This window comes from Coenobita brevimanus, chromosome 98, assembly GCF_032717465.1.
Source record: "Coenobita brevimanus isolate Jiangsu-jjx chromosome 98, ASM3271746v2, whole genome shotgun sequence".
Lineage (NCBI taxonomy): Eukaryota > Metazoa > Arthropoda > Malacostraca > Decapoda > Coenobitidae > Coenobita > Coenobita brevimanus.
In genome coordinates, this window is record NC_137051.1 from 15,564,878 (window position 1) to 15,709,056 (window position 144,179).

General features: G+C 43.4%; 1 protein-coding gene and 1 non-coding gene across 2 annotated transcripts; one reads left to right on the forward strand and one right to left on the reverse strand.

The window, feature by feature from the left end:
* Nucleotides 1-14,347: 14,347 nt before the first annotated feature.
* Nucleotides 14,348-85,042, forward strand: LOC145414255 (cyclin-dependent kinase 9-like). The gene is made up of 8 exons (XM_080283854.1): nucleotides 14,348-14,451; nucleotides 36,249-36,330; nucleotides 39,059-39,149; nucleotides 39,560-39,726; nucleotides 54,934-55,049; nucleotides 68,105-68,243; nucleotides 71,672-71,894; nucleotides 84,711-85,042. Exons 1-8 carry the CDS (start codon nucleotides 14,348-14,350, stop codon nucleotides 85,040-85,042), a joined length of 1,254 nt encoding a protein of 417 aa, XP_080139980.1.
* LOC145414317 (5S ribosomal RNA) lies at nucleotides 40,531-40,649 on the reverse strand. The gene has a single exon (XR_013899855.1). It is a non-coding gene; the product is annotated as a 5S ribosomal RNA (ribosomal RNA).
* Nucleotides 85,043-144,179: the final 59,137 nt, after the last annotated feature.

The following is a 144,179-nucleotide window of genomic DNA, read 5'->3' on the forward strand; positions in this document are numbered from 1 at the left end:
GGCTACAGGCCGTCTCCTCCCTACGGGCGCGGCTACTGGCTGTCGCCGGTGTTGTGTCCTCCAAGGCAACTACAGAAGGAGAGGGGACATACCGATCTCTCCCCAACACGGCTACAGGCCGTGGCCTTTTTTGGGTGCAACTACAGGCCATCACTGGTGCCTGGCTACAGGCCGTGGCCCTTAATTCAGACTGGCTATGGGCTGTCTCCTTTTTCTCTGAGTGGCTACAGGCCGTCTCAGGTAATGCTGGCTACCGGCCATCACTGGGGTGCTGCTTGGAACTGTTAGGCCAGTTCCACCCCGATCCTGTCGGTAGTCAGCTCGCCTGGAAGGTAGTGTACTTTGACTAAGGTGGTGGCGGGGGGCGAGCTCTGGGGAATAGGGGCATGCGGCCCAGGTGAACTTATGACCCTATTGCCTGGGCGTGTTCCACGCGCTGTCTAGTCCTCCGTGTCCTCCTTCTGGGGGTGTGGTAGTGGTCTGCACTGCCACAGCCGGCATTTTACATACAGTGGCCGTCACCGCGGGTCTGATTCCAGGGGTGGTTGCAGCCGACGTGTGCACAGTGGCCATCACGTCCTGCCCGGTGTGTACAGTGACCATCACCACGGAGCTGCAGGGGGCAACAGCTGAAAGGCATACAGTGGCCGTCTGGTCCCTGGTGCGTACAGTGGCTGTCACTGGGGTGCTGCTTGGGACTGTCTGGAGACAAGTTCCACCACGATCCTGGCGAGGGCTGGACCGACTGTGATATGGTTGGCTAGGACTGCCTTCCTGCTGGTGGCCATGTTGCGAGGAAGATAGGTGCAGGGTTATGGTGCATCTAGGCCCATTTCGTTCGGGACCGTCGCTCTCTCCAAATGCCTCCCTGGGGTTTCCTCCTGGGGTGAGTGTGGGGCCATGGGTTCTTCCTGGGGTGGGTGTTGCAACACCCTTCCCTGGGTTTCATTTATATATATATATATATATATATATATATATATATATATATATATATATATAGATAGATAGATAGATAGATAGATAGATATAGATAGATAGATGGGTGGAGATAGAGAGGTAGATATCTCATCTCTTATCAGCCGTTTGTATGTCCACTGCAGGACCGGCCTATCCCGACCAAAGTGAGGACGATACAGCCATTGTATCTCTACCAAGTGACTTAGGCTGTCTAGTAGAGACTGTATGTAGGGTGAGAAGCGCTTGTAAGTGTAATTGTAGTGTTGGAGTGGCTTTGGATATGTGTGTAGTCTGTGAACCAAGTGTAATCGGCCCTCAAGCCGACTGGGTGCAAGCATACTTCACAGTATGTGACACTGGTTCAACCACAGCACCCCTTGTGTCTGCCAATGCAGTACGTGGCCCAAAGAACGCTCCCAAAGTTTATTACCCTGGCGGGGCGCGAACTCTCATTTTTAAGTGTATGAAAACGCACACTTTACCACTGTACCACAGAGGCTCCATATATATATATATATATATATATATATACCGTAGGCTCGCACAGTGCGTGAGAGATTGGGTGGTCCACGACCTCGCACACTGAGAATTTGCTCTGTAAATACATAATCTTATGGGAAAAATTACTTATGGATGGTACCCCCTCATACCTGGACATTTTTTGGCCCTTGGAGACAAATAAAGGCCATATTTTTCTGAAACTGAACTACAGATATAGCTACGATAACAAAAATATGGGTTGTCACCTTAACAACAGTAGACAACAGGCCTGATAGACTTAAATGACAGGGGTCCTAAGGCGCGGCAACACTTACAGCGCCGCACCCCCTGCTGCACCAACAGACTTCTCTTGAGTACCTTCCCCAGGAGCCTCAAGGTCACTCACTTCGGTCATAAACCCTTCGAAGTCCAATGCTGACACTTCTGACATTGCATCCTCTTCATCCTCAACAGGAACAGGAGCAGACGGTGTAGCTGGTTCCTCAATTTCACTAACTTGAGCCCGCTGTGTGTATAACTTGTTATGAGCGTCTGTCTTCTTTTGTTTATTTCTTGCCTGTGCCTGTCTGTGTAGAAACGGAAGAGTTTGTCGATACCAACCAGAACGTCCTCCATTCTTAGGCTGCTCACTTCCTGTTCCTTCACCTATTCCCTGAGCTTATTCACAGCAGCAAGGGTCTTGCTTATTCTTGACATACACTGCTCAGTCCTGCCCTCCATCACACTAGGCTGCTCAACTTGACTCTGCCTGGCGTCGGGCTCTGCATCAGCCTCGTCTATCCGTTGCAACACTTCCTCGGGAGGCTGTTCCTTATTAGCAGCGTGCACTTCTCGTATATCCGCCAATGTAACGTCCTCGAAACATGGTACAGCTTTTGTTGCTGTCAGTTTGATGCCTCAGTCTCGGCCAGTTGGTGAATGGCCGTCTCCTGGGTCGTGCATACGTGAGGCACGAGCATTCACCACGCATGGTTCACCATTGCAGGTGTAATCTGGTGCCAGGCTCGTAGGAGAAATTCAACTGCGTCCTTCACTGTAAAATGACGCCAAAATGCCTCAACAGTCATGTCACCTGTGCCTAGTCGGGACACAGCTGTCGGAGATGGAACGGGATGCCTCATCGAGGTCTTCGTCGTGATCTTCTTGTAGGGCATGAAGCTCTTCTTGTGTGTCGGTCTTCCTGTGTAGGTATAGTCGTACACTTGCTTATGGTAGAAGTGCTTCACAGTGGCGATCAGTTCTTGATCCAGTTGCTGCACTAGACTAGTGACGTCATGCTGGGCGGCAGAAACACAACACGACAATCCTTGTGCAGATCTTCAAGGTATGGAGGGTGACTTGGTGCATTGTCAAGCACAAGGAGCATCTTAAATGGAATGCCCAGTTCCCGACACCCCTGGCATCGGGGACGCAGCGCCTCGTTAACCAGTCTGCCATAATGTTCCCGGTCATCCAACCATTTGCAGACTTGTTCCAGTACACACCACTTGCGTCCATGCTCGTGAGGTTTTTGTAGTACCTTGGTTGTGAAGCTGTGTGTACAACAACTGGCCTCATCTTGTGGCTCCCACACAGGTTTACAGCGAACATTACCGTCATCTTACACTTCCGGAGCTTGCGACCAGGGGCTTGTTTCTGTCTTTTAGTGAGGTAAGTTGATTTGGGCATGGCCTTGTAGTACAACGACGTTTCATCGACCTTGTAGATCTGGTCCTTGGTGTACTGTCCCTCTTCAAGAAGCGCTCTAAATATCGCAGGATAGTCTCTCAGGGCCAGCTCGTCGGCAGAGGCACGTTCACCAGACACTTTGACGTGACAGAGTTCCATGTGCTTGAGAAAACAGTCCAGCCATCCAACCGATGCCTTGAAAGGTTTGTCCACATTTAACTTGCGAGATGCTGCCTTGTAAAGGAGCTAGGCTTGGTTCCGAATAAATCTTCCATTCAGTGGAACACCTTCCTTCTCCTTCCTCATTATGAAGGTGGCAAGATACTGCTCCATTAGTATCATCGCACGATTTCCCACCCACGAATGGCCATCTAGGTCAGAGGCACCATATGTCTTCACTACAGCCCTCATGGCATCACGGTTCTTCCACACTTCTCACTGTTGATTCAGCCAGTCCCAGGGCTTTCCCGATGACGGTGTTTCCTTGACCCTCCTTCATCTGGACGATCTCTAACTTGGTGGCGTGCGTCAGAAGTTTCTTAACTCTTGGGGTTGGAGCCATGGTGCGGCGATGTACAGGCCAGGATGGAGCAGCAAAAAAAAAGAAAAAATTGTACACAACAGGTTAGCTGTAGAGAGCGGATCCGCACTGTGCACGAGCCAGGACTGTTATGACGCGCCCGCTGTCTTGTACCCCAAGCTGCGCAGTAGAATGCCCGGGAATTTCTGTGCATCAACATGACGACACATGATGCGTTGTGTGAGGGATGGTCGCATACTAATAGAAGATGGCATTTTTGAGCCACCCTTTGCCTCTACCTCGTGTTCTGTGAGGTAAACTCGCGCATTCAAGGTTTTCGGTAATGATTTTTGGTCACTCGCGCGCAGTGCGAATCACGCTCTGTAATGGCGTGCACTGTGCGAGCCTACTATATATATATATGTCTGTATGTATGTATATATATATTGTTGTGCTAGGTGTCTAAGGGTCAGCTTCCCGTCCCTTGAACGCCTAGTGTGCAGCTGGGTTCCCTTTCTAGACTGGAGCTTAGACATATAAGAGAGAGGCAGGGCACAAAAACTATGGGCAACAACCTTACATGTACACTGACAAATTCTAGATGTGGAACAGGTAGACGTCACAAAACAGGAATCTAGGCGATTTTAGGACATGTACTGAGATCATGGGTGGTAGTATCGTGCAAGATACTATGTGAACAATTTTCAGGGTAAAAGGTGAATAGTCCAATGAACAGCACTTAGGGTCTTTGGGCAGGGGAATCAGTCACTGTCACTTGAAAGGAAATCTACACTGCTTAGAATGGGCAGCTCGCTTGCAGGTCTTATGGCAAGCAGGATTTATACTGCTCAGGCCGAGGTACACATTTATGGAGGTTACTGTAATCACTGCTCGGCTTCACTCACTTCATCACTGTTTCAGTGTTGTCCTACACTTTAGTCACAATAGCACTGATAAATATTGGGCTTAATTTCCCTTTGGTAACGTAATACGCTGCCCGATGCTTAGGTCACTGTTTCACACTCACTGCACTTTCACTGTCACTCATTGTCAGGACTGGGTGCGGTGGCAGCATGGGTAGAGGGCAGCGGGAGAACTCACAGCCCGACTCCTGATGGGGTGTGAGTTCCACCAGGGGCCTCTGTATCCCTCGGCCATGGGATCACTCGTCGGGGCGTCCTCTCGTGTCCAGGGGTGTGTGTGGAGAAGGGCCCCGCACTGTCAGGGCTGGGAACTGGAGTACAGCCCTCAGGGGTGGGGCCAAAGAGCCTCCTGAAGCACTCACATAGGCGCCTGATGGAGGACGAGTGTCGTGTGCATTGGGGTGCAGAGAGGCCTCGCCCAAGGGTCCTGGGGACGGCCTCAGGGGCCCATTGGCTGCGGTCTCCTGCTGTCAGGGATGCTGTCAGGGGTGGGCTGTGGCATCAGCCTTTATCGGAGACCATCAGGTAGGGTCCCTGTGTAGCCAGCTGGACAGAGAATAACCCTGGGATTAGTACAGGGGCTCTCCACAGGTCCTCAGGACTGAGGCCTTCCCCCTGAGGGTTACCTCACTGGTGGTGGACAGTAGTGTCGTCTGTGCCCCAGCCGGTCGGCAGGTCTGATGGCAGAGTGCCATCTCATGGTGGAGTCATAGGGAGTGAGGGGCTTTGGTGCTCCTTCCCGGCGCAGGTACCAGACATCGCTGGGTTCCCGTGGGCAACAAAATGAGGGCGGCTGTTGGTCGACCCTTCGTCATAGGCGCAGCTACCAGCCATCGCCTGGGCCTGACTCCCTGATGGGAGAACATGTGAAGTGTGGCTACCAGCCATCACTTGCCTGTCGGCGTGGCTACCGACCATTACCTGAACCCTGTATAGAGAACGACGTGCCGACGAGGAGCACCTACCAGCCGTCTCCTGCCGACGGGTGCAGCTACCAGCCGTCACCTGTGTCTAGTCCTCTGAGACAACTACAGGAGGAGAGGGGATGTACCCTTCTCTCCCCAGCACAGCTACCAGTCTTCGCTGGTTCCTGTAGAGGGGTATAGCAGCACCTGACGGGGGAGCAGCTACCGGCCATCTCCTGCTGTGTGGCCTGGCTACAGGCCGTGGCCTTTTAAGGATGCGGCTACGAGCTGTCGCCTGAAGGGCAGAGCGGCTGCAGGCCATCTCTATAAAGCCTTCCGAGTGGTTACCGGCCATCTTCTGAAGGGCTGAACAGCTACTGGCCGTCTCACAAAGGGCGAGGCTGCTGGCTGTCGCAGGGGTGTTGCTTGGAGCCAAGGAAGTAGCTCCACCCTGATCCTGTTGAGGGTCAGCTCGCCTGCAAGGTAGTCTCCGTCTCCTGCTATAGTGGAAGCAGGCAAGTATATATATATCCCACTGGAGCCCGGTGTCCCGAGTATTGGACAGAACTGGGATTTTTCAAGTCTTTATAAAATAGGGAACCCCTGGGTAGGGACCTATGTGCTTCGCGACTATGAGCCGATAGGCAGAGGGCAGTATCCTTAGTACCCTCCCAGTGCTGTGCCTCGCCTGGCACCCCTGGGATCCAATGGGTTAATGACTGGCAAACCTATCAGTCTCTTTAACCTATTGGAGCCCAGTGTCCCGAGTATTGGACAGAACTGGGAGTTTTGAAGTCTTTATAATGTAGGGAACCCCCGGGTAGGGACCTATGAGCTTCGCGACTATGAGCCGATAGGCGGAGGGCGGTATGCTTAGTACCCTCCCAGTGCTGTGCCTCTCCCGGCACCCCTGGGATCCAATGGGTTTTATATATATATATATATATATATATATATATATATATATATATATATATATATATATATAAAGAATTGAGATTTGCCTGTTAGGTAGCCGAAATGTTTCTCGATGTTTCCCTATGTTTACGGTAGCTAACTCCGATACGAGTCAGAGTTGCCAGTTTTCCTGTTTTTTGTGAGCGTAGTTATTTCACAAGTTATGCATTAGTTTTTATGGTCTTTTTTTCATTAATGTTTTCTTTCCGTGCCTGTTTGTTAAATTATGTAATTTAAGTCAGTATGCTAAATAATTTATAGTGTTATGTAAGAAAACTCTTGCATGTTTTGGTTGTCTCCGAATTCGTAACTGTGCTCTCTCTCTCTCTTTCTCACTGGAATACACAGAACCGTGGAGAAGTAGATCATTCTCTAACAATGGAAGCTTATATAAGGATGGATAAGAGACTAGAACAGGTAGGCCTACAGTTTTCAGTTCAGTTTGAGTGTAGTGCAGTGCTGTTAGTGAAGTTTGTGAAGTATTGCTGGCAAGCATTAATTGCAGTTAGTGAAGATTATTTTCGGCACTTGTGAAAACAGTGTTGTCAGGCGTTCATAAGAGTGTTGTCAAGCATTAAGTGCAATAGTAGTGAGTTAAGTTTGTATAACTCCAATGCCTGTGAGAACAGTGCAGTGAAGTTGGAAAGCAATCAGTGTAATTATTTGGGAAAATAAAAACAACTTAAGAAGCAAGTGTTTATTCACCACTCCTGAGCTTATCTTGTGTACTGTACACCTAATACACCTAAAAGCAGACAATAGGAAGAACAGTATACTGGGCAACGACCTTCTTATACTGAACTGCTGTTGGAGCCTGTGGCAGCATGGAGTGCAAACGTAACATATATATACATCCTTTGTCTGAAATCTCCATTCGACGAGATTTCAATATTCTCCACCAAGTTTGGCTCTCCTCTCCTTAAAATCACTGATCCACCTGGTGAACAAGCCTACATCTTTTCTCTCCTTAATGACCTAGATAAGCTTGTACAGCACCCTACCTATATCCTTGACTGCCTTGGAGAGAGCTCCAACATACTTGACTTCTTCCTTACAACTAATCCTTCTGCTCACGCTGTTAATTTTTCCTCTCCATTGGGGTCCTCCAATCACAGCCTTCTTACCTTGACCTGTCCTATCGCTCCAGTACAGCCTGTGGACCCCCCAAAGAAGCATTGGCTGTGGCACTTTGGAGCTGTGTACTGGGAGGCCCTCAGGTAGTACTTCATTGATTTTCCCAGGAATGATTATTGTTTCCATGGCCAGGAGCCTTCTGAGTGCGCTTTGCACATTACGGAGGTTATTCTTTCGAGCATGGAAGCATACATTCCCTGCTCATATCCTTTGACTAATGCAAGAAAGCCTTGGTTTACTCACTCTTGCTCTAATGCTGTCCACAACAAGGAGAGGGCCTATAAGAGGTACTAGAGCCAACCCACCCCTGAATCACATCTCATTTAGGTTTCTGCCTAGAATCGTGCTAAGTCTGTTCTTCGCTCTGCTAAAAATAATTTCATCCATACTAAATGCTCTCAACTCTCCAACTCGAATTCTTCCCGCTCCTTCTGGCACCTTGACAAAAATCATTCTAACAACTTTACTACACCATCCTTTCCTACTGTTTTCTACTCTGATGGATCTGTAGCTATTTCTTCGACTGATAAAGCAGATCTCTTCGCACAGACTTTCTCCTCAAATTCCACCTTAGACGATTCCGGTGCTGTTCCTCCATCACTTCCCCCCCCCTCTTACTTCCTGATGTATTTTCTGCCATCACTGGCCTTAATACTAACAAGGCATTTGGGCCTGATGAAGTCCCTCCTGTTGTCCTCAAGAACTGTGCTTCTGTGCTTACACCCTGCCTAGGTAAAATCTTTCACTTTTGTCTTTCAACTTGTACTAAAATGCCGGGTTTGGGCTCTGGAAACAACACGACACCCCTAGAAAAAGGCCACAGAGTGGTTGACAGTGCGCGGTCCAGCTCCGTGCGAGAGGGACGTAAGTCCGCCTGGGCCACGCGCCCCTATGACACGGAACTCACCCGCCGCCACCATAGCAGGAATACAAGACGACCAACCTGGCGAGCTGCCCACAAATCAGACCGGGATGAAACTGTTTCTCCAGTTCCTAACAGCACCCCTGAGATGGCTGATAGTCGCTCACCCTCCCTCAGGAGACGGCATGAAGTTGCTCCTGAGGAAACTAGGAAACGGCCTGAAGCCACTCCCACCTTCATCAGTAGACGGCCTGAAGCTGCTTGGCAGGTGCCCGTCGGAGAGATGGCCTGCAGTTTCTCGCCCTCCTAGAGTAGACAGCCAGAAGCCGCTCCTGCCTTCGTCAGGAGATGGCTTGAAGCCGCTCCTGCCTTCGTCAGGAGACGACCGGAAGCCGTTCCTGCCTTCGTCAGGAGACGGCCTGAAGCCACTCAGAAGATGCCCCTCAGAGGGACGTCCTGCAGCCACTCACCCTTCTACAGAAGACGGCCTGAAGCCACTCCAGAGGCCAATCAGGAGACAGTCGGTAGCCACTCCCACCTTTGTCAAGAGACGGCCGGAAGCCGCTCTGAAGGTGCCCCTGGAGAGGCGGCCGGAAGCCGCTCTGAAGGTGCCCCTGGAGAGACGGCCGGTAGCCACTCACCCTCCTACAGGAGACGGCCTGAAGCTGCTCTGGAGGTCAATCAGGAGACAGCCAGAAGCCGCTCTGAAGGTGTCCCTGGAGAGTCGGCCTGTAGCCGCTCTACCCTCCTGCAGGAGGTGGCCAGTAGCCACTCCAAAGGTGTCCCGAGACAGCCACAGGCAGTAGCCGGGCCCTACAGCCAGAGACAGCTTGAAGCCACTCCTTCGTTAGGTGCTGAGCCCGGTCCACCTACCCACGACTTGGAGGGACCCCTTAGCCTGAAGGAGTATTGGAGAGGCCCTGTGACCACCACTGGGCTCTTCTCCCTACAGCTGGTGGAGATGCCCCTGATAGACCCTGACGCCAGCCGACGCCACAGCTCACTCCTGATGGCGTCCCAGACCTGTGGAGACCACAGCCTCCCGACCGCCCCTCAGAGTCCTGGGCGGGACCTCCCTGCACCCAGTCAGGCGCCTGGATCAGAAGTTCAGGCGACTGTTCGGCTTCAGCCCAGAGGGCCGGACACCCACCCCGAGCCCGGAAGCCTTGGGCCCCTATGCCCCCAGCAGCCCTGGACGAGAGAGGACGCCCTTATGCGCTGTCCCCCGGCCCCAGGACCTAGCCGCCCCTGGCGGATCCCAGCCCCATCAGTATGGAGGCTGAGACTCTGCTGCCGCCCCTGCACCTGACTGTGACACATCCGACCTAACAGTGAGTGAAAGTGAACACACGCAGCATACAGACAGTGTAGGAGTGATAGAGTAAAGTGGGCTGGTGGTTAGAGCATAAAAGAAAGTGGTGGAAATGATAGTGCAATAGTAAGACAGTGAAGGACGGGCATACCATAGTGTACAGTGCTGCTGTAAGACAGTGAAGATCATACATAAGCCCCTGAGTTGAAGTTCCAGTACTGCCAGCTCCACCCGGGTACATAATAAAGTAATGTAAAAGTGATCTGCGGGCCAAGGTACAAAGAACACTCTATGCAATAGTGACGGCACGTCTCGATAAGGTCACGCTAAGGCCCAGTGTAATATATTATTGCTATCCTGGGAAATCAAGACAACCACCATCACCGGCCTAGGACATCTAAATTCCCCCACCAACATAAGTGTCTAGCTCAAGTGTTGTTCCCCCTAACCAATCTGGTCCTGTACAGTATCCTGCGTGATACTAGTATTCCATATCTGTGACATCTGCTCGTTCCTGCATATGTAAGATTTAGTAATACACATGTAAGTTGTTGCCTTGAGTTTTTGTGTCCTCCCTTTCTCTTACTTGTCTAATCTCCGGTCTAGAAGAGAACCCAGCTACTCACTAGGTACTATAGGAACGGGAGGCCGACCCTAAAACACCTAGCAGAACATGTACCTTTCCTTCTAGCTGGAAGTTTGTTCTTAATCAGCCACTCCCAAGAAGGGTGACCATTCCCAACCCTCTAACTATCGTCCAATTACTTTAACATCATGTGTCTAAAGTTTTCGAGTCACTTCTCATCGGAAAATTTTTAAAGCATCTTTCCTATCACAACCTTCTTTCTGATCGTCAGTATGGGTTCCGTCAGGGACGGTACACTGGTGATCTTCTCACCTACCTTTCAGACTCCTGGTCATCCTCTTTTCGGGACTTCGACGAAAGCTTTGCCATTGCACTTGACATCTCAAAGGCTTTCGACCGAGTCTGACACAAATCTTTAATTTTCAAACTGCCCTCTTACGGTTTCTATCCTTCTATCCGTGCCTTCATCTATAGCTTCCTTTCTGGTCGTTCTATAGCTGCTGTTGTAGACGGCCATCGTTCTTCTAGATATATATCAACAGTGGTGTTCCTCAGGGCTCTCTCCTATCACCAACTCTCTTCGTTTTATTCATCAATGACCTTCTAAGCTGTACATCTAACCCTATCCACTCTTACTCTGATGACTCCACCCTTCACCTTTCCATTCGGTTCTCGCAACGTCCATCTCAGCAGTTACTTCAGCAAACAAGGGACGAGGCTATGGCACACCTAATGTCTGACTCGTATCTCCGACTGGAGTAAAAATAATCTTGTTTTTTATCCATCAAAATCTTAGTTTTTACACCTGTCAACCCGACACAACCTCCCACAGGAATACCTACTAATGTTTACTAATATTCAGCTCAATCCTGCATCATCCTTGAACATGCTTGTGGTTTCATTCACTCGGGACTTATCTTGGAAAGATCATATTGCATCTCTTAAAAAATCTGCTTCCAAGAGACTCCGTACCTTCTTTACCCCTGCACAATTGTTGACTTTATACACGGGTTTTATTCGCCCCTGTTTAGTGTACAACTCTCATGTGTGGGGAGGCTCCCCACATACAGCACTTCTCAATAGGGTGGAGTCAAAGGTTTTTCGTCTCATTAACTCTCCTCCTCTTACTGGCTCCCTTCAACCTTTATCTCTTTGCCACACTGTTGCATCTTTATCTCTTTTCTATTGCTACTTCAGTGGTCACTGCTCCTCTGACCTGTCTGCTTGCATCCCTCCACCTCTACGACGGGTGCATAGCACCTGTCTAGCGACAAACTTTCATCCCTTCTCTGTCCAACTGTCTAATGCAGGAGTTAACCATTACTCCCAGTCCTTCATTTATGCAACAGGTCATCTCTGGAATTGTTTCCCTCTGTCTGTATTTCGTACTTCCTATGATATCCAGTCTTTCAAACACAGTGTGTCCAGGCATCTCGAAATCATTGGATCTTGAATTTGGCTCTGTCTTGTATAATGTTTTTCTCTTGGAAGGAATAGTATTGCGGGCTCGTGGCCCTCGGTTTCTTCTTCCTAGCAAAGTCCACCGGACCTGCCTTCAAGAGACAACGAGCCACAGCTAGCGCTTATTTGCCTACTACACCCCAGGGGGGCAGCAGCATAGTAACATCCACCAGATCTACTGTAGGAGGAGCGTCCTCTGGGTCTCTTCCTTCTGCCACCCACCTCCAGGAGCCGGCATGTCAGACCGTTTCACTGATGGCCTTCGCTTTTGTGCTCCCCAGGAGCGCAGCTGGCCCCATGGTGGCATCCACCGGACCTGCCACAGGAGGAGAGACCATTGGTCGTCCCCCAGCTGCATTATCTCCCAACAGCAGGAGGGCAGCAGAGTCCACCAGACCTGCAGCACAAGCCAGAAGGCCCTATGGGGCTTCTCCTCTGGCCATCCCCCGGATGAGTGGTCCCCCGGCAGTGTCCCCCGGATCTGCCAGCCCGAGGGAGTATCCACCGGATCTCCCTCGACCACCACTCCAGGAGGGAGCCTAGGTAGTGTCCTCTGGACCTGCCTGGCTGAGGGGGTATCTTCTGGACCTCCTTCCTACGCCATGGCATGGAGTTTCAACAGGGACCATCAGGTCCGCCGGGCCGGGGAACAGGCCACCAGTCATTCCTCCTCCGCGACCCCGGAGGCCCCCTGTGAGGGTGACGCCTCTTGCTTAGCCTGCCCATCCTGTGGCCAAGTGAAGCACCCCTTCTGCCTCCCCTCCTTCATGGAAAGTGAAGACTGCTCCCCCACAGGACCCCTGCCGGAGAGTACCTGAGACAAGACCACCCCAAGGCCAGGTGTCCTGTTGCTGCAGCACAGCTCCCGACAGCTGCAGCTGCTGACGGACTCCCGCAGAGCGAGCAGCTGCAGTCCACCCCTGATGGCCTCCTCCTCCAGGCGAGACAACGGCCCCCAGGCATCGGCGAGCCGCCCCAGATGCCTCCAGCAGCTGCCAGACTCCCCCAGTACAGGCGGCCGCAGCCAACCCCTGATGGTTGCCTCATCCAGGCAAAACCGCAGCTCCAGGGAGGTGACAAGCGCCCCGTGGCCGACCTTAGGCCCAGACCAGCCCAGGTCCACCCTAGGACTCCCACCACTACGAAGGGCAGGCGTCATGCTGAGCGTCTCTTAGCCCTGTTTGGCCCTAAGCCCAGAGCGCCACCATGCTCCCAGGGCCCCCACCAGGAAAGGGCAAAGAGCAGGCGCCGTGCTGAGCGCCTCTTAGGCCCGTTCAGCCCTAGTCCAGAGGGCCATCATACTCCCAGGGCCCCCACCAGGAAAGGGCTGCCCTTCACTCCGCCCCTCAGCTCGACCCATACCACACAGACTACACCACCAGAGACTCGCACCGAGAGCACACCCCAGACGGCCATCCTCCCACACCTGGCCGCCACTTACGGCTGCCTGTGTAGTGGCCATAGGCGCGCCCCTTGCACCCACCAGCGACCGGCTCACACCGTGAGTTATAATGCTACAGACTTTGTGTTTGCACTCCTTCCCCATACCTAAAGTACCGCGCCCCTGTCTGTGCCCTCCACTTGTACCGAGGCCCCCCCCCCCCCGTGTTAGTGTACGCCCCTGTGAGAATTAGTTCCCCTGTTACCCACAAGTGACGTCCCCTTCTTTTACTCCTCTGTACAACGCCCTGACCCCCCCCCCCGTGTGCTTTAGACCCTATAGTGGTGATACACAGTGATTCAGTGTAAGGGACTACCCAGTCCCGTCCCCGTAACAGATTGTAGTAGTATACCTCAGTGTTGTGAAACAACTCTCAGGTTGTCAAGTGTGTTGTTCCCTCCCCCGTGCAGTACATACCTGACCCGACTCTATATTCCAATCTAGTGTCTAAGTATTGCGTGTACCACATAGGCGTATTATACTGTGATATACCGTGTTTGTTGTTATATCGCGTCCATGTTACGCGCGTGTGGTGTATGGTGAAAATATCGTATCCTACGTATGTCATGCTTGTATGCTCTTACTGTGATATATCTTGTCATAGGCTATATCGTGTTTTTACCCCTATGTGTATTATATTGTGGTACATCGTGTCGTGTGTTATAGTGTATTCAGGCTTCCCTGTGTGTACTGTATCGTGATATGTTTAGTGTAAGTGTGTTTTATATTGGACTGTGTCATCTAGTGTTCTTGTATTTTATATAGGATTGCCCATATACTTGTGTGTGAGTTATTGTACTCTGGTAATATACGTATAAATCTGGTTAGTCTGTGTCTGTACACTCTGGCCCGGTCAAGAATAAAGAACCCAAGGCCCGCGCCGTATCTGAACCTAAGAAGTTGGGCGCAGAACACGTAGCATAATATATATATATATATATATATATATATGAGAGAGAGAGAGAATTTATATGAAAATTGCCAATGTGCCAGTTGAAAGCTACTTTGGCGGTTAGATTTGGCGGGCTGGGAAAATTTTATCTGGGAACACTGCTTGTGATACGGTTGGTATGCCTGATGGAAGTAAATAAACGGAACCTTTGCTGATGACAGGAAGATGATGGGCAGTCGAGAAAAAAACTATGAAGACCTTCATTTCCCGTTTTGTGATGAAGTCAGCAAATATGAAAAGCTTGACAAGATCGGTCAAGGAACGTTCGGGTAAAGTAGAACTGAATTTCATGGCGTCAAACAGTAGCTATCAAGAGGTCTTAGGCGTTGGAAAATATTGAGGGGAGGAGGACGATGGCTTTGCTCATTGAGCAATAGTGTGAGCAGATTTGTAACTGAGCCAGCCACATATGGCAAAACTCTTACTGAAGAACGTACCTGTCAGCTCAAACATATTTTCCTTGATATATTGTTAGAGGATGTTGGAAAGGTACAAAGAATAGAAGAAGTGCTGTATGCAAATTTTACCATTTAAGGTATTGCATGAAGGTATACATACTTTACATGAAGCAGTAGAAAGACCTTATCTGTTTAATTAATATTCCTCTAGGTTCTCTGTATCTTTCTTACTATTTTCAGGGTGGTAAATTATTTTTTTCATGCTGAAAAATTCCGGTAAATTTATACAAGTTGCCAACACCCCCCCCCAGGTTGTGCAGTATATTTTTCTGGCAGTTTCTAATGAGATTTGAGTGATTTTGACCTTCATTTTTGTCAGAAATGCTCCATTTTGTTTTTTCCAATCATGAACTTTTATTGAATGAGGAGGTAAAATGAAGCATAAAAAAAAAAAAAAATAGCAAAAATCACTCAAATCACATCAAAAACCACCAGAAAAATGTACTGCACAACCAGGTAACCTAACCAGACAAACTAACCTAACCTAACCGACAGAAAACGAAGGCAAAAATCACTCAAATCGCATCAAAAACCACCAGAAAAATATACTGCACAACCGGTTAATCTAACCAGACCTAAACTAACCAAACCTAACCTACCTAATTGACAGAAAACGAAGGCAAAAATCACTGAACTCGCTTAAAAAAACACCAAAAAAATATACTGCACAAGCGGTTAATATAACTAAACAGACCTAAACTAACCCAACCTAACCTAATCTAACGTGCTGCAGCGGAATACTTACCTTAGAGATACGATGGTCCGGGTTGTGCAGTATATTTTTCTGGTGGTTTTTGAGGCACTTTGAGTGATTTTTGCCTTCGTTTTCTGAGGAGAATGCTTTATTTCACCTCATCCAGGGAAAGTTCATGATTGGAAAAGAGGCAAAATGAAGGTCAAAATCACTCAAGTGTCATCAAAAACTACCAGAAAAAATACACCATGTTTTCTCAATAACTCAAAGGCTTCCTCCAGTTCCGAGTGGAAACGCTTAATAACATGTGAATAATCAATATTACACCCGATGCTCAGATTATGTCCAACCTCATCGGAAGCCAGAGCAAGAAGGATTTGAATTTTCCACCCAGAAAATATCAAAGACCGCTCTTCAACTTGATTGGTACAATAAAATCACATGACATAAAGGATGCCAATGAGTGGGTGAAACAGACCTAGCAGACGCATGCGCAGTCGACGGAGGGATAAAGACACATATGAACGCACACATTTTTTTACACGGACTGTCTGAGTCAACATCCAATGTATGGTTTTTTGGGAAATTTTAATTAAATTCATTATCTCTGTATATATCGATTTCCGAATGGGGTTATGGGGGTTCATTAGCATTCTTATGTAATATACTATGTGTTTATGGTGTTAATATCCTTGAACTGCATATTGGCAACTTGTAAAATAATACCAAAATTCCCCACTTATCATCACGTTCCTTAAGCTGTATCTACAATTGTGTGTCTTACTCAAAGGTGGTTTTCGTTTTCCAACTTCCCAAGTGGATGCTGGGGTAGGCTAGGTTGTTGGGTTAGGTTAGATTAAATTATTAGGTATAGTTAAGCTATGTTAGGTATAGTTAAACACTTAGGTCAGGACAATCCCTTGACTCCCTTCTGCCATAAACACTGACAAGTCAAAGGAGTTGACACAGCGGAACTTAGCTGAAAGCAATGGGGAACCAGATTTCAGATGAAAAGTTTATTTACCACCCCAGAAATCATCAGAAAAATATAACAGACTATCAGGAAGAAGCAGAACTGATTTGGTAAGGTGTTTCTTTAAAATTGTCGTTTCAGCCCCTAACAGAATTAGGCCTACGAGTTTTTGATCCATTTTTTCTGTATTTTAGACAATTCTAAGACACTTTTCTTCTATGACATTTTTGCCGCAAATTATTTTTATTTTACTCTTCAAGATAACCTAACCTAACCTAACCTTCAGGAGTAAAATAAAAATATTGGTCAGTTTTCGGAAAACTACATTTCTCTACAGGGCTCTTGTTTGGCAAGCCACAGCTCGCAAATGTGATTATTTTTCCCTTTGGCGAACAGATTTTACATGCAAGTTGCCTTTTGGCGAGGAGAAAATACATCCACTTGAAAACCCAGTAAACTACAAAATAAGTACCGGGTAAATCTCGCTTAAGTAAACAAAAAGCACATTGTGATCGATTATTAAGTCTTTTCTCGTCACCATTGTGAATGTTTAAAACCTCATCATATGATTCTAATCATCACAATGTGTAAATAAATAAATAAATTTATTTCTCGTAAAATATTTTGGCTTGTAATCAGTCTGGCTACTAAAAATTTATATGGCTCGTAAATCTGAAACTTTAGGAGCCAAATGGCTCACAGAAATCGGCAGTTAGCAAGAGCCCTGCTCCATTTCAAAATCAAAAATATTTTTTCTGGTCAGTTTTAGTGATATATGAATGAATTTGGCCTTCATTTTCATAGCAAATTACTCATTTTGGAGATAGGCCAACCCAGGTGTATCACCAAAATGAGTGGTTTCTGACAAAAATGAAGGTCAGATTCATTCAGATCACACTAAAGTTGACCAGAAACAATATTTTTGGTTTCTAAATTGAAGACATGGGTTGAACTGTATACCCTAACTAGGGAGGGGGGGCTTTGCTCCCAGACCCCCCCATGTTGTTAACCTAACCAAACCAAACTCAACCTAACCTAACCTTACCTTAAATGTTGTCAGAGGAGAATGAGGTGGAAGGGTTTACCTTAATCCTCTAAACCCACATGCCTTCCGCTTCTTTGAATTTGTGTAACTCTAAAAGTCTTTCAGTACCACTGAGGGAGGTCCTGTCTATAATGTAGGTCAATTCCACACTTCTTACACTTCGGGGAGGAAGGCAGAACACTGTGACTACAAAGGAAATTCACACTTTCCTGATTATTCTTAAAACAAACAAGCATGCCCGCTAAAAGTGGAAGCCATCGTGGATGTATGAAATTTGAAAATCTCCTATCTATCTATCTATCTATCTATTGCCAGACGCCTCAATCCCGTTTGGGGTGGCCACAAACAAATCGCCTCCAAGTCGCCCTGTCCCCCGCCATTTCACTGCCCTGCTCCCAACTCACACCCCCTAATGCTATCAATAATCTGATCGGTCCACTTTTTGGCTCATTTTTATTTCATTGGCCATGACGTCTGAGCATGCACTGTACTGGGATGAGGTCGCACCTGGGAGGTGCCGTGACAGCTAGAAAGAACGATGCAAACGTTTCAAACTGAGGGGAGATCCAAGGTAATATTATATAGGATTTATATGTTAAATATACATTTCTGAAACAAATGTATAGTGAAATAGATTCAGAATAACATGGTCTGCAACGTGATCGTGTCAGATTTCCTGGATTGAGAAATGGTGTTTTCCGAAAATTGACAAATAAATTTGCAACGAAAGTGTCATAGAAGAAAAGTGTCTTAGAATTTTCTAAAATACTGACGAAATGGATCAAAAACTCGTAATTCTGTTAGGGGTTGAAACGATAACAAAACCTTTGTTTCTACTACTTCAAAAGCATACATTTACCTTACATGAATAGGTAACTTTTTTTTTTTTTTTTTTTTTTTTAAGTAGAAACTCAGATTTAGACACAATTTGATACTGTAAAACTGCAAAATTTAAGCCACTGAAACTTAGATAGACCTTATGAGCAATGGAGAAAAATAAGTTGGTGCTAAGAGAGTGATCAGTGACAACACAATTTTTTTGTGTGTGTTTTATATTCTTGTCTGACTCCTTCTTTTGAGCATGAAAACAAACCAAACAAAATTATACCATTTCCACTGCTGCACTGCCCTTCCAGTTTATTACCAAATGATTAACAACAACATAATTAAATAGTCATGTTGTGGCAATTAAAAAAAAAAAATATTAAAGAACAGTGGTAGCAAAGAGGAATACTTGGCTGCCAGGCGTAGGGGTAGAAGAGAGGTATACAGGACGAAGTCTGAATCACAGAGACTTTTACTTGATGACCTAAAGCATGTGGGAATGAAGAATATGACATTGAAGATGGCAGATCAGGTGAAGAAGGATAATTGGGATATTATAGGTGGGCAGTGTGTGAAGAATGATGAAGGAAGGGTAGTGGTGAACAGTGGGGATATTAATGATGCATGGAGAGAACATTATAGCATGTTGTTGAATGAGGAGTTTGACTGGGACAGGGAAGGTTTGGAGCCAGCAGAGCCAGTGTTTAACCATGGCCTATGATTGATGCTGCTACTGAGAGTGAGGCAATAGGCATTATGCAGGTGGGGAAGGCAGCAGGTGTGTCTGGGTTAACTGGTGAAATGTTGAAGGCCTTAGGAGATACAGGGGTGAGGTTTGTCACTTACCTGATAAATATGATTATATATGAATATGTTGTCCCAGATGAATGGCTGAGGAATGTACCGGGTAATTGTTAATGTTTACAAGGGGAAGGGTGATGCCCTGGAAAGAGGAAATTATAGAGGTATAAAGCTTTTAGATCAGATAAAAAAGGCAGTGGAGAGAGTTCTAGAAGGTATGATTAGAGAGTGAATATTGGTGAGATGCAGTTTGGGTTTATGCCAGGCAGGGGAACCACTGATGATGCCATATGATGTTCATTGTACAACAGCTTCAGGAAAAATATACAGGAAAGAAAAGGGAACTGTACATTGTTTTTGTTGATACGGTGAAGGCCTGTAACTAAGTCCATAGAGAGGTGGTGAAGTGGGTAATGAGAAAACTTGGAATGGAGGAGTAGCTGGTTAGGGTGGTTACGGGTAAGATTGAAGTGATGGGTTTTCCGTGAATGTTGGTGTGCAAGGGGGTCAGTTTTGAGTCCCTTGTTGTTTATCATGGTACTTTACTTGAAGCCCTCTCATGTGACTCCAGAAATGGACCCTATTGGGAGATGTATGCTGATGATTTGGTGTTGATTGCAGAGAATGAAAGGGAGGCGGAGGAAAGATGTAGGAAGTGGAGAGATGATATGGGGCACAAGCACTTAACAGTAAATGCAGATAAAACAAAAGTGATGGTATCTAGGGTTGGTGGCAGTACCTTACTAAAAAAAAGGGAGAGTGACCATGTGGAGTTTGCCACAAGGGCATGGGAAGTCATTCCATCTTGCAGTGTTTGTGGTAACTGGTTGCATAAGAGATGTAGTGGTATTAGAGGTAGACTGCAAGGTAATGCTGATTTTATATGTGCGGTGTGTCGGGGAGAGCAGTTGGAGATGGTCAGGCATGAAAGGATTGAACTTGCTGGTGAGTCTCTTGAGTGTGTGGAAGAGTTTTGTTATTTGGGGGACATGTTATGTGCTGGAGGTGGGGCTGGAGCTGGCTCTGTGGCTAGGGTGAGAAGTGGTTGGAAGAAGTTCAGGGAGCTCTTGCCTCTCCTGACATTGAGAGGGCTCTCCCTACATGCTAAGGGATGTTTGTATGCAGCATGTGTTAGGAGTGTAATGCTGTGTGGTAATGAGACCTGGGCAGTAAAGGAAGAGGATATTCGAAGGCTCAGATATACAGAAATGACAACGATTAGGTGGATGTGCAGTGCGTCCCTGAGTGCAAGGCCTTGGGGAGTTGGGTTTACGATGGAAGAGTTGAGAGGTAGGATGGGACTGGAGTGTATTGGTGTTGTGATAAGACAGGGCTCTTGCAAACTGCCGATGGTTGTGTGCCATTTGGCTCCTAAGGTTTCAGATTTATGAGCCAAATAAATTTCTGGTAGCCAAGCTGACTATGAGCTGAAATATTTTACGAGCAATAAATATATTTATTTATTTACACATTGTGATGATTAGAATCATATAATGAGGTTTTAAATATTCACAGTGGCGACAAGGAAAGACTTAATAATCAATCACAACGTGCTTTTTTGTTCATTTAAGTGAGATTTACTTATTCTGTAGTTTACAGTACTGGGTTTTGAAGTGGATGTATTTTCTCCTCACGAAAAGGCGACTTGCATGTAAAATTTGTTCGCCAAAGTGAGAAAATACTCACATTTGCAAGCTGTGGCTTGCCAAACAAGAGCCCTGGAAGGAGAGGTGGTTTGGGCATGTGGAGAGGATGGGGAATGATAATTGGGTGCAGAAAGTGAGAAGCTTTGATATTGGAGGTGGGGTTTCGAGGGGTAGACCAAAAAAGACGTTCGACGAGGTCAAGTGTGACCTCAGGGTTAATTTAGGGACCAGACAGGGGGGCTGCCATAGATCGAGCAGCATGGAGAGCCGCCATTAGGTGGCCAAGGTCGACGCATGCAAGCAAGTTGGAACATTAAAAAACAAAACGAAACTAAATGATTAAAGGTCAAATGAGTCTGTCAGCTAGGTCATACAGCCACCTCCCAGCTTCCCCTTTTGTCAGTTTCCAATCACTGATGCGCATGGTTGTATCTCTGCCTTGTACCTTTTAGTTATCATGCATTATTATTATTTTGGCTCTTGTGACCAGGCATAATTATGTTCAGTGAAATATAGTCTAGGTTATTCACGTATTTTTATATATTTTTATTATAATTTCTTTAAAGCAGTCATTAACCACCAGGTTAGGGTGATTGATCCTTGTTTGTGCCCAATTATGTATCAGTACATTTTGTTGTAAGAGAACAAATGCATTGAATGCACATAACTAGTATCTGCACAACTGTTCACTTGATATCATTATTAGCTACCCAAATTTTTAACCCATGGATTGGGCAATTATATACCTTTTTTTTTTTTTTTTTTTTTTTTTTTTAACCCCGTGGTGCACAAATAATGAAGATTTTTTTTTTTTTTTTTAGCTTTTGTTTATTATAAACTTGAAGATAAACATCCAGGGAATCATCTGGAAAAAAAAAAAAAACTCTGTCTTTGCATAGGACCATGCATAAATTTACGTAGGAGAGTAGTGAAAAAAAAAAAATGGTTTTTGTTTATTATAAACTTGGAGATAAACATCCAGGGCATCATCTGGTTAAAAAAAAAAAAAAAAAAAAAAAAAAACTCTCCGTCTTTGCATAGTGCCATGTGTAAGTTTGGGTAGGGGTGGAGTAGTTAGTGGTGATGCACGGCCAGCATAGCCTGAGCTGTGGCTCACAATCCATGGGTTAGTGATGTGCGGTACACTACTCACATGTTGTTTTGGAGGGGATTAGGTCAGGACTGAATCTTAATTCTAATAAAAAAGATACATAGAATGCACATGGGTGGTACCTGCACAATCATTCACTCAGTGTCTTTATTCCAGTAATTTTTAATGTTACTGTATACAGTAATCCCTCAATTATCTGGATGACCATTACCTGGACAATCCATTAACCACACTGATCTGGCTGTTCAAAACTATTATTCGAACGATTGTCCATAATATCTGGACAAAATGATTGCATCCTGGACAAAATGATTGCATCCAGGTGGAAATTATGGTCACTGCAGGGTATGGCCCTGCAGTGGTGATTGCTTGTCTGTGGTTGATGGGCCTGCTTGACCATGGTAATTGCTTATCTTTGGTTTATAGGTCTGCTTGACCAGATAGAGTACCGGTAGTGTTAAACAACAGGAACAAGTGTTGTACGATGTATTGTAGTGGCTTTTTACTCTGGCTTTCAAAGTTACGGTACGGTATGTATTATACGGGGCTCAGGGGGAAGTCCATTATCTGGACGGAGTCATTGCCCGGAGATGCCTTTGGAACTATTATGTCGGATAATTGAGGGGTTACTGTATAATGTGTGAAATGTGATGCTGTACACTCAATCCTCGTAAACCGCGTGTTTATAAACCACGGATTCGTAAGCTGCGGCAAAGTGGCTGTCAGACTGCCGGCACCCTTAAACCGCTGTTGTCACGAAAATCGCGGATCTAGGCACCGAAGTGGGCCTTTTCCTAGGAGAATCGTAAACCGCGGCATTCAATTTGATAACCGCGACCCAACAACCATCATCATCAAGCATCAGTCATCTCTGAGGCAGACTTTGAGGGCTTCCTGAGGGAGGCTGAGGAGCTGGAGAAGGGAGAACATCATGAGGGAGCACCCCCACCTCATGCTGAGAGGTTCTAAGTTCTTCCCAACACCACCCCACTTCATTCACTTAAGCAATATCGTCATAGGATTAAGGTGAGATCCCTTAACATTGCTTATTTCTATTAAATACGTGCACTGAATATTCCTAAATTTGTATGTTTGTGTTTGATGGTGCTTAGATAGGTGTAGGTAGGGTGCTTTGGGGGGTGGTTGGCCAAAGTCCAGACCCTAATTAATTATCCATATAAGAGTATTTATAAACTGCGGATTTTGTAAACCGTGGCGGTGGTCCAGACCCAAATTGCCGCGGTTTACGAGGATTGAGTGTATTTCATGTGTTTTTTTGAGAGGACTGAGCATCACCCCTTGCATCCTTGACCCACTTGAGACTGCTTCTGTGGCCATGTGAACAATTGACGCCATACGTGACAGTAATGATGCAACTCATGATATATTTTTTTAATTAACTTTCTATCTATCAGCCCTGAAAGTCTATAATTTATCCTACCAGCATAATTTATCTTACCAGCCACTAGCGAGTACTTGAAAAATTTTACCAGCCAAGAAAAGTTTTTACTAGCCAGAGGAAAATTAACAAATAATTAGTCAACTTGCAAGTTATTTATTGTAGCCCAGGTTGAAAATAAATAATTGATTTGCTTGTATGTAAACATAAATATGGAATTTGTATACGGTGCTTACCAAGTATACAAATGAATTCTGCATTTATTGAATTATGATAATAGGACATAATGTAGCAAAATAAAAGGGTTATCGTACTTGAAAATAATTAAAATATGACAGTAGAGTTCAGATTTGTAACATAAGAGAAATTATTACCGGTATCCTTTTTGACAGGAAAACTCGTAAATTTTACAGCTCTTCTTCATCAATATCCAGTTTATCTGGCCACTCTTTGTATTTAAGCTTCCTTGATCTAGTTGAAGATGCTCTCCACTTGATAGCAGCATTTTGAGGGTCGAAGTCTTTTAGGGCAGGTTGATCTGCTGAAATTCTATTGAGCTCTAGTGTTTCTGTTGCCAGTGAGCTGCGCACATCCAACTTCACACAATTTTGTGCTGAAAATACTCTCTCACACTGTGCAACACTTATTGGCAGTACCAGCAGAATATGCACAAGGTGCAGCAGGTCTTTGAAATCCTCCTTGTAGGGTCTTTTTGCCAGCATGGTTGTCCAGAGGCCAGTGTAGCTCTTATCTTGTAATTCTCTTGCCACAAGTGTTTTTAGATTGTTCCACTGAATTAAAACTTCTTCAACTCCACATTTGTTTTTGATCAGTAGTGGACTGAACCTGTGGAGCAAAGTTGCTATCTCTGCCTCTCCATAATTTACCAAGGCATTGTCATTCTCAGGCCAGGCATCATGATTGAAAACTTTGAAACTGGCAACTGTTTTGGACAGTCCTACTACATTGTCAGGGTGTTCCAAGAGTGCACTCATTCTGCTCTTTAATCCATTGACTTTGAGAGTGATAGATGATTGAATGGCTTCTGCTGTAGTTGTAGGTAGACTGCCTATGCTTGAGGAATTAATTCAAGTCACTTGGGACATCAGTTATAGCTACAACCTGATATGTAAAGTCATTCCTCAACCCTAGAAAGAAGTTTTTGAAGGTATCCACCATTCACTGGCTGGTTGATGATATTTGTCAATCTGTTATGATGCCAAGTGGTTTTTAACCCGTTAACAGCGCATGGCGTTTTTTTGAAGGTGTCCTTGGTGTGCAGACATAGGGGTAAAAATGAAATTTCCAAAAGGCCAAATTTTGTCTTAGGAATTGAGAGAACACATGCCAAAGTATATAGTAACGAAATATTAGCTCAGTATTGACCTTGGTAAAGCCATGGATGAACACCGAAGTGTCTGATTCCCTATTGGAATGTATGGTTTTCATTTTCTTTTTCTTTTTCGGTTTCAGTTTCAGTTTTGAAGGCTCAGACATGCTTGCATAGGTCGGCCTTGGGCACCATGGCACAAACTCAACCCTAAATTCAGAAAATCATAATATTCCTCTACTTGATTTTGATTCCACTCAAATACCTCCTTTCATGATTCTTACCAGACACGTACAAGCCGTATTACAGAATCTATCAGCAGACAAAGCCACTGGTCCAGATGAAATACCTTCAATAGTACTTAAAAATTGCTGCTCAGTGTTGGCTCCTGTATTAGCAAAATTTTTCCACTTATGCATCCGTACCTCAATTTTTCCAGCCCCTTGGAAAGAAGCAAATATCCATTCTGTTCCTAAAAAGGGGGCAACTTCTGATCCATCAAGCTATAGACCAATTGCACTAACTTCCGTTCTCGGTAAAGTTTTTGAGACACTAATTAGTCAAGCATCTAGAAATCAATAAATTGATCAATGATCGGCAGTATGGATTTAGACAGGTACGTTCAACTGTAGATATTCTTTGCCTTTTTACCCATCAGATTAACAAAACGATATACCAACATGGTGAAACACACACAGTAGCACTTGATATTTCAAAAGCATTTGACAGAGTATGGCACCAGACCTTATTGTCAAATATGTCACACTATGGCCTTGCATCACTGGTTCCTCTAATATCTTCTTACCTTCATAGTAGAAAAATACAGGTCATGGTAGATGGAATTTATTCTCAGTTTCATTCCATAAATGCTAGCGTACCTCAGGGATCAGTTTTGGCGCCAACCATCTTTCTCATACATATAAATGACCTGTCACGCACAACCCAATACACTCTTATGCTGATGACTCGACCCTTCATAGTTCTTTCACATTTAGTACTTCCTTTACGCAATTTGATATAAATTCCCAAATAAACACAGCAAATGGTACCTACTTCTTCCTTAGCCTTTATCATTCTTTTACAGTGCCTGCCCTCCTCTCTTCCTATTTCTCCCATCTTTTCTGTCACTTCCTATTGCTTTTCTTTCCTTTACAGGTGGCTTTACATCGAGTGACAAGCCAAATGGTTTCATGTAAGCCAAGAAACCATTTACAACGTTGGGTGGTAACCATATAACCAGACCATACGTGCTCCCTACGTGTCAACAAGTGGGTTGGTGGAGGGTTAGTGCCCCTCCCCATAAAACAAATAACTCAAAGTCAAGTGACCACCCCTTATGGTATTATGGCATCTGGAGAGGATGGAGGGTGAAAGACTGACGAAGAGAGTGTATGTGAGTGAGGTGGAGGGGGAAAGAGGGAGGGGGAGGCCAAGGATGAGATGGAGGGATGAGGTGGAGAGGTATATGAGAGAGGGGGGTGTGAGTTGGGAGCAGGGGAGTGAAATGGCGGGGGACAGGGCGACTCGGAGGCGATTTGTTTGTGGCCACCCCAAACGGGACTGAGGCGTCTGGCAATAGATAGATAGAGATAGAATTTCTTTGAACCAGGGCCTTTCTAAATTCAATCAATGGGGACAAAAAAATCTTGTCTCATTTAATGCACAGAAAACTAAATACAGTACATTAATTTCTCCAATAGAAAGAATCCCTCAGACTCTCACATAATTTTAAATGATGACAGTATTCCCATATCCACTACAATTGATATCCTAGGTGTTACTCTAAACCCCAACCTAAGCTGGACAGCTTATGTTAAATACCTTGCTAAAAATGCTTCTAAAAAACTGGGACTTATGTACAGAGTTCATGAGTTCTTCACTGACGAGCAGATGGCCACAATATACAAAAGTCATGTGCATTCTCAGATCGAATACTGTTCACCACTGTGGAGTGGATGTGGAGCAGTTGCTTTGAGGCAGTTGGACAAAATTCAAAATAAAGCCATTAGATTAATCAATAATCCTGCAATAACGCAGGACCTTCCATTGTTATCAGTACGTAGAGATGTTGCTTCTTTAGTACTATTTTATCGATATTTTTACTGTAAGTGCTCTAACGAACTGGCTTCAATTGTGCCTTCCCTTCACATTTTCTCCCAAAATACTCGGGCAGCTGGGAGCGCCCATGAACTCACACTCTCTCCCCCACAATGCAGAACCTCTGCTTATCAAAATTCATTTATCATCAGAACTACTACTCTCTGGAATTCATTTCCTGGGAGTTGCTTCCCACATACATTTAATCCTCTCAATTTTAAATCCAATTGTTATAAGTATTTTATGAATGGAGGATGCCTTTAGGCACATGGATTTATTTTTTTTCCTTTGTTTTTCCTTCCTCCATTCATTAAAAAAAAAAAAAAAAAAACTCATCTGCACAGCCAGGGCTGTATTGAGCAGTCGCACTCGGAACAGCCCAGGCTGTATAGAGCAGTTAACGGATTAATAGAGTTGCCAGATTATTAATAATGATTTTTTAAATATTTTTATCATGATGTTTCTTAATATGAAGTAATGGTTAAAGAAACAAGTTTTATTGAAATTTAAGATATACAGCTTCAACTCGCCACTGGCGAGTGAGAAATAATAATTACCCGCCATGTAATTTATTTACTTGCCATGGCGAGTAATATACTCGCAACTTTCAGGCCTGTCTAACTATTGCTAAATGCCTTAATCCTGCAAGGGGTGGCAACAAACAAATCACCTCCATGTCACCCTGTCCCCTGCCATTTCACTGCCTCGTTCCAGCTAACACTTCACTCTCTCATATACCTCTCCACTCCATCCCTCAGTCTCATCATCAGCCTCCTCTTCCCTCTCCCCCCCTTCACCTCACTCACATACACTCTCTTCATTAGTCTCTTGCTCTCCATCCTCTCCACATGGTCAGACCACCTCAATGTATTTCTCTTAACATTTTCTATCACATCCACATCTACACCACAATACTCCTTCACTTCCTCATTTGTCAGTCTGTCACTCCCTGTAATTCCACATGCTCCTCTCAAATAACTCATTTTCACGACTCTCACTTTTGACTTTTGTCCTACCAACAAGGTCCAAGCTTCATTTCATACATTAGAGTTAGTATCATGACACTGCAAGCCAATCATCACCCTCTCAGAGCTGCCATTTGATGGAAATTCATTTGCTAGTCGGTAAACAAATGGACATTGATGACGTCGCCAGTAGTCTGTGGGATCACTGCTCCACAGGTTGAAAAAATTCAGACATTTTTATTTGTGAGCGAAGTCAGAAAAATTCTGACATTTTTATTCATGGGCTCTTTGGGGTACAGTATATTGTTGTGATGCAGTAACTGTCCTCCATTAGGGAATGCAAAGGAAGATTTTTTTTCACTTAGTGCCTAACTCTTAGCCAGGGTTGGCACTGATTAACCTGCGCCGTCCCGGCGACGTGAATTAATGCGGCAACATTGCAAGGTCCTTAATTTGCACAATTTTCAATTTTCGTGAGTGATTTCGCGAGTGATTTTTGGCATGTATACATGGGACACCTTCCTCTATTCCTCTACAAGATGCCAAGCAGGAACAATGCCTTACACCGCATAATCTGTCCCCCCCCCCCTGCACGCCATTGTCTTGGCAATTCACCTGTTACCAGTGACCTGACCAATAAAGACATTCAGGGCCAGAGTGATTCCCCAATCGATGACAATGTGGAGGACAAAGTTTACATAGCATTAGAGGAAGAAACAGTCAGAAATGATGATCAGGTAATGTGGGAAAAAAAGGTCATGAATGGTGATGAGTTAGTGAGTGAAACAATGCTTATAATACTTATATTACTGTTTGAAAACCAATATACAGTACTCTTGTACTACATATAAATTCATACCAAGTAAATAAATAAATACTGTTTATGAGTGGATAAAATAGTTACCCTCCCATAGAACTCGTTTTCTTTGGTGCCAGCCTGTTAGAAAACCCAGTCAGGTAAGGAAGTACTCGTACCTAAATCGCGTATTTTAAACCTCAGGTGAGCGATTTCTCTATGAATTTTCGATGTTTCTCACCAAAAGCGGATGTTTGGGCCAAAAAAACGTCGGGATGGGGCGGGTTAAATCAAATTGTTTTAATCATGTGATTAAATTGTTAATTTTTTTTGCTAGAAAATTTTTTTTTTTTTTTAAATCTAAAAGTTAACAAAAATAAAATCTGAAGGTTTATAAAAGTTGTGTATAACTTTGTGTTGGCATTCATTTGTTCAGATAATTAAGCATTAAGTTAGCAGATTTTGGAGAATGGTGCCATTAGACATTGCTACATTGTATGACAGAAAAAATATTTTTACATTTGTGTAACTAAGTTTTGAAATTATTTGTACATCTGAAATAATGAGCCATAAATCAAAAACCAAAGCCATAAGACTAAGTAGGCTATGCTTGGTCACTTAAGGCCATGTCATAATAATATCAGCTTAAGATTTTTCTGTGTGGTATTATAATCAGTTTTGGAATATGCTGTCTTGATTACCACTGGCAACTCAGCCTTCACCGGTAGTGTACAGACAGGACTTGAACAGGTACAGTATGTACCGTGTCTGGATTCTGGGCGGTGGCTTTCAGCCTGAACCATCAGTGGATAGACAGGACATGAAGTTAATAGTATTCAGTATACTGCTTTTGAAGTATTAGCTCTATACTAAACAGAAAAATCAAATTAAAAAATCAAATAAATTACATAAATAAAAAAATCATTGATTTTTTTTATTTATTTATTTATTTTTTATTTAAAAAAAAATCACCAATCCTGCTCTTAACGAATCACAGCTCACCTCACACAGCCTGTAGATTCTGAGTTTTCTCTCATAAATTACGAGTTTTTACTAAGGAGATCTATCTATCTATCTATCTATAGCCCGACGCCCTAATCCCGCAAAGGGTGGCCGCAGACAAAACGCCTCCAAGTCACTCTGTCACCCACCATTTGACTACCCTCCCCCCAACTCACCCCCCCCTCCCTCATATACCTCTTAACTCCATCCCTCCACCTCATCCTCGGTCTACCCCTCCCTCTCCCTCCCTCCACCTCACCTACATACACCCTCTTAGTCAGTCTTTCATTCTCCATCCTCTCCACATGTCCAAACCACCTCAGTGTATTTCTCCTAATCTTTTCAACCACATCCACATCTACCCCACAACGTTCCTTCACTTCTTCATTCGTCAACCTGTCCCTCCATGTCACTCCACATGCTCCTCTCAAGTAACTCATTTCCACTGCTCTCACTCTTGACTTGTTCCCCTCTTGCAAGGTCCACGCCTCGCCTAAGGAGATGCTGCTAGATATTGTCACATGCTGTGATATTTTGTCACACTTCCCTTTTGGCTGACTGTATATTACGGTACAGCACAGCAGTCAAACCTCAATATGATTGGGTTATGTCTGACGACAACTGATCTTATAGCGTTTAATCGAATAAGATGAGTTCACTGGGGATATGTTTTTCATCAAGGGTCACCCACTGTCGAAAGTTTAAAAACAAGTTTCCAACTTGCCTAAGTGGTTCCTTGACTAGTCAAAGTCATCACCATCAGTTCACCCCCTGAGGTTGGGAGACAGCTGGTACCCCCGGGCATTCACTTGGTCATCAGGAGCAGGTGATGAATGTTGGGGAGAGTGATCCAGTGAGGCAGCAGGAGAACGATGCAGTGAGGCAGTGGGAGAGTGATGCGCTGAGGCAGCAGGAAAGTGATTCAGTGAGGCAGGGGAAGAGCAAGGGGGGGTAGCCAAGCAGTGAACAGGAGGAGACAGACTAAATGGAGGCAGGTGAGGCAGGGTGGTGCATTTATGTTTGGGTGGTGAAGGGCCTCAGCCCTTTTTCCATTCTGGTGGATGACCTGGACTGGAAGTATGATGTTATAGTTGTTTGTCTCTTTTGCCCTCTTTTGGTCAAATACCTCATGGTATATACAAAGATCCTTTTTCATTGTGTAACAGATAGCATCGTTTGTGGCAGAATTGGGAGCCTTCTCTAGGATGAACAGCATGACCTGGTCCACCATATCCAGAAATTCCTAAGTGTCTTAAGATCAAGCACTCACAACAATTCTCCCTCCCTCTCCTCTTAAGATCAAGCACTCACACCAGTTCCCCCTTCCCCTCCCCCTCCTGCATGTAGGCCTGCTGCTAATTCAGTTTGATGAGGTCTTTGGTAGGAAGCTTCTCCCTGTTGCTGTTGAGCATCTCCTGGACATTCTTCTTGTCCACGTCATGGTACCCCGTCTTGGAGGACAAGTCCAAGATGTCCCTCCAGAGATCCTTCACCACATGGAACCCATGGAATGAGTGTACACGCTGAAGTCGCAACTTGCACCAAACCCTTTTCAGAGTGTGGTCTTTCACTTTTTTCCAGGGTGCTTTGATATTATCAGTTAGTTTTTTTTATGTCAAATTTCCTTCAGAAGACTGTGACTTAGTCTGTGTCCCCAGAATCACTGGCCCTCACAAGCTGCTTCATGGTGCATCGCAGGTAGTATAATATCATTTTGCATTGTTGTATCATTTATAAAGGCTACAACATGCTTGCATGCATCAGCCTTGGTCACCTAATGGCAGCTGTCCATGCTGCCTGGTCTCTGGCAACCTCCCTATTCAGGAAATGTGCCTCAGTTGTCACTATTACCTCTTGATCCATTGGCTGGAGCAAGGTGATGATGTGGTGATGTTGGGGGGCAAAAACACTGCCTCGGTGTTATCGACCCAGTCTTCCAAGCTGGATGGGTGACTAGGGGCATTATCTACCACCAGGAGAAACCAGTTGGCTAAGTTGTTCCTACTGGCATAGTCTTGGAGCATGGAGTTAGATAGCCAGTGACATAGGAGCACCACAGGGAGGTGGTGAGCCATGCCTTGGGGTTTTAATATCACACCAAGGTTCTCTTTCACATACCCAGCCAGTGCCCAAAGGTTTTCCCAGTGGTAGTGCAGTAGTGGTTTCAGTTTGATGTCGGTCTAATCATTTCCCCCAGGATGAGCATAATGCAGTTTTTCAGTCCCTTAAACCAAGACCCATGCTTCTGTTCTTCACATGTGAAGGTTTTCTTTGACATTTAAAAAAAAAAAAAAAAAAAAAAAAAAAGAGAGAGAGAGAGAGAAACTCCAGTTTCATCATCCCCAGGTTCACCCTCTTCCGATTCTGGTCCTTCACCCAGATCGTGAGTGGTCACTTGTTCTCCATAAGAGGGTCCCTGGTTGTCATCAGTCACTTTGCAGTCAGGGAGGATGCCTGTTCCCCAGCTATGAAGACAGTTTTAGACTTCTTTATAATGGAAGAGACAGTTGACTGGGGTAACTGAAGGACATTAGCAATCCTGTAGGCCCCTTGTCCGATCTTATGCTTCTTTACAAAGTCCCACTTGGCATCAGTGGAAAGGCTTTGCCTACCTTCTCAGCCTTCCCTTCAGCACATTCACTTGCACCATGCTTTCTACTGGCACCTGTACCCATGCCAGACACAGTTTGTAAGTGTTAAGGTAATTCACAAATAATTTGTTCACTTCCCCCCATAAATTGCACACAGCACTGTTAGTCATGCACTTGCACTGCTGTAATATGATAGCAGTGATGGTCCGATAGCATTGCACATAATGAGAAGGCATTGTAACACAGTGCATGCAAGGAGAGACATGGTCGCCACAGCAAGACACATGACAAAGTGGGCATGCAGCATGAGGACTTCAGGGGGGTAGTGGGAAGCAGGGAACATGTGCGGCTGACTCAGGGTTGGCTTCTGTACATGTATAAACACCAGGCAGCCATCTTGGCTCAAACACATGACTGTTGGCTTGTGTGCCACTGTATAGATGCATGGTAGCCTCCTAAGGGGGATCGCTCAGAATGTATAAACAAAGATTTGTGATTGTTAAGTGCAAATGGGGTATAACTTCTTAATGATCATATAAATGAATAATAGCAAAGCAATCAATCATATAATGAAGTTGGACTGTACGTCAGTAATTTAAGAAGTACAGTACTGTGTCATCAGTAGTCACAAAGTTTCTTGATTATAGGTACGGTATATTAATTTGGAAAGAGCAAATATCCCTACCCACTTGTTTGAAGCTCCAACTTATAATTGTCCATTGCGGTGTAGGAACTGTGGTATCATTGAACAGTACTACCGTAATCTCTGTTGTAAGACGGGAAAGAGGAGATGCCACTCATGATTTCTTTGTTTGTCACAAATAATATGCAGTATAAAGTGGGGGCACTCACCATCCACTCATTCAGTGTAGTGCTGCTCTTGGGTGCCTGCCCTTTCCTTCTGTCCTTCATTCCTCTTCTGTCTTTCTTTCCTTCATTCTTTCCTTTTCCTTCTGTCTATGGGTGACTACACTGAGTGACAGGCCAAATGGTTCCCTGTACACCAGGAAACCATTTACTACACTGGGTGGTAACCATATAACCAAGGTGCTTTAGTGGGTAATTAGGGCGCTCCATTCGGATTGAGCTAGTGCAGGTTCATATCCAAGGGGTGGTTGGGGTTTCGTGTTCATGTAGTGCCACTTAGGGATGAGTGAGGCAGGTCATTCTCATCTTAAATGTCAGGACCAGCTTGCCTAGCCCCAGACTTCTCTGCTTGCTATGGGGCAACATTGGAGTAGATGAATAAAATAAAAAAAATACTGTTATCTTACACCCATGTATCCATAGGCAGCCAAATGGTATGACAACTGCAGTTAGTTTGTCGTGATCATAAACAATGTGCTTAAATTTTTTAGGTTCGCATGGAATAGTGAGATCCAAAGCACAACTTCATGATGTCACTGGGAACATAGATTGTATGAGGAACCCTATGGTAATTGGTATAGGGCTGGTGTTGACACAGGTGGTGGGTGTGGGTTGCCATATCGCCTTATCAGTGGAAAGAATGGGTGTGAGTAGAGATCCAGCTGCCGCCTATGCCTCCCGTCTCCCCATATGCAGGACACAAAGACTGTGTCGGCAATATTCTTTCTCTATCCTGAGGGATAAAAAAGTATTATAGATGAGAGAAATTACCCACTTCAGTCAGAGGACAGTTGTTAATTTTTGATAGTAGAGAGAAGTTAACCCCTTCAGTCAGAGGATAGCTTGGTAATTTATGGTAGTAGAAAGAAGTTGACCCCTTCAGTTAGAGGACAACTTAGTAACTTATAATACAATATTAGAGAGAAGTTAACTGCTTCAGACAGAGGCTATCTTGTTAATTTAATCTGATGAGCATTTATGTTAATGTATTAGAGATAAGTTAACTCCTTGAGTCAGAGGTCATCTTGGTAATTTATTCTAATGCCCAAGATGATTGAGTCTGCTTTGGAAGAACGTCCTCAGGATGAAGGGGTTGGTATTGATTGATAAAGTGGCACTAGCTTTCATCACCATGACAGAAGTTTGTTATTACCGTACATATATATATATATATATATATATATATATATATATATTATATTATGTTACATATATATATACAGTAGAGCCTCTTTGGTACAGTGGTAGAGTGTGTGTTTTGTACACAGGTGAACCAGGGTTCACGCCCTGCCAGGGCAATAAACTTTGGGAGTGTTCATCTGGCCACGTACTGCATTGGCAGACACAAGGGGTGCTGTGGTTGAACCAGTGTCGCTTACTATAAAGTATGCTTGCACCCAGTCGGCTTGCGTGGGCCGAGTACACTTGGTTCACAGACTACACACACATCCAAAGCCACTCCAACACTACAATTACACTTACAAGCACTTCTCACCCTACATACAATCTTTACCAGACAGCCTAAGCCACGTGGTAGAGATACATTGGCTGTATCATCCCGACTTTGGTCGGGATAGGCCGGTCCTGCAGTGGTTACTCAAACGGCTGATGATGATGATGATGATGATATATACAGTGCTCGTCAGAAGTATCGAGCGCACTGCGTCCCTCCTACGAAACAAACCTTTCAGCATTGAAAAAACATATAAATAATGCATTTTATTTACCTTTAGTGCTTCATAGGGTATCCTTTATGCTTCTTCACGGACCTGAGATGTCTTGGAAGTGAAAGGGCGAGGTTCCTGAGGTGCTGGAGGGGTATTTTGTCCCAGTAGTCACGAATGGCTGCTTCCAGCTTAGGCAGAGAGCTCACGTCCTTCCCTTGGAGATTCTTCGTTACGAGGTACCAGAGGTGTTCTATCGGGTTGAGATTTGGGCTATTGCCTGGCCAGTCTTTCATTAATGATACCTCACAGTCACGAAGGCAGTTGGTGACCGATTTGGCTTTATGAGCAGGTGCACCGTCCTGCTGAAACACTCGTGCACCTGTGAGCTCGAAGGACTCAGGTAAATGATCACAAAGAAGCTCCAGATAAACGTCCTGATTCACTCTGCAGTTCTTGGGAAGCACAACAAGCTTCCCTAAACCTTTACCAGAGAAACAAGCCCATACCATGAGTGAATCAGGGTGTTTAACTGTTCTTTCCACGTAACGGGGGTCAAGCGGGTCACTATGTGCCGGTACACCCATGCTCCTCGATTACAGGTAACACTAAACGTTGCCTCATCAGACCACAACACTGACAACCATTGCTCCTCACCCCAGTTAAGGTATTTGTTAGCAAAGGCAAGCCTACGAAGTCGCTAGTAACATGTAAGAAGAGGCTTTCTCACAGGCCTGTGACTTGTGTAAGCAAGTTCATGGACTCATTGAGACACTGTGCGCACAGAAACCTCACCAAACACTTCTGGGTTGCTTTCCTTTATTTTTCTTGCACTCACTCGAGGATTAGACTCCACTGCACGTTTTAAAACATTAACAGACCTCGGGGAAGTTTTCCTGGGCCTACCAGACGGCAGTTTCTTTGTGGGAACGTCAACACTGTTTTCCACTCGAAAACGGGCGCACCACCTACTCGCTGTCGATCAAGCCACACCAACCAATTCACTAATTTCCTTCGTGGGGTGGCCTGCCTCCTTTAGAGCAATGATCTGGGATATGATTTCACTCGATAGTTCACGGTAGGTGCCATAACAAAGTGGCGAAAGCCAAAACACTGCGGGACACTAGGTAAAAAATGGCGCATAAGAGAGGGAGACGCGGCGGAGTTCCTCTCTCTTACGCAGCCCGTAGGCAACTGAGGTGGGAACTAACCAGCGCGCAGTAAGGCCTCAAGCTCCTGTGACGTCATGCTAGTGCCCCAAACATCTGGCTCAATTTTTAGTACCAAAAACGGGTGATTCTTTTTTGGCCATAAGTATTGCGCGCCCTGCCATAGGCGCTCGATACTTCTGATGAGCACTGTATATACCTATATCTATATATATATATATATATATATATATATATATATATATATATATAATGTATATATATTTATATATATATATATATATATATATATACTGTATGTACAATGTATATATATATATATATATATATATATATATATACTGTATGTATAATGTATATATATATATATATATATACTGTATGTATAATGTATATATATATATATATATATATTTTTTTTATATTTTATATATATATATATATATATATATATATATTGAATGCTACTTACTGATTTATACCTTCACTTAGAGTATATGATTTACTGACACAACCACACAATTTTTTTTTCTCTCTCTCTCTAAATTAATTGATTATTTGGCCACACTATTATTTAATGTGATCCACACACTCAAGTTTAGTGTGATGAATAAATTTTTTTTTTGTTTCCAGAGAAGTGTTCAAAGCTCGTCATAAAAAAACCAAGAAAGTGGTGGCCCTGAAAAAAGTCTTGATGGAAAATGAGAAGGAAGGTGTAAGTATTGTTCACTGACTCATTTTGTTTTATTACACAATGTTTTTAAAGACTTAATGAACATGTATTTACATGTGTCAGCATTGTGCACCTAATGATGGCTCTACCATTCCATGATCTCTGACAGTATCATAATCCCCCAACCCTGAGTTTGTTTTATAGGATTTCATCTCAGGTCTTCTAAGGGCTGCTGATATTGTTCACAAGCACTTAAGCAATAATGCACATTGAATTTGGGCCCAAATGCCAGAACGAGGCTTGAGCTGGACTTGGAACTTGATCATGGGACAGTCCCAAACATAGGTCCACAACTCACTCAAGTCAGGCTCAGGCACCTTGACTTGGCCATATGCTGAATTGAGGCTCAAGTCTGATGTTACAAAGCCAAGATCAAGTCACGGACTTGGGATATACCTTTGTTTGCAAATCAGCCAATCACAGCACCAACTTTTGACTGTTAAATTTAGTAAATAAAGCAAGATAAACACAAAGAGGTTTTGTAAAATGTTAAATAGCTGATATTTACAGTCAGTTTTCATCATTTGCTTGGATACTTTGATTGCTGAGGCTTGGTTAGATCACATCTTAGTTTCCAAATACAGTATTGTACGTGCCTTACTGTAACCTTTGTGATAATGCATACTATATTTTTGTCTTGTAAGTTACAAGATTTATACAAAAATAAGTAAATTAACATGAGTATAGCTCACTGAGTGACAAACCAAATGGTTTCTTGGACACCAGGAAACCATTTACTACGCTGGGTGGTAATCATGTATCCAAACTATGGCACCTGGCGGTTTATGGGTAATGAAGGCACTCCAATTGGATTGAGCCTGTGCAGGTTTATATTCAAGGGTGGTTGGGGTTTATTGCTCACGTAATGCCACTTGGGGATGAGCAAGGCAGGTCACTCTCATCTTGAATGTCAGGATCAACTTGCTTAGCCCCGGGCTCCTATGCTTCTCATGGGGCAACACAGGTTTAGATGATGGATGGATGGTGAAGTTGTACAGGTAATTGTTAACGGTATGGTACTTTATTATCTTCACAATACAAATTGAACTGGACATCATGACTACTGTATAATAACCTAAATGTTAATTTGCAGTTTTATAGGAAAAAATGTGTATGAAAGTTTTGTCATAGCTTAGTAGCCCACTTTGTACTGTACATCAGTACTGATGCCATGGTAATGCAAATATATCGTAAGGCATTGCCAGCAACACTTTGTAATATCATCAAACAATGGAAAATTATTTTATTAAGATATATGCAGGTGTACAAAATGCAGCCTATTGTCTCCCTGACAGCCGTACATTTTGTATAAATTTCAAATATTATTTTTGCTATTGATCTCTTATCCTCTTCCTTCTGCCTTTGGTTGACTCTACAGTGAGCGACAAGCCAAATGGTTTCCTGTACACCAGGAAAGCTTTTACTGTGCTGGGTGGTAACCATATAACCAAATTTTGGCGCCTGGTGGTTTATTGAGTAATTATTGTGCTCCAGTCAGATTGAACCAGTGAAGGTTTATATCCATGGGGTGGTTGGGGTTGATTGCTCATGTAATGCCACTCAGGGATGAGTGAGGCTGGTCACTCTCTTATTAAATGTCAGGACCAACTGCCTAGCCCCGGACTTTTACGCTCCTCATGGGGCAATGTAGGATTCGTTGATGGATGGATGGATGGATCTCTTATCCACCAGCTGTTGTTGTACTAGGGATTGTTGATGAACTATTCTTCATTTTAACAGTAAAAATACTCTGCAAAATTGTTAATAACAGGTACTCAATGCTCAAGTCCAAGTTGAGCCCACCTAGAGGTGGCTTGGACTTGAAGAGCATTGGCATGGCTTGGGAGACTCAAGCCTTGTTTCTGCATAACGGTTTGGGCCAGCGCATATCAAGTCTGACTTGAAACTGACTCAAACCCCAAGTCTGGCTCTGGCCTTTTGCATTTGGGCCATAGTGTTGTATATTATGAATATGAGTACTTAAGTCTACATAAATGTACAGTATACTGTACATTATATAACATGTAAGCAGAGGGTTTTTTAGTTGACATACCTGATATCACTCTGAATAATGTATTGCATGCAGTTGTTTTTTTATTCATCATCATCATCATCATCTAATCCAGTGTTGCCCTATGAGGAGCTTAGAAGCCCAGGGCTAGGCAAGTTGGTCCTGACATTTAAGATGAGAGTGACCAGCCTCACTCATCCCTGAGTAGCATTATGTGAGCAAGAAACCCCAACCCCAACCTGCAGCGGCTCAATCTGAAGGGAGCACTGCAATTGCCCACTAAACCACCAAGTGCCATAATTTGGTTTTATGGTTATTACCCAGTGTAGTAAATGGTTTCCTGGTGTACAAGAAACCATTTGTCTTGTCACTCAATGTACAGTCACCCATAGACAGAAGGAAAAGGAAAGAATGAAGGAAAGAAAGACAGATGAGGAAGGATGGAAAGAAGGAGGGAAGAGAGGAAAAGGCAGGCACCTTAGAACAACACTACATCATGTGAGTGGATGGTGGGCATCCCCGCCAACCATGTTCATTCACAACCTGCAATTTGACACTAGTGGCAGTGGCATGATCATTCGTTGGTGGACAGCAATGATGGTGAAAGGGTTTATTATTGTAGTTCTTACAGTAGATATATATTATTGTAGTAACGAATTTTGGATGTGCTGTCCTAATGATTTCTTCTTTTTATTACAGTTTCCTATTACCGCATTACGGGAGATAAAAATTTTGCAACAGCTGAAACATGATAATGTCGTCAAATTAAACGAAATCTGCAGAACTAAGCGTAAGTGTAAGGTTGCATTATAAAATTTTTGTTGTTCATTTACAGGTCTTGTATCATGTTTGTGTGATAATGAATATTTATAGCTACAGTGTACCAGATAATTTATAATGAATATTTTGTGTACTGTATGTCTTTGAATATTTGTGGAAAAATTAGTTAATTTGCTTAAAATTTCTGGTGGTTTTGCATTGGAATGTCATTACAGTGGTAATCTTGGGGGAGTTTAATATCAGATATACAGATGCAGACATGCTAGTTCTCCACACACAGTATAAGGACTTAACCATGTAAAAATAGAATCAACCTTCTCAAAACCTCTGTGCTGTCATTAATGTATGTAGCATGGAGATTGGTGCTTGTAAGCAGCATGATAAGTTCAGTAAAGCAGTACAGTTCGCATCTCCTTGCAGCATCTGCATATAATCGATGGCGGTCTACATTCTACCTTGTCTTTGATTTCTGTGAGCACGACTTGGCAGGCCTTCTCTCAAACTTCAATGTAAAGTTCAGCCTGGGTGAAATAAAGAAAGTGATGCAGCAGCTACTAGAAGGACTCTTCTACATCCACAGTAGTAAGGTATGAGGACATTCGTTGTTGGCAGAACAATCTTTTTGATCCACTAAACCGATAAAAAAAGTACTGTATTTTTTATTTGGTAATGTCGTAATACTGTATATCACTGTTACTTGAAGAAAAAAAAAGGGGGGGGGTGCCACAAGAGAAAGTTCAGCTAAGTCCCAAGTGTTGTAAGTGAAAGGAATGGTGTAATATTCCAAGAGTTCAAGACACCATTTGATCTGGTACTTATTGTTCAGCCACCTGAAGGTAATACTAATTATGCTTAGTGGATGGTGGGTGCCCCAGGATGCCATATTTATAAACAGTTGCTGTGTAAGATTCGGTCAAAAACAGCTGTTAATTATATTTATCAACGTCATCATCATCTAATCCTGTGTTGCTCCACGAGGAGCGTAGGAGCCTGGGGCTAGGCAAGGTGGTCTTGATATTTACGATGAGAGTGACTGGCCTCACTCATCCCTGAGTGGCATTACATGAGCAATAAACCCCAGCCACCCATGGGTATAAACCTGCACAGGCTTGATCTAGTTGGAGTGCCATAATTACCCACTAAACCACCAGGCACCATAATTTGGTTATATGGTCACCACCCAGCATAGTAAATGGTTTCCTGGCGTACAGAGAAGCATTTGGCTTGTCACTATTGCCAGATACCTCAATCCCATTTGGGGTGGCCAATTATTCGTTTTTCATTCATTGCCAGACGCAACGTATCCCAAACGGGGTGGCCAAGGGCTTAGAGTTAATTGTTTTACAGGGAGGGGCACCAATCCTCCACCAACCCCACTTGACATGTATGGATGGCAACAGCATCTGGTGTTCCCAGGCGGTCACCCATCCAAGTACTAACCAGATCCAACGTTGCTTAACTTCGCTGATCGGACGGGAAGCGGTGTACTCAACGTGGTATGGCCGTTGGGTGCCTAAATGGCTCACTTGGTAAGCTGCTGTACTCATGCAGTTGCAAGCGCTGGCCAGTTATAATTATTATTATTCTTTCCTTCATTCTTTCCTCTTCCTTCTGCCTGTGAGTGACTCTACGCTGAGTGACAAGCCAAATGGTTTCCTGAACACCAGGAAACCATTTACTATGCTGGGTGGTAACCATATAACCAAATTTTGGCACCTGGTGGTTTAGTGGGTAATTATTGCACTCCAATTGGATTGAGCCAGTGAAGGTTTATATCCAAGGGGTGGTTGGGGTTGATTGCCCATGTAATGCCATTCAGGGATGAGTGAGGCTGGTCACTCTCATCGTAAATGTCGGGACCAACTGCCTAGCCCCGGGCTCCTATGCTCCTCATGGGGCAGTGTAGGGTTGGATGATGGATGGATTATAATTATTACAGTAATCACTCATTTATTCGGACATAATAGAGCCAAAGGCATGTCCGGGTAGTGGCAGCATACAGATAATGAATACTATTCCCCTACTATACCCAGTCCCTACTTATACCCAGCCACCAACTATACCTAACCTATTTGTACAGAACCTATGCTTATTTTGGCAGTGTTTTCCGGTCATTCAGGCATATTTAGACATGAAAAGGCACATAGGAATATTCAAAGTAATGCTAAACACTAAGAAATCCATGCAGAGAAGCCAATGAGAACCAAAGAACACCGCACTGTACACTACTGTATGTACAGTACCCCTCCTTATTTTTGCAGTGTTTTCCGGTCATTCTGCCTTATTTTGACATCAAAACATACATAGGATTATCCAGAATAATTTTGAACACCAAGAAAACCATGCAAAAGCAACAATGATAACCAAAAAACAACCTACTTACACACTACTGTATGTATAGTACTCCTCCTATTCTTGGCACTGTTTTCAGGTCATTCTGCCATATTTTGACATCAAAACACACATGGGAATATCCTAAATACATTTTCACACCAAGGAAACTATGAAACCTAAAGTTCCCCGCCAAAAAACATTCGGTTGGGGTACTTGCCATCCAGTGCCCCGCAGACAGGCTTATTAACCCGCACTCCTCCAGCAGGTGTAGAGTTGTCCTGTGTGGTCAAGTGGCTAACCTTCATGCTTAGCAAATGTCAAAGAACTCCTCCTCCTGCTGCTGCCGTGGCTGGGGCTGGTTCTTCTTCTTCTTCTTCTTCATCATCATCTTCTTCTTCTTCTTCATCATCTTCTTCTTCTTCTTCTTCATCATCATCATCTTCTTCTTCTTCTTCTTCTTCTTCCCCTCCTGCTCCTCCTCCTCTTCTTCATCTTCTTCTTCTTCATCACGGTGACCAGTGACATTTGGTGCAGTGATGGTGGCCTACCCACCTCAGGAGACTCCGAAAACAGCCGCAAGCTTACATCCAACAGAGATCAGTGGCTGTCGACATGCTTGGTTGTGGGTCCGATGGTGAAGGCAGGAAACGAGATGGTGGTGGTGAGAATGGTCTGGCACTCGTGGGGGTCGCAGGCGTGAAGAAGAAGTTGATCCTGGCCTTGTGATAGGACCGATGATTCATGGTTGGGTCCAAGTACAGGCTACTGTACTTAAGTCCAAGTACCCAGAAATTTTTCAAGTACAAGTACAAATACAAGTACAGCCTTTTTCCAGTTTTCTTAAGTCCAAATCTAAGTACATGTCATTGTACTTAAGTACAAGTACTTTATACCATACAAAAGTTCTCCTGTTTCGAAGAAGAACATTAACCCTTTAACCGCGGGCTTGTTTTGCTTTTTCTTGCGGCACCCGTGGGCATATTCGTGCTTCGACAGACTCTATAAAAATATTTGCCAAAAATCAGTTATTAGTCCTAGAATATTAAAATCACATATGCTTATGGCACATACCTTCAGCTTTCTCCTGGGGTGTTTGTTGAGCCTTTGTCGAGTTCTGTAGGACTTGTGGAGACCTCTGAAGTTGGGTAACGAAGTCTCCACTTTACACTTCCCGACAGCGCGTAATATGATTACCACAGCCTGATATTATCTCTAGAAACACTATTCTGTGATTCTCAAATAGTTTGGAATCCATATTCAAAAAAAAAAAAAAAACACTGTGTAAGCAATGAAAATTACGAGGGTGTATGACCTTCCCACTTGCGCTAGTTCGCCGCTGATGTTGTCATTTATTATTCATAAAAACACTCGCAGTTTATATTTCTATTACTATATATATATATATATATATATATATATATATATATATATATATCTACAGTCTTTATCCATAAGTTTCCTTCAGTAATAGTAGTTTATTGTCACTGTAGGCATTCAATTTCTTTCAGTAAAATACGTAGCATTCACACTCTCGTCCTGTATACTAGCATTGAGAGTGAATGTCACTTTCAACTTTACTTTCATAACTCATAGTATTCATACATGCTAGAGTGAAACTTTCACTTTCATTACTCCTAGTATATATACTCGTATTCTTATAATATTACTCATTTACATTTCTATTTACGTTCTCTATTTTATTTACATTTCTATTTTATTTACACTGTGTTATGCACTGTCACTTGAAGTAACTTATAAAACTATTTTCCACTGTTCACTTATATTTACATTCATTGCTTTCACTTGCTGTTTACACATTATTTACAATTCCACTTGCACTGTTTTACTCAACAGAAAGATCATAGTCACTCTCAATTGTCAGCCCTTTACCTCTTTCCACACGAGGTTTAGTAGAGGGTAAAGGTCACAGGGCCCTTTGCATGGGGCTAAAAAGCGGCGGAAGTTAGCAGGAGCGAACAGACGTACTTTCACTTTGGAAGATGAGAGTGAACTGATAGGGGTGGGCCGGGGTGGCCTACGTAGGGAAATGCATTACTGCCAACGTCAGCCTCTTGAGAGCTGCTAATATATAGCAGTGAAATGATTGGCAGGAAATCTAGACAATACATTATAAATTAGGTAGTTCCAGGTGAATGTAAATATCACTTAGGCTTCTCCCGTCCCTCCTTATATATATTTTTAGTAAGAGAATAGATTATACGGCATATTTCAAGGGGAAATAAACAGTGAAAATTAGCGAACGAGTGCACGTGAGGTGTTGTCATGTGATAATTAGCCAATTCCAGGTGTATGGCACTCTCACTTACCTTATTTCTTTTTGGTATATATTATTTGGTTTAAGAATAGGGCATAGGGCTTATTTCAATGGATGAAATCAATGGAAAATTCCAGGGAAGATTTACTTAGCGTAGCACGGCTGGGCAGGCGAGAGGAGAGGGTAATGGAGGGAAGGTAGGGAGGGGAGTCAAGAATGGGGAGAAATGGCTAAATTGTCAACAATGGATGGGAGTACAGATGAGATTAAGAGTGCTGACTAGCGTTGGACATTGGCAATACTGATAGATGATATAAGCTACCTCTTGAAAGCCCGGGCGAATTCAAAATAACACAGAATCGCAAAAGTGACGCCCCACGGTATGATCCCTTGCTCCCAAGCGTCACAAAAGTGACGCCCCGCGGTTAAAGGGTTAAATGATTGTCACATTCTAAAGGTTAAGTTATTAAGGTAGAAAGTAGTGTATGAGAATATAAGTATACTTTATTAATCAAACCATTTCTTCCATGACAGAATATTAAGTCTACTTAATAATACCTTTATAAAGTCTAATAGAATATATAAATTTTTTTTAAATATAATGTACTTGATTGTATGTGAAAATACTTGGTATTTTTTCAAGAATTAAGGTCTAAGTACAAGTACTATACAAGTACAACCAAAATTTTAAACTTCAAGTACAAGTACAAGTACATGAAAAACTGTACTTAAGTCCAAGTACCAAGTACAAGTACTGTACTTGGACCCAACCCTCTGATGATTCTGCTTGAGGATGACATCGTCCCAGACTCCCTGCAGCTCCATCATCAGGCTGAGCAGCATCAACTCTCTGTCACAGGGCAGATTCTCAGCATACTCCAGCATCCCCTCCAGGTAGCCACGGAGGACACAGACGGGGGAGTGAAGGCTTTGTGGAGGGCTGCAAGTCAGGGTCCTTATCCTTGTCCTCTTTCTTGCCTGTAGAGGCAGCAGCGGCGATCTCATCAGACATGGTCTGATAACCAGGATCGCTGCCATTGTCATCCAGCCAATCTCTCACATCGTCGATGTCCACTTGCCTCCTGCTGTTCAAAGGTGGCAGTGGAAATCATCCACATCAGACCCTTCAGTCGTGCTCAGCTTCGATTCCCTGGAGGAGATGATACCAATCACTTTCAAGGGTTTTCACAGAGACTTCCTTCCACGCGTTGTCCTAGTTGAACACTGCAGACTTCAGATCGGAACGCCGAAGGTTCTGCAAGGTCTGCTCCCCATGTGTCTCCTCATACCTGTCCTCATCCTCCAGCACCACCACCACCTCGTTCAGGATCTTCCGGCAGTATAGTCTCTTGGCAGCCACAATAACACCTTGGTCCACTGGTTGAATTAGAGCAGTTGCATTAGGTGGCAGAAACATGTACCTAATCTGCCAGTCTTAAGCAATCAAATCCTTCACAGACGGATGCACAGGTGCGTTGTCCAGGAGCAGGAGTCACTTCACCTGGTCGCGAGTGATACCAAGGACCTCTGTTTGATAATGGATAACCTCCTCGACGAAGTGTCTGTGGAACCAATCTCTGAAGATCTTTGCAGTAAACCAGGCCTTCACAGAATGGTACCACAAAACTGGCAGGCTATCCATCAACCTATGGAGACAATTTGGTTGTTTTTCATATCCAACAACAATTGGTTTGAGGCGATGCATCCCGCTAGTATTGGCACAGCACAAAACAGAGACACGTTGTTTGGATAACTTCTGACCAGGCACAGTCTTCTCCTTTTCCTCAGCGAGGGTGTTGGTGGGCAAGGAGTGGTAGAATGGACCAGTTTCGTCAGCATTATAGACTTGACCAAGGGCACTTTCTGGCAAAGTGGGTCTACTTCCTCCACTGCTGCGTTCAAGACCTCGCCATATGCCTTACGGCCACTAAGTCCGTGGCGAAGCTTGAAGCGAAAGAGCCATCCATTGGATGCCTTGAAGTCATGCATGGTGTGCAGGCATGGAAACTTCTCATCTGCAACCTTCACCTTGGTCTCACGCACTGGCACACTGGCACCACGTTGCTGGCGAAACCACAACAATGTCAACCAGTCAGTAAAGGTGTTGCCGCCCCTATATGTGCATTTGCCGAAGTCCTGTCCGTACTGCGTAAGCTTGTCCCGTGACTTCTTGATATCAGACATTGTTGAGCAGGCCAGATCATATTCCCACAGTGTGCATCCTGTGGTCCAGCCCTCGTCAGCTTTGCTCAATATCTCACGTTTCTTCTCCACAGTCAGAACCTTCCTCTTCCACTTTTCAGATGGTGGCGGGGCCATCACCACACACGCAAGAATACAGCAGAGGAGGGCCACAACCTGAAGAAGGTACTTGACTACCACAAAAGCTACCTCATTCCCAGCCATTCTTGCAAGCGAGTAACTCAGGCAAGATAAAAGCAGGAACTGAGGTACGGGCTTGTTGGCAAGCAAGCAATACAGCGCTGCCACATTGCACGTCACATATGCGTCCAAGCACAGATGAAGCAAAACGTGGCAAACTGACATCTGCATATAAGGTTCACTTCCCTTTGCCCGGGCAGGGGTTAGCATGTAACAGCAACAGCAGATGACCAATACATCACCGCATCAGGCAGCGAATGACTAATGTTGCTGGCCAGCTGATGTTGACCATTCAGTACGGAAGCGGACAAAAGCGGATGGCGGGGAGTTTCCACACTAATCCTGGAGGCTGGGGGACTCCCACCATTTGGTGTAGAGTCAGACGGGCACTTTTACCATACATTTACTCGTGGCTTGTGGTCTCTGTTACACGCGTGGTGGCCACCAGGAACCCTCAGCCAGGAATGACGCTCCCCCCGTCGTTTCAAAATTAGCCATAAGATTTTCTCGAAAATATGCTCAATGTGTTCCCCAGGCAAAGTTACGTATGTGAATGCATCCTAACCAAACCTAACCCATCCCACTAAGGCTGCTTGGCCGAGGTGGCTGGCTGTGGTATTGAAATGAATGCTCATAGAGAATGGAAATGTACTATATGGTACACGCTGTACTGTACACACATACTGTACTTTCATATGCATTTATACAGAGATTACTGATATTGTGATTGCACCATGGGAAGGACTCTCTCTCTCTCTTTCTCTGTCTGTCTCCCGGTGGCCAGGTGACATTGGACGTTCAGTAGAGAGGTGGATGACCGCTGTCACCGAACATGTACTCGTGGCTTGTGATCTGTGTTCAACGCATAGTGGAAGTTGGGAAAGACATTGCCCGGTGGCCATGTGACTTTGGACATTTGGTGGGGATGCATATGGATGTTTTGACACCGCATGTTGGTTACAGTCGTATTACTTGGGTGCTGGAGATTCGTAGGGAGTGATCAGACGAGTGCATGACTTTTACCATTCAGTACTGGGGCAGACAGATATTTTAGCTCAGGTTGTGGGTTACGGCCTATTACCCGCTCACGGCTAGAGCCCAGTGCCCATGATAACGAATGTTTGAACATGTCGGCTGTCCGGCTGAAGTTCTCTGGGACTTTTACGTCCAGGTAATAGCAAGTAAATTCGGATAATGGTTTAACCCCTAAAAGACAGGCATTGTAACATTTTGACATGCTCAGGACGGGCATAATCGGCAGGTGCGATATGGTGGGGGATTTGTGAGGGGGGAGGTGTGGAGGGGTGTGGGGGTTGTGGGGTGGTACAGGGATGGAGACTGGGTGCTTGGGGAAGTGGGGGTGGGGGTGGTAAGTTGGGGGTCGGGAAGGGGTGGGGGTTGGAGTTGTGGGGTTGTTTGGGGGGTATGGGGGTGGGGATGGAGGAAGATAGGGGGATGGGGGTGATAGGGGTAGGGGGATGGGGGTGGTAGGGGTAGGGGGAGGGTGGTAGGGGGTAGGGGATAGGAGGTGGTGGGGGGATGGTGGTGGCAGGTGGGGAAAGGGGGGGATGGTGGGGAAGCGGTTGGGGATTGGGGATGGTGGGGAAGCGATTGGGGATTGGGGATTGTGGGGGGTGTGGGGGTTGGGGATGGGGGTGGGTAGGGGTGGTGGGAGGGTAGGAGATAGGGGTGGTGGGGGGAGGTCAAGGGGCTGGGGTGGGGGTGGGTGGCAGGTGGTGTGTGGGTGTTGTGGTAGGGGGGTGGGGTGGGTTTGCGGGGTGGGGGGGGGCGTGACCGCATATGCAGACACCCGTCTTTTCGGCCCTAGTACCCACAGACTGCATATGCGGACACCCATCTTTTAGATATTAATAGAGCCAAGGTCCAGTGTCTGGATAATAAACACGTCTGGATAAATGAGAGACTACTTTATTAAACAGTATTGCACTAAATGGCATACAGTAGTCCCTCATTTATCCGGATGCACAGTATCCGGATGTGTTCATTATCCGGATGCTGTACCTTGGCTTTATTAAACTAAACCATTATCTGAATTTACTTGCTATTATCCGGACATAAAAGTCCCTGAGAACTTAGGCCAGCCAGCTGACATGTTCAAACATTCGTTATCGTGGCCGCTGGACTCGAGCCGTGAGCTGGAAGTAGTCCTTAACCCACAACCAGAGCTAAAATGTCTGGCTGCCCATGAACTGAGTGGTCAAAGCTGCGTGCTCGTCCGATCACTCCTAACGAACCTCCAGCACCTGAGTTATACAACTGTAACCTGCAAGTAGTTTCAAAACGTTGGTACGCATCCCAACCGCACGTTCAGTGTCGCCTGGCCACTGGGCTAAGTCTTTCCCAACTGCCACCACCATCAAACACAGACCACAAGCCACAAGTACATGTTCGGTGACAGCAGCCGTCTGCCTCTCTACCGAACGCCGAAAGTCCCCCTGTCATGGTGAGTTGTGTTTCCGAATGGCCACTCAGCTTCAAACAGACCACAAGCCATGAGTAAATGTACAGAAAATGTGGCCTTCTGCCAGCTGATAGAAGGGGGAAAATCCTGCCCACAGCCTCGTTTCCCCCCCCCTTCCATCCCTCCTCCATACCTTCTCTGTCCCCCCCTCACTCCCTACCCTCCTCCGTGGTGATATCACTGACTTGTGAGTTTTCAACGTTTTTTTGCAATTTATTTGAATACTATTGATTGTATCGAAATTCCAAAGTGACCACGAGAAAGCTCGTGAACTTCTGCATCCAGACATACTGTATGCTTAACTCTTGGAAGTTGCTGGCAAAATTTTGCACTAGGATGGTGGGAAGTTATAGGATGGTAAGTTTTACTCCTGAACACTTTATTCTCACTGCATTTCTGTACTTTTACTTATCAGTTTTGTGTGTTTTTATTAACTTATCATATAAACACTAGCAAAGGTGATGGTATACTACTTATACCAATATAACCAATTTCAGGTGACATATTTGGCCGTGGATTTTTTTTTTTTTTTTTTTTTTTTTTTTTTTTTTTGAACCCCCGGAGGAATCAGTTGTCACAGATAACTGATTTTCAAACTGTCTTCAGGTTTTTTATTGATTTTTGTTGGTTATGCATTGTTTTCATGATGTGCAGCATTAAAAATATGGATAATCCTATGTGTGTTTTGATGTCTCAGTATGGTAGAATGACTGGAAAACTGGGCCAAAATTAGGAGGGGTACTGTGCATACAGTAGTGTGTAGGTTGGGTGTTTTTTGCTTTTCATTGTTGTTTTTCAAGGTTCTTGGTGTTTAGCATTACTTTGGATATTCCTATGTGTGTTTTGATGTCTAAATATGGCAGATTGATCTGAAAACAGTGCCAAAATTAAGAGGGGTACTGTACACTCGATCAAAAAAGTATCGGTGCCCAACATGCGTGAAACATTTGGAACCACAGAACGAAGGTCACTGAAATATTGGTATCCGACCTACCACACGTTGGTAGCCTTGATGTCGGGAGGTGTTATATGTCGCCAACTAGCAATATCCTCTTGCAAACATATAGCAAATGTAATGTTTATATAGACAGACACTGATGATACACAATGAGACGTTGGTAATGTCAGCAGTTGTTCGAACCTTTTCGGTAGGCATCGCACCCCCCGTGCACCGATACTTTTTTGATCAAGTGTACATACAGTAGTGTATAGGTAGGGTGTTTTTTGGTTTTCAGTGTTTTTTTTCTTGGTTTTTCTTGGTGTTTAGCATTACTTTGGATATTTTTATGTGTCTTTTTCTGTCTAAATATGGCAGATTGACCTGAAAACCATGTGGAGTGACGTGGAGGGACAGGTTGATGAATGAAGAAGTGAAGGAACGTTGTGGGGTAGATGTGGATGTGGTTGAAAAGATTAGGAGAAATACACTGAGGTGGTTTGGACATGTGGAGAGAATGGAGAATGAAAGACTGACTAAGAGGGTGTATGTAGGTGAGGTGGAGGGAGGGAGAGGGAGGGGTAGACCGAGGATGAGGTGGAGGGATGGAGTTGAGAGGTATATGAGGGAGGGGGGGTGAGTTGGGGGGAGGGGAGTCAAATGGTGGGTGACAGAGTGACTTGGAGGCGTTTTGTCTGCGGCCACCCTTTGCGGGATTAGGGCGTCGGGCTATAGATAGATAGATAGACTATACATACGGTAGTGTATAGGTAGAGTGTTTTTTTTTTTTTTTTTTTTTTTTCCGTAGTTTCTTGGTGTTGAAAATTATATGGATAATCCTATGTATTTTTTATCTCAAAATACGGCAGAATGACCAGAAAACACTGCCAAAATAAGGAGGGGTACTGTACATGCAGTAGTGTGTTGGCAGGGTGGTTTTTGTTTTCAGTGTTTTTTTTTGCTTGGTTTTCTTGGTGTTTAGCATTACTTTGGATAATCATTTGTGTGTATATGCCTGAATGACAGGAAAACACTGCCAAATTAAGCATAGGTACTATACAAATAGGTTAGGTAGAGGTTGGAGGTTGGGTATAGGTAGGGTCTGCATATGGTAGGGGAATAGTGTTCATTATCCTGATGTTGCCGCTACCCGGACATGCCTTTGGCTCTATTACGTCTGGATAAATGAGGGATTATTGTACTTATGGGTGACTGCGCTGTGGTTTTTAGGCCTATACTCGCGAACCATAGCCTGAATGCTTTTCTAAACATGAAACATTTACACTTGACAAGAAGCATTTCGGTGTATAGTATGCTTGTGTACTGGTATGCATTTTTGTGTTGAGTTATGACTGATGAAGAAGGAAGAAAGAACATTATCACTGTTTTTGTGAAACCATTTGCGTCTCCAACGAAAATTAGCAAGATTTTGCAAGTGGTTTTGCTCTTGAATAACAAAGTTCTTTTAGTTCATAAGCTTAGAACTAGGCTGTGCAGCCATTTTCTCGCAAATGCTCCTGTACCCTGTGTACAAGACACCATTTTGAACCTATGCCATTCCTACTTACGGAGTAGCTACCACACTTCATGATGTACGCGGTACATATCTATCTATTTATATTTATATACCTAAGTATATAATCATCATCATCATCTGGACCTTCTTTCCCACCCTAGGGCAGGGTGAGGAGTAGCAATGTCCAGACAGCCCAGATTTGACCAATCCAATGGGCCACGCTTCCATTCACTCATCATTCAAGCCCCCGCAATCCTGATTGTGTAGGATACATCAAAAGCATTCACCACGTTCAGTAGCTTCACATAAACATATCTGATTGAGTCAATCCAGACACTGCCATGTTGAAAAGGGGTGCCAAATCCCTGATCATGCACTTCTCCTCACAACATTCATCCAGCCAGCTCGATCTCTTGTCAGTTCCCTAGTCTCACCGACTTCCAAACCTCTCTTCCTCACACACTTATCCACCATATCTCTCCACCTTCTCCTTGACCTACCTCACCTCCTCCCTCAGTTAAATTCGCTCAGGTATACCTTTAGTCACCACTCTATTATTATCCATTCTCTCCACATGACCATACCATCTCAGTGTACTCTCTTCGATTCTGGTGTCCACCGACTTCCTTACTTCACATCTTTCACAAATCACATTATTTCGTATCCTATCCACCCTCTGTACTCCAGATACATTCCTCAGCAGTCCCATCTCTACTGCTCTTACTCTTGACTTTTCATTTTCATACCACACCATAGTCTCACATCCATATGTTAAAGTTGGCACTAACAATCCTTCATGTAAGTCGCGTGCAACAACAACACTCAAACCTCTGTTTCTTATCAAGGCTTTCATTGCACCAGCTATTTTTCTTCCTTGTGTCAGTCTACTTTCTACTTCTTTTGCACATTTTCCTCTCTTTTCTATCACTACCCAGGTACTTGAACTCTCTCACCAATTCCAGTCTCTCTCCATGCACTGTAACATTGCAGTGGGATTCACCTTCTCTCTCAGTAACCATCACTTTACATTTTTCTACATTTACTCTCAAGGCACGACGCTCACAGACATCAGCAAAACTCTGCATTATCCTACCAAGTGCTTGTCCGATATGTGCAAGCAGTACTGCATCATCAGCATACAACAAATTTGAGATACTCCATCCATCACCATTCATTACCAGTGCCATCCCTCTCTCCGTTACTCATGTTTTTACTTCTCTCATCACCCCATCCATATATATTTTGAACAACTGTTGGGACATCACACAACCTTGTCGCACGCCCACACCAATCGTGAACCATTCACTTAGATGCTCAGTAACCCTTACATATGCCTCACTACCATCATAAAAACTCGTGACGGCACCTAGCAGCTTACCATCTAGACCGTACATGCACAAAGCTTTCCACAATCCCTCTCTTTCCACTTTGTCGTATGCTTTATTCCAGATCCATGAATGCCATAAACACCTTATGGTCCTTCTCACAAGCCTTCTCTGCTATCTGTCTCACTGCAAATATTTGATCCGCACATCCTCTGCCACTCCTAAAGCCACCCTGTTCATCACTCACTAAAACTTCTAAGATCTGTACTGTTTGTTGCAGATGATACTGTGTTGTTGACGAAGGGGAGCTGCAAGGCTTGGTGGATGAGTTTATGAGAGTGTGTAAGAAACGGAATCTAAAGGTGAATGTAGGGAAGAGTAAAGTGATGGTCTTTGAGAGAGGTGAAATCAGTGAATGTACAGCGAGGTTGGATGGTGAGGAATTGGAAAATGTGAGTACGTTTAGGTACTTGGGTAGTGTGATGAGTAAGGATGGAGGTTTGAAGGGTGAAGTGCTTGAAAGGGTACAGCAGGGAAGAAAGGTTGCTGGTTCTTTGAAAGCAGTGATAAGAAACAGGGAAGTGAGCATGGAAGTGAAAGAGTTACTACATGACAGTATTGTGATACCAACTCTAACGTACGGAAGTGAAGCTTGGACGTTGTTGGAAGGACACAAGTCAAGAGTGAGAGCAGTGGAAATGAGTTATTTAAGAGAAGCCTGTGGAGTCACATGGAGAGACAGGCTGACGAATGAGGATATAAAGGAGCGTTGTGGTGTGGATGTGGATGTGATAGGAAGCTTTATGAGGAACACACTGAGGTGGTTTGGCCATGTGGAGAGGATGGAGGGTGAGAGACTGACGAAGAGAGTGTATATGAGTGAGGTGGAGGGGGGATGAGGGAGGGGGAGGCCGAGGATGAGATGGAGGGATGGGGTGGAGAGGTATATGAGAGACGGGAGTGTGAGTTGGGAGCAGGGCAATGAAATGGCGGGGGACGGGACGACATGGAGGCGATTTGTTTGTGGCCACCCCAAATGGGATTGAGGTGTCTGGCAATAGATAGATAGATAGAATTCTTCCATATACCTTCCCTACCACACTCAGTAAACTTATGCCACGATAATTCTCGCACTCACTTCGCTCACCTCTTTTTGTGTGTGTATATATATATATATATATATATATATGGTATATATGTATATATACAGTATATGTATATATATGAGCCTCTGTGGTACAATGGTAGAGTGTGTGTTTCGCACGCTGGTGAGCGCGGGTTTGCCTCCTGCCAGAGTTGTAAAAACTTTGGGAAGCGTTCACCAAGCCACTTGCTACTTTGACAGACACAAGGGGTGCTGTGGTTGAACCAGTATCGCATACTAGTGTGCTTGCACCCAGTCGGCTTAGGGCGGGCCTTTTACACTTGGTTCACAGACTACACACATATCCAAAGCCACTCCGACACTACAGTCACACTCACAAGCACTTCTCACCCTACATACAGTCTCTACCAGACAGCCTAAGCCACTGGGTAGAGATACATTGGCTGTATTGTCCCTGCTTCGGTAGGGATAGGCCGGTCCTACAGTGGACCTCAGTGGCTAATGATGATAATGATGATGATATATATATATATATATATATATACACATTTGTTTACATTATATATACTGGTGGTAGGTGGCTGCTCTCACCATCCTCTCACTCAGTGTAGTGCTGCTCTTAGGTGACTTCCCTTTCCTCTCTTCCTTCCTCTTCTGTCTTTCTTTCCTTCGGGGGGGGGACGGTGGCTCAGTGGTAGTGCATTGGAGTTGTGATCGAGTGATTGTGAGTTCAAGCCTCGCCCAGGACTGCCGTGCCGGGAGTGGTAGCACGCTTCTGTAACCTAGCTGGGCTATATGGCCATAGTTGCCTAGCTCGGGGATTAAACCCCTTTCTTTCCTTCATTCTTTCGTCTTCCTTCTGTGCATGGATGATTACACTGAGTGACAAGCCAATTGGTTTCCTGTACACCAGGAAACCGTTTACTACACTGGCTGGTAACTGTATAACCAACTTATGGTGCCTGGTGGTTTAGTGGGTGATTAGGGCACTCCAATCAGATTGAGTCTCTGTAGGTATATATGTATGGGGTAGTTGGGGTTTATTGCTCATGTAACGCCACTCATGGACGAGTGAGGCTGGTCACTTTCATCTTAAATGTCAGGTCCGGCTTGCCTAGCCCCAGGCTCCTATGCTCCTCGTGGGGCAACACAGGATTAGATGGTATATGTACGCATGTATGTTAGTATTTATGTATACAGTTGTATCAAAATTCTCAGGTTTGTATAAGCTTGATTGGATTATAGGGCAAAGTTACTTTAGTTTTGTCTAATAATAACTCTGTCTGATAAAAAAAAAAAAAAATGTAGATCATTTTCTCTGCTGATAACTCTGTCAGATAAAAGAAAAAAAAAGTATAACGTCTTCAAGGATGCTTCTTTAATTATGTGCAAATAAATTTTCTATTATACATTTACTTCATGTTCTTTTCTTTTTCAGATACTACACAGAGACATGAAAGCAGCGAATGTTCTCATAACCAAATCTGGAACACTGAAATTAGCAGACTTTGGTCTTGCAAGAGCATTTTCGCAAAGAAATGGGCAGCCTAACAGGTAAGTCACATATTGGGTAGGTGACAGTGAATATTTGATGTGGTAGAGGTGTTGTATTGATTTTTTCGCAGCGATGTGTGACTTACTGAATACCGGTATCATTTTTTTTTTACTTTCAGCTAAGACAGTTCTGTTTACAGAGTTATGTTATCTTAATGTTAGATAACCAAAAAAATATTGCAACAGTATTTGGATTATATTATTTAATGTTTTCTTGAATTTGAGAAAGATTTTACTGTCCAGTGAAAGTAATGCCAGCAGAGTCAGTCGAGATGTAACAACAGGGTGTCTCATTTTCGTTTTTGAAGGCTCCAACATGCTTGCCTGCGTCGGCCTTGGTCACCTAATGGTGGCTGTTCATGCTGCTCGATCTGTGGCAGCCTTCCAGTTCAGTCCCTTAACCCTGAGGTTACACTTAATGACCACATCCCACGTCTTTTTCGGTCTACCCCTCGCAACCCCACCTCCAACATTAACGCTTCTCATCCATGCAGGGACACACTGCACATCCACCTAATCATTGTCATTTCTGTACGTTTGAGCCTGCGAATATCCTCTCCTGCTTTACTGCCCAGGTCTCACTACCATACAGTATTGCACTCATAACACATGCTGCATACAAAGATCTCTTAGCATGTAGGAGAGCCTTCTCATTGTCAGGAGGGGCAACAGCTCCCTGAACTTCTTCCAGCCACTTCTCACCCTAGCCACAGAGGTAGTTCCAGCCCTATCTCCAGCACATAACATGTCTCCCAAGTAGTAGACTGTAGCACCAGTCGAACAGGGCAGTACTTCCAAGGTAGATGGAAAGCTGATGACAGGGAGAGCTAGAACTCCTGTTTCATCAGCCCTCAGGACTAGTTCCTGACTATCCCCCCTTTGCTGAACTTTTTCAGTGTTTCAGTGACACAGAGAGTACGCCAGCATGCTCTCCAATACAAGTTTCTCTAAATGTTAGCACCAAACTACATGCACATTATTCACTACGCTTCCTTTTCAAAATTGATTTTTAAAAAATGGTGTCTAATAACCAAGCCTCGGAGTCCCGGAGGGTGGGGGATCACACCATCCACCCTTCTCACAGTGACAACACAACCAGCTGCCTGGAACCACTGTCTGGCTCACTTTTTCTTAATTGCTGCAACATTTGCAGCCTTTCCTCTAACTTCCCCTCAGTTGAGCACCACCTCTCCTCCACTGAACCTCACCTTCTCTTCTTAACTGAGACTCAGCTGTCTGAGGCAGCTGATAGCAAACCTTTCTCTGTATCCTCCTACTTTCTCTATGCTCATTTCAAAGCCAAAGGTGGCTGTTGTGTATATGTACGCAACGACTTATCTTGCTTTCGTGTTCCTGAGCTTGATTCTTCTGAATTCTCTACTCTCTGGCTTCAGCTTTCCTGTCATTGTCCGACCAAACATATCTGTGCTGTTTACTTATCCCCTAATTCTACTGACCATGAAAAGTTGTAGGACTATCATACTTCTGTGATGGAACACATCCTATCTATTTCTCCATTCTCTGAAATCTCGATTCTAGGAGATTTCATTGTTCACCACCACCTTTCGCTCTCCTTTCTATTGATCCACCTGGTGAACAAGGCTGCATCTTTTCTATCCTTAATGACCTACTGCAGCTTGTACTGCACCCTACCCATATCCCTGACTGCCTTGGAGAGAGTTCCAACATACTTGACGTCTTCCTTACACCTAATCCTTCTGCTTATGCTCTTACTCTTTCTTCTCCGTTGGACTCCTCTGATCACAACCTTATTGCCTTAATCTGCCCAGTCGCTCCAGTATGGCCTGTGGACCCTCCAGCGGAATGTAGCTTGTGTCACGTTGGAGCTGTTGATTGGGAGGCCCTCAGGCAGTACTCTTTGATTTTCCCAGGAATGATAATTGCTTCCATGGCCAGGAGCCATCTGAGTGTGCCATGCGCATTACGGAGGTTATTTTCTTGGGCATGGAAGCATACATTTCATTCTCATATCCTTTGACTAATGCAAAAAAGCCTTGGTTTAATGATGCATGTTCTGATGCTGTCCACAACAAGGAGAAAGCCTATAAAAGGTACTGGAGCCATCCCACCCCTGAATCACTTTTTTTTTTTTCCTGCCAGGAATCATGTTAAGTCTCTCCTGCATGCTGGTAAAAATAATTTCATCCATACTAAATGCTGTCAGCTCTCCAACTCGAATTCTTCCTGCTCCTTCTGACGCCTTGCCAAAAACCTTTCTAACAACATTACCTCATCATCCTTCCCTCCTCTTTTCTACTCTGATGGATCTGTAGCTATTTCTTCTACTGATAAAGCAGATCTCTTCACTCAGAATTTCTCCTCCAATTCCGCCTTACACAATTCCGGTGCTGTTCCTCCATCACTACGCCCTCTGATTTCCTTATGCCTGACATTAAAATTTCTTTAGCTGATGTATTTTCTGCCATCACTATCCTTAATACTAACAAAGCATATGAGCCTGATGGGGTCCTTCCAGTTGTCCTCAAGAACTGTGTTTTTGTGCTTACACCCTGCGTAGGTAAACTCTTTCGCCTTTGTCTATTAATTTGTACCTTTCCTTCTTGCTGGAAGTTTGCTCTCATTTAGTCAGTCCCAAAGAAGGGTGACCATTCCCATCCCTCTAACTATTGCCCAATTACTTTAATATCCTATGTCTCAAAAGTTTTCGAGTCTATTCTGAACAGAAAAATTTTAAAGCATTTCTCCTGTCATAACCTTCTTTCTGATTGTCAGTATGGGTTCTGTCAGGGACGCTCCACTGGCAGTCTTCTCACCTACCGTTCAGAATCTTGGTCATTATCCTTTCAGGACTTTGGTGAAAGCTTTGCCATTGCTCTTGACGTTGCAAATGCTTTCGATCGAGTCTGGCATAAATCATTAATTTCCAAACTGTCGTCTTACGGTTTCTGTCCTTCTATCTGTGCCTCCATCCATAACTTCATCTGTTTGGTTGATCTATAGCTGCTGTTGTAGACGGCCACCATACTTCTCCTAGATCTATCAGTAGTGGTGTTCCTCAGGGCTCTCCGCATGTGCATCCAGGGACCATGGTAGGTGATGCTGTTCCTTCCGGTCCTTCTGGCTACCATGCTTTTTATTCTGATCCTGTGCTGGGCCAAGGTCATCATGGAGATGCTGCTATCTTCCTTCACCAGGATATCTCACACTTTCATCTGGACATCTATCCCTTGCAGGCTGTTGCTCTTCGGATATTTTTACGTTGGCAGTACAGTATTCAGTTTTCAGTCTTCCTCCTAGTGCTACTGTTGCACGGGCGGATCTGGAATGCCTTATTTGTGGCCTTCCTTCTCCCTTTCTGTTACTAGGAGATATGATTGGTCACTATCCACTATGGGGAAACAATGAGGCCAACCCTTGGGGTGTCGTGCTGGCCTCTTTAGTGGAAGGTGAGGATTTGGGCATTTTCATCTCCAATAAATTGACTTACTTCCATAGCCAGACTGGATCTTTTACTGCCATTGATTTGTCTTTATGCTCAGCTGATGCAGCTTTAGATTTTACCTGGGATGTGTTACCAGACCCATATGGCAGCGACCATTTTCCGTTACTTTTAACTGCTAATGCAGGTGGACCTCAGCCACAACTTCCTCGCTGGCTTCTGGATAAGGCTGACTGGCCACATTTCAGGAAATTAAGTTCCACTTCCCTTTCTGTCAGTGAGTTTGGCTGTCCTACTGACGCAGTGTCATATTTCAGTGACTTATTGCACTGGGCACCCCTTTTATCTATTCCAAGAATGAGGGGTCAGTTTTCTAAACGTCTGGTTCCTTGGTGGAACTCTTGAGTGCAGTTCCGCAGTGAGAGCCAAAGAAGTTGCCTTCTCCCAACTTCATCGTCACCGTGGGGATCCTTAGTATTTGGTGGCATATCAGAGGACACAAGCTCATATGAGGCGGGTTTTAAAGGAGGCCAGGCATTCATTCTGAAAGGGTTATGTGTCCTCCATCAATCGAGGACTTCCATCACCCAGGTGTGGAACTGAGTAATGAAAATTTCAGGAATATTTACTCTTCCCTCCCCTCCTGATTTATCTGTAGCAGGTGGAACTGTGGCTGATCCTTTTGCTGTTGCAGACTTGCTTGTTGATCATTTTGCCAGTGTGTCACAGAAGGATGGAGATACGCCTTCGGCTTGCCATCATCAGTGCCTAGAGTTTCGTGGTCTCAGTTTTGCCTCTGCTGGGGGAGAGCCTTACAATGTTCCATTTTCAGTTTCTGAACTCCAGGTGGCACTGTCGCAGTGCCATGATTCCTCTCCTGGTTATGATGTCACAGTGCCATGATTCCTCTCCTGGTTTTGATGATATTCCTAATGCCTTTTTATGTCACCTGTCTGATGAGTCCCTTTTGTTTTTGCTTTCACTGTTTAATAAGATCTGGTGTTCTGGGGCGTTTCCAGCTTCTTGGGGTGTTGCTGTAGTTATCCCCATCCCCAAACCAGATAAGGACTGCCTTCAGGTGACGAATTATTGGCCTATTTCTGTGACGTCTTGTATACGTAAAGTTCTGGAAATGATGGTCAGTGTTAGGCGTGTGTAGTTTTTGGAGAGAGGTGACGTCTTTTTCGCTGCCCAGTACGGTTTTTGAAAAATGCGATCTACCTCTTATGTGCTACTGTCCTTGGAATCTTCTGTCTGTGAGGCTTTCCTCACTAACCAACACCAGGTCACGGTCTTCTTCGATCAGGAGAAGGTTCATGACATTGCCTGGCATCGTGGCATTTTACTTTCTCTTCATGAGTTTGGTCTTTGTGGGTGCTTGCCTATTATTCAACAGTTTTTATCTAACCATTTTTTAAGGGTCAATGGGAGGAGTATTTTGTAATGCCCATGCACTAGAAGATGGAGTACTACAGGGGAGTATCCTTAGTGTTACTCTGCTGTAGTCATTAACAGCGTCATCAGTGTACTTCCCGATGGTGTACGAGGATCGCTTTATGTCAATGACCTCTCAGTTCCCTTCACTGCATCTAGAATGTCTCTGATAGAGAGGAAGTTGCAGCTGGCTTTCAATAGAATGTCTGACTAGGCAGAGTCTTGCGGTTTCCGTTTTTATTTAACAAATACAGTGGCTGTGCATTTTTGTCATCTTCGAGGGGTTCACCCAGACCCTGACTTGTATCTCTATGGTCAGAGAATATCCAGTGTGGAAGAGACGCGGTTTCTGGGTCTTCCGTTTGATAGACAACTAACCTGGGTTCCTCATATTCATTCTGTTAGGGCGGCATATCTAAAAGCTTTGAGTCTTTTGAGGGTTTTGGTTTATACCTCTTGGGGTGCTGACCATCAGACCCTCCTCCTCTTGCATAGGTCTCTTATTCTTCCCCTACTTGAATATGGGTGTGAGGTCTGCTCCTCTGCAACAGATGCCCGTCTCCGGTTGTTAAATTCTGTGCACCATGCTGGTGTACGTCTGGCAACCTGGGCATTCAGATCATCCATTTCAAGTTTGTTGTTGGATGCTGGTGTACACCCCTTGGATTTGTGATGCCAGTTGCAGATGATGTGTTGGTATCATCTCCACATTCCAGACTCAATTTCTTGTGCCATCATCTCATAGGATTCCCAATCTTCTGTTTATGACATCCGTCATAGTTTCCCAAAGCCCTTTGGTTAGAGGTCCGGTCCGTTATGTTAGCCCTCTCTGTTCCAAGACTGGCAGTTTGTCCACATCGGATCCCAAGGGTGGGTTCTTGGCTACTCCCTCGTGTGACATTTTGTAGGTCTTTTGTTGAAAAAAAGGCTCACTTCCCTCTCAGGTGTCGCTCTCTCTCTTTTCAGAACACACGTCCACTCATTAGGGGCCTGTCCCCGTCTATACTGATGGGTCTAAGACTGATACTGGAGTAGGATTTGGTGTTGTCTTCCCTTCCTTTAGTAGGGGCAGTAGCCTTCCTGGCATTACTTTGGTGTATACAGTGGAACTGACTGCAATTTTATATGCTGCTAAAACCCTTACGGGATTATGGCGTCTGGCAGTAGATAGATAGAATAGAATAGAAAACCATTTTTACCCTCCCTCAATCCATTTTTGTGATTTTTTAGTGACTTGCATAGTGCTCTATCTGCACTGGAGTCTTTTAATGCATCCCATCCATTGGTTTTATCAATTTTAGCCCTTGTAACCCTACAACTCCATAACATGTCAGGTAACCCGGGGTCTGCCAGACCCTAATCTTTAGAAAATCACCAGAAATACTTACAACACCTTTATTCAAACAATCACTTGTACACAATTTCTGTAGCCTTTTCCTTCAATTTGGTACAAAATGTATGAAAATACAAGTGACATAATATTATAAGGAAAATGAAATTTAAAAACATTGACAAATTTTATACCAACTGAAATTAGTGGCTGCCATACCAAAACTTACATTTTCCACCAGTTTTCTGTCAGTGCCTGCTGTAGACCAATGGCCAATGTATCTTTAAGAGGAAGGAGAACCACATGTCATAATAAATAATTTTTGGTAGGGATGATATATGTGGGAAGAAAAATCACAGGTTATGTAACCTGGGGTCCATTGGACCCCAAAGGCCCTTTAGCACAAAAATAGAGCCAGATCCCGAACTGACCCCATCACCTCCCTACACTAGTCTACTAGTCACAAAGGTAGAGGGAAAACCAGATCCCAAGACCTTATAGTAATACTGTATATGAAAACCACTAAGAAAAATAGTGTTCGGTCCAATAGACCCCAGATTACCTTAGGAGGGTTAGAGTGGCTTTTTCTTCTTGGCCGTCGTGGCCGCCATGTGGACTTCTTTTGGTTTCCCGCACATTTGGTGTGGTGGGTAATGAGAGGGCAGATACAGTAGCTAAAGCTGCGATTTCTCAGCAGCCCCCAATCAACTACCCGCTTCCTGCTTCTGATGTAACACCTCACTTGCAGTATGCAATTCATACGTGTTGGCAGAGATACTGGGATGGTGTTGCTCATAATAAACTAAAAGAAATCTTTCAGAGAGTGGTTGTGCCAAGGGTTCTCCCCTCCATGTCTCGGCAGTTGGAGGTGGCTCTTGCTAGGTTTCGCATTGGGCACTCTCAGCTTAGACATGGGTTCCTCCTGAGTGGTGAGACTCAGCTGTACTGTGATGACTGCCTTGTTCCCCTTACTGTCCGTCACTTGCTGGTCGAGTGTCTGAGTTTAGGGGACCTTCGTCAGAGATTTCTCCATAGGCATAAGGGATTGTGCCTACTATTTGTCCACAATGTTTGGTGAAGCCTTTAGCAATTTTACTGATGTTTTTAGTTTTCTTCAGGAGGCGGGCCTCCTTCCACTTTTATAAGTAATTGATATTTTATAAACTATTCTTTTATTATTTTCAGTGTTTTATTCCTACTAACAGATAATAACTTTATTTGGAATATGCTCTTCTTATTTTGCTGCGTCTTTTACCTTGTTGTCTGGCAGCATATGAACCTGGCAGTTGTGCCGCCAAATTTTAATACAATCAATCAATCAATCCTCAGAGCTCCATCCTATCACCAACTCTCATCCTTTTATACATCAGTGACCTTCTAAGCTGTACATCTAATCCTGTCCACTCATACGCTGATGATTCCACCCTTCTCCTTTCCATTCGGTTCCCGCAACATTTATCACAGCAGTTACCTCAACAAACAAGGGATGAGGCAATGGCACACATAATGTCTGACTTGGCTCGTATCTCTGACTGGGGTAAAAGTAATCCTGTTGTTTTTAATGCATCAATGACTCAGTTCTTACACCTATCAACCCAACAAAATCTTTGACAGGAGTACCTGCTAATGTTTAATGATATCCAGCTCAATCCTGCATCATCCTTGAACATACTTGGGGTTTTATTCTCTCGGAATTTATCTTGGAGAGATCATATTACATCTCTTGTAAAATCTGCTTCCAAGAGATTAGGTGTGCTAAGCCGACTCTGTACCTTCTTTACCCCGGCACAGTTGTTGACTTCATACATGGGTTTTATTCACCCCTGTGTAGAATACAACTCTCATGTTTGAGGAGGCTCCCCACATATAGCTCTTATCAGTAGGGTATCAAAGGCTTTTGGGTCTCATTAACTCTCCTCCTCTTACTGGCTTCCTTCAGCCTCTGTCTTATCGCTGCACTGTTGCATCTTTGTCTCTTTTCTATCACTCCTTCAATGATTACTGCTTCTCTGAACTGTCTGTTTGCACTCCTCCACCTCTACAACGGGCGTGTAGCACCCATCTGACAACAAACTCTCATCCCTTTTCTGTCCAACTCTCTAATGCAAGAGTTAACCGTTACTTCCAGTCCTTCATTTATGCAACAGGTCAACTTTGGAACTATTGCCTCTGTCTGTATTTCCCACTTCCTATGATCTCCAGTCTTTCAAATGTAGTGTGTCCAGGCATCTCAAAATGAATGGATCTTGAATTTGGCTCTTTTTTGTATTGTTTTTGTTTTTTTCATGGAAGGAACGGTTTGTGGGCTCCTGGCCATTGGTTCCTTCTTCCTTGCTTAAAAAAAATAAATAAATAAATAAATAACAAAACTCTTTCACACACTCAAGAGACTCACCAGCAAGTTCAATCCTTTCATGCCTGACCATCTCCACCTGCCCTCCCTGACACACCGCACACATAAAATCAGCATTATCTCACAGTCTACCTCTAATACCCCGACATCTCTTATGCACCCACTTATCACAATCACTGCACAAGTTGGAATTACTTCCTACACCCTTGTGGCAAATTGCACATGGTCACTCTCCCTCTTCTTCGACAGAACTGCCACCAGCCCTAGATATCATCACTTTTGTTTTATCTGCATTTACTCTGAATCCCTTGTGCCCCATACCATCTCTCCACTTCCTGAATCTTTCCTCCGCCTCCCTTTCGTTCCCTGCAGTCAACACCAAATCATCAGCATACAACATCTCCCACGGAAGTCCTTTTCTCAGGTCATGTGAGAGGGCTTCAAGTACCATGATAAACAACAAGGGACTCAAAGCCGACCCCTGATGCACACCAACATTCACGGAAGACTCGTCATTCAAATCTCCATTCACTCTCACCGGGGTGCAAGCACCCACATACATGGCCATAACCACCCTAACCAGCCACTCCTCCATCCCAAGCTTTCTCATTGCCCACTTCACCACCTCTCTGTCTGTAACTAAATTATAACAGTGGTAATAATATGCTACACCACTGTCACCACAAAGAAACAAAGTATGAAAAACATCACCAGGTAGAATGCCTAAAAAAAAATCTCTCCTCCTCCACCTAGTGCTACACTTCACAAGCACAAAACCACCAGTCAGCTAAAACATTTGGCCATGAACCTCCACTGGACAGTTATTCTAAAGAAACTACCGTATACATCCCAGAAAGACATTCACCAAGCGAGACTTCAGTGCCTCTGTGCTTTTCTGTAATTCATCACTAACACAGAATACAACACACTGTCAGTTTACTCTTCCCCAGTCACAATGTAGCCCTTCACATCATAATGTACTTAATCACCTCATGCACTTCAGTCTCACAACACAGACAGAACTTCATTATATGGCTTTAGCAAGAGATCTCTGGGAATGGCCAGATTCCTGCAGCTCATTGAGTTTATATCTACATGACACTGGGGCCATCACCACAGTAACACTAATGATGAAGCTGTATCTTTCTTTGCAGTGTACAGTAAGGTCCCCTTATACAAGCATCCATTATCCAAGAATTCAGTGTTATGAGGTTGACATTGTAGGACGTTTGTCAGTCTTACAAGTACCGATAATTTGATGTTATGAGCATCAGCACCTGAGATTGAGATATGAAGTACACATAAGGAAAATTTAAAAGCACTGCTACAACTTTCGCCATTGCATTCTCTCAGGTCATGGTGAGACACTGAGCCAGCCCTGATGGTGATGAAGTGACGTGCAGATAGTTCAACCCCATCAAGCTTGGAGTGTTCTTATTGTTTACTGTATGACAGTATTATTATTATACTGTACTACAGTATTATTTAATAGCTCTGTAATATCACTTGGTTGCATGGAAGAAACAAAGTGGTTGCATCTAGGTATCTGATTTCCAGATGGATGTGTTTGTTTACAGCTGCATTGAGCTTTTGTTGCACTGTGCAAGGGTTTTGTGATCCAAGCCCACCCACATGACCCACGTGTTATACGTGCCTGCCTCAGTCTCATTGGTGTTGCGAATGTCGTTGTGTCTAGAAATTTTTTTTCCTCCCCCCTTCCCTCACAACTCTGACCATGCAATTTCAAGCTACCTTAGTCATGATGCCTAAGCACCTAGAAAATGTTCCTTGCAGTGAAAGTGCTACGAAGACAATAAAGCATTTATTCGTGAGGAAAAAGTAAAAAAAAAAAAAAATATATTGGACGAGTTAGTGTGTGATGTGAGCGCTTAACCCTTAACCCACCCCATCCCGACGTTTTCTGGGCAGTGGTACGCCCCAGTCCCGACATTTTTGGACCTTTTTTTTTTTTTTTTTTTTTTTTTTTTTTTTTTGCTCAAACATCCGCTTTTGGTGAGAAACATCGAAAATTCATAGAGAAATCTCTCACCTGAGGTTTAAAATACTCGATCCAGGTAGGAGTACCTCCTTACCTTACAGGGTTTTCTATCAGGCTGGCTGCAAAGAAAACGAGTTCTATGGGAGGATAACTATTCTACACCACTCATAAACGGTATTTATTTATTTATTTGATACGAATTTATATGTAGTACGAGAGTATATTGGTTTTCAAACGGTAATATAGGCATTATAAGCATTGTTTCACTCACTAACTCATCACCATTCCTGACCTTTTTTTGCCACATTACCTGATCATCATTTCTGACTGTTTCTTCCTCTAATGTTTGTCCTCCACATTGTCATTGATTGGGGAATCACTCTGGCCCTGAATTTCGTACCGTGGCATGACATGGCTTTACTGGCCAGGTCACTGATAACAGGTGAATTGCTGAGAAAAGGTCATGCAGGGGGGGGGGAGGTCATGCTGGGTAAGGCACTGTCCCTGCCTGGCATCTTGTAGAGGAAGGTGTCCTGTGTATACGTGCCAAAAATCACTTGCGAAAATTGAAAATTGTGCAAATTAGGGACCTTGCATTGTTGCCGCGTTAATTTACGTCTCCGGGATATGAGTATACATCATGTGAGGATGTGAATTCACGTCTCCGGGACGGGGCGGGTTAAAGTACTAATAGGATCGATCAATCCATTTCCAGAATTTGGCTTGATGACGATTGTGATCGATAGAGGAGCCTTTGTAAAAAACTGTGGACACTAGGCTTCGCCCTGATTGTGATGTATATTGATGCAAACCAATGAGAACTAAGTCCTGAGTAGGGAGAGGGGAGGATCCAGGCCCCTACCCGTGGTGGTGGTGGGGGGGGGCGATTCCCCCACTGCCCTCTCGCCGCCTTCCTCTACCCCAATACCTATGTTCCTTCTCCCCCTTCTTCACCTCTGACTGCCTCCTGCTCCCTCCCTCCTCCTCCCCCACCATCCTCCATCATGCCACAATGGTTCCCCCCCTTCCCTCCCCTCCCTGTCTCCCTGGGGAGGGTTATATCCCCCCTACCCACCCTTCACACCCCTGTACTCACTCTTTGCCTTTCCTCTTTGTCTTTTGGTGGGGGGAGGGGGAGGAGGGGAGGAAGAGAGGGGGGGATGATGCAAGTGGATGAGGAAGGTTATGGGAGGGGAGGAATGAGGTTGGGATAGGGTGGGAGCACATAGAAAAGTGGAGTCGCCCTGCCTGGAATTGTAACTTTTTTCAACTTTGACAGGATATAGCTCATGAACCAGTTGGTCTAAAATGCTCTGGTTTATGGCATAAGGTGTGTAAGTTCAAGCCCTAAACCTTGGGAATAAAACTTTTTACTTCTGTAAGAGTTGAAAAGTCAGCTCCATGTACAGTACAGGTTTTCAGGGAAGTTCAGTCAATTGAATTGCATATCCTAGGGGTTAATACAAATGAGAGGAGAGTCACATGCACACTGTCAGAAATATGAGTTGGCTGCAATTATGGTGTAGATGGGCCCATCGTTGGAAAGAGATAACACTTTAAAGAGGTTAATGATGAGGGGAACAGTAAAATTCATGAGTTTTATGTTTATTGCAGTAAGTATGGTGTTGTCACTGATTTTTGCAATGAACTGGTGGACACAGGGTTAGAAAAAATTGGCTCTGACAGTATGTAATGAATTTACGTGATGATGTGAGTAATTAGGTAAGATAATTATGTGAGCTCAGTTCTTGTGAATTGTGTTATCGTGAATTATGTTATCATGCAAATTTATACTGCTTGGTTGATGTGTTTATTATTCAGGGTAACTGCACTCATTCCTGCCATGGAAGTTGCATGCAGTTGCCAGCCAGAGTTTGGAGTTTGTGGACATGGTTGCAATTCCAGTGGAATTTATTGGGGATCTTTATGCTGCCATTAAAGTACCATAGATAGGCATTATTATAGTTCATATGTTAATTATGTATGTATGTGTTAGATATAACTAACCTTTATTCTTGTGTAAAATTTCCTTGTACTGCAAGCTGGCAGTGGTCAAACATCAAAGCCCCTTTTTCCCATAGGTTATGTACTCTGTTGTATGAGCATTCATTTAACAAGCAGATTTCCATAAACGTAACTTCTTGTAACACTGGGACACCCCTGTATTACCATATAATGTTCTTCCCCACCACATTCTCTGCCCTGGATAATAATTTAAAGGTCCCATCTCCACTCCGTCCTTTACTTCACCTCGGTAAGTTCTACCCTCCCTCATTCCACTCCATTCTCTTTATGTTCGATCCTGCCACGCCTGTTTCAGCAGTTCAATCCCATTCTCTTTATGTTCGATCCTGCCACACCTTTTTCAGCAGTTCAGTGCCATTCACCTCCTTGCTCCCACCTAGCTCCATCCACTTAGTTTTGCCATTCATTATTGGCCTTAACCAACCACCTGTACACATGGTCTGGCATCACACTACTGCATTATTATCAAATCTTAATTTGATCAAACCCACAGGTACACAAACCGCGTGGTTACGCTATGGTACCGCCCACCAGAGCTCCTGCTAGGGGAGAGGAACTATGGTCCCCCAATTGATCTCTGGGGTGCTGGTTGTATTATGGCAGAAATGTGGACCCGAACACCTATCATGCAGGTTTGTTACAATGTATCTTCATTATCATTGGTCATCTCTGTCCTATTCTCTACCTGAGGGATGGGGGTGAGATTAACCTTTTTGAGATATAGTGTTCTGTGCACATAAGTCAGATTTTCAAGAGTTATGAAGTAGAGTATTTGAGGACCTCTCTGGAGAAACATATGCAAATACTGTGGATTAGGATTTCAGACATTTCCAGTTCATGACAGTGAAATAAGAGTAAATAGAGGAGGGTGGGTTGTGGTAGCCTTTTTAACTTGATGACGAGGAAAATGTCTGTTTCCCCGAGAGGAATAATACCAATATGCAGTACAGGCCTACCCCGATATCTGGCGGTGTTGCACACCAGTGAGAGTGTTCGGCCAGCAAATATGTCGGATATTGAAGCAGTTTTCCCCATAAGATACTGAAGAAAAGCCAGAAATGCATTCCAGGCCCAAACCCAAACTCTCATATACCATAATCAGTCAATAGAGACTGACACAGAAACGGCATGTAATATTATTATCCTCGTAAACAATACTACAGTGAGCACTCCCATAATGCACGAATATTGTACCCAGAAGCTCCTGCTTTATGAGAATTCCGTGTTATAGGGCCATATGTTTACATGTTAAAAGGTTTCATGGTGCCCAAGCCAGCCCCAAGTTCACCTTCTGTGGCAGTTTTCAGTTTTTTTTTTTTTTCTCTCCAGGACATTTACCTACCTAATAAAGACTTCATTACACACAAATACTGAAGGATTCCTCACCTTCAGTGTAAGAGGTTGTGGGCTTGCTGGGGGGAGGTGGAGTGGAGTTCTGTGGCCAAAAAGAAAAAAGAGGACAAAGATCGCACAGAGCATGTGTGCAGCCAGAGCAAAGGGAGAGGTAGTCTTTTTAACTTGGGCAGGAATGCTCAGTGGACCATGATGATACCCCACACAGACACCTGATAGCAGTATGTCATGGGCAGATGCAACCCGCACTGTGACTATCACTGGCCACGTTGTGTCTGGTCCCACCACATTATGACTCTAGTTTGCCACGTTATGATAATTTGAATCTTAATTTGGGGCCCCTGGCTGCATTATATCTATCATCGCTGTGTAGTATGGTGTTCAAAAAAATGGGCAGCTTCCTCCACCCAAATAATGTCTATCGTTTTCGCATCGTGAGTAAATTTGGACATAAAAATTGTCTCCTGTGTTATATGAGTTTCACGCTGTAGGATCACGCATTATGTGAGCACTGACTGTATTGCAAAAAAATGAGACATCAGACATCACTTGCAGGAAGGTAAGGTGATGGGATGTGCAGTATTGAGATGCTTCAGGGTAACTTTACAGCCAGGCAGGCAGGTGGCAGCATGCCGAGTGGGGGTGGAGGAGGGCAGGGGGGTGAGGAGGGAGATAAGCAGGGGTGAGGAGGGGTGGAGGGACTGGAGGGAGATAAGCTGGGATGGGGGAGGGAGACAAGTGGGGATGGGGAAGGGAGGGGGGATGGGGAGGGAGACAAGCAGGGGTGGAGGAGGGCAGGCAGACAGGGAGGGAGACAAGAAAGCCAAACTGCCTCAATACCCCCCCCCCCTTTTAGTCTCTCTCTCTCTCTCTCTCTCACACACACACACACACACATATGGGAGACAAGTGGGGGTGGGGAGGGTGGAGGGATGGGGAGGGAGACATGCCTGGCAGTTCTGAGTGTGGTGGAGGATGGAGGAGGAACCGGAGGAGGAGAAGAGAGGGGATGGAGGGAGGATTGGGAGAGCCTTGTGCACCACCACGTATACGTTGAGACACGTTTGTTTCAAACCTAGGGAATGGCTGAGTGTTCGGACTAGTGAATCGACGGCTGTTCAGATGTGGGAATCTTCCCCTATTTCTTTTGTTCAGTCTAGCAACTCATCAGTTAGTGATGTGCCAGATCTCGGGGTATGCCAGTATCTTGTCCCTGTTCTTTTCACTTTGGGTGTTTTTGGGGGGCTGGATGTCCCACACATGGGGGTTTTGAGATATATAAAGATAATTGTTTTAATAAAATATTCCACTTCAAAAAACAGACCATAATTTCTTGAGTAAAATGATGTTTAACATAATTTTTAAAAAATAATAATTACCTGTGTGGTGAGCTGTCAAAACCTGTGGTGTTGAAGCTCCTCCAGTGCCATTCAGTATAAAGATAAATTCAAAGCTGTTTTTTTTAATTTTTATAGCACTTTCATTTTCACTCTCACTTTCATTTGACAACATAATCAGAGCCATCAGACATCGCTTCCATCAGATCCAAGTAAGCTGCCACGGCAGCAAAACATCTCGCACTGCATGCTTTGACATACTTCTCATATATGACGGAAATAATAGACAATAAAATAGTCCTTCCACGATGGCAACTCCTCTACCTTGCCACCTAGTGATATTGAACCTCAAGTGGGCCCACAGTACTGGTGCACAAGTATAGAAAAGTCCAAAACGTGTATACGTACCACCCGATGGCTACAGACATTTCCTTATTGGCACGTTGACGTGCCACATGATATGAAAGGGTTAAGGATTTTAATCCTTAGGTTTGGGGAGGTGGTGGCTTAATTGGTAGGGAGGTGTCCTGCAGTCCTCTCAGACCCAGGATTGAATCCCATCTGGGGCAGGGAACAGTTCAGATTTGAATTTCATAAAGACAGACTATCTTGATCCACGAGAAGACCCACCGGCATGTCGTAAAAATACCCCTGCTAATGTCAGTACACCAGTCTTGTATGAGACAGCCCTAGCATGTAGTCAGTATGGATGGTGGGTGTTAGCTCCAAAAGGGTGACACATGGAGGTATGTAGGAGGACTACTGGGCCTTGGGATAGGCCCAGAAGCCTTTGCCCAGAGTCAGACATGTAAAAAAATATGTATATATAGAAAAATAAGATGTGAGAATGGAGGACGAAAACTGAGTGAAAAGACATGTAAGTGTGGATGTGTAGGGTAAAACACCAAGAGATGGACCCAGGTAGACCTGGAATTAGGTCCAACAGAACTGTCTTGAGGTTAAAGAGTTGAATAGAAATGCTGTATGAAGAGCCGCCACCAGGTGAACAAGGCTGACTGATGCATATACAGTATGTACAAAGCTTTTCAAAACTAAATGAATCGGACAAAGTCCATAGAATGTAACTTGTAGAATACGGTAACCAGACTGGATTGAGACAGGTAGTATTATGTATTTTGTGTGGGACAAGAAGAGACATGAAAAAAGTTTGATTAGGGGGGGGAAAAAAAAAAAAAGGACAGGTCACATCTTACATAGTGCAAATAACAAAATAGACTGTCAGGGAAACAGTGTGGCAGCCCAGAGATGTAGTAAGTGGAAGAGGGTATGATAATGATCTGTTTTTTTGGTCTGATAAATATTTTAGATATTAATTCATTTTCAACATTCACTTGTCCCTCACCATGCAGGGCAGCACAGAGCAGCATCAGTTGAACTTGATCTCACAACTGTGTGGATCTATCAGCAGTGAGGTATGGCCAGGTGTGGAGAACCTGCCTCTCTACTCCACCATGGAATTGCCAAAAAACCATAAGCGCAAAGTCAAGGAACGACTCAAGCCTTATGTCCGAGACCCCCATGCCTGTGATTTGATTGATAAAATGTTAACACTGGATCCCTCAAAGAGAATGGGTGAGACAAAAGTTTTGTTTTAGATGTACATACTTCTGTTGGTGCTACTGGGCAGTAATACAGTACCAGAGTACAGTAAGTCAGAAGGTAAGGTTCCCAGTTTTTTATGTGTTGAATGTAATCATATTATAGTGGGGAACACATGGATTACATATGTACATAATCGGCCTATTTTTCAACATAGTCACCTTATCTGTTGAGGCAGCAGTAGATCAAGGGATTGAAGCCTTGGTGGTAGATAGATGTGTCTTCTTGGACATGTTCATCAGACTGGATGGGTAGCCTTCAAAGGTGCTTCTTCAATTTGGGGAAAGGTAAAAGTCCAGTAGTGCCAAATAAGTACTATAGGCAGGATAAGGCAGAATTCTTCACTGTCATGTGTTCAAGAGATTCATTTTGGCATGAGCAGTGTGCAGCTGGGCATTGTCGTGCAACAGCAGCACTACCTTGGACAGCAGCTGGGCCTCCTGCAATGAACTTCTACCTTAAGTTGTGTGAGGGTGGCTTGATAAGCACGTGCATTAATTTTGTGCCGTGAGGAGTGAAATTCGCCAAAAACACTCCACTAGAGCCATCAGCAATGGGTTTTCTCAGAATTCTCTCCTATCACTAACTCTCTTCCTTCTGTTCATCAGTGACCATCTGAGCTGTACATGTAACCCCATCCAGTCATATGCTGATGATTGTACTCTTCACCTCTCCATTCACTTCCCACAACATCCATCAGAGCTGTTACTTCAGCAGACGTGGGATGAGGCTGTGGCACACCTAATTTCTGACCTGACTCTTAGAGTCCTATCTCATTACATGACTTCTCATATTGTGATTAATCGGAACAATGATAATTCAAAGGTATGCCGTGTCTCAGTGTAAACTTTAAAAATTATCGCGAATTTGCATTTACATGGCCATCCGAGAATCTCGTGTGAATGCGGTGATGCATGCAACCCTATTTATTTGGATGTGATCATATGCCATTCAATCTGTTTTCAACATGAAACACCACTGCCATTGCCAAGGAACAGTGCAAGTGCTTAACAAATAGTGCAGTGTGCAATATTTAGAGAAATGATATCATTTTGTGTGTGAAATATTGAAACTTGTGACTTGGAAATCTTGTCACAAATATGTAACAACCATCCCCATAATGGGGCACTAGTGAGCTGACTGAGCCAAGATGGCCGCTAAGTGTTTACATTTGCGGTAATTGTCTGCCTTTCATTGTATTTTGTTCATGAAAGACCACTGAAACACCCCATTGAACCCATGCTAAATCAACTTATCCATCTCATCATCTAATCCATTGTAGCCACATGAGGAGCGTAAGAGCCCGGGGCTAGGGAAGTTGGTCCTGACATTTTAGGTGCGAGTGACCAGCCTCACTCATCCCTGAGTGGCATTATGTGAGCAATAAAGCCCAACTACCCCTTGGATATAAATCTGCACAGGCTCAGTCTGATTGGAGCACCTTAATTGCCCATTAAACCACCAGGTGCCATGATTTGGTTATGTGGTTACCTCCTAGAATAGTAAATGTTTCCTGGTGTACAGGAAACATTGTGTGATAAATCATTATGTGATAGGTCTTCAATTGATGCAACCCTGTCACATAACGAGGCTGGACTGTATCTCTGATTGGGTTAAACGTAGCCTTGTTTGTAACCCATTGCATCCGGGTGTCATGAATACATGATGTCCCAGGATGTTTGGGTGGCATGTATACATGACCTAGTGTTTCACGGCATTGTTTGAATATTCTGCGGGTTATTTCCACCACACACAGCCACTGGTAACCCTCCTTCACGCATCCCAGTCATGCTCCAGTTGCCTGCACACCTCTGTAATGGATAGACCTACGCAAAAAGTTTTCCCTGTGTCTGGACCCTCGGTTGAGCGCCCACAGCTGCCGATTTCAACACCAAGGAAGTCTAACGGCACGAAAAGAAAGGCCCTTAGCAATAGTGTGATATGGAAACAGCTAGGCTTGACATTAGCACCAGTTGTGAGTGGGGAGAGTGACTCTTCCACTGAGGAAAGCGACCTTGCCATGATGAGTGTCGAAATTTATGCTTCGGATGAGGAGGGTGGCTCACGTAAGCTCTTCGCTGTGCATCGATCGTTTCCCCCATGTATGTTCATCTGCCATATCCGATGATGGGAATAGTTCAGAGGATATTGACGATCCTGGAGAGGAGGATATTGGCACTGTTGAGATGATAGAAGAGGAGGTAGGGAGTAGAGAAAGAGAGGAGGTGGAGGAGGGAGGGAGGAGGAAGCACCATAGGGCAAGCCTTGCACCAGCACATGACTTACATCCTACCATGGAATTTTCCATGACTTGCCACTGCACTAGCCTCTCCACTAACCATTTTACTTACCAGTTGACCTGTCACTTGTCCTGCTTCTCAACCTGCCTTACCACATGCTTAGCCATGCTGGCCTGTCTCCAGATGCCTCGCCACATTGTCCTGCCTTACCATGTGCATCACCACGCCTACCTGCCTCACCACATGCCTCGCCATTCTGGCCTGCCTCAGCACGTTCCTCGCCACATCGGACTTCTTCACCACCTGCCGTGCTGTGCCAGCCTGCCTCACCACCTGCCTTGCCGCACCGGCCTGCCTCACCACCTGCCTTGCCGCACCGGCCTGCCTCACCACCTGCCTTGCCGCACCGGCCTGCCTCACCACCTGCCTTGCCGCACCGGCCTGCCTCACCACCTGCCTTGCCACGTCGGCCTGCCTCACCACCTGCCTTGCCATGCCAGCCTACCTCCCCATTTACCTTGCCATGCCGGCCTGCCTCACCATCTGCCTTGCCACCTGCCTCGACAAGCCAACCTGCCTTGCCATCTGCCTTGCAACACAACCCTGCCTCATCACCACAGCCAGGCACGTCTGGGTATGCAGGTGCAAGTGCACGGCCACATCCATTTTATGGCTGCCAGACACATGCCCATCGCCTGCTTTCACCATCACCTGCCTCATCAAGTGATTATATGCCAGATTTTTCACTATGGCACCCTGCTAGGGGATGGGGCAGGGCTTGGGGCAGGTCATGTGCACAGCAGGCAAGGCAGGGACGAAGGGTAGGTATAATGGAAACATTTATCTTGGAGGAAGGGATGGAGTTTCAGCTTGGTGTACCTATATTTGTTGAGTCAAATGCAGGTATGCAGCCAGAATTCCTTTGCAGTTCAACATCCACTCCTGTTGATTTTTTTATTACTTTTTTCACCATGACGGTGATGGATTTTATCGTACATGGAATCAGTTCTTATAGGGAATACTGCTTCAGTTAGGGTGAAACCTCACATGTTTGTGAAAGTGCAGAAATAAAGGACTGGACAATGATGAATGTAAGTGAGATGTATATTTGGCTTGCATTGAAAGTGTTGATGTCACATGTAAAAAAACACAATATCCGTGACCACTGGTTGGTGGACGATGCTGCATCAACACCTCTGTTCGGAAAGTGCATGCCATGGGACGGGTACCTCGACATTCTTTGGTACCTGCATTTCTCTCCCAACATGGGCCCACATCCAAGCGATAGGTTATGGAATATTCATGCGATTTTGGAAATGAAGGATAAACTTAGGTCATATTTCAGACCATTCCAGAAAGTAGTTATTGATGAGTCACTTGTTCTCTTCAGGGGATGGCTTGGATTCATACAGTACCTACAGTCAAAGAGGCATTGGTTTGGAATAAAGTTTTTTGTTTTGTGTGATTGCAAGACTGGCTTCATGATAGATTTTTTTGTGTGTACAGCAAGTGATATGGAGTTATTGAAGGACTGGCTCAGTCGTGAAGAAGCTTATAGACAATTATTTCGGTGGCAACCACATCCAGTTTACCAATAATTACTACATAGCGCCAAGTCTTGCGAAGTACCTGCAAGAACACAAAATTGGATCATATGACGTAGTTGGTACAAAGAGGAAGCATTGGCCATTCTTTCCCAAGGGCACCTTGAAGGGGGAGTGCAGGATGAAATCACGGAAACTCCTTGCTAAACACTGGCACAGTGAGTGAAAGGTAAATGTCCTTTCCACAGTCCATGAAGGTAAGTTGGTAAACACAGGCCAGGTCAATAAAAGAATGAAGCAGCCAGTCTTCAAGCCTGATGCAGTTACCAATTATAACATCAACATGTGACTTGTCGATAAATGTGATGTGCAGACTGGCACCTTCAGCTGTCTGAGGTGTTGCTGTAAGTGGTATAAGAAGGTATTCTTACACATACTTGATGTCTGTATACTGAATGCCTTCATTCTTTACAAGCGCATCACACAGACAAGAACATCCCACAAACAGTTTGAGAAGGATGTCACCCATGGCCTCCTGTAGAGATATGGCCAAGTAGTGCCTGCTGGGAGATGGAGACACAGTGCACAGCAACTGCCTGATGGGCTGCAGTGCAGGGACTACCTCAGTAGGCATTACCTGTGTTAAGAAGCGAGATTTGTGAGTTAGGTAGTCGAGGAGCATCTTTATGTTTCTCGATGTTTTTGGTACGAGTCGGAGTTGCCAGTTTGCCTGCTGTTTGTGAATGTAGTTATTCCGTAAGTTATGCATTAATTTTTGTGCTCTTTTTCTCAATAATGTTTTATATATGTGATTGTTTGTTAATTATGTAATTTAAGTTCGTATGGTCAATGATTTAGAGTGTTATATAATGTAAGAAGACCCTGGCATGTTTTGGTTGTCCTGAATTGGTAACTGTTAGCTGTTGCCCCATCGAGTATGTGCTAGAAGTTTCTCGAGTAATGCAAGCTTATATGAGGATGGGGAAGAGACTATTTTGAGTTCAGTTGGTTTTCATTTCAGGTTGAGTGTAGTGAAGTTTGTATGTTTTCGGTACTTGTGAAAACAGTGAAGTGTTGTTAGGAAATAATGATAATTGAAGTTTGTATATCATCGGTACTTGTGAAAAATAGTGACGTGTTGTCAAGCATTAAGGGTAATTGCAGTTAGTAAAATTTGTAGAACTCCAATGCTTGTGAAAACAATGGAGTGAAGTTGGAAAGCATTAAGTGTAGTTATTTGGAAAATAAAGACAGTGAACTTAAAAAGCCAGTGTTTATTCACAACGCCTCGGCTGATCTTGGGCACTGTACACCTAAAGGCCAATACTGCTGTAGGAGCCTGTGGCAGTGTGAGATGGGGACGTAACACCTGGAAGCGCTGCCTCCAACACCAGCTGGCAAAGAAGCCTTCCGGTGTTGCTATGTTTGCACCAATTCATCGCGCCAACAACCGCAACTTCGTATGATGAGGTGGTGGCGTGCTGAATGCCAGGTGGCACTGTGTCCCACCTGTTTCTTTGAGTTCCACTCAAAGACCGAGTTGTAGAAGTCTGGGTCGTATGTATAAGTTAGTGTTAGTACATATGTGGGTTTTCGTGTAAATAGAAAAATTTCTTTTTACTGCTTTGTGTATATTTATGTGAATAATTGAAACAGAAACTTTGTTTCATGATGAAGTCAGTGCCTTATTTTTAACTGAAAGTTTTTGTGTGTGTACACGTGGAGAGACAGGCTGACGAATGAGGATATAAAGGAGCATTGTGGTGTGGATGTGGATGTGATAGGAAGCGTTGTGAGGAACACACTGAGGTGGTTTGGCCATGTGGAGAGGATGGAGGGTGAAAGACTGACGAAGAGAGTGTATGTGAGTGAGGTGGAGGGTGGAAGAGGGAGGGGGAGACCGAGGATGAGATGGAGAGATGGGGTGGAGAGGTATATGAGAGAGGGGGGTGTGAGTTGGGAGCATGGCAGTGAAATGGCGGGGAACAGGGCGACTTGGAGGCGATTTGTTTGTGGCCACCCCAAACGGGATTGAGGCATCTGGCAATAGATAGATAGATAGACATATTTGTTATGATGAAAAAATACAAGTCACACAAAAAAAAATTAATAGTGGAAATTATAGTGGATTATGGACGGTACGTGAATAAGTATTTTGCTCACAATATTGTTTTTTTAGCTTTTATGTAATAGTAGTAGTATTGGTGGTAGTAATAGTATTACCCAGAATTCTAGTAGCACAGCGATGCTAGAATTGATTGACAGTGCAAGCCAACCATACATCTGTGTGTGTGTGTGTGTGTGTGTGTGTTTTTGGGTGTGGGTGGGTGGGTGGTGTAAGGTGCTGGTGGAAGCATGGTGGAGCGGTGGTGAGGCGAGAAAGTGCAAGGAGCTGTAGGTGGGCTAAGCCTGCCAGACACAAGGTCGTTGCTATAGTAACCTCACTCACACCATAATTCTGAAAAACCTACACGGAAATGACAGCTGTGGTGGATTGCGGTCTTCTGGAAGTGTTACTACTGTGAAGGGCTAGGGTAAGCCTTAGTTGTGCCTTCGCACCTCAGCCACGCATATAGACATGGGCAAAAATGAAAAACACCAGAAGTTGCCTAATTTCTCCACTCACTCTCTCTGACTACACACACTTCACAGACAGTCTGAGGCAGTCAGCTTGAAGTTGAAAGATTGGTGAGTATTAAGACACTTAGTTTTTTTATTTCTGATTAAGTATTAGCTGAGATATTAAGGTTTAAAAAAAGGTGATTTTTTTCAGAAATACCTTTCCAGAAGAAGGGTCGGCGGAAATATATGCCGGACGCGATGGGTTAATGCTTGCAAAACTTAGTTCCTGCATATTTTGATCCACCAAAATTGTCCACAGGAATATACTTTCATAATTAATAACATCTAACTCAATTCTGCATACTTGGAGTTTCATCCTCTCAGGATTTATCATAGAAAGATCATATTGCCTCACTTGCAAAATCTGAGTCGAGAGATTAGGTGTGCAAAGTAGACTCCATGCCTTCTTTACCAGGGCACAGCTGTTGACTTTATACAGGGTTTTATTCATCTCTGTGTAGAGAACAACTCTCATGTGTGGGGGAACTCTCCACATTCAGCCCTTCACAACAGAGTGGAGTCAAAGGCTTTTCATCTCATTAACTCTCCTGCTTGTACGGACTCCCTTCAGCCATTGTCTCTTCGCTGCACTGTTGCATCTGTATCTCTTTTCTGTCACTACATCATTTGTCACTGCTCTCCTGAACTCTGCTTGCATCCCCCCTTCCATTATGGCAGGCACCTAGGACCCATCTGTATATAAACTCTCACCCCATTTCCCTCCAACTCTCTAATGCAAGAGTTAACCGATACTCCCAGTCCTTCATGTATGCAACAGTTCAACTATGGAACTATCTTCTGTTTCTTTTTCTCTCTGCCTTTGACCTCCAGTCTTTTAAAATGGATGTGTTCTGTCTCTGTCTGTCTCTCTCTCTCTCTCTCTCTCTCTCTCCCCCCTCCCTCTCCTCCTTTTTTCTTCCTAGCATCAAAGAAATATATACAGGATATATAGATAACTAGACAGATAGGTAAGTAATCTCTCCAATATCCAGTGTAATAGAGCCAAAGGCATGTCCGAAAAGTGGGTTTGTCCAGTTACTGGGAAAATACCTCCTGGACAGGTACTTACGGACCCTAATCCAGCCTAACTCAGAAAACCACTTACATAATTCCCTACCGGACATGCATAGCACCTATTTAAGACCCTGTTCACACAAATAAGGGATAGAAAGCATGAAATAAATGAAAAGGAACCAGGGAATGAGGAATTATAAGTGAGTATAGAAAATATTTAGCAGTGTGCAGGGTACTTATAACGTGTTCGTGGCCGTTACGAAGATTAACCCACCTCCTATAAGGGTCTGGCAGTGGTGAATATGCTCTTGAAACACGTACAGTAATCCAGTGTTGTGCTTTACTTAATCCTGTGCATTGTGAATTATAATTGTTTAACTGCACATTCTGTTCTTACTTGCGCCATGCCAGTTGCAATCGCAAGTTTGCATTCTGCACTTTATCCTTTGCACTCTGAATTCTAATTTCTTAACACTGCACAACACTGTAAATTCCCATGTGGTCAAGTGGCGAGGTATTGCAGTTTATTCACTATTTATTCACAAAAACGAGCATGTGCTGCATCCATTGCGATGAGCGTCTAGCCAGGATGGTAGTTAAGTGGTGACTGGGGAGGGGAGGAGGCAAGGGCCTGCATGTAAACACAGCTGTTTGGCACCACGCACCAAGTTCAAAGACCATCTATCTATCAGTTGCCAGACACCTTAGTCCCATACGCGGGCCACAAACAAATCTCCTCCACGTCACCCTGTCCCCCGCCATTTCACAGCCCTGCTTCCAATTCTCACCCCCCTCTCTCATATATCTCTCCACTCCATCCCTCCATCTCATCCTTGGCCTTTCCCTCCCCCTCTCCCCTTCCACCTCGCTCACATACACTCTCCTTGTCAGTCTCTCACTCTCCATCCTCTTCACATGGCCAAACCACGTCTGTGTGGTTCTCCTAACGCTTCCTATCACATCCACATCCTCACCACAGCACTCCTTCACATCCTCATTTTTTTTTTTTTTTTTTTTTTTTTTTTTTTTTTTTTTTTTATACAGTATATAGGTTCCGAAGGCCCAGGCCGAAGATGTCCAGACACTGGGGAGTCTGGTTATTGGGCATCCGGATATTAAAGAGATTACTGTACACACACATGCAGTACTGTATATCCTTACCATAATGGACTACTGTAATTCGGGGGAAGCCTGATCCAGTAAAGCTGATAGTCTGTTGTATCCATTGTTCCCCTCTTTCCCCCTGAGGTGGGATTTCAAGTACATATTTGAAAATGAGTACAATAGGATAGTCTAGTACTAAAAATGAAAACTATACCCATTTTACATTAACTTGGCCCATAATTTTGCATTGAGTGACAAGCCAAATGGTTTCCTGTAAGCCAAGAAACCATTTTCAGCGCTGGGTGGTAACCATATAACCAAACCATACGTGCTTCCTACGTGTCAGCAAGTGGGTTGGTGGAGGGTTAGTGCCCCTCCCCATAAAACAAATAACTCAAAGTCAAGTAGCCACCCCTTACGGGATTATGGCGTGTGGCAATAGATAGATAGATAATTTTGCCCATTTGCTGCTTATTTCACATCCTTGTCACAGTACTTCTTTGTGACTAGTACAGCATTACTACAGTCTGTTATTACAACTAGGCATTTACAGCGGGAAGAGGGCAGTTTCAGGCCAGGTTAGAGCTTTTCTTTGTGTATCCTCCTTTCTCCTTGTTTCTCCTATCTTTTATGTCACTTTTTATTACTCTCTTTTTCAGGTGGCTTTACATTGAGTGACAAGTCTTATGGTTTCCTGTAAGCCAGGAAACCATGTAAAATGCTGGGTGGTAACCATATTTTGACCCATATTTGTCCCCTACATGTCAGCAAGTGGGTTGGTGGAGGGTTAGTGTCCCTCCCCTTAAAATGAATAACTCAAAGACAAACAGCCACCCCGTACAGGATTATGGTATCTGGCTACAAATAGTTAGATAGATACACTTACCTCAAATTGTCTTCGAACCTACACACAGAATTGCTCTGGGAGAGTTGTCTGTCTTTGCTTACTGTTTCCACCTCTTCCAAGTGAATGTTTTGGGCAAGAAGTAACTGGCAACTCCTCTGGTGTTGGCGGGAGGGGGTGAAACACTCAGCACGTCAGTGCTTGCCCAGAATTGAGTGTGGGAGTATATGTTCCCGTCACTCTGAGCTTGCACCTCCCGCTTTTATCATATGCATTACTGTTTGCCCTGTTACTTTCCTAGAGTCGAGTTGTCATTCCTGGAAAGTACTGCTGAAGGGATGAGAGGGTCCGTATCATTGAATGGAGGCAGGATAATGTCCCTATCAACACGATTTGTGAACGTACTGGATGCACAAAGTCGACCGTCATGAAGATTCTTGCTGCAGCGCGTGGCCTGCCACCTGATGTCGTATCAGAGCACAAGCATGGCAGTGGAAAAAAGAGGACGACTTCCAGAGGTACAGATACACTTCTGGAGAGGGAAGTAATCAAGAATCCTTGACTGACAACAGAAGAATCAAAGAGAATGCATCCCCAGCTGTTACATCTCAAACTATCCAACACCGCATGCAGAAGGAGCTGAGTTTGCCAAGCTGCCCCGCAGCCAAGAAACTGCTTCTCACTGACTGCATGAAGAAGTAGCGCATTCAGTTTGCCAGGAAGTAAGCACACTGGACATTGAATGAGTGAAGAAAAGTTATGTTTTCTGATGAAAGCACATTTCAAGTGTTCCAGGTGCGTTCTGCCAAGGTTCGTTGCCCTGCCTCCCATAGTCGATATGACCCAGCATACACGGTGCCGACTGTTAAGCACCCACAATCAGTAATGGTATGAGGGTGTTTCTCTGGTGAAATGGGAAAGGGGGGCCTCTTCTTTCTTCCTAAGAGCTTGATGATGAATGGTGGCCGGTACATTCAGGTTCTGAAAGATCATTTGTTAAACTTTTTTTGCTATTCATGGGTGCGACTTTTTCATGCACGATTCAGCTCCATGTCACAAGTCAAGAAAGGTGACAAAATGACTTCAGGATAATCGGATTGAGGTCCTTGACTGGCCTGGCAACAGTCCGGATCTTAATCCGATAGAAAACTGCTGGGGAAAGATGAAGAAAATCATGGCAGAGAAGAAGACACCCAATCTGGACAACCTCAAGACTGAACTGACAAATGTTGGGTGCAAAGAAATGTCTTTAGATTGATTTAGAGATCTAAGTGATTCCATGCCTAAACGCATCCAACTGGTCCTGAAAAACAAGGGAAACATGATTTCATATTAATGAATGGCATTTCATGAACAAGCATTGTGATATACTATGATTTCTGTGTTTTTAATACCTTGTGGAGGGAGGTCCTAAGTCAATTTGCAGTAGCTGCAGAATAAAAAGAATAGGAAACATGTACTGCGATCCGTTGCACCCCATTTAATGGACACTTCGTTATAGCCTACAAATGTTTGGTGGCCTTTGTAGTGTCCGTCAAATCTGATGTCCAATTTATCAAGGTCTGTTAAAGCAAGAGGCAAATATGCACTTGCCCTCAGGTAACCCATGAACTGTGGCAATATGGCCAGTTTAGTCAGTCTGTTTATCTATAGCCTGATGCTGTAATCCTATAAGGGATGGTCGTTTGTCTTTGAGTTAGTTGTTTTACGGGGGGGATGGAGGACACTAACCGTCCGCCAACCCATTTGCTAACACGTAGGGAACACATATGGGTTGGTTATATGGTTACCAACCAGCATTGTAAAGGTTTCTGCCTTACAAGAAACCATTAAGCTTGTCATTCAAAGTAAAGCCACCTGAAAATGGAAGATGAGTACTGGTATTAAAAGGTGACCAGGAAGGTGGGAGAAATAGGAAGAGAGGGGGCAGACACAGAAAAGTTATAAAAGTAAAGGAAAACGTAGGCAGCACTGGAGCAAGTGAGTGGATGATGGTTGCCACCACCTGCCACCTCCAATTTAGTGACCATGGCAAAATAACTTCACATGTACAACATTGTATTGGAAATGGTATGGCACATCTACCTGGGATATATTTTTGTTTAACTACCTATCATTATGGAGTTAATGTGACTGGAAATTTCCCAGTTGGTGAAAACCTGGCAATGACATGAGAAGACTCGCCTCTGTCAAAGCCTGGGGGGATTTGCCAGTTAGTCTAAGAAGCCATAACTTGAGTATGACATGCTACTTTCAATCATTTTTTTCATCTTTGCCACTCTTCCCTTAGCCACTTTCACCCTTGCATTAAATATAAGCATCAAGAACTGTTTTTTCTAGACAGGTTTAAGTCTTCCTCAGTTGTTAAAGCCATGGTAAATGAATCAGCAAGTGCATGAATTTTGTTCATAGTAGTTATTGTTCATTTGTTCTGGGATCAGCCTTGAGGGTGAGAATGAAATATAGTACACAGCCTAATATCACTTTAAATTTGCATGGTAAATGGATCAGCAAGTGCATTTTGTTCATCATAGCTGCTGTTCTTTTGCTTCTGGGTTCAACCTTGAGGCTGGAAATGTGGCATAATAGATAGTCTAATATCAAAGTTGTGTGATGCTGAAATTTCGTGGTGCAATTTTAAGAACCCTGCTCATACTAGGTAAGTTGCATGCAGCAAGTTAATGACTAGAATTAGCAAAGAAATTACTGCTGGTGTATTGTGCTTCATGTTAGAAAGATAATATAAAATTTGTCTTTGTTACCTGTTGTAAGTAGAGTTACTGGTATTAATTACTCATTTCTCCGTTTCAGAGTCCCACTGCTAAATTACTGCTGCTTTTTTTTGCTTCCTAATAGAATGGTAATAAAAAAAGTGTCATTGTTACCTATGTATTTTAAGTTTAGTTACTGGTTTTGATTACTTTTATTTTCAATATCAGAGTCCCATGCTAGCTGTGTGTTATAACATTTATGGTATTATCACCCAGTATGCATCCATTATTTTACTACCTATTGTGCCAGTTAAAGAGAAATTATGTATACATTCATACATAAAAAAAATGCTATACTTCCTGTAAGGAATCCTCATATTGAAGTAGGCCATGGTACACAGCTGATATTTCCTATGTACTGGAAGCTAGACTAAATGCCAAAATCAGCTGATTACCTCCCACCATCTGGAAAAGAAGAAATCAGAGAAGCATAATAAAATTTGTAACAGTGTTAATGTCTTATGTTGGACGTTTACTCCATTTACTTGTGACTGAATGTTTCATGCTTCGGAGTTATTCTTGGAGCTAGATATATATGGTGTGTAGATAAAGAACATTTTTTTTCTCTCTCTCATCTGACTTCTTCATCTTGACATTACACTGATTTTTTTTTTTCTCTCTTCTCCTAAAGCATTCCAGTCTTCTTTCAGATGCTGATTCTTCTCTAAATCATGACTTCTTCTGGATGGACCCTCTTCCTTGTGACCTTGGCAAGATGCTCTCCCATCACACACACAGCATGTTTGAGTTTTTGGCACCACCACGCCGTGGCAAGCAACAACAGCAACAGCAACAGCAGCAGCAGCAACAGCAACAGTCATCACAGTCACAGCAGTCTCAGGCAGGCCACTCCTCAAGCCAGGGGTCAACTTCAGGGTCATCAGCACAAAGCTCATCCTCCGGGTCAAGAAGGCCAGGGCATCGATCGTCAGCATCAGCAAGTGTTGCCAGCATGTCCTCTTGTCCTGAGAGAATATTCTGAGCCCCTGAACTCTTTGACTACAAAGTATCTATGTCAGCTTGCCCAGTTTCACATCTTTCTTTCTCCTCTTCCCTTGCCCAGTTCATGCAGTCCCACCTTGTCCCTACCAAGCTCTTCCAACCAGTCTAGTTATGCAGTTCCCAGCATAGTTTTACCTCACCCTACCAACTAATCCAGTCCCTTGTATTCTACCATGTAAAGCTACCCCCAGACATAAACTTTCAGAGATAAAGCTGTTTTCTGAAAAGCATCATATAATTGAGTACTTTTTTTCTCTGACCTGTACAAAATATTACATCACAGCTATTTAATGGGAATGTTACTAATGTTCATATTTACTTGAAAACAATTGGTACAGCAGTAATATTTCTGTTTCTACTTGTATCAGTGATTTGTACATAATGGCTTCAGATATTAGAGAATTTCAGCCTTCAAGATTTTAAAGTTAGAAACCAATTTTCACTCCCATCTTAGTTTGTAAGCATGAGAGCAACTGTACCCATTCACTACTGGTCTCTTGTTCTTTCTGTCATATCAAGTTTACCAACTACTTTCCTGCTGGAGATTTTTTTTTTTTTTTTACAATCAAGCTCTCAATTTTATACTGTATGTTCAGTTTATGTTTATTTCCGTGTTGTCTGTCAGATGTGTCTTGCTTCTGTTTTTTCTTTTTTTTTTTTCACCCTGAATTTAACTTTCCTTTGTTTTATGTTTTTTATTTGTTTTCTATTACATAGTTTTATGTCATATTTATTTTGAGTGGTTATGAATCCATTCTCTAACACTTCCACTTAGTCTGAGTTTTCATTATTTTACATCACTACCTTTTGAGTACTAAATCAAGTATATAATGAGTAGCTGTTTTATAAAGGAATATAGCTATGATTATTATTAAGAGCTCCTCAGATTTTTAAAAGCTGGATCGTGTAATATAGAGTGAACTTAATTTTTAGATAGTCATACAAACTGGTCATATTCAGGTTTGTCTGAAGGTAATACCAGCTTTGGAGCCAAAGGCAAAAAGCCTATTTATGTCAAGGGGGATGTTTGTCTTTGGTTAGCTGTTGGGTTTGTTCCTTTCACTTCTGCTTGATACAGGGAGCTATATCTTCAAAATTGCAAAAACATGTCCTACCAAAACATTGGCAGAGGTGGCAAATGCGTGTACAGTCCCCTTCATACCCTTATTTCCATACCCCTTTTCTGTCTTTCCTTTGCTTAACCCAACAGGTCATTCCTATAGCACAAGATCACCTGCAGGGAGGACCCAAAGTGAGGTGGGAGGAAACGAAGCACGATGGGTGATTACGATAAAGGTGAACACCCCCCCTTGACGTAAATAGGTTTTTCAACTTTGAATACAAAGCCGGTAATATGACAAGATGGGGGAGTTTGCACTGGGTTAGCTTCATTGCAAAAAGATAGAGGGAAGGTGGTGAATCCCCCCCCCCCTCCCCTGCATGACTGAAACCTGTACCTTGAGGATCAAGGAGTGTTGCTTGCAGGGTAGGTATTGCACTGGATAAATCATTTGAAGTGCTTACTGAGAATCTTCCCCCCCCCCCTCTTTCTTTTAATATATATGTGTGTGTACATATGTGTGTGCGTGTGCATGCGTTTGTGAGTTTGCATGCTTGTTTGCATGCGTGTTTGTCTGTGTGGACAACGTGCATAAAGTGTAAGGCTTTCAAGTGCCTGGTTTGATACATGGCATGTGCCTCATTAGGGGTTCTGGGGCCAGTTAGGGACACTGATAGATCACATGACACATGAGAGGAATCAGTTCAGCACATTTCATTTTTCACTCCCCTCCCCCCACTCACATTTGTCAGTTCCTTTTGTTGTCTTGGTTTTCAAGGTCACAGTCTAGTTGAAGAAACAACCTTGTGGTAGAGAGTGTAAAAGTGATGAACCACTCTACCCCAGGGGATGGATAGGCACCTGGTTTTCAAGGTCACAGTCTAGTTGAAGAAACAACCTTGTGGTAGAGAGTGTAAAAGTGATGAACCACTCTACCCCAGGGGATGGATAGGCACCCCGCTGCCCTACTCAGCGAGCTGGGGGATTGGAGCATACTGCACAGTCAACTCCTAGTTGGCATGGAGGAACGTAATAGTGTGAGAAAGCGTGAGCATGAGGGGCCCTTGTCAGGGTGTGGAGCAGAGTGTAACATTTCTCCGCCATTGCCTTGGAGGATGCCTAATGCTACATCTCGTTATGAAGGACGTCACTGAACTCGTCTGGCCACCCCTCTATGTGACTGAGAGTGTGTGGAGGAAAGCCAGAGATGCCACTGTTTTTCTAAGGTCTTGTTTTAGCGAGCACCTTCTTGCCTTGCTTCCGTTATTGTTTTGCAGATGATAGTAGAGGGTGCTCTAGTTGAGGGAGGTGAGCCGGAATCTGTACCAAACATTTCCTGTGAGGCTACACCAATGGAAACTTGAAGGTAGTGCTTGGGCGCTGCTACTGGGCATAGAGGATGGTGGACAGCACATATCCTCAGGCTGGGATTGTGAGAGGATCCAGCCTGAAATCTTCTCTCTCCTTTTTGCTAGAGACCTTGGAGATGGCACCAGGGACATTGCTGATCCATCCTGTGTGATGATAGTCCATTCCAGGAACCTGGTTGAGTGCACAGATCTGAGACTTACTCCACCCTGTTGCTAGAGCTGAGATTCCCAACAGGATTGGTATTGTCTCATGGAGGATGTGTAGGAGAATAGAGTGGGGGGGGAGAATCTTGTGATAGGGAGTAAGGCGAGGGTTCAGAAGAGCATTTCACTGATTCATTCAATTGTAAGTTATTATGGAGTGGGGTAGCACCATCTTACCTACACAGGGAATGTTCCTCACCGAATGGTTAATGCAGCAGTCTGTAAAGATGATCATGGAGGACCACTGGCTATGACCTAGACACTAGGTACAACATCATGCTGAAAACATCTGGGCATGAGATTGCCCCCCCCCCCCCACTCTGGGCATAGGCTTCACAGCCTGCTTTCAAGGCCCAGTAGTCCTCCTACATACCGCACACGTCTACATGTCACCACTTCGGTGCTAACACCCACCGTCCATACTGAATACATGCTAGGGCTGTCTCATACAGGACTGGTGTACTGGTATTAGCGGGGGTATTTTTACGACATGCCGGTGGGACATCTGGTAGATCAGTAAAGTCTGATTTTTATGAAATTCAAATCCTTAAACTGTTCCCTGCCCCAGCAGGATTTGAACCCGGGTCCGTTAGGACTACAAGCCACCTCTCTACCGATTGAGCCACCGCCTCCTGACAGACTTTGTGAGGCCCCTGGAGCAAGGAGAGTGATGGGAGGTGGGGTGTCACTGCTGCATTGACCTTTCTCCCTGCCCCCCACCCTCTCCTAGTCTCCCTGTAGTCTTGTCCCTCTCCCCTTCTTCAGGCACTACTCCTGGATCTTCTCAACCCAGAGTAAATGAATGAGGTGTGGGGGTAGCAGTGAAGATTACTTTGACTTGCTCCCTTGGTGAGTGAGAAGCAGAGACTGACTGTAAATATAAGACCCTCACGACCCAAGTGTGGGTGTGTGGGGGTCACTTCTTTCCTATCCTTGTCTTATTCTAGTAGTTTCGTCACACTCTTGTACAAGCTGCTGTACAAGGGCCAGCTGAGTTATCCCTTCTTCGTGTGTGCTTATGTACTCTGCAACAGTGAAAGCCAGTGAAATGTAGGAACTTAAATTATCGTAAAGGCTCATATAAAGGATAATCCCTGGTGGTAAACCTTACCAACAGTGCTCTGGAGATGTCATGGAGTGGGAATGTGTTGAGATTGTCAGCCAGTCAGATTTAAAGGCTCATATACAGGGTAACTCTTGGTGGTATGCAGTAGCTGACAATTTCCTGGAGATGTCATGAAACAGGAATGTGTGGAGATTGTCCATCAGTTAAACGCAGTGCCTTGGAGATGCCGTGGAGTGGGAACAAGTGGAGATTGTTGGCCAGTCATTTGAGCCAGCACTAGAGGAGATCAGCCAGCTTCAGTATCAACCCTGAGAAGTTCCGTCGATACGAGTGGAGATAACATTCTCGATGCTCTCCAGTGATGCTGAATACAGGTGCGGCCTTGTGACGAATTTTGTGAATGAATCAGGCCACTCCTTAAGACACGGCAGAAAGTGGGCTGGTGTCAGCGTGGGAACAGGGTCCTTTGAGAACGCCACCTCTTTCCTGATGCCATGCCGATCAGGGTTTAACTTGCCCCAAGGGAAGGGATGTGTTGCCACCATTGTCCTGAGGAATATTTGCACCTTGTTTCTAGCATGACACTGCCTTCTTTGAGGATGCATAGGGTGTTGTTGCCGTATGTGGCAGTCATGGGATTGTTATTAGAGGTCCCCACTCATTTGCATCCAGACCAGTTGGGCATAATTGGACTGATGACGTTCTCTGTGGGGTTAGGACCCGACGTAGCATAATGAGCTGGCATTCTCATCACCACTTTTCTTGCTGTAATATGAGAGTCTTGCAAGTTGAGCCCTTCACAAGCAGTTTCCAATCCCTGGGGACCAGGTGGCATGAAGAATGACTGGTCCATGCAGTGTTTGATTGACTCAGCCAGATGTTTCCTGGAAGGTTGAGTAGTGGGAGAATGGTGGGAGGGTGAAGGTGGGTGGTGAGCTGAGCGTGGCTATGACTGGCAGTGGAGTACACTCTCCCCCCACCACTTTCTGGTATGGAGACTAGATGGCAGTGGTGCTCTCTCTTTTTGCATTGTCATGCTACCTACCACCCATCACTGTTGTGGTCAGGGCTTTGTTGTTGTGGGTAGGGGTAGCGTAGCCCTTACTTCATAGATCTAGATGCTCTGAGTGATTAGAGCAGCCTGATTATGATTCTTCTGACCAAACACCCAAATGTTTGGGCACTTGGCATAGTTAGGGTCATTGTGCCTTTCTATATTGCCAGTGGGGCCAATGGGTTACATGCAATGTTGGTTGCCTAGCACTCAGTCTGTTCCCCTTCCCATAGGGCTTTATTGGCCTCCAACAGACTCGAGCCCTATTTTAATGCTAAGGGTGCATGACATACATGGTAACTAATCAGAGTTGGAGGAGGCAGTATTGCCACTATCCCTCCTTTGTCGGCAGGGTTATATTGGTTACCCACAACCAGATTTTGTGGCTGGGAATCCTTGTTGAATGAATGATAGGTTTTGGCCAATTAATTGGCAGGTAATCGGTAACTGGCCTAATCGGCCACTTTACCAATTAATCGGCAACCACCCTTTTGACCGATTAATCAGGGCCTATTAGTTGAAGAAGCTTACATCTGTCTTTTATACTAACCTGCATAATGTATTAATGTCAGTATGTGAGTATGGTGATGTTGCCAAAACTCTGATACCCTCTTCAAGGCAGTTGTTTCAAGCACATTCCTCTACAAATGTACATTAGTTACCAAACATTATGTGTATTAGTTTTGTGCTGTTTATTTTTACCATTTCCCATATTAGGGAACAGATAGACAGATGATGAAACTAAAGAGCTGAGTTTTTCATCTTGTTACAGTTCTTCATAAAGATTAACAAGAAACAATGAAAGAAAACACTTCATTTCAGAACTTTTACTGATGTATGTGTGGTTTACCTGACTTAGACCAAAAATATTTTGCTCTTCAGTGATATCAAACAAAGAATCACAATTATCTTAGTAAACATATATGCAACTGTAAGTTTATCTTACATTTGATGTACATAATGCTACAGCTCTAGAGCTATATTAAGCTCCCTGATTAAGAAGTTAGTAGAGGGCTTGAGAGATCGATACATTTTCTGTACACAACCATTTCTAGTAGCATCGAAGATCACCACAAGAACAAGAAAATGGCAAATTCTAACAAATTACAACCAGGATGCACAGAACGAGATGTTGCAACAAGCAAAACTGGACTATAGAAGAGTGGCAAATGACTAAAACTATTTGCTCTCCGTGCAGGAGATGGCAGTTGGGCAGTAAAATAGCATTAGGGTGATGTCTTTAAATTTGTGCTGCCAATAATTTCATGAAGATTAATCACATTTAAAATTTCTTAATAATCGACCGATTATTGACCAAAGATTAATCAATAATTGGTAATCGGCAGTTTTGCTTATTGGCCCAACCTTAATAAATGACTGGAGCCCAGGAATGGGGAGTGGAAAGAGAAGGTTGGAGAAGGACCAGGGGAGTAATGGCAGTTTGTATCCTGGTCCTGTTATAGCTTTGATCAACTGTGGAGGGTGGAGGAGAAGGAACATGGTGGCAGGGTGAGACTCGTTTACTGAACCAGAGGACCCAGATGTGAATCCCCATCAAGTGAGCGATGGGAGCCCAAGGATGTGGAGCAGGAGATAGCCTTGAAGATGGGTTAGAGGAGTTGCAACATATAGAACCCTGGTCCTGTTGTAGCTCTGTGACTACCTGTTATAGGGGTTTAATTGACTCCACCAAGAAATTGGAAGGTGGAGTGGAGGCATGGTTGCATGATGAGTCAGGCCAGCAAGCTGAGCGAGACTTTGATCAGTGGTTATGCTCGCTATCCCCTGCCTTTCCCTGCTCCAGGGAAGGCTGGTGAAAAGATTTGTGGAGTGGTGGTGCTGTATCTCCGCTCCTACTTCGCTATGCTCCCCCTGTCGCCTGTTCTGCTCAGAGGAAGGCTAGTGAGACGAGTGATGGAGGGAGTTGTTGAGTGGTGGTGCTGTCTTTCCATTCCCGTTTCATCGCACTTCCCATTGCCTGTTCTGCTCAGGGGAAGGCTGGTGGGGCAAGTTGTGGAGCAAAGGTGTTCTCGCTCTGCTTCCACTTCACTGCTCTCCTTCTGCAGTCTGTCCTTGCTGTGATCTGGGCAATGATGTAGTAAGTGTGTAATACTAAAGATTAAGAATTTATGAAGGTAATACAGTAATCCCTGTACTATCCGGACACCTACTATCCAGACTCCCCACTTACCGGACATTTTGGGCCCAGGCCTTTGGAACCCAAAAATAGCCAAAAAACATTAAAAAAAAAAAATCTGACATTTTTTTCAATCGCACTTTGAAATTGGCCCGCAGTGCTGAACAGCTTTGTTTACACTTGGTGCTTGCTTACCGCCTTCCCCCATCCCTCTCCAGTTACCACCTAACTACCATCCTGACTAGACGTGACTAGACGCTCATTCAGTGGGTGCCACACTTGCTCGTTTTTGTGCATAAACTGCAATACTTCGCCACTAGATCACATGGGAATTTACAGTGTTGTGCAGTGTTAGGAAATTAGAATTCAGAGTGCAGAGATTAAGTACAGAGTGTAAACTGGCAGTTGAAACTGGCTTGGTGCAATCAAGAACAGAATGTGCAGTGTTAAACAGTTATAACTCATACTGCAAAGGATTAAGTGCAGCACAACATCGGATTACTGTATGTGTTTCAAGAGCATTTCCACCACTGCAAGAGCATTAGAGGAGGCGGGTTAACCTTTGTAACGAACGTACAGGGACATGTTGTAAGTATCCTGTACACTGCTAAATATTTTCCATGCTCACTTCTATTTCCTCATTCTCTGATTCCTTTTCATTTATTTCATACTTTCTGTCCCTTATTTGTGTGAATAGGGTCTTACATAGGTGCTGTGCATGTCTGGTAGAGACTTATGTGGGTGGTTTTCTGAGTTAGGCTGAGTTAGGGCCCATAAGTACCAGTCCAGTAGGCAGGGGCCCACTATCCAGATGGACCCACTTTCCGGACGTGCCTTTGGCTCTGTTACATCGGATAGTGGAGGGATCACTGTATTCAAATAGCTTTAGCATATTTAATTTGCTGTAATATGAAAATTTATTGCCCTTGCTTTTGTATATTTGTATACATATTTCTAGCAGTACTTTCATATTCAGGACAAAAAGTTGTATGTAATTTTGTTTTTCTTACAGTTGTAAAGTAGTATATTACTATGTAATGATATTTGTCAGTAAATTAGGTAGCTAACTAACTAACTAACTGACTGAGGAGTATGGTGCACCTCCTGCTTATTTTTCTCAGTGCTCTGAATGGCTGGAGAGGCCAGGCGATGAAATTTCTGGTTGTTCTCCTAGATGCACGGGTGTCTGTGTTAGTGGTGCCATTTTGCCTTCCTGTATGACTGCCACCTTGACCTCATCTTGTTCCTCAAGAGGCAGAAGTACAGTGTTGGAGGAGGAAGCTGTGAAACTGTACCTGCTTTGTCACCGTAACCCAAGATTCATGACTATCTCATCTTCCCACATCAGCTTATGTTCCCCATGATGAGCTGCTGCCTTTTGGGCCATCATCCAGTGGGTCACTCAGTAGATGTACTCCAGGAGGTTGTCAGGATTAGTGGGGATACATCAGCATGAGAAAGAGGATTGCATGGGGGTAAGAAACATAGAGCTGCCACCTCCCTCCCATTTCCTCTCCCCTTCCTCTCCTCATGTGGGACTAAGGAAAGATCCACACACAAGAACCTCCCAAGCCACCTGCTCTAAGGGTTGAACCACAACCCCAGGGACAAGTGGGAGGTGGGGGGGGGGGAGTAACCAGGTTAATTCCCCATACGGATAGAGCATGGCATCTGCCCTCTTTCCCCCCTTGGAAGAGGGGGGTGAGGGAGGTTGGCAACCATGTGGTCAAGTACAAAGGAATGGGTAAACTCCCATGAAAAGACCATGGCTGAAGTGAAGGGCTGGAATCCTGGGCGAACATAGCCTATGGTGAACGAAAGAGGAAGGAAGTAGCCCATTCCATGTGCATATTGAAAACTGCACGCCATGTGGGGCCAGCAACAACTGAATTAAAACTAAAAGCTACAAATAATGTATATAGTAAAATTGTGGCTCAAACACTGGGCAGACATAGTGATGGGAGTAGTCAGCCACGCATGCGCAAATAAAACACTGTGCAGTATGTGGGGCAGAAGGTCAAAACAAGCTAGGAACTAATGCATACTAACTCGTGCAAAGAAACTGCGTCAGGAGTCCCAGGCAAACATAGCCTAAGGCAGGTGTAGCGTGACAGAAGTAGTCCACCACTCTTAAGCAGATAGAAAACTACATGCTATGGGAAAACAATTAAGCCTATAGAAAACTGCATGCTATGGGAAAGCAATACACTACAAACTGAACAGTTCGTTTCATTCGTTTCATTTTTAAAGGCTCCAGCATGCTTGCATGCGTCGGCCTTGGTTACCTAATGGCGGCTGTCCATGCTGCACGATCCATTGCAGCCTCCCTATTCAGTCCCTTAACCCTGAGGTCACACTTAATGACCTCGTCCCATGTCTTTCTCAGTCTACCCCTCATAACCCCACCCCCAATATCAACACTTCTCACCTTCCTCACCCAATTATCATCCCCCATCCTCTCCACATGTTCAAACCCTCTCAATCTACCTCTCCTCATCACAACACCAATACACTCCAGTCCCATCCTACCTCTCAGCTCTTCCATCGTAAACCCAGCCCCCCCCCAGACCTTGGACACAGGAACGCACTACACATCCACCTAATCATTGTCATTTCTGTACGTCTGAGCTGACGAATATCCTCCTCCTTCACTGCCCAGGTCTCACTATCATACAGCATTACACTCCTAACACATGCTGCATACAAAGACCCCTTAGCACGTAGGGAGAGTCCTCTCAATGTCAGGAGAGGCAAGAGCTCCATGAACTTCTTCCAACCACTTCTCACCCTAGCCACAGAGCTAGCTCCAACCCCACCTCCAGCACACAACATGTCTCCCAAATAACAAAACTCTTCCACACACTCAAGAGATTCACCAGCAAGTTCAATCCTTTCATGTCTAACAATCTCCACCTGCTCTCCCCGACATGCTGTACACATAAAATCAGCATTATCTCATAGCCTACCTCTGATAACACTACATCACTTATGCACCCATTTATCACAAACACCGCACAAGATGGAATTACTTCCAACGCCCTTGTGGCAAACTGCACATGGCCACTATCCCTCGTCTTTGACAGTACCGCCACCAACCCTAGATATCATCACTTTTGTTTTATCTGCATTTACCCTTAAGCCCTTGTGCCCTATACCATCTCTCCACTTCCTAAACCTTTCCTCCGTCTCCCTTTCGCTCTCTGCAATCAAGACCAAATCATCAGCATACAACAACTCCCACGGGAGTCCGTTTCTAAAGTCACCTGAAAGGGCTTCACGTACCATGATAAACAACATGGGACTCAAAACTGACCCCTGATGCACACCAGCATTCACGGAAAACTCATCACTTAAATCTTCATTCACTCTTACCTGGATGCGAGCACCCACATACATAGCCAGAACCACCCTAACCAGCCACTCCTCGAAGCCAAGCTTTCTCATCGCCCACTTCACCACCTCTCTAGGGACTTTGTCAAAGGCCTTTTCCAAATCAACAAAAACAAAATAAAGATCCCTTCTCTTACCAATATATTTTTCCTGAAGCTGTCGAACAATGAATATGGCATCAGTGGTTCCCCTACCTGGCATAATCCCAAACTGCATCTCATCATTATTCACCTTCTAAAACTCTCTCCATTACCTTCATTGAGCACTGGTAAGTTTAGCATGTTGGAAGTAGCCTGCCATACTTGCACAGACAGATCACTGCATGGCTTTTAGGGCTACAGTGCAGGGAGCAAAACTAGAAACTTACAATAAATGACACGGAGCAAAATTGTGTATGTAACTCAATGCAAGCAGAGCCTAGGTTGAATATTGTGTGATGGACGTAGTCTGCTGCACTCGTTGAAACACCACTTTCCAAGAGGGGCCAGCAACAGAACAAACCATCAAACAGTACAGACCTCGTAGAGTAAAACGATGACCTGAGCCCGAGGCAAACGTGAAGCAGTCCATTGCACTCATACAGACAAAAAATGCTGTGTGCCAAATGGGACTGCAGGCCAGATAACTAACACACTAAAACATGGAAAAAAGAATGACACAAAAAAAAACGAAACAAGGGCTTTCACTGCTAGATGCAGACTTCCCGTAGCACAAGTTGAGAGGATACTCATGCCTAGCTTGAAGACCAACAGGTGACCTCTGGGGTTCTTGCAACGCTCGGAGAGGAAATGACCTGTTGGGTTGGACAAGGGAATTACAGAGAAGGGGTTGGGGGGTAAGGGATTTGGAGGGGGATTGTACATGTTTTTGCTGGCCCTACTGATGTTTTCACAGAATTCATTTCTGTGAATTTGAGTGTATAGCTCCTTACTGCATCAAGCAGAAGTGGAAAGAGCTAACCCTACAGCTAACCAAGTATGAACTCCCCCACCTTGTCATAGTTGATTTTATTAATGGGGAAAAGGAACAAGGTTGTGTATATTGTGGAGTTGGCTTTAACAAAAAAAAACAAATTGCTTAGAATATCACAACTTTGCAGTGCAATACTGAACTGTAGTACAGTATGTCTATAAATAAAATGATCTAAGGAACTTAAGTTCGAAAAAAGGTATTTAACATTTATGCACAACATTTTCTCCAAATCAGATCAGTGGAATGAGTTTTATATTTACTTTTTTTTTATCTAATGTACAATTGCAATTGTTTAAGGTTTATTTTAAGAGAAAAATTATTTTTTGTAGAATTTTAGTAGGAACTAACATCCTGACATTTTACATGGTTTGATCTTAGGCGCATCATATATCTATATCTATCTATCTATTTATCTGTCTATCTGTATGTTTACAATTACAGTGCAGTATATATACATACATATATATATATATATATATATATATATATATATATATATATATATATATATATCCCTTATGTGTTTGTTTACAGTAACAGAGAATAAATATATATACAGTGAGCACTCACCTAACGCGGGAATATTGTGCCCTGAAGTTCCCGCTTTATGAGAATTCTGCATTGTAGGGCCATATGTTTACATGTTAAAGGGGCGGCTGTAAACATGATTGGTTTTGGGGGTGTGCAGAGAAGGAATGCAGTGCCAGGAGTCATGACACTAGCACAGGTGAAGAGTGCTGTGAAGCGGCTGAAAAATGGGAAAGCAGCGGGGTTGATGAGGTGTATGCAGAGATGATTAAGTATAGTGGAGAGAGTGGAATGAAGTGCTTGTTAGAGATGTGTAAGAAGGCATGGATGAGTGAAACTCTGCCAACAGAGTGGAAAAAGGCTGTGATTCTACCCCTGTACAAAAATAAAGATGAACAAAGTTAGTGCAAGAATTATCGTGGCATAAGTTTATTGAGTGTGGCAGGGAATATTTATGGAAGAATTATTATAGAGAAAGTAAGAGATATATCAGAAGTCCTAGTGAGTGATGAACAGGGTGGCTTTAGGAGTGGCAGAGGATGTGTGGATCAAATATTTGCAGTGAGACAGATAGCAGATTAGGCTTGTGAGAAGGACCATAAGGTGTTTATGGCATTCATGGATCTGGAAAAAGTATATGACAAAGTGGACAGAGAAGGATTGTGGAAAGTTTTGTGCATGTACAGTGTAGATGGTAAGCTGCTAGGTGCTGTCAAGAGTTTTTATGATGGTTCTGAAGCATGTGTAAGGGTTAATGAGCATCTAAGATAACAGTTCATGACCACTGTGGGTGTGCAACAAGGTTGTGTGATGTCCCCATGGTTGTTCAATATATATACGGATGGGTTGGTGGGAGAAGTAACAGCACGAGTAATGAAGAGGGGGGATGGCGTTGGTAATGAATGGTGATACATGGAATATCTCAGATGTGTTGTATGCTGATGATGCATTACTACTTGCAAATACCGGCCAAGAACTTGGTAGGCTAGTGCAGAGTTTTACTGATGTCTGTGAGCGTTGTGCCTTGAGAGTAAATGTAGCAAAGAGTAAAGTGATGGTTATTGAGAGAGAAGGTGAATCCCAGTGCGATATTACAGTGCATGGAGAGAGACTGGAATTTGTGAGAGAGTTCAAATACCTGGGTACAGTGATAGAAAAGAGAGGAAAATGTGCAATAGAAGTGGAAAATAGAGTGACACAAGGAAGAAGAGTAGCTGGTGCAATGAAGGCCTTGATAAGAAACAGAGGCTTGAGTGGTGTAGCTGCATGAGGCTTACATGAAGGAGTGTTAGTGCCATCTTTAACATATGGATGTGAGACTATTTGTGGCATGAAAATGAAAAATCAGGAGTAAGAGCAGTGGAGATGGGACTGCTGAGGAGTGTATGTGGAGTACAAAGGGTGGATAGGATACGAAATAATGTGATTCATGAGAGATGTGGAATGAGGAAGTCGGTGCACACCAGAATCGAAGAGAGTGTCCTGAGATGGTATGGCTATGTGGCGAGAGTGAATAACAATAGAGTGGTGAAAAAGGTATATCTGAGCGAATTTGAAGGAGGGAGAAGACAAGGTAGGCCAAGGAGAAGGTGGAGAGATATGGTGGATGAATGTGTGAGGAAGAGAGATTTGGAAGTCGGTGAGGCTAGGGAACTGACAAGAGATCAAGCTGGCTGGATGAATGTTGTGAGGAGAAGTGCATATCAGGGCTTTAGCACCCCTTTTAACATGGCAGCATCCGGATTGACTCTATCAGATACGTTTGTGTGAAGCTACAGAACGTGGTGAATGTTTTTGTCATAGATAGAATCAGGATTCCGGGTGCCTGATGAGTGAATGGAAGTGTGGCCCATTGGACTGGGCAGATTTGGGCTGTCTGGACATTGCTACTCCTCACCCTTTCCTAGGGTGGGAAAGGAGGTCCGGATGATGATGACGATGTTAAAGGGTTTCATGGTACCTCAGTCAGCCATAGGTTTGAAACAAGCAGGTTGGAACACAGATGTGGTGGTGTACATGGCTCTCCTAGTCCTCACTCCATCCCCTCTCTTCTCCATCCTGTCCCTCCTCCATCCCTGCTGTGGCTGTTTCTGCTTGGGCACAAAGAAAAAAGTTTCCACTGTCAAATTTGCCCTTGGAAATTCATTATTATTGATATAAATTGCATACCACCATCTTTGCTGGTGTTTAATACTATAAACTAATAAAAACACACAAAATTGATGAGTAAAGGTGCAGAAATGCAGTGAGAATAAAATTGTGCAAGGGTAAAAATAGCTTCCCAACATCCTAGCTTAAAATTTGACCTGCACCAAGCAAGAGCAAAGCACATTGATCCCTAAATTATCTGACATAATAGAGCCAAAGGCATGTCCGGGTAGTGGCAGTGTCCAGATATGAACAATATCTCCCTGCTGTATCCAGACCCTACCTATACCCAACCTCCAACCTATACCTAACCTATTTGTACAGTACTTCTGCTTACTTTGGCAGTGTTTTTCGGTCATTCAGGCATATTTAGACATCAAAACTCACTTAGGAATATCCAGAGTAATGCTAAACACCAAGAAAGCCATGAAAAAAATAAATACATAAAAGCACTGAAAACCAAAGAACAACCTACCTATACACTACTGTATGAGTATGTACAGTACCCCTCCTAATTTGGGCACTGTTTTCAGATCAGTCTGCCATATTTAGACATAAAAACACATAAGCTTATCCATATTAATCCCAAACACCAAGGAAACAATGCATAAACATCAAACATTCACAAAAAACCTCAGGACGGTTGGAAAATCATTTATCTGACACCAGTGGTAACTGCTCTCGGGCCACAAAAAAATTCCAAGGCCAAATATGCCACTGGAAAATGTGTAAATTGGTATAAATAGTATACCATCATCTTCGCTGGTGTTTTATACTATAAGCTAATAAAAACACAGAAAACTGTTGAGTAAAAGTACAGAAATGCAGCAGGAATAAGTAGTGTTCAAGAGTAAAACTTACCTTCATATAGCTTCCCATCATCCTAGTGCAAAATTTTGTCATCATCTTCCAAGAGTTAAGCACGTGTCTAGATGCAGAATTTCATGAGCTTTCTCGTGGTCACTTCGGAAATTCAATACAAACAATAGTGTTCGAATAAATTGCAAAAAATTATAAAAACTCACGAATCAGTGCAGTCAGCGCGAAGGAGAGGAGGGACTGAGGGAGTGAGGGGTAAGTCAGGAGAATATGAAGCAGGGACAGGAGAGGAGGAGAAGCAAGGCTGAGGGCAGGAGTTTCACCTTTCTGTCACGAGGCAGATGGGCGTTTTTACCGTACATTTATTCTTGGCTTGTGGTCTGTTAGACGTATGGTGGCCATTTGGAAATTAAACCCCCGGTGACCAGGCGACTTTGGACGTTTAGTAGAGAGGTGGACAGCAGCTGTCACCAAACATGTACTCATGGCTTGTGGTCTGTATTCAATGCATGGTTGCAGTTGGGAAAGACTTAGCCTGGTGGCTGCGTGATTTTGGACATTCGGTGGGGATGCTTACGGACATTTTGACATCGCTTGTGGGTTACAGTTTTATTACTCGGGTGCTGGAGGTTCATTGGGAGTGATCAGACCAGCGCGCGACTTTGACCAGTCAGTACAGGGGCAGACTGACATTTTAGCTCTGGTAGTGGGTTACAGCCTATTTCCCACTCACAGCTTGAGCCCAGCAGCCACAATATCGAATGTTTGAACTTGTTGACAGGCTGGCCGAAGTTCTTGGGGACTTTTACAGCCGGATAATAGCAAGCAAATTCTGGTAATTGATTAATAGAGCCAATGTCCAGTATCCGGACAATGAACAGGTTCAGATACTGCATGTCCATATAAATGAGGGGTTACTGCATATGTCGAGATTCAGAATTTCACAAGGTTTCTTGTGTTTTTCCAGAATTTTGATACGACCAATAGTTTTTAGTAAATTGCCAAAAACTAGAAAAACAAAAAAATAATAATAATCACCGGGCATGGCAGGGGATGGAGGAGGGATTGAGGGGAAATTGGGGATGGGGGAAGAAGAGGGGGAGGATGGAGGGGATATGTGTGTGTGTGTGTGTGTGTGAGAGAGAGAGAGAGAGAGAGTGAGTGAGTGAGTGAGTGAGAGAGTGGGTGAGTGAGTGAGTGAGTAAGAGAATGAATGAATAAGAAAATAAGTGAGTGAGGTGGAGTGGGGGGTAGTAGTTCTTGTCACTACCTGTCCTCCCCACCCATCCCCACCCCTGCTTGTCCCCCTCTCCTTTCCCCTGCCCTCTCTCATCCCCACTTATCTCCCTCCCCCTCCCCTACCCCTGCTTGTCCCCCTCTCCTTTCCCCTGCCCTCTCTCATCCCCACTTATCTCCCTCCCCCTCCCCTACCCTACCCTACCCCTGCTTGTCTCCCTCCCTGTACCCCCACTCATCCCCACCCCCTCATTATCTCACTGCCTGCGTGCTGTCAGTTGTCCTCAGCCGCACTTCCCACCTCCTCACCTTACTGCATTTGATGTGTAATGTTTCATTTTTATAGCTGATGCAATCTGCACTCTGTTTATCACCTGCCATGCTTTGCGATTTCCAACTATAATTTTATGCCCCACTCCGCGTTCTGTCGATCATTGGCCGCGTAGCATGGCTTTGAAACTTAAATTGGGGCCTCCTGCCATGTTATGTCTATCATCACCATGTAGTCAGGCCCAGTAAAAACTGAGCAGCTTCCTCCAACCATGTTATACTTATTTTTTTCCGCATTGTGACATTTTTTGGACATAAAATGGCACTACCTGTCATGTGAGTTTCACACTATAGGATCACACGTTGTGCAAGTGCTGACTATCTATCTATCTCTATCTATCTACTGTATCTACAGTATATCTGTATCTATCTATCTATCTACTGTAGCTACAGTATATCTGTATCTATCTATCTATCTACTGTATCTACAGTATATCTGTATCTATCTATCTATCTATCTATCTATATATATATATATATATGTTTGTTTACCACAACTGAGACAGTTGAGTTTTTTTTTCTTTGTGCAAGAAAGAAGGAACCAAAGGCCAGTATATATATATATATATATATATATATTTATCCATCCATCCATCCATCATCCAATCCTACATTGCCCCAAGAGGAGCTTAGGAGCCCGGGGCTAGGCATATATATATACGGTATATACACACACACACACACACACACACACACACACACACACACACACACACACACACACACACACACACACACACACATAGGTGGTCCCCTACTTATGCACAGGTTATGTTCCGAGAAATTGTTCGAGTCAAATTTTTCGTATGTTGAATATGCTCTTAATACACGAAACCAACCGAACGTCAAAGCATAACCAAGCCTAACAAGCCTCTTAAACGTGTGTAGAACACTTACATTAGCCTACAGTTGGGCAAAATCATTAACACAAAGCCCTTTTTGTAATAAAGTGTTGATTATCTCATCTGATGTATTGAAAATTGTGCTGAAGGTACTGTACACTGGAAGTACAATTTTGTAAGTGTGAAAATTTGTAAGTAGGGGCCACATATATATATATATATATATATATATATATATATATATATATATATATATATATATATATATATATGTTTATGTTTACAGTAACTGAGACAGTTGAGAATATATATATATATATATATATATATATATATATATATATATGTGTGTGTGTGTGTGTGTGTGTGTGTGTGTGTGTATATATACAGTATATGTTTGTATGTTAACAATAACTGGGACAGTTGAGAATAGTGTGTGTGTGTGTGTGTGTGTGTGTGTGGTAACAATTACAGTTAAGAATTTATGCACTCATGTTCATTTCTGTTTCATGATGTCACAGTACTGTGTAAGTTGAAATAGACAGAATTATTATTTATTTATTTATTGCAATTTTTATGAATTTATTTATTGTAATTTTTATTAATTTATTTATTTTCTTATTGAAGTACTGTTTCATGTGAATAGCCTTTTGTACCTGCACTCCTTGTTTTTGAGAGATGTAGTCAGCCTGCCAGGCTGCATGTCACTGGTTTCTGTCATAAATTGCTTTTCTTGTAAAATTACCTAATTCATATCCAATTTGGATTAAGTACAAATGGAACTTGCTTTAATGCCACCCCTCTTATTGAGGACATGAAATGCAAAAACATACTATATGTATATCAGTAGCTGTATACAGCATAAAAGACCAGCAGAGTAAAGCTGTTTTCTGAAGGTGAGTGAAGTATATAACACAGTAAGCCTTCTGGTGCCTGTTTTATTGGTTACATTAGTTAAGATATTTTGAAGCTTTTGAAATTTGTATCTGCCTGGTGGTCATGTGTTTAGAATGCCTTGGTTATAGTGGCAATCTTGCATTGGTTTGATCCCCAAGAGGTGATTTTTTTTTTTTCTTTTTTCAAAATTGGGTAACCCTTCAGTCTGGTGAGTTTTCATTATGCTCAGGCTATCATGGGTTGATATTTTTTCATTTTAGGAAGACTGTCCTTTCCTAAGCTGAGTAAAATTACCTGAAAGTAGTAAGAACACAGTGAAAAATAAATTAAACAAACTGGTTAACCCCTTGAATCCATTGTGGTGTTTTATAGTTTATTTTTTTTTAATTCTCTCATGACTTTATATGACTCTGGAGAGACTTTTAATTGGAGGATTTAAACATAACCCTCATTAGCCCATTCTCATTAAGATATCACACTTAGCCTAAACTGAATATAGTCGTATGTAGGTAGCAAGAGCAGGTTAGAAAATACATAACCAGAGTGAAGCGGGTAGCTACGTCAGTCCAGTGACATTTTCTTTATTTCAGTTAGACCCCCACCAGACAGCCTTATCTAGGTGAAGGGTGATGTCTTGGAGTGAAGAGGTTGATGAGTGCCACAGATATCTCTTCCAGTACAAAAAGTATCTCATGCTGAATTTAGCAAGTACAACATAAAAGTTGTTGTTGGAGTGAAGTGGTTAAGTTCTTTGATACTGACCCAGATATCTTCGTCTTTGGCATCTCTCGGGGTTTTATTCTCACCAGTTCAGATGACTTTCTAGTGCCTCTTCCTTAACAGTTTGTTTTGAGCATTATGCTTGAAAGGGTACAGCAGGGAAGAAAGGTTGCTGGTTCTTTGAAAGCAGTGATAAGAAACAGGGAAGTGAGCATGGAAGTGAAAAAGTTACTACATGACAGTATTGTGATACCAACTCTAACGTACGGAAGTGAAGCTTGGACATTGTTGGAAGGACACAAGTCAAGAGTGAGAGCAGTGGAAATGAGTTATTTAAGAGGAGCATGTGGAGTCACATGGAGAGACAGGCTGACAAATGAGGATATAAAGGAGCGTTGTGATGTGGATGTGGATGTTATAGGAAGTTTTATGAGGAACACACTAAGGTGGTTTGGCCATGTGGAGAGGATGGAAGGTGAGAGATTGATGAGGAGAGTGAATGTGAGGTGAAGGGGGGGAGAGGGAGGGGGAGGCCGAGGATGAGATGGAGGGATGGGGTGGAGAGGTATATGAGAGAGGGGGGTATGAGTTGGGAGCAAGGCAGTGAAATGGCAGGGGAGAGGATGACATGGAGGCGATTTGTTTTTGGCCATCCCATATGGGATGGAGGCGTCTGACAATAGATAGATAATAGATAGGAACATAAATGTGTAGTCTTAACGGTAACATGATAGTCAAGCTAGGTGTGGGAAAGGAAATGTGTTTGCAGATTTCTGTACAGAATGCCAGACATGCAATGTGTCACTGGAAATGCTAGATACACACAGACACACAGGCTTCTAGAACCCTCACATACAGCCAGTACACGTGACACAAGCTCTCCTGTACAAGAAAGGCATAATTAGACAGAGAGAAGGAAGTGAGCGAGAGAGGTTGTCAAGAGATAGAGCAAGACAGTTTGGGAGGTAGCTAGCACGACCCTACTCCATTTCACTCGTGTGTGAGAGATCTTAGTTAATCTTTTCAAGATAATAAAATTATAAATAGTCCCATATTCATCTTTACCTCTCCTGTCATTGCATTACAAAGGGAACTAAGATAATCTACTTACAAACCTACTCACATATAATTACAGCTCGTCCACGAGTACAATATATGCATAACTGATCTACAAGCCCACTACAAGCAGCTACTAAGATACTACAACATCCAAAAATGGCCAAAAAAATGAAAAACATCCAAAAAAATCTAAATTTTTTTCCACCCGTAATTTGAACTTGATGCGCTGCGCCGACCAGCTGTGTTTACGCGCAGCCCCTTCACCCCTTCCTTCCTCCCCCCCTCCCCAGTTACCGTCTAACTACCATCGTGACTAGACGCTCATCGCAGTGGATGCCATTTGTGCTCATTTTTGTGAATAAACTGTAATACTTCACCACTAGACCACATGAGAATTTACAGTGTTGTGCAGTGTTAAGAAATTAAAATTTAGAGTGCAAAGGATTAAGTACGGAGTGCAAATTGGCAGTTGAAACTGGCATGGCGCAATAAGAACAGAATGCAGTGTTAAACAATTATAACTCATAGTACAAAGGCTTAAGTGCAGTGCAACATTGGATTATTGTACATGCTTCAAGAGCATATTCATCACTGCCAGAGCCTGAGAGGAGGCGGGTTAATCTTTGTAACGGCCACAGACGTGCTGTAAGTACCCTGTACACTGCTAAATATTTTCCATACTCACTTCTAATTCCTCATTCTCTGGTTCCTTTTTATTTATTTCATGCTTTCTGGCCCCAATTTGTGTGAATAAGGTCTTAAATAAGTGCTATGCATATCCGATAGGGAGTTATTTAGGTGGCTTTCAAAGTTAGGCTGGGTTAGGGTCCAAAACTATTTGTCCAGGAGGCTGGGTCCCAGTATCCGGACAAACCCACTTTCCAGACATGCCTTTGGCTCTATTAAATTGGATATTAGCGTGATTACTGTGTATATATATATATATATATATATATATATATATATATATATATATATATATATATATATACACACAGTATACATACACAGGCATACCCTGGTTTAACGAGGTAATTGGTTAGGTAAAACCCCATCGTTAAGCAGGGTATTGTATATCGGGGTACTCCTAAAGTACGCAATTTGCTCTGCAGGTCTGTCCCTCCAGCTGCAAAACAGGGTAGATTTTTTTACTTTCACCAAGGTAGAAATTTTTCTTCCACATTTCAAGAGACTGAATTTACACACCTGAAAATGTATGTTTCAGCCAGATTGACCAAATAGTTATCGCACAATCGCCCAGCAAAGATGCAAAAAAGTTACCGATCCCCCATGGGCGAAAGTAGAAGATGTACAGAAAATGCATTATTTATGGTATATAATTATATATACATAACTAATGTCAATGGGAAGTGTTCCCTAGGCATGAAATCATTGTGGCATACGCCCATAGCAACAAAACAAGCCAGGCGAAAAGTGGAGGTGGAGTGTGTATGCCTGGAAGGGGGAGGAGGATGGAGGGATAGGGGAGAAGGGAGAGGGGAGAAGGGTTGCTATACACACACACCACTGTAGGGGGTGTGTTGGGGTATGGTTGGTTGCGAGGGGACAATGTAGAGATGACACAGTGGGGCTGAGGGAGGTAAAGTGACGGTGGTGGTGGGGGGGTTCCATCTCCCCCACCTTAGGGGGCCAATCACGCCATACCACCCCAGACACTCTAGCTCTCATTGATCCAATCCCATATACGTCACCAAAGTGGCGGAGTTACCCTCCCCCAGTTTTTTGTGTCTAGCGATTGTGCAGGATAGGCTGGCGTGTCAAATTACACTACAGCACAATTGTGCAGCATCAGTCTTGAGGGGTTAACATGTAATGTGGAGCGTTTACCATCTTTAGGTTTCTCCCCAAACCAAATCCAAAACCCACCCAAATGAGCCCCAAAACAAGTTTAAAGCCAATCTAAATGGTCTAACAGCTGTCAAGAGAGCTAATTTAAGCCTAACACCTGTAAATAAGTCACTGAAACCAACAAATAAAATCTGAAAATCATTAAATATAAGTCTGGAAAAAATCAAGCATAATAAACTGTACCCCAGAATGATAATGTTCACCCCACCTATGGCTAAAACACATTAATCTAAGTCTAAAAACAGTTTATAAATCAACCTAAACACACTATTTTAGCCTGTCACCAAAATTGGTAAAAAAAAGGCAAAACCCATTGTTAAACCAGGGTTTGGCCATCGTTAGGCGAGGTATGGTGGTGTTTCTACCCCTGTCGTTAAGCTGGGGTACTGCATCCAGGGGTATCGTATATCGAGGTATTACTGTATAGTGTGTATATATATATATATATATATATATATATATATGTGTGTGTGTGTGTGTGTGTGTGTGTGTTGGAAAGCTTTTGGTAAACATAGAGACATCATAAAACGTAGCTTGACAGTATGTATGAAATTGAAAGTATATAACCGATATATATATATATATATATATATTTATATATGTATGTATGTATGTATATAATATATGTATATCTATTCCTGTATATCTATCAATCAATCTATATGGATATATAGATATATACACACAGTCAGATCCCTACTTACAAAGGATCGACTTACGAAAAATCTGCAGATTGGAACAAAATTGTGTGTGTGTATGAGAGTGGGGGGGTCGGTTATAGCAAGGAGGAATGGAGTCAGGTGAAGACACTGACAAGGAAGTAAGGTGATAATTGCAGTTCAGGGAAGAGTAGGGAATACATGGAGGAGTGGAGACAATAATGGGTTTTTATTGGGAGAGAGAGAGCATTGCACAGAAGTAGGTATGGTAGAGAAATGTGAAGGGGTTGAGGGAAAGAACTTTGACCTCAGTAATTATGGGATTAGGGTTGGGTTGGAGAGGAGAGAGAGAGAGGATAGTACAGAAGTAGGTATGGTGTAGAAAGGCAGTGGGGTAGAGGGAAAGAACTTTGACCTTATTAATTATAGGATTAGGGTCGGGTTGGAGAGGAGAGAGAGAATAGCACAGAAGTAGGTATGGTGTAGAAAGGTGATGGGGTAGAGGGAAAGAAGTTTGACCTCGGTAATTATGGGATTATAGTTAGGTTGGAGAGGAGAGAGAGAGTATAAGAATGAGAAACAGACATACAAAAAACAACAACTTATGAAAGTCCGTTAAGAACCAATTATTTTAATAAGTTGGGGACTGCCTGTGTATACAGGCATACCCCGGTTTATTGATGTAGTTGGTCAGTTAAAACCCCATCGTTAGGCGGGTTATCGTACATCGGGGTACTTTTAATATGTAAAGTATTGTGGAGCGTTAACCAGTCTCAGGTTTCCCCCCAGACCAAGCCCAAAACCCACACAAATGATCCCCAAAACAAGTTTAAAGCCAATCCAAATGATCTAACAGCAGTCTATGATGCTAACCTAAGCCTAACACCTGTAAATAACTCACTAAAACCAACAAATAAAATCTGAAATCGTCAGATATAAGTCTGGAAAAAAAATCAAGCTTAGTAAACGATACCCCAAAATGACATTGTTCACCCTACATATGGCTAAAACACGGTAATGTAAGTCTAAAAACAGTTTATATATCAGCCTAAACACACAATTTTAGTCCAACATATGAAAATTGGTTTTAAAAAAAGTCAGAACTCATCTTTAAACCAGGGTTTGGCCATCGTTAGGCAGGGTATGGTTGTATTTCTACCCCCATCGTTAAGCCAGGGTATCGCATCTAGCAGTATCGTATATCGAGGTATTACTGTATATATATATATATATATCTGTCTATATCCGTCTATCTGTCTATCTATCTATCTATATATATACACTGCACTCGCCGAACTCACTGTAATTACCTTCTGGACTCATGCTGTGAATTGGAAAAACATGAGTTAAAAAAAACACACACCTTATGGGGAGAAATATATTTGATTCTCCCATGGTGTTAAGTAGCCTAGTATAACATGAAGAACCCCTCTTAACACCACTTAACACTAACATCCTGTCTCAGAGGTATGTACTGCATATCTTATGATGATAATAAACAGTATTAAAAGACATTACATATCCTTGTAGGATAATAAAAAATACTGAGAAGCACTTTTCTAAATCCTACTGGTGACAATGCTTACGTCGACGAGAGACTGGTGGTGGTTTCGGCACACTAGCCTAGTTGCAGTACTGGCCACTAGGTGTAAGTGGCATGGGTGAAGAAAGCATTGTTCTAATTGGCTGCACAATCACAATGACTGTGCTTAAATATGATTGCCTTCCAGTCGTGAGTTGTGGCTACAATACCATGAGTTAAACATCTCCTCAGAAATAAACCATTTTCTAGTGGAAAAACACGAGTTAAAGCATTTTCTGTGAGTTTGGTGATAATGGTGATTTAGATAAGGACACCGTGAGTTAGATAATTCATGAGTTAGAAGTCCATGATTTATGCAAGTGCACTGTGTATACAGCGTATATATATATATGCAGTTTGGGTTTATGCCAGGTAGGGGGACCACTGATGCCATATTCATTGTTCGACAGCTTCAGGAAAAATATATTGGTAGGAGAAGGGATCTTTATTTTGTTTTTGTTGATTTGGAAAAGGCCTTTGACAGAGTCCCTAGAGAGGTGGTGAAGTGGGCAATGAGAAAGCTTGGCTTGGAGGAGTGGCTGGTTAGGGTGGTTATGGCCATGTATGTGGGTGCTCACACCCAGGTGAGAGTGAATGGTGATTTGAGTGATAAGTTTTCCGTGAATGTTGGTGTGCATCAGGGGTCAGTCTTGAGTCCCATGTTGTTTATCATGGTACTTGAAGCCCTTTCACGTGACTTTAGAAACGGACTCCCGTGGGAGTTGTTGTATGCTGATGATTTGGTGTTGATTGCAGAGAATGAAAGGGAGGCGGAGGAAAGGTTTAGGAAGTGGAGAGATGGTATGGGGCAAAAGGGTTTAAGGGTAAATGCAGATAAAACAAAAGTGATGATATCTAGGGTTGGTGGCGGTACTGTCAAAGACGAGGGAGAGTGGCCATGTGCAGTTTGCCACAAGGACGTGGGAAGTAATTCCATCTTGTGCAGTGTGTGTGATAAATGGGTGCATAAGAGATGTAGTGGTATCAAAGGTAGACTGCGAGATAATGCTGATTTTATGTGTACGGCGTGCCGGGGTGAGCAGGTGGAGATCGTCAGACGTGAAAGGATTGAACTTGCTGGTGAATCTCTTGAGTGTGTGGAAGAGTTTTGTTATTTGGGAGACATGTTGTGTGCTGGAGGTGGGGCTGGAGCTAACTCTGTGGCTAGGGTGAGAAGTGGTTGGAAGAAGTTCAGGGAGCTCTTGCCTCTCCTGACATTGAGAGGGCTCTCCCTACGTGCTAAGGGGTCTTTGTATGCAGCATGTGTTAGGAGTGTAATGCTGTATGGCAGTGAGACCTGGGCAGTGAAGGAGGAAGACATTCGCCGGCTCAGACGTACAGAAATGACAATGATTAGGTGGATGTGCAGTGCGTCCCTGCGTCCAAGGTCTGGAGGGGCTGGGTTTACAATGGAAGAGTTGAGAGGTAGGATGGGACTGGAGTGTATTGGTGTTGTGATGAGAAGAGGTAGATTGAGGTGGTTTGGACATGTGGAGAGGATGGGGGATGATAATTGGGTGAGGAAGGTGAGAAGTGTTAATATTGGGGGTGGGGTTGTGAGGGGTAGACCGAGAAAGACATGGGACGAGGTCATTAAGTGTGACCTTAAGGTTAAGGGACTGAACAGGGAGGCTGCAATGGATCGTGCAGCGTGGAGAGCCGCCTTTAGGTGACCAAGGCCGACACATGCAAGCATGTTGGAGCCTTTAAAAACGAAACGAAAACAAAACGATATATACCATATATACATATGTATGTATGTATATTTATATTTATATATATATATACACATATATATACACACACTGGTGCTGTTTATATACACAGATGCTCAATTTAACGAACTAATTCAGCCAACCCCTCTTCCATTATCTCAAATTTTCTGCTAAATCCAATCACTTGATGTAGTGCCACTCTCAGGTGTGTGCCTTTTCCTCTCCTCCATCCTTCTTTCCTTCCATCCACTTCTGTCTTTCTTTCCTTCATTTTTTCCTCGTCCTTCTGCGTACAGGTGACTTAACACTCCCTCTTGTATCTTTCTTTCCTTCATTCTTTCCTCTTCCTTCTGCATGTGGGTCACTCTACACTGAATGACAAGCCAAATGATTTCCTGTACACCAGGAAACCATTTACCATGCTGGTTGGTAACCATATAACCAAATTATGGCGTCTGGTGGTTTAGTGGGTAATTAAGGCGCTCCAGTCGGATTGAGCCTGTGCAGGTTTATATTGAAGGGGTGGTTGGGGTTTATTGCTTACATAATGCTACTCAGGGATGAGTGAGGCTGGTCACTCTCATCTTTAATGTCAGGACCAACTTGCCTAGCCCCGGCCTCCTATGCTTCTGATGGGACAATGTAGGATTGAATGATGGATGGATCGAGTTCCTTAACCAAGGAAAGGAAAATTTTCCGGTGTTTCAAGCTATTTTCTGCTAAATCCTTGAAGGCAACCCAAACCTAGCAAACTGTGCTAACTCTCAGTGTTACACACAGCAGTCTCAACCCATAATTAACACCTCCAGAAATGCATTGTCGTGTACAAAATTTCTTTAATGGAATTACGGTAAAACCTCACTATTAACGGACTAATTGGGACCCAAGCCATTCTGAAAAAGTGAAAGTCTGATAAAAGTTACATCCAGACCTCCCCGCTAACCCGGACTTTTTCTGATATATCAAACATTAGTTCGGATCGCACCAATGGCTTTTCACAACCATTGCAGTACTGTGCTGTACTGTATTATACATTCACCACAATAATCAAATGGTATAACATATATGATAATATTGTACTGTACACATATTAGCATGTCATTTATTAATCTTATTGTGGTGAATATAGCTGAAGTGGTCAGGCAGTCCGGACAACTTCTGGCTCTATTGGATTTTTCCGATGTAAGAATTTAGTCTGGTTAGCTCATCGGTTGCGATAAACGCAAATTCTGGTATATTGCAATCCGTTATGTCGAGGTTTTACTGTATGCTCAACTTAACAAATTTTCTGTTAAATAGGGAAAAAATACCGGGAAAAAATAATTTCGTTATCTCGGGTTCCCGTTAAATCGTTGTTTGTTAAATTGAGCATCTACATGTGTGTGTGTGTGTGTGTTGATATGTATATATATACACATTTCGCTTGCACAGTGCACGAATGGATGGAAGGTCCACGACCTCGCACACTGTGATTTCGTGTTCTGTGAATACTGTACTGTACATAATCTTAAGGGAAAAATAACATATGGGCGGGACCCCCCCCCCTCAAACCTTGATATTTTTTAATCTTTAAGATATAATACAGGGAAAATTTTTAAGGCCTATACTTCAGGTACAACTAAAATAAGAAAAATATGAACAGTCACCTTCAAAACAGTAGACAACAGGCCTGATGGACTCAAATAGCAGGGGTTCCGAGGTGCGGCAACACACGTAGAGTGCATCCCGCTGCCTCGGCCGTACCACGTGTGTTTAACAGTTGCCAGTGTTGTATTAGTCCAGGCTTCAACGAAGAAATTTACGCCCCACCTTGATTTCCTCCCATAACGAGAAAGCCTTAGTGCAAATAATTACCAGGCTAATAGGTGCCTTCTGCCGGTTCTGATCCTTCACCCACTTGCGCAGCATCTGCTCCAGCTCCTCCATCGCAGGCTCTCTCTGGCAGGTGATATGGGAGGTGGATAAGGTTGCAACCTCCCCAGCAGCAGCCTTAATGGCCTCCATCTTCTTGATGATGGTGGAGACAGTCAACTGGGCCAGGTGGAGAGCCGAGGCGATAGCCTACGCACCTTCACCCTTGTCGTGGCACTTAGGAATATCTAGCTTTACTTTTGGTGACGCAGTCTTACACACACTCTTCACGGGAACATCACCATTACCAACACAAGCAGGCTTCTTGCCACCCTGACTGGGACCTCCACTAGCACCACCTTTAGCCCCACCACGTGCAGCACCCTTACCAGACGTGGTCACACTTATTTATGCAAATATTCACACAAAATCCCACTCCACACATGATTAGTATCACTGCTGTACTCATGGCACTGCTCGCACTCAGTTACAATGCACTACGATAGTGGCTTGCATAACGTTAGTGGTGTAACACGATGCATGGTGAGTGAGCATCAGAGTTCTTCACTCTGAGATGGCTGGTGCGAGAAGAATGATATGCGTGAGCGCGGCATGAGCGATGGCTGTGGGGCCTGTGCGAGCGTTTCTGCGCATCCTGGGAGGCAGGAGGGCTCAGCTGGCCATGGGAACGCTTGCAATTCAAGATTTTCACCTGTTGCCAGTGGACGCGACTTCAGAGGGCCCATCGTTAAACTGGGGCACAGCGTTCGTGAAACGGGGTATGGTGGTATTTTCATCCCCATCGCTAAGGTGGGGTTTCGCATCTAGGGATATCATATACTGAGGTATTACTGTACTGTACATACATACTGTACATATATATATATATATATATATATATATATATATATATATATATATATCTGTCTATCCATCTATCTATCTATCTATCTATTGCCAGATGTCTTAATCCCTTATAAGGGGTGGCCACAAACAAATCGCCTCCATGTCACCCTGTCCCCCGCCATTTCACACACCCCTGTCTCATATACCTCTCCACTCCATCCCTCCATCTCATCCTTGGCCTTCCCCTCCCTCTCTCCCCCTCCGCCTCACTCACACTCTCCATCCTCTCCACATGACCAAACCACCTCAAAGTGTTTCTCCTAATGCATCATATCACATCCACATCCACACCACAACATGCCTTCAAGTCCTTATTTGTCAGTCTGTCTCTCCATGTGACTCCACAGGCTCCTTTCAAATAACTCATTTCCACTGCTCTCACTCGTGACTTGTGTCCCTCCAACAACATCCATGCTTCACTTCCATATGATAGAGTTGGTATCACAGTACTGTCATGTAATAACTTTTTCTCTTCACTATTTCTTATCACAGCCTTCAAGGAACCAGCAACCTTTCTTCCATGTTGTACCCTTTCAAGCACTTCACCCTCCAAATTTCCATCTTTACTTATCACACTACCCATGCATTTAAATGTACCGTACTTACATTTTCCATTTCCTCACCATCCAGCCTCACTGTACATTCACTGGCTTCACCTCTCTCAAAGACCATAACTTGAATCTTCCCTACATTCACCTTCAGAATCCATTTCTTACACACTCTCCCAAACTCATCCACCAAGCCTTACAGCTCCCCTTCGTCTTCACTTAACAACACGGTATCTGCAAACAACAGTACAGGGAGTTTCCAAACACTGCCCTCTCATTAAGACCGCTCCAGCATCCAGTGCCCTACCTTGTAACTCTTTTATAACCCCATCCATTTTCAGATTGAACAACCATGGAGACATGACACATCCCTGTTTTAACCCAACCTTCAAATAGAAAAACTCACTCAGTTCACTATCCACATGCACTACAGCCTTAGCACCCTCATACATACTCTTCACAGCATTCAACAACTTCCCATCTACTCCATATATTCTTAATTCAGAGGTGAAAAGATTAGTAAGAGAGAGTAAGAAGAGAGTGGATGAGGAATAAGGAAGGAATTTGAGTGTAAAGTGGAGGGACTGTAAGAAAATGTTCTGGAGAGAAGTGAAAAGAGTAAGACAGGGTGGAAGTGAAGCAAGCAGGGGAGTGAAAGATAAAAATGGTAGATTACTAGTGGAGAAGGGAGAAAAAGTGAACAGATGGAGAGAACACTTAAGGAATTGTTGAATGTAGAGGATGGAAGTAATGCGAGTATAAGTGGCTGGGGAATGGCTGGGAGAAGGAGGGAGGTGAGAAGACAGGAAGAAATCAATAGGATAGAAGTTGTGGAAGCAATGAAAAAAGTTAAATCGGGGAAAGCCCCAGGAATTGATGGAGTGTGTGGTGAAATGCTGAAGCATGGGGGAGAGATAGTAGTAGAATGGATGTGGAAGATGTGCAGATTGGCCTGGGAGGAAGGTAGAGTCCCGGAGGATTGGAAGTCAGGTATAATTATTCCCTTGTACAAAGGAAAAGGGGAAAAAGAAGTGTGTGGTAATCATAGGGGCATTTGTCTTCTTAGTATAATAGGAAAAGTGTATGGCAGGATACTTATAGACAGAGAGAAAGAACAGAGAAATTAGTTGGAGAAGAACAGGGAGGCTTTAGGAAGGGAAGAGGTTGTGTAGATCAGATATTCATTCTTAGATCTTTAGTGGAAAAGTTTCTAGAGAAGGGAAAGAAGTTGTATGCGGCTTTCATGGATTTGGAGAAAGCATATGACAGGGTGCATAGACAAGGATTGTGGAAAGTGTTAAGAATATATGGAGTAGATGGGAAGTTGTTGAATGCTGTGAAGAGTATGTACGATGGTGCGAAGGCTGCAGTGCGTGTGGATGGTGAACTAAGTGAATTTTTCTCTTTGAAAGTTGGTTTGAAACAGGGATGTGTCATGTCTCCATGGTTGTTCAATCTGTACATGGATGGGGTAATAAAAGAGGTACAAGGTAGGGTAGTGGATGTTGGAGTGGCCCTGGTGAGAGAGGATATTGTTTGGAAACTCCCTGTACCGTTGTTTGCAGATGATACTGTGTTGTTGAGTGAAGACGAAGGGGAGCTGCAAGGCTTGGTGGATGAGTTTGGGAGTGTGTGTAAGAAACGGAATCTAAAGGTGAATGTAGGGAAGAGTAAAGTGATGGTTTTTGAGAGAGGTGAAGTTAGTGAATGTACAGCGAGGTTGGATGGTGAGGAATTGGAAAATGTGAGTACGTTTAAGTACTTGGGTAGTGTGATGAGTAAGGATGGAGGTTTGGAGGGTGAAGTGCTTGAAAGAGTACAGCATGGAAGAAAGGTTGCTGGTTCTTTGAAAGCAGTGATAAGAAACAGGGAAGTGAGCATGGAAGTTTGAAAAAGTTACTACATGACAGTATTGTGATACCAACTCTAACGTACGGAAGTGAAGCTTGGACATTGTTGGAAGGACACAAGTCAAGAGTGAGAGCAGTGGAAATGAGTTATTTAAGAGGAGCCTGTGGAGTCACGTGGAGAGACAGGCTGACGAATGAAGATATAAAGGAGCGTTGTGGTGTGGATGTGGATGTGATAGGAAGCGTTATGAGAAACACACTGAGGTGGTTTGGCCATGTGGAGAGGATGGAGGGTGAAAGACTGACGAAGAGAGTGTATGTGAGTGAGGTGGAGGAGGGAAGAGGGAGGGGGAGGCCGAGGATGAGATGGAGGGATGGGGTGGAGAGGTATATGAGAGAGGCGGGTGTGAGTTGGGAGCAGGGCAGTGAAATGGCGGGGAACAGGGCGACTTGGAGGCAATTTGTTTGTGGCCACCCCAAACGGGATTGAGGCATCTGGCAATAGATAGATAGATAGACCCTTGCGTCCAACACGCGTTTGTCCAGCATGATTCGCGTCCAGCACGGAAAGCAAAAAATTAGTACGATTTAATACGATTTAAGTACTGTAAAACGGGTGCGTAAGCATAACACAAACGGAGCTCCAAGATGTGGGTGAAATCCCCAGAGTTCGCCTCTAGCACGATCACCTCTGGTCCAACACGGTCATACTGGACGTTCCCGTGACGCTGAGAGCCAATCAAAACTTCCGATCAAGTAGCCTCCCTCGCCTGCTATCGTGACATGATCGTGATGTCGCCCAATGAAAAACGCTTCTGCTCTCACGTGATGTTTTGTTTAAATTTCTCCCGCCACAGCGCCACTCAGTCGCATAATTCGCATTGGATAGTGCTTTTTTCTTGCTGCATTTTCTGCCCTTGCTACTGCATTTTACTTAGGCTTAGATGAGTGAAACTGTGCCAGCAGAGTGGAAAAAGGCTGTGATTGTATCCCTGTACAAAAATCAAGGTGAGTGAAGTGAGTGCAAGAAGTATCATGGCATAAGTTTATTGAGTCTGGTAGGGAAGGTATATGGAAGAATTATTATAGAGAAAGTAAGAGAGATATCAGACATCTTAGTGAGTGATGAACAGGGTAGCTTTAGGAGTGGTAGAGGATGTGTGAATCAAATATTTGTGGTAAGACAGATAGTGGAGAAGGCTTGTGAGAGGGACCATAAGGTGTTTATGGTATTCATGGATCTGGAAAGAGCATACGACAAAGTAGACAGAGAAGGATTGTGGGAGGTTTTACGCATGTACGGTGTAGATGGTACGCTGCTAGGAGCCATCTAGAGTTTTTATGATGGTAGTGAATCGTGTAAGGGTAAATGGACATCTAAGTGAATGGTTCACGATCATTATGGGTGTTCAATATATATATGGATGGGATGATGAGAGAAGTAAAAACATGTGTAATGGAGAGAGGGATGGCATTGGTAATGAATGGAATATCTCGGATGTGTTTTATGCTGATGATGCAGTACTACTTCCAAATACCACACAAGAACTTGGTAAACTAATGCAGAGTTTTGCTAATTGTCTGTGAACGTCGTGCCTTGAGAGTGAATGTAGAGAAAAGTGATGGTTATTGAGAGAGAAGATGAATCCCAGTGTGATGTTACATTGAATAGAAAGAGACTGGAATTGATGAGAGAGTTCAAATACCTGGGTGTGGTGATAGAAAAGAGAGGAGGGTATGCAAAAGAGTGGAAAGTAGAGTGACACAAGCAGGGAAAGTAGCTGGTGCTATGAAGGCCTTGATAAGAAGCAGCGGCTTGAGTGTTGCAGCTGCTCAAGGCATACATGATGGAGTGTTAGTGTCAACTTTATTATATGGATGTGAGACTATGGTGTGGCATGAAAATGAAAAGTCAGGAGTAAGAACAGTGGAGATGGGACTGCTGAGGAATGTATGTGGAGTACAGAGAGTGGATAGGATACGAAATAATGTGATTCGTGAAAGATGTGGAGTGAGGAAGTGTGTGGACACCAGAATCGAAGAGAGTGTATTGAGATGGTATGAAAATGTGGAGAGAATGGATAACAATAGGGTGGGTAAAAAGGTATATCTGAGCGAATTTGAAGGAGGAAGGAGGCGAGGCAGGCCAAGGAGGAGGTGGAGAGATATGGTAGATGAGTGTGTAAAGAAGAGAGGTATGGAAGTCATTGAAGTTAGGGAACTGACAAGAGATCGAGCTGGGTGGATGAATGTTGTGAAGAGTGCATGATCAGGGATTTGGTACTTCTTTTTAATGTGACAGCGTTAGAATTAACTCCATCAGATTCGTTAATGTGAAACTACAGAATGTGATGAATGTTTTTGGCATATCAGATAGAGCCAGGATTGTGGGGGCTTGGATGATGAGTGAATGGAAGCATGGCCCTGTGGATTGGGCAAACTTAGGTTGTCTGGACTTTGCTACCCCTCACCCTGCCCTAGGGTGGGAAATGAGGTCTAGATGATGATGATGATGTGATATTTTAGTATTGTACTCATCCCATACTCATAATGAGGACTGGCAGTTGTCTGTTTAGTCCATCTTTTAGTGTTCATAATTTTGACATAGGCTTCATAAATGCCAAAAACAAGGTTAATAAAAAAAAATATAATAAAAAAAAGCAAAAAGAGGGCTATAAGGAAGAGATGCCAGAAACTTCATAGGTGATAAGATTGTGGGCCTCAGTCATCCCTCTTCCCTTGTCAACCGTCAGCCTTATTTTGTAATATGAAGATATTGCCTGACTCTCTAGTTTTAAATCTGTTACTCTCATCATTACAAGGAGAGCTTAAATTATTTTAATTCTGGTGAACTCTGTTGCAGATACCAGTAAATTATTATAGTCTCATTAATAATTTTACATAGTCTTTCTTACCATTAATAATGAAGGACTCATTACATTTCATGCACAATATATATATATATATATATATATATATATATATATGTATACATCATTTAATCCTGTGCTGCCCCATGAGGAGCATAGGAGCCTGGGGCTTGGCAGGTTGGACCTGACATTTAAGATGAGAGTGACCAGCCACACTCATCCATGAGTGGCATTATGTGAGCAATAAACCCCAACCACCCCTTTGGATAAGTCTACACAGGCTCAGTCCATTTGGTGCCTTAATATACAGACACATACAGCAGGTTCTTGTTGTACGATGAACCAGTATGCGATGGATTGCCCGCATGATGATTATGATTTGATACATTGCCTCACTGGTTAATGTACGACTACTGTTTTTGCTAATACTATCGGCCTCATACATGGCTACAGTAATTTGTTTGTTCCAAGATGGCATTTGCAGTCATCACTATCGGATGTGTTGGTGTCAGTGATGGAACATTAGCTTGGTGTTGGAGTTCAAGCAGCAAGTGAAGTGCAGTGAAGTGTGGTAATTACCAGTTTAGGTGAGATGGAAACTTTTGTTAAGACATTTTTGGTGGTGAGCAGCAAGTGAAAGATAGTGAAATGAAATAACAACCAGTTTAGGTAAGCTCGAAACTGATTTATAGACTTTGTTGGATGGATGAACTTTGGCAAAAAATGTATCCCCATTGAACCTATGTTATATTTGACGATGTATGGTAAACTGATATGCATTGGATTTTTTCAAATTCATCCTTATTGTAAAACAGGTGTGCTGTGTGTGTGTTTGTGTGTGAGCCCGTGTTTTCCTGTCTCTTTTCTTCAAATATTTATTATCCAATCTAGATTTAAACACATGGATGGTCTCTACTCTCACCACCTCTCCCTTTGAAGTATTCCAGTTGTCTGTAGTTCTGTTTGGAAAACTAAATTTCTTTACATCACTGAGGCATCGACTCTTCTGCAGCTTGAATTCATGTCCTCTTGTTCTTCCATCACCATTTACAACGAGGTCCTCTCTGTCCACATGTTCTATTCCTCTTGCTCCCTTAAACATTACAATCAAATCTCCCCTCTCTCTTCTCTCTCAGGGTTGGTAATTTCAGCTTTTCTAATCTCTCCTCATAAGACAACTCCCTCAAGCTTGATGTCAATTTTTTGGCTATCCTTTGTATTCTTTTTAGTTTATTGGTATGCTTTTTCAGGTGTGGTGACCATATCACAGCTGCATATTCCAGTCTCGGTCTTATCATGGTCAGTATTAATTCTCTCATCATCACTTCATCCATATAAATGCCACTCTGATGTTGGTCAGTAGCCTATAAGTTCCTCCAGTAATGCTGTTTATATGTTTCTCTGGTGATAGATATCTGGTACTGATTCCCATTTCCAATACATTTATTAGTAATAAATTCCGGTTTGCATGGTTGACTCGACTTGTAGAGCTTATCTAGATCTTTTTGCAATTCCTTACAACAATTTATTCATTTAATATGTTTCATAATTTTTGCATCATCAGCAAATAAACTCATATATGTGCTCAACCCTTCAGTCATGTCATTTATATATGTCAAGAACATGATTGGGGCCAACACCAAACCTTTGGGCACTCCGCTAGTTACCTTTTTCTACTGAGAAAACTTGTCTCTCATTACAGTTCTCATTTGTCTTCCTATCAAATAATTTTCCATCTATTTCAATAATTTTCCATGTACACCTCCATAGGTTTTCATTTTCTATAATAAACTTCTGTGTGGCACTTTATCAAAAGCCTTCTTTAAATCCAGGTAAACACAGTCTACCCATCTTTCTCTTTCTTGAATAATGTCTGTCACTGCTATAGAAGCACAACAAGTTCGTAACGCAAGATGACCCTTTTCTAAATCCAGATTGCTTGGATGTTACTGTATTACCATATGCCCTTCAAGGAATTTTATCCATGTTTTTCTAATGACATTTTGACATAGTTTCCAGACTATACTAGTGAGGGAGACCAGTCTGTGGTTAAGCAGGTCCTCTCTGTCACCACTTTTATAAATCAGAACGATATTTGCTCTTTTCCATTCAGTAGGTAGCTTCCCACTTTCTGTGGAAAACCTTATAATATCATGGATAGGCCTCAATGACTGGTCTGCACATTCCTTCAAGATCCAGTCAGCTACTTCATCTGGTCCCATTGCCTTTCTCACATCTGTATTGTTCATCAACTGAAGTATCGCATTTCTCTCAACTACTGTTGCTTCCAGTTTCAGGGGTTGCATCTTTGTTATGGGTTCTGGGAATTCCACTTCTTTTCCAAACAACTACTGCAATTTATCATTCGTTATATTACACATTTCCTCTTCTTTTTCATATATGACATCATCCTCTTTCAATCTCACTATGGTGTTGTTTGTTCTCATTTTACTATTAACAAACCTGTAGAAAGCTTTCTTTCATGCCTTCATTAATGATATCCTTCTCATACTTTTGTTCCTCCTTCCTTCTCACACTTACACATTCACTTCTTACTTCTTTGTACTCTTTCCAAGCATTTTCAGTATATATATCTTTTTCTTACTTTATCCCATGCTCTGTTCCTAATTTCATGTCCCCCCCTACATCTTTTATTAAACCAATCTTTCTTTCTGTCTTTCTTTTTTGCAGCAACTTCAGGAACATGGTTTCTGACTCCCTCCTCATATGAGTGTGTTTGTAGGTGTGTGTGTGTGTGTGTGTGTGTGTGTGTGTGTGTGTGTGTGTGTGTGTGTGTGTGTGTGTGTGTACATGCGTGTGTGCATGAGTGTGTACGTGCGTGCATGCGTCTGTATGTGCGTGCATGCATACGTGCGTGCGTGTGCAGGCAGGTCCTATTATATGAGTGAGATATGTCTCTGGAGGACTGCTTGGATAGCAGATACTCGAATATTGGATCGAAAAAAGGATCACTAAACTCATATAACAGAGTACATAACTTATGGGAAAAACTGAGTTAGGTTAACTGACCATGCTCGCATCACTGAATTTGGATCTAAATTGGCCATTCTCGTATCATCAGTTTCTCGTATTGTGGATGCTAGTACAGTGGGACCCACGTTTATATGTACAGTAAACCCTCAATATAATGAACTAACTGGGGGGAGGGGTGGGTCGCTGTATCCGAAAGTTCACTATATACAAGGGGTTCAGTATTTCCGAGGGATTACCGAACTCAGTTCGCTATATAAGGGGAGTCGTTCAGTGCTACATGCTCAAACATAACATAAACTAGTTCTGTGAAGTTTTACATGGAGAATTCAATGGTTTATGAAGTTGTACATGTAAATACAATACTGTATGAAGTTGTACATATAAATACAGTACCTATAATAAGAATTCAGTATAATGTAGTGCTCTTACAGTACACTTACTGTGCCAGGAAGGGATGCTGTTGAAGTACACTTACTGTGCCAGGAAGGGATGCTGTTGAAGTACACTTACTGTGCCAGGAGGGAATGCTGTTGTCACTGTGGGCTGATTCGCGAACTTCCCCCACATTTGGCGACCTTTGTTCGCAAAATCTGGGGGAAGTTCGGTCGCGATTTGGCCATTCGCTATATCCGAAATTTGCAATACTGGGGTTCATTATATCAAGGGTTTACTGTATATAGTAGAACCTCTCTATACTGGATCAATTGGAGGGAAGCCCAGTCCAATAAAGCCAATAATCTGGTAAGTCCAAGGGAACCCTCCCCCCCCCAAAGTGGGATTTCAAGCTTGTAGTGGGAAATAAATGAGTGAAATAGCATATTCTAGTACTAAAAATTAACATTATATTGTACCCATTTTATGCTAAGTTGGCCTGGCTCTGAGTCACCCAGCACCTGGAAAACATCCTGATAGGCCTATGCTTCTTGCACTTCAGGTAACGGATAGTATAGATTAAATGCAGAACAGTGTCCGGTGGGCTCAGAGTTGTCCAGTAGATCCTTGTGGTTTTTCCCATTTACTGGATGATATCAGATATGTACAATGGTTTGTCTGGGGCTCCTCAAAGAGTTCATTAAATCAGATATTCGGTCAAGTGGGGTACAGTAAAGCAAGGGTTCACTGTGTATATATATTCTGTATGTTTCGTTTTTGAAGGCACCAACATGCTTGCACGTGTTGCCCTTGGTCACCTAATGGCGGCTTTCCATGCTGCTCGATCTGTGGCAGCCTTCCTGTTCGATCTTTTAACCCCAAGATCACATTTAATGACCTTGTCCCAGGTCTTTTTCAGTCTAACCCTCACAACCCCACCCTGAATATTAACGCTTCTCACTTTCTTCACCCAGTTATCATCCCCCATCCTCTCCACATGTCCAAACCACCTCAATCTACCTCTCCTCATCACAACACCAATACACTCCAGTCCCATCCAACCTCTCAACTCTTCCATCGTAAACCTAGTACCACCAGGCCTTGCACTCAGGGATGCACTGCACATCCACCTGATCATTGTCATTTGTGTACATTTGAGCCTGCGAATATCCTCTTCCTTTACTGCCCAGGTCTCACTACCATACAGCATTATTCTTCTAACATGCCGCATACAGAGATCCCTTAGCACATAGGGAGAGCCCTCTCAATGTCAGGAGAGGCAACAGCTCCCTGACCTTCTTCCAACCACTTCATATCGTAGCCACAGAGCTAGATCCAGCCCCACCTCCAGCAAATAACATCTCCCAAATAACAAAACTCTTCCATACACTCAAGTGACTCACCAGCAAGTTCAATCCTTTCACGCCTGACAATTTCCACCTGCTCACCCTGACACACCGCACACATAAAATCAGCGTTATTTCATAGTCTGCCTCTAATACCATTACATCTCTTATACACCCACTTATCACACACATTGCACAAGATGAAATTACTTCCCATGACCTTGTGGGAAATTTCACATGGCCACTCTCCCTCTTCTTTGACAGTACTGCCATCAGTCCTAGATATCAGCATTTACTCTTAAGCCCTTGTGCCTCATGCCATCTCTCCATTTCCTAAATCTATCTTTCCTCTGCTTCCCTTTCATTTTCTGCAGTCAACACCAAATCATCAGCATACAACATCTCCAATGGGAGTTCATTTCAGAAGTCACGTGAGAGGGCTTCAGGTACCATGATAAACAACAGGGGACTCAAAACTGACCCCTGATGCATGCCAACATTCACAGAAAACTCATCACTCAAATCTCCATTCACTCTTACCTATGTGTGAGCACCCGCATACATGGCCATAATCACCCTAACCAGCCACTCCTCCATCCCAAGCATTCTCATTGCCCTCTTCATCACCTCTCTAGGGACTCTGTTAAAGGCCTTCTCCAGATCAACAGAAACAAAATACAGTTCCCTTTTCTTTCCTATATATTTTTCCCTGATGCTCTCAAACAATGAATATGGCATGAGTGGTCCCCCTGCCTGGCATAAACCCAAACTGCATCTTATCAGTATTCACTCTTTCTCTAATCATACCTTCTAGTACTTTCTCCATTACCTTCATTATCTGGTCTAAAAGCTTTTTGCCACTATAATTTCCTCTTTCCAGTGCATCACCCTTCCCCCTGTACACATTCACAGTTACACTCTTCAGCCAGTCATTTGGGACAACACACTCATATATAATTGTATAAGTGGCTGGGAGAAGGAGGGATGTGAGAAGATAGGAAGAAATCAGTAGAATGGAAGTTGTGGAAGTGATGAAGAAAGTTAAAAAGGGGAAAGACCCAGGAATTGATGGAGTGTGTGGTGAAATGCTAAAGTATGGGGGAGAGATTGTAGTAGAATGGATGTGGAAGATGTGCAGATTGGCCTGAGAGGAAGGTAGGGTCCTGGATGATTGGAAGCCAGGTATAATTATTCCTCTGTACAAAGGAAAAAGGAAAAAATAAGTGTTTGGTAATCATAGTGGCATTTGTCTTCTTAGTGTAATAGGAAAAGTATATGGTAGGATACTTATTGACAGAGTTAGGAAAATAACCGAGGAATTAGCTGGAGAAGAACAATGAGGTTTTAGGAAGGGAAGAGGTTGTGTATATCAGATATTCATTCCTAGATCTTTAGTTGAAAAGTTTTTAGAGGAGGGAAAGAAGTTGTATGTGGCCTTCATGGATTTGGAGAAAGCATATGACAGGGTGGATAGACAAGGATTGTGGAAAGTATTAAGAATATATGGAGTAGATGGGAAGTTGTTGAATGCCATGATGAGTATTAATGAGGGTACTAAGGCTGCAGTGCATGTGGATAGTGAACTGAGTGAATTTTTCTATTTGTAGGTTGGATTGAAACAGGGATGTGTCAGGTCTCCATGGTTGTTCAATCTTTATATGGCTGGGGTTATAAAAGAGATACAAGGTAGGGCAGTGGATGTCAGAGCAGCCCTAATGAGAGAGGGCAGTGTTTGGAAACTCCCTGTACTGTTGTTTGTAGATGACACTGTGTTGTTAAGTGAAGACGAAGGGAAGCCGCAAGGCTTGGTGGATGAGTTTGGGCGAATATGTACGAAACGGAATCTAAAGGTGAATGTAGGGAAGAGTACAGTATGGTCTTCGAGAGAAGTGAAGTCAGTGAATGTACAGTGGTGTAGGATGAGGAGGAAATGGAAAATGTAAGTGGATTTAAGTAGTTGGGTAGTGTGATGAGTAAGGATGGAAATTTTGAGGGTGAAGTGCTTGAAAAGGTACAACAAGGAAGAAAGGTTGCTGGTTCCTTGAAAGTGGTGATAAGAAACAGGGAAGTGAGCATGGAAGTGAAAAAGTTACTACATGACAATACAGTAAAACCACAATATAACGGACCTTAGTAGACCGGAATTCGTTTTTATCGGACGCGAGGAGCTATCGGACTAAATTCCTATATATCAGAAAAAGTCTGATAAAGCCAGAAGCAGTCCAGACTGCCTGACCACTTCAGCTATGTTCACCACAATAACATAAATAAAAGACAAGTTTATCAGTGTGCAGTACAGTGTTATTATATATATTATACCATTTGATTAATGTAGTGAAGTTATAACACATTACAGTACCGCAGTGGTAGTCAAAACGGTTTAAAAACCATTCATGCAATCTGGACTTATGTCTGATACATCGGAAAAAGTCCAGGTTAGCACGGGAAAGTCCGTATGTCACTCTTATCGGAATTTCGCATTTTTCGGAATGGCTTGGGCCCCAATTAGTCCGTTATAGTGAGGTCTTACTGTATTGTGATACCAACTCTAATGTATGGAAGTGAAGCTTGGACCTTGTTGGAGGGACACAAGTCAAGAGTGAAAGCTGTGGAAATGAGTTATTTAAGAGGAGCATGTGGAGACGCATGGAGAGACAGATTGACAAATGAGGAAGTGAAGGATCATTGTGGTGTGGATGTGATAGGAAACTTTAGGAGAAACACATCGAGGTGGTTTGGCCATATGGAGAAGATGGAGAGTGAGAGACTGACGAGGAGGGTGTATGTGAGTGAGGTGGAGGGGGGGAGAGGGAGGGGGAGGCCAATAATGAGATGGAGAGATGTAGTGGAGAGGTATATGAGAGAGGGGTGTGTGAGCTGAGAGCAGGGCAGTGAAATGGCGGGGGACAGGGCGACATGGAGGCGATTTGTTTGTGGCCATCCCTTACGGGATTAAGGCATCTGGCAATAAATAGATAGAGATATATCCAATTCCTATATCTCCTGAGGCTTTCACCATTTTAGCAGTCAACCCAGTCAAACCCACTGCCTTTCCGACCTGCATCATGCCTATTGCCCTGCTCACAGTAGCAGCATCAATCGAAGGCTAAGAGCCAGACAGTGACTCTGCTGGCTCCATACCTTCCCTGTCCCAGTCAAACTCCTCATTTAACAACTGGTTGCAATGCTCTCTCGAGGTGTCTTTAACCCCTAAAAGATGGGTGTCTGTATATGCTGTCTGAGGGAACTAGGGCCAATAAGATGGGTGTCCGCATATGCAGTCACATCACCCACACCACCCCCCACCCCCCTACCATCACACCCATACACCACCCCCCACCCCTTACCCCCCCACACCCACCCCTCTACCCCCACACCTACCCCCACCACCTCCCCAATGCCCCCCACCACCACCCCCACACCCCACCCCCTACTCCCTACCCCCCACACCCATCACAACCCCCCCACCCTACCCCTACCACCCTCTACCCCCCTGCACCACACCACCACCCTCTTCACCTCCCCCACACAAACCCCCACATCACCTCCCCCCATCACCGCCTCCCATGAACCCCCCCATCATATCACAGCCACCAGTTATGCCTGTCCTGAGCCTATGTCAAAATATTCCAGTGCCTGTCTTTTAGGGATTAATATCCCCACTTTCACCACTACCTTTCCTTCATCATTCTTCACACACTGCTCACCTATGATATCTCTATTCTCCCTCTTCATCCGATTTGCCATCTTAAATATCACATTCTTCTTTTCCCCGCTGTTTAGGTTGTCAAGTAAAATTCTCTCAGATTCAAACTTTGCCCTGTAAACCTCTCTTCTAGCCATACACTTGGTAGCCAAGTATTCCTCTCTGCCACCACCCTTTCTGCACTCCCAGAAAAGCCTTCTTTTCTCCTTGACTGCATCTTCTACACCCTCATCCCACCACCAAGTTACTTTATGTCTTGGTGGGCCCTTGTCCATCCACACACTGAATCAGTAACTCTCAAGAGGTGGTCCTTGAGGGCTCTGTAGTGTCCATTAACACTTCTGTCATCGTCTTCCTGTTCAGCCACTGCTCTTTTCATCTCACTATAGAAGGCATATCTTACTGCTTGATTTTTCAACTTCCTTATTTTCCTCCTAGGTTCATGGGTCCTCTTTTTCATCACCTGCTCCTTAAGGACCATTTCACATATCAATAACTTGGTTTGCAGCACACACTCCTCACTCCCTGTAACTTTAACATCCCTCCCTAATCCTATCAGCCCCCTTGACCATGAAATAGTTTATCTGGCAACTATTTCCCCCAGACTCGTATGTAATTAACCTATTCTCTCTTTTCCAAAAATGTGTGTTGCACACAATCATATTCATTGCCTCCCGAAACTCGAGTATCCTTTCCCCTTCCTCATTTCTTGTACCATATGCACATCCCTCATGTACTCCTTCATATCCTTGAGCTGCTTCACCTACATGACCATTTAAGTCCCCTGTCAAAGCTACAATCTCACGTCCCCCATACCACTTACTATACGTATTAAGTCATCCCAGAATCTATCCTTCTCTACCTCATTTAAGCCAGCCTGTGGAGCATACACCGTTATGAATGCAAACATTATCCCACCAAACAAAATTTTCAATACAGCATTATATTCCTTTCGCTGACTCTGATTACATTCATGACATATTCCACCCATTTCTCCTTAATCAACACACCCACACCACCATATCCATCTGCTTTATTAATTGTTGTTACTGTATTATTATTTTGTTATTATTATTAAGTGGTAGGTGGGGGCACTCACTATCCTTTCACTTAATGTAGTGCTGCTCTGAGGTGCCTGCCTTTTCATCTCTTCTTTCCTTCCTCTTCTGACTTTCTTTCCTTCATTCTTTCTTCTTCCTTCTGTCTGCAGGTGACACTACACAGAGTGTCAAACCAAGTGTTTTCCTGTACACCAGGAAACTAATTACCATCCCTGGTGGTAACCATATATCCAAATTATGGCACCTGGTGGTTTAGTGGGTAATTAAGATGCTCCAGTTGGATTGAGCCTGTGCAGGTTTATATCCAAGGGGTGGTTGGGGTTTATTGCCCACATAATGCTACTCAGGGACTACTGAGGCTGGTCACTCTCATCTTAAATGTCAGGACCGACTTGCCTAGCCCCGGGCTTCTGTGCTCCTCATGGGGCAACACTGAATTAGAGGATGAATGAATGAACTATTATTATTATTATTATTATTATCTTCATCATTATCATTATAAATACAGTACTTTGATTTACATTAAGTCCTTTTGCCATATTTCCAAGAATATTTTGATTAATCTCATAATTTTTTAGTGTCCTCAGTGACCTTTTAAACCTGCAGATCAGATGTTACCTTCCCCTTATTTTTTATTTTTTCCCCAAATTCCCTGTAGTTTATACACTTTTTTTTGTTTTTTAAAGCATCAAATAATTGTGTATAGCTAAAACAAAAATGATGATGCAGTGTGTTAAGTTTCACATACCTAATGTAATTTGGGCAGTGGGTAATTCAGCTGTGACTATTTGTACTGAAGTAACTATGAAGTTGCACTTTGTAGTGAATATAAACCAAATATGAAATATTCGCTAATACAATATAAGAGTACAAGAGCTTTTTGTTAGAAATTTTTTAGACTTAGAGAGCATAGTGTAATGCAGCAGTACAATGCAGTATAGTGAGAGATAAGGTATGCTGTGACTAATAAAGATATACAGTATAATCAGTACCCTCACATCCAGCACAGGAATATTGTCACACACAAGTGCCATGTTGGACCAGAACTGAATTGGACAAATAAAAGAACTTATGGGAAAAAATAATATTGTTAGTAAGCCTTGAAAAAATGCCCCTATAAAATTAACCCAGAAATATTTTGATACTATGAATAATTTACTGACCTTCAAGCTGAGTGTTGGTGAGCATGTTGGGAAGGACAGGTGTTTTCCAAGGCTGTAAGTAGTCCTACTGACCCCCTTTAGGAGGGTCATTGGGGTCACCAGGCAGTAGTGGTTGTTCCTCCTCCCCAACCTCACTCATAAATCCTTCAAAATCACCCACAGAAGCATTATCATCATCAGGGAAATGTGCTGTTCCTGCCTGTTGTTCAGCTTTCTCTACCACTCTTCTCTCGTCCTGGTGACGCTGGAAAAACTTTTGTGTTGAGTGACTGACTCCTCCGGGTGATGTGCATCCTGTACAGATCAGCATAACGACGCACGTAGGTGTCTACATAACTGAGCACTTCCTGATGAATTTTGTTGGATTCCTTGTTGACTGCTTCTTTCAGGATCTCAGCAGCATGTAGGATCTCAGTGACATGCTGCATACTCATGGGGAGATCTGGAGGAGGTGAGCCGGTGCTAGCAGCAGCCAGCCTTGCCTCTTGCCCTGCCTGTGCCTCATCAGTCATTGCAACTTGACACATTGCTTCCTCCACAGTTGTCTTCTCTCTCCGCTGCACTAAGGCTGTCATGTCCTCCTCAGCAACACCTTCACATCCAGGAATCCTGTGAAGTTCTACCAAGGTTGTTCTTCTGCTTTTTTTTGGACATTAGAGGACATCAGGCTTATGAAAGATGGTAAAGGACAGTGTTAGTTTTCTCCAGGAGTGGTTCTCTGTCGCCAAGTTTACACTATCCCAGGCAGCCAAGATTTTATTCGTGGGCATCACACAGGCAGTTGGGCTGAGCTTTGCAAGTTTTGATTGACTTGCAACACTAGCATGGGCAGTGCCCACGTTGGAATAAACATCATCATGCAAGAGAAGAGCTCGGATTTCTGCCTCTTCTAGGAGTTGGTTCCATGTTAACCACGAGGCACTGTGTTACAATCAATTATGTTAATATTTTTTTTGGTGACTGTTGGACCTGAAACAAATTGGACAAACATGTGTTGGACGCGAGGGTACTGTGTATGTATGTGTGTATGTGTGTATATATATATATATATATATATATATATATATATATATATATATATATATATATATATATATATATATATATATATATATATATATATATATATATATATATTTATATATATAAATGTCTGTCCAGAAAGAAACTGTGCATTTTAAATAGTGCACCAACTGACCAACTTAGTGTGATTGCTACAGGAGCACTGTGTAGTGGCAACTTTGATCTTTAATTTAGCACTAGCTGCATCACGCCATGTCACTTAGTCATCGAGGTATATGTGTATAGTGTACCTGGCGAATTTTTTTCTGTCTCTTGTCACCTGAAATCAGCTACTTTTCAGGGTGGATTTCAGCTTGGGAAGGTGGGGGGAGGTGGACAGGGCGGCTGGGGTATGGTTGTCATCTTCTGCTTTGCCAAAAAGCCACAGATAAGGAGCAGTGTGTGAGCAAGTGCATTGTTGTGGTGCGGCATCCAGATTTTGTTTGTCCACACCTCAGGCCTCTTCCTTCGCACTGCCTCCTTCAGACGCTTTAGGATGTCCAAGTAAATCTCTTATTGACTGTCTGACCGTGTGGAACAACCTCATAATGAACAACAACTCTTTAAAAAAAATGATAAAAGATAATCACCATCACCTTTACGTTTGAGGAACTTGGACTTTTTTTTTTTTGGGGGGGGGAGGGGGGGGGAGTTATGATGCTGATGTTCCAACCAACTGCAACAACTGCCTCATTGTTTTGACATTTTAGCTATATACCCAGGTTTCACCACCTGTTATGACATTTTTCAGAAAGTTTTCATCAGCATTCAAATGCTCAAACAACTGACTAACTGTGACAGTTCTCCTTTTGCTCGTCTGTCAGCAGACGTGGAACAAATTTTGCAGCAGCACAATGCATCCTCAATTTTTCAGTTAAAATCGTGCGGCACGAACCTTTACAGATTCCTGCGTCTTTGGAAACTTAATAGACAATCAGGCTACAATTTTCACAGAACACAGCATGCATTTTCCCAACTTTATTGTCGTCTATTGATGCAGAAGGCCATCCAGATTTGGGATCATCTTCAGTGGATGTTCTTCCCGATTTGAACTGCTGGAACCACTTGTGACATTGTGTATGGCTCAGACAATCCTACCCATAAACATGTTGCAACATTTAAAAAGTTTCTGCTTAAGTTTTTCCCAATTGGAAGCAGAATTTCATGGAAACATGTTGCATTTCAAGATCCTTCATTGTTTGACTTGCAACAGAGCACCAAGTGCACTATACACACATTCACTGAAGTGCATGTACCTCGATGACTAAGTGACATGGCATGATGTGCCAAGAGTTTGACTAAAGTACATAGTCACGACTACACAGCGATCCCATCATGATCGTGTTTTGCTGGGTAGTTGGTACGCAATAAAAAGTTAGGTTTCTTTTTGGACAGACCTTGTGTGTGTGTGTGCATATATATATATATATATATATATATATATATATATATATATATATGTATGTATTTAACTCATTAGATCCCAGAGCTGCTGGGCGAGGCACTGTACTGCGAGGGTACTAAGCGTACCGCCCTCTGTACCTCCCTCCACCTATCGGCTTATAGTCATTAAGCTCATAGGCCCCTACCTGGGGGATCCCTACTTTGAAAATTCCCAGTTCTGTCCAGAACTGCAGACACTGGGTTCCAATGGGTTAAAGAAACTGATAGATTTGCCAGTCATTAACCCATTGGATCCCAGAGCTGCTGGGTGAGGGACTGTACTGGGAGGGTACTAAGCGTACCGCCCTCCGCCTATCGGCTCTTAGTCACGAAGCTCATAGGTCCCCACTCGGGTTCCCTACTTTATTAACATTTGTAAATTCCCAGTTCTGTCCAGAACTGCAGACACTGGGCTCCAATGGGATGTACTGTATATATATATATATATATATATATATATATACTGTACTGTATATATATACCTGTAAAACAACTAACTCAGTGTCAAATGGCCACCCTTTACGGGATTATGGTGTCTGGCAATAGATAGATAGATATTTATGTATATATATATATATATATATATATATATATATATACCAGTATATATATATATATATATATATATATATATATATATATATATATATATATATATATATATGTGTGTGTGTGTATATATATATATATATATATATATATATATATATATATATATATATATATATATATACACATACAGAATACACACACACACACACACACACACACACACACACGCACAGTAAATCCGCGATATAACAAACTATTTGGTATCAGACCCTTGACATTAAAGCTGAACACCATGGTGTTTAGTAATTTCCCAGGCATCATGGCATTTACCAAACAAAGATCGTTAAATAAGAGCGTCGTTTGGCCACACACTCTCACACAGTAACATACAGCTAGGTCTAAATGGTTTTTTTTCTCAATAAATGCTGTATTTAGTAACTTATGTGTTAAAATATGTGGCATCCTGCAGGATGCGGAGGAGTGTGTGTATGTGTGTGTGTAGGGACAGCATGCTGGTTGGTGTTTCCCACATATCCATTCTTTTACTAAACAATATTCATTAAATGAACAAAATGTTCAGCCAGCTGAAGGTGGTCATTAAAACCAAAATTCATTAAAAGAGGGTTTGGTATATTGAGGGTTTACTGTGTGTGTATATATACAGTAAAAGTCCTCCAGTCCGACCACCAATAATCTGAAAATCCCAATATTCTGAATTTTTCAGGGCAAAATTTTTAAAGTTTTCTGGGCTTTAATAAATCTAAGGATTTATTTGGCTTGAACTTTGCCCTTGGATTTTGATATACCTGCTTGCAACTGTACTTCTATGCATTTCTGGTGAGTAAAAAAGGCCCTCCCAATAATCTGAAAGACCCTCGGTCCCCTGGGATTCGGATTACAGGACTTTTACTAAATCAGTCTATCTATCTATCCAACTATCTATCTATCTGTCTATCTATCTATCTATATATATATATATATATATATATATATCAGTATATCTGTCTATCTATCTATCTATATCTGTCTATCTATCTATCTATCTATCTATCTATCTATATATATATATATATATATATATATATATATATACAGTATATAGAAATTTGTGTATATGTGTGTGTGTGTGGTAAGTCTAAAACCATCATAGTGTATGAAGAATGGAGTAACTGCTTTTAGTACCTGATGACTTCTCTTTATTTTGAAAAACAGCTCCCCAGTTTCTCCCCCAACTAGTCAAGAAGTGAGTGGGTGGTTCGTAGTTGCACCCCTCACAGTACAAAGGTCCGCCCTTTCAGTGTGTTAGCGTAGTTCGGGCCTCTTCTTATTGTCAGCACTGAATATGGAAGTCCTCGGTGTAAGATCCCCCCTTCCCTTTTATTTTTTCAATCCAATTTGTTTGTTTAAATATTATTCTTGCTGTCTCCAGATAATTTTATTCACCAATGAAGAGACATTTCGCACTGGAGAGGTTAGATGTAGCCTTAATTTACCCATTCATTACACCTGGTCTCCCAAATGCTGAATAAAATAATCTTGAAGCAAGAATAAGTTAGTGAGTCATGTCACTGGAGTGCAAGGGTCACGTCCATGTATATTGCAGAAAAATTGCCAATTAAAGGTCCACTGCCTCCTGTGAGGCAGATTTGTTAGTTTCCCATAATATACTGTGCCAGTTGCACGGAAAGGTTTGTGATGTCATGGAGCACATTATGTCTTACTACGAGGACTGTCTGTACTTTAGTTTCATCTAGAAATTGTATATATAGTACAAGAGTTAGGGACTTTATTGTCAGTCATTGTAATTTCTCTGTTCAGGTTCATGTGTCTGTGCTTGTACTTCCTTTATCCAAAGCAGAGAATATTTTCATGATAATTTCCATGTGACTCTACACTAGACTTAAGGTGACTTTCTATAGGAATTTTTTCTTCAAATCATCGTTACATGCATAGGCATATGTTAGTATGTAAGTGACAGCTTTTTCTATTCATTGATCTTTAAAAAATAAAACATAAATACTATCAGTATTTATAAGAAAAGTAGCATTTTGCAATATACTGTAATTTACAACATTGCCTAAAGCTTCATACTGTAGGATTTCCATCTGTCTTGCTAGAGTGATACATAATTATTTGAATGTGTAAACTTATCTTGTAGTTAACGTTGCATGAATTATTGTATGTACATTTGTATGTGTATATATGTTTGAATGTATGTGTGTATATGTATGTATGTATGCATGTGTGTATGTATGTAAGTGAGCATACTATCACCTATCCAAACAGCCTTGCCTCCATTGCACTAAATGATAGAGCTGAAACTAGCTTCTCCCCTACCAGTGCTGTATTTTCTAGTACAGTACTGTCTTGTTTATTCTGGAGCTTGCTGTGAACTGTTATGAAAATGAACCCATTATTGTAATATCCTCTGAAAGTTGTTGTTGTTGATCAACCCCAGTCTGTCTGGCTGGGCAGACACATCAACTGCAGGCATGCACCCACCCCTGCACTGCCATCCCGTGCAGTGAACTAGTGTTCCCTTGTGGCTGACAGTGTCTGGCCACAGTGAGTTGTGGGGCAAATTGTAGAGGTTTGATTGCTGGGTGGATGCTGCATTTGTGCCTCTCTACCCAGTTAGCAGGGGCATCATAGCAGACTCCACTTTTTGCCATAATCTGGGTATATGGTTACCACCCAGCTGTGTAAATGGTTTCCTGACTTAGTAGAGACCATTAGGCCTGTCACTCAGTGTAGATCCACCCGACATGGAAAGAAGAGCAATAAAAACTGACAGGAAGGAAAGAGAGAAGTAATAAGAGCTGGAGGAAAGACACAGATATAGAAGGAGAAAGGGGAAGGAAGAAGAAGGCAACAGTACATCAAGTAAGTGGATGATGATTGCCACCACCTACCATCATCATCATCTGAAAGTAACAACCAGGTATATGATGAAGAGGCCTGGGCAGTTTCTGCTTGCTTAACTCCTTCACCCTGATGACCTACTCTTTAGTTTATTCTTGTTAACTCGAGACTCTTTTGCTATTGGGGATATACTGTATATAGCCATCATTATTCCCTTCACAGCAAGAGACCTTTCCTCATTTTAATGCAATCATTTGGAAGCGGCATGAATAAATGAAAAATGAACATCATCAGATTTAAGGGGTTAACTACTTTAGTGGAACTGTAATCCTATGACCAATAGTTATGAAAGCATGAATTGAATCCTTGGTGTAGGTTATGGGTTTATAGTATGTTAGTGTAGACTTGATATGTACAAACAATAGCCATTGAGTTTGGCAAGGCATTGAAAGCCAGTAACTTGATTCTCAGAACTTTTGGCAAGGTGGTCCAAACACTGAGTTTATCCATAACAATTCGCAGGTCATTTACGTACAGTACCTGTATGTACTGTATATTAAACTAAAACACTTACAGTATGTGAAAACACAGATCTGTTTATGAAAGAAAAGCTTATTCTTTTTGTTTCTGCAGAATTGGACACAAACTACAGTACTTGTACACATGATGTAAATATGACTTGTGGCCCAGTGTTTGGCACACCCTGATTTGTATTAAACCAAATGATGTAAAACCAAGGGGAAAATACATTTTCCTGTGCGGCATTTGAGAGTACCATAAAATATTTTTACTATTATTTTACATATGAAGTTCAAGTGCAGTTATAGATTTTTTATTTTTTGAGTTCAAATCTTCACACGATTATCTGTACAAATATTTAAAATGTGGGCTCTGTTTATAGTAGGTAGCAATGACCATAATTGTTAGTATATGAAGTTAGGTAGGTTAAGCTGACCATCCAACACTTTTTCTTGTAAGGAGTGTTGTAAAAACCAGCCGGTAAAATTTTGTATGAAATAATAAAAAGTTACTTTTGGTTTGGAGTATTACTGACCCATAAGTGACTCCCATAGGTTAATAAAAGAATATACTCATTGGAGTTCTCCCTCAATCTTGTATTTTCTGTCTATGTTTTGTGGACCCCCCATCACCCCACTCTTGGTGAAAAGATGATACAGGATGATGATGATGATGCTCATGTACCATACAGAACAGATACTGTACTGCATATATACTGGATGCAGAAGTAAACTGTCTATGTGCCATGAGACAGAGACACATTTAATCTTTTTTCTATCTATCTATCTATTGCCAGATGCGTTAATCCTGTAAGGGGTGTCCATAAACAAATCACCTCCATGTCACCCTGTCCCCTACCATTTCACTGCCCTCCCTCCAGCTCACACCCCCTTCTCTCATATACCTCTTCACTCCATCCCTCCATCCCATCCTCGGCCTCTCCCTCCCTCTCCACCTCACTCACCCTCTCCTCGTTAGTCTCTCACTCTCCATCCTCTTCTCATGGCCAAACCACCTCAATGTATTTTTCCTAATGCTTTCTATCACATCCTTATTCACACCACAACTCTCTTTCACTTCCTCATTTGTCAGTATGTCACTCCATGTAACTTAGATGCTCCTTTCAAAGAATTCATTTCCACTGCTCTCACTCTTGACATGTATCCTTCCAACAAGGTCCAGGCTTCACTTCCATACATTAGAGTTGGTATCACAATACTATCATGCAGGGACTTTTTTACTTCCATGCTCACTTCCCTATTTCTTACCACTGCTTTCAAAGAACCAGCAACTTTTCTTCCTTTTTGCACCCTTTCAAGCACTTCATCCTCCAAACTTCCACCCATACTCATGACACACATCTTTGTTGATATAATTAAATGTGAGAAACTGTGGTTCATGTTGTTCTTCAGTGTTTTTACGCAAGGTGTATGTTGGTAGTGCATATATCCTGTCACCAACTGCTGTGACAAATATGCCTCTATAAACTTTTTGTAAGTCAGCGTAGATGACTGACTCCCCTGTAACCACTCTAGTGCACTTCTAGCAGTAGAATTAAATAAGTACCTTGTACTGTATAGAAAGACTGATAACCTACTTCTGATATGTGATATTCATGACCATGTGGATTTCACTGCAGACTCTCCAAGATCTTCATTATATCTGGTTGTCTCCACCTTTCTCAGCCTACTAGCCAGTGAACATTTAATCATCATCTTGAGGGTCCAGCTTCCCTCACTTGGTAACTCCATACCAGCAGCACCACAGCAGATGAGGTCTTGCATATCCTGATATTCTAGCCTCTCTCTCTCTCTCTCTCTCTCTCTCTCTCTCTAATTTACGACCACTTGCATTAATATCATCATCATCATCATCATCATCCAGACCTCCTTTCCCACCCAAGGGCAGGGTGAGGAGTAGCAACGTCCAGACAGCACAAACTTGCCCAGTCCAAATAGGCCACACTTCCATTCACTCATCATTCAAGCCCACAGAATCCTGGCTTTACCAGATATGCCAAAAAACATTTACCACATTCTGCAGCTTCACACAAACGTATCTGATTGAGTCAATCCGGACGCTGCCATGCTCACAAAGGGTGCCAAAATCCCTGATCATGTATTTCTCTTCACAACATTCATCCAGCCAGCTCGATCTCTTGTCAGTTCCCTAGCCTCACCGACTTCCAAACCTCTCTTCCTCAAACACTCATCCACCATATCTCTCCACCTTCTCCTTGGCCTACCTCGCCTCCTCCCTCCTTCAAATTCGCTCAGGTACTACCTTCTCCTTGGCCTACCTCGCCTCCTCCCTCCTTCAAATTCGCTCAGGTATACCTTTTTCACCACTATTGTTATCCATTCTTTCCACATGACCATACCATCTCAGGACACTCTCTTCGATTCTGGTGTCTACCGACTTCCTCACTCCAAACCTTTCACGAATCACACTATTTCTTATCCTATTCACTTTCTGTACTCCAAGTACATTCCTCAACAATCCCATCTCCACTGCTCTTACTCTTGACTTTTCATTTTCATGCCACACCATAGTCTCACACCCATATGTTAGAGTTGGCACTAACACTCCCTCGCGTAAGCCTCGTGCAGCTGCAACACTCAAGCCTCTGTTTCTTATCAAGGCCTTCATTGCACCAGCTACTTTCCCTGCTTGTGTCACTCTGCCTTCAACTTTTTTTGCACATTTTCCTCTCTTTTCTATCACTGTATCCAAGTATTTGAACTCTCACAAATTCAAGTGTCTCTTCAATCGCTGTGACATCACATTGGGAGTCCCCTTCTCTCTCAATAACCATCACTTTACTCTTTTGTACATTTACTCTCAAGGCACGACACTCACAGACATCAGCAAAACTCTGCACTAGTCTACCAAGTTCCTGTCCGGTACTTGCAAGCAGCACTGCATCATCAGCATACAACAAATTTGAGATATTCCATCCATCACCATTCATTACCAACGCCATCCCTCTCTCCATTACTCGTGTTTTCACTTCTTTCATCACCCCATCCATATATACATTGAACAACCATGGGGACATCACACAACCTTGTCGCACGCCCACACCGATCGTGAACCATTCACTTAGATGCCCATTAACCCATACACATGCTTCACTACCATCATAAAAACTCTTGACAGCACCTAGCAGCGTACCATCTACACCACACATGCGCAAAACTTTCCACAATCCCTCTCTGTCCACTTTGTCGTATGCTTTTTCCAGATCCATGAATGCCATAAACACCTTATGGTCCTTCTCACAAGCCTTCTCTGCTATCGGTCTCATTGCAAATATTTGATCCACACATCCTCTGCCACTCCTAAAGCCACCCTGTTCATCACTCACTAGGACTTCTGATATATCTCTTACTTTCTCTATAATAATTCTTCCATATACCTTCCCTACCACACTCAATAAATTTATCCCACGATAATTCTTGCACTCACTTCGCTCACCTTTATTTTTGAACAGGGGTACAATCACAGCCTTTTTCCACTCTGCAGGCACAGTTTCACTCATCCATGCCTTCTTACATATCTCCAACAAGCACATCACTCCACTCTCTCCACAACACTTAAGCATCTTTGCATACACCTCATCAACCCCAGCTGCTTTCCCATTTTTCAGCCGTTTCACAGCGCTCTTCACCTGTGCGAGTGTCACGTCTCCTGGCACTGCATTCCTTCTCTGCACAACCCCAAAACCAATCATGTTTACAGCCGCTCTGCTTTCTCTATTCCCATTCAACAGGCTTTCAAAATATTCTTTCCATCTGGTCCTTACTTCATCTCCATGGGTTAGTAACCTACCACCTGCATCCTTCACACTATCACATTTCTTTCTGCTTTCACTTCTACATTTCCGCACCTCTTTCCAGAATAACTTTCTATTTTCAGAGTAGTTCGCATTCATTTTTCTTCCCAGAGATCATCATTTACCTCCTCTTTCCTCTTCACTAGTCTCTTTACGTGCTTCTTGCTCTCGATATAGGGCCTACTCAGTTCTTATTTCAACTGAAACCCAATCCTGTAACCACTTTAGGCACTTCTTCCTCTTTTCCTCCACCGCTCTCTTAACTTCCTCATCCCACCATGCCGTACCCTTCTTTTTTGTTGATACTCTTGCCACACCACACACCTCTCTAGCATTCCTAACTAAGCAATCCCTATATGCATTCCACAGGCTGTCCAGATCCAATTCATTCCAGTTCACTGAAGCTAACTTGTCCTCTACTTTGGTCCTGTAATCATCTGCCACTTCTTTGATCCTCAGCTTCTCAACTTTCAGTCTTTCACCCTGACTGCTCTTGTCTTGCGTACCACAGTCATAATGTGATCTTGCAGACCTCCACATCATCCTCTCATAGCCCCCGTATCAACAACCATTCCCATCATTGACCTCTCTACGAGCACGTAATCAATTAGGCTTCTTTCAACACGATCCTCGTTTCCTCTATACTATGTATATTTATGTGCATCTTTGTGTTTGAAATACGAATTACAAATGCACAACCTCCTCTCCTGACACATATCCTTTAGTCGATTCCTATTATCATTTTCTCCTGGTACTCCATAACAACCCATTATGTCATTCTCTGGACCAGTGTCTACTCTTCCGTCCATATCCCCCATCACGATCACTTTATAGCTCCTGGGCATTTCTCCCACTACTTCACCCAGATCATCCCAAAACCTGATTTTCTCTCTCTCACTCCTGTCCTCACACGGTGCATATGCTACAATCATTGCCACTTTCACCTTGTCACCTTGAGCTGACACATTTGTAGTCTCTCATTCCACTCTGTCACACCTCATTCATCAACAAAGCAACTCCTTCCTTGCGTCCTCCTCTCCCATTCAATCCTGATCTTACACATTTCACACCCTCCCACTCCACTTCGCACCCTTTCACCTTCGTTTCACGCAATGCCGTCACAGCATATCTCGCACTATTGAACGCATACACCACTTCCACCCTCTTGCTCTCCTCATTCACAGAGAGAGAGAGAGAGAGAGAGAGGAGGAGGAGGAGGAGGAGGAGGAGGAAAAGACATGAGACGGGTGCCGGGAGGAGTAGAGGGGCAAGGGGGTCTGAAAGGGCGCCATGATCGATAAGACTGCAGGGATGCGCCACTCCGCCATGTTCTTCCCCCTCCCCCCCCTCTGTCTGTCTGTCTGTCTGTCTGTCTCTCTCTCTCTCTCTCTCTCTCACTCTCTCTCCAATTAAGAAACAATGTGGCAATAATTTCTTCGCAACTAATCTCTCATCTTTTCTCTCATTTGCTCTTCACTTTCTTTTTCTCACCTCTCTCATGCTGTATCGCGCTCCTAACTCTTGGTAGGTAATAGACAACGTGGTAATGATCTGTAGAAATGATCTCACTTTTCACCTTTGCTGTCCTCATGTTTCTCCCACTTTTCCACTCTACTTTTTTCTTTTTCCCTCATATATCCCCATTCTTCTCTCCCTAATCCCCTTTCCTCACCTCTCCATATCTCTTTTCTTCTCTTCTCATTTTCCACTAAGTTGTCATTTTCTCCTCACTCTTCTCTCCTTCATCCTGCCCTCACCTTCACATGTCTCTCAACTCGTCTCTCACGGCAATTAGGAGATAACGTGGTAGGCAAATCATCTCGTTTCTCTTCATCTAACTTTAATTTCCTCACTTTTTTTTTTTTCACTGTTCTCCCAATCTCCTTCATTCCATTCACCCCTCCTCCGCATTTTCCTTCATCTCTCATCCCATTCCTTAAGTTTCTCTCACCACTTCCCACAGTCTCCACTCTTTCCCCTCAGTCTTCACTTTTTCTCCCACCTCATCTCACTAGTCTCACATAGCCCCCCTCTCTCTCTCTCTCTGAAAATTTAGAGACAGCAGTCTCACATTTCCCTCCTCTCTCTTCTCCGTGTTTCCCTCTCTGCTCTCCTCTCCCTCCTTTCCTGCCTCTCCTTTCCCCTCCTCTCATTCTCCTTTTACTTCCCTTTTCTTCTCCACTCTACATTTATCAATCATCTCCTTAGATTTCCCTCTCTCCCCTTTGCCACCTCTCTTTATTCTTTTTTCATCTCCTCTCATCATACTTCCTCCCCTTCTCCTTTCCACAACTTTCTTTTGCCTTTATTTCACCTCTTCTTCACCTTTTCTTCACATCGCTTCTACCTCTTCTCCATCACATTTACATGTTCCTCTACCTCTCCTCCATATCTTCACTTTTCTTCCACGTTTCCTCCACCTCTCTTACAACTTTCTTCTGCCTCTTTCACATTTCCACTTTTCTTCCATCTCTTCTCCATTCTTCCCTCCACCTTTCCTCCTAAAGCTCCTCTATCTCTTCTCCATCTTCATCCCTTCTCCACCTTTCCTTTAGCCCTCCTGCATCTCTTCTTTACCTCTCCTTCGCCCCTCGTATGTAATCTCTTATTCTTTCAGTTTTCCTTCTTTCTTGCTTCTTTATAAATTCTCTCTCTCTCTCTCTCTCTCTCTCTCTCTCTCTCTCTCTCTCTCTCTCTCTCTCTCTCTCTCTCTCTCTCTCTCTCCGCAAAGCTGAAAGAAAACAAACCTCAAATTCGCCCACTGTCAGTTGTCCTACCCAAGGGGGAAAAAAAAAAAAACGAAAGTCAGGATTCTCATGACTCATTTCGAGATGCACACTGCGATTGAAAATACTATTACTTTATGATATATATATATATATATATATATATATATATATATATATTGGCGCCCGGTGTCCTCAATGTAGGACAGAACTGGGAATTTTCAAATTTTAATAAAGAAGGGAACCCCGGGGTAGGCGGTAGGGACCTATGAGCTTCGCGACTATGAGCCGGCATGCGGTACATCATTCATTCATTCATTCATTGCCAGACGCCATGTATTCCAAACGGGGTGGCCAAGGGCTTAGAGTTAATTGTTTTACAGGGAGGGGCACTAATCCTCCACCAACCCCACTTGACACGTGGGGATGCCAACAGCATCTGGTGTTTCCAGGCGGTCACCCATCCAAGTACTAACCAGACCCAACGGTACATCCTTCCAGTAATATCCCTCGCACAGGAAATATGGGAGCCAATAGGTTAAACACTGGGAAATCTATCAGCTTCTCTAATATATATCAAAGTTTCATAACGCCAAAGGCCCCAAGTGTGTTGGGGGGCGGGGAGGGGGGAGCATGGGTTTCAACGGAGGCGTCCCTGTATTTTGACTGTTCAGTGGTAGGTGGTGGCGACCATAATCCACTCATTTGATGTAGTGCTGCCTAATTCTTCCTTAGCCTTTATCATTCGTTTTCTGTGCCTGCCCCCCTCTCTTCCTATTTCTCCCATCTTTCCTGTCAGTTCTTATTGTTTTTCTTTCCTTTACATGTGGCTTTACATAGAGTAACAAGCCAAATGGTTTCCTGTATGCCAAGAAACCATTTACAACACTGGGTGGTAACCATATAACCAAACCATACGTGCTCTCTACGTGTCAACAAGTGGGTTGGTGGAGGGTTAGTGTCCCGCCCTGAAAAACAAATAACTGAAAGTCAAATGGCCACCCCTTATGGGATTGTGGCGTCTGGCAATAGATAGATAGATATGGCAACCCTAGGTTAGGCTATGACAGATTAGATTGTTTAGTAAATTAGGACAGACTGGGATTTGGCCTGTATTCGGGGGCTCTAAAATTAGGTTAATAGACAGTCTTATTTCGTTAAAATTAGGAAGGGTCTGCGAAATGAAGCCCCCCAGTTAGGTAAGGCTAGATCGTTGTATTTCCTATAGATATGAATGTTTGATGCACTGATGCATCCCGTCGGCGAGATCGTCGGTTATCAACGCGTCCAGTCGGTTACAGGCTGCCACGGGTAAACTGACAGCTTCCATAAATATCCCCCAAATAGGTATGTTTTATTTTTCCTCTACAGTTTTTGTAGTATAAAATAACCAGATAATTATCTGGTTTGCATGCTGTACTAAAATTACTTTCCTGATGATCGTGACATGGTAAGTATGCAGTTGCAATCGTCTTAACCGTAGGGAAAGCTATAATATTAAGTAAAGGTACGCTGTACTTGAATCAGTAGAAGCATCTTTCCAAATCAGCTCTTCTTCATGATAATCTATTATATTTTTCTGATTATTTCTTGGGTGGTAAATAAACGTTTCATGAGAAATCTCTTCTTCCATTGTTCTTATCCATGTTCCTCTCAGTCAACTTTGACTTGTCAGGCGGAAGGACTGTCCTGAGCTACCTGTAAGTGTTAACAAAAGCGTAACCTAAGCTAGTTTAACTGACCTAATAATCCTAACCTAGCCTAACCTAACCACCTTTGAGTACGAAAACCACC

What these genes read in the sequence shown, in the direction of transcription:
- LOC145414255 (XM_080283854.1), top strand. Translation starts at nt 14,348, where the DNA reads ATGATGGGCAGTCGAGAAAAAAACTATGAAGACCTTCATTTCCCGTTT. An exon ending in ATCGGTCAAGGAACGTTCGG is followed by an intron (nt 14,452 to 36,248) that starts GTAAAGTAGAAC and finishes TTTTGTTTCCAG; the next exon opens with AGAAGTGTTCAAAGCTCGTC. An exon ending in CCCGAACACCTATCATGCAG is followed by an intron (nt 68,244 to 71,671) that starts GTTTGTTACAAT and finishes CTCACCATGCAG; the next exon opens with GGCAGCACAGAGCAGCATCA.